The following is a 144,179-nucleotide window of genomic DNA, read 5'->3' on the forward strand; positions in this document are numbered from 1 at the left end:
TTCCAGACCACAGCAAACGTTACTCAGCTTGCAAAGATTGTAATAAATACACTAGAAGAAGACAGCCTGCCACTTCCTTTAACTATAACACATATACACATTTGGTAATTCTAAACCAGTAATTTCCAGGAGTTATCTCAACCTCAGAGAAGTTTTTCTAATTTTGTAAAAATTTGTAGAACAAATATTACATGTCAACATTTATATCAACAAAGATTTGCGTCAGCCTGTGAAACATAGTCATTTTGATAGTAGGCTAATATATACACTTACCTCATGAGTTGCCTGCATTATAAGACTTATATAAGGCTTTTAATTTTTTGCAGCTCCAGAAGAATTTTTATTTTTTGTATCTTTGATCCAAATTGGCTCTTTCAACATTTTGGGTCGCCGACCCCTGGAAATAGACCAAGAACAAATGTCCACTGCAGAGGATACTGGTAAGAAAAGAGATGACAATTCAAACACATCTGCTGTCAAATTTCACCTGCATTATTTCAATGGTTTGAAAAAAACTCTGAATCATACAAACTGTCCTCATGATTTGTTCAGATTTAAAGACATGGGCTAAAAGTGAAGCTGTTGTACTTTCAGTGGTCCAAATCAGAGTCAAATTGATTGATCGGTGGTCCGAGTGTCCTCAGGCTGACTCATTTCCCGCTGCTTGACTTGCGTAATTAGGTCTGGTCCGAGGCTGCCTTTTCTTTCTCCGACATCTGTTGGGAAACGCTGCAGACAGGAGTTTTTTGGAGCCAAGAGCCTCGTCTGGCTGGCTTGACAGGAGCGCCTGAAGGGATTTTAGGGCACGAGATGGACTGCATGGTGGCCTCGTCGGTATCTCTGTGACCCATGATAGTCATGGGATGGAACTACTGGGTGCAAGGAAACAGTTGCATGGCAATAATAAGAAGAGGGCTGGGCTCTCAAGTAATTATAGCCAATAAAATACAAAAAAAAAATACACATTAGAGAATATTTGAAGATCATGTGAAGGAGTTTTAGTTGCTGGTCATGCAGTCTTTGGTCCACATGTCAATCAACACCAAGTGTTGGTTTTGATGGCCTTTTCTTTGATAGCTAAAATAGGATCAATCACTCTAAAGCACAAGGCCAACCACATCACTTAATGTGGCCCACCACATAATTTTAAGTGGCCCACGACAAGATTTTACATGACTTGCCACTTTATTTAAAGTGGCGCGACATGTAATTTTATATGATTTTTCACGTTATTTAATTTAATGATGCGCCACATGATTTGATGTGATTTGTGATCCGCTTCATCATTCAATGGTCCGCCATGGGATTTTACGTGGTCCGCCACGTCATTTAATGTGGTCCACCACATCATTTAATGTGGTGCACCACATCAATTAAAGTGGCCCGCCACATAATTTTACGTATCCAAGTATTGTTTATTTTAAGAAAGTAACTTAAAATAACAGGAAATCATTATCCCCGACTGAAATGAAAGCATTGCTATAATGTGGACCTTACCATACTATATAATTACCTGATGTAATAAAAACATCAGCTCACTTGCTCAAATTGTGGTCCACCATGACATTTTATATGGTCCACCACATCATTTAAAATGACCCACCACATGATTGTATGTGGTTCGCCACGTCATTTAAAGTGGTCCACCATGGCATTTAACTCGTACCACCATGTAATTTAAAATGGTCCTCCTCATCATTTAAATTGGCCCGCCACATTATTCTTTGTGGTTTGCCTAGGGGTGTAACGGTACACAAACATTTCGGTTCGGTGCGTACCTCGGTTTAGAGGTCACGGTTCGGTTCATTTTTGGTACAGTAAGAAAACAACAAAATATACATTTTTTAGATACAAATTTGTAAACAATGGCTTTATCCTTTTAACATTGGGAACACTATAATAATTCTGCCCACGTTAATCAACATTAAACTGCCTCAAGTTGTTGCTCAGATTAAATAAAATGACAAAACTTTTCTTCTACATATAAAAAGTGCAACATTAAACAGTTTCAAGTCAACTCATCAAGCTTAATTTATTACAGCATTTGGGAAGCCTGTAGTTGATTTTTATTATGTGAATGTTATATTTTTATTAACATGTGATAGCAGGGACCCTGCCATTCAAAACTAGGCTGCTGCATTACTAATGATTAATGTAACTATAGCTGAAAAAATGGTACAATAGCAATGGAGAGACTATTCATCCCTGAACACCATGGAGTTCATGTAGGCTTAATGATGCAGTTACATTATTATATCAACTATCTATCAGAGACAGAAACTCTTCATTTAACATAATGTCCTTTTTTGCTGCTTCAACACAGCTCAATCAACACAGAAAAAGGTCAAGTGAAATAACAGACAGACAGGGCCTTGCTGTCCGTAACACACACACACACACACACACACACACACACACACACACACACACACACACATACACACACACCGCAAAATGAGCTAACGTTACTCTAAAAGCGAATTAGCCTTCACTTAAGCCAGGACTGCGAGCGAGCTGAGCTGCCTTTTATATTTGTAGAAGGTCAACGGACTCATAGTGATGTTACTAGTAGTTGACTGGGAGATGTTTATTATAATTTGGGGAGAGTCCGCTGCCTGATGCTTACCTGCTAAACGCTAAGCACTGACTACATGCGCTCTGAATACGCACTGCTGATTGGCTGTTGCCGCTCTGAATATGCACTGCTGATTGGCTGTTACCGCTCTGTTTGTAACCAATCAGATAGTTGTGTGGGTGGGACAATGCTGGGTGCTGTGTAGAGTACTGACAGAAAAAGAGGCAGACGGAAGCGGAGGCGGCTACTTAATATGTTCGCGTGGAAACTCGTTCGGTACACCTCCGAACCGAACCGAAACCCCCGTATCAAAACGGTTCAATACAAATACACGTACCGTTACACCCCTAGGTTTGCCACATCATTTGGTCCACCATGGCATTTAACACATCATTTAAAAAAAAAAGAAGTTTTTGCAGATATATTTTATTGAATTGTACAGTTAAAATCACATTTGACAATCATGTGCACACATCCACTCATACACACTCACATGCACGCTTGAGGAAAGAGGTGCACTTGAGCTTTAACAACTCAAGGTTTACAGTATAGACATTATTAGATAAAGTACCCAGATATTGTATATATCCATTCATCTTGCACTGGCTCAAGATCAGCAGACGATCCAGACCATAGCAAGATGGATAAATATTCCTCGGCATCAAGGCTCCTCAGGAAGAGATCACTAGATCACCTCCTGGGGACCTCTCCACCACTTACAAAAGAAGTAGAAAGTCATATTTTTGTGGCTTGATCAGATGCAAAAAATAAATAAATAGAAAAAAAAGGCACAAAAAGAAGCAAGTAAACCGTGAAAAAACCATATCAAAAGTGATACAAAAGGCAATGAAAGTGTGGGGACAATACAACAAATAATAACAATAATAAAAAAGGAATACAACTACAAAAAAGGTACGGCAATATATCTCTATATATATATATATATATATATATATATATATATATATATATATATATATATATATATATATATATATATCTATATATATATATATATACGTATATATATATATATATATATACGTATATATATATATATATATGTGTATATATATATATATATATATATATATATATATATATATATATACATATATATATATATATATATATATATATATATATATATATATATATATATATATATATATTTTCCTTTCCTCTCCTTTCCTTCCCTTTTCCTTTCCCCTTTCCTTTCTTCCCCTCCTTTTCCCGAGAAAAAAATATACCGTATTTTTCGGAGTATAAGTCGCACCTGCCGAAAATGCATAATAAAGAAGGGAAAAAACATATATAAGTCGCACTGGAGCCCGGCCAAACTATGAAAAAAACTGCGACTTATAGTCCGAAAAATACGGTATATAAAATAGTCTATAAGCTATGATTCAATACATGTCAGTAAAGGCTTCCAGGTTAGTTCCCATTTATTCATATTTGTAGTGTTTATATATCTTATTTTTTCAAGAGTCTTTACGTTCACAAGTTCATTTAACCAGTTCCTGAAGTTCGGTGCAGATGGGGTTTTCCACTCTTTGAGAATGAGTCTTTTGGCCAAAACCGTCCCGAGAAGCTACACAGCTGTAATATATTTTGGAAGTTTTTGTGTTTCTGAAGACCACTCAAACAAAATGATATCCCTGTCAGTGACAAGTTTTCTCTGATATACCCCCGAGTAAAAGAAGAAGATGCTGGACCAAAATGGTTGAAAATTGGACATTCCCAAAACGAATGAGACAGTGATCCTTCAGCTGATTTACATTTATCACAAAGTATAGATGTATGAGGATAACATTTGTGTATTGAGACTTTGGAGTAATAAAAACGATGAATCACTTTAAACTGCATAAGCCTATGTCTGCTCTTAATTGAGAAATTGTGAATTTGAAGATGCTGTTTCGGTATTGTTGTTCCTAGTTCCTGTCCCATGCTCTTTTAACATCGTCTGCTGATGTACTGCTGGCAAATTTGGCAATAAGCTTTTTACTTGTAGGTGATACATTTAGTAATTCTAAGAGAGGGTGTTTTTCATTTACCAGCTGATAATTTGAAATGTTTTCTTTAATAACTTTTCTTACCTGCAAATAGCGAAACCAACTGAATTGGGACAAATTGAATTTGATTCGCAATTGCTCAAATGACGCAAGACTGTCCTCGAAATAAATGTCTTTTATGCATTTAATTCCACTTGAGTACCAGTTAAAACATGTTCTGTCTGTTATTGATGGAATAAATGCATGGTTGTGGCACATTGGTAAATACATAGTTACATTGGAGATATTGAATTGTTTTTTAATTTGAGAAATAATTTAGACATAATTTCTTACTACTACACTATGGCTTGTTGATTTAATAGAAGAGACTGGGTTAGTAAAAAGTAGAGATAGCAATGATGTGTAAGGTTTGACTAATGACTGCAGTTCCAATTTCAGCCACAAGGGAGCAAAATTGAGTGATTCATTGTTTGGGAACCCCATCTTCCAATAGGTCAATGCTTTCAAATTTGATGCCCAGTAATACTTTTTTAACATTGGAAGACCAAGTCACCCTTCCTCTGTAGATCTGAATAACTGCTTTTTGGATATTCTGCATTTTTTATACCCCCACACAAAATCGAGAACTAAAGATTCAAGTTTTTGGAAAAAATCTGCAGGAATGAGAATTGGTAAGTTTTGAAAAAGATAGATACATTTTTGCAGGGTGATCATTTTGATAGCATTCACTCTACCTTTCATAGAGATGGATAACTGTGTAAGTTACCCATGCCTTGGGCACTAATACACCCCCAAACCATCACAGATGCTGGCTTTTGAACTTTGCGCCTATAACAATCTGCATGGTTCTTTTCCTCTTTGTTCCGGAGGACACCATGTCCACAGTTTCCAAAATAAATTTGAAATGGGGACTCATCAGACCACAGAACACTTTTCCACTTTGCATCAGTCCATCTTAGATGAGCTCGGGCCCAGCAAAGCCGGCAGCGTTTCTGGGTGTTGTTGATAAATGGCTTTCGATTTGTATAGCAGAGTTTTAACTTGCATTTACACATGCAGCGACAAACTGTAATTACTGACAGTGGTTTTCTGAAGTGTTCCTGAGCCCATCTGGTGATATCCTTTACACACTGATGTCACTTTTTGATGCAGTACCGCCTGAAGGATCACAGGTCGCGGGCATGCTGTTTACGTGCAGTGATTTCTCTGGATTCTCTGAACCTTTTGATGATGTTATGGACCGTAGATGGTGAAATCCCCTAAATTCCTTGCAATAGGTCGTTGAGAAACTGCTCGTTCTTAAACTGCTCAACAATTTGCTCACACATTTGTTTACAAAGTGGTGATTCTCACCCCATCGTTGTTTGTGAACGACTGAGCATTTCATGGAAGCTGCTTTTATACCCAGTCATGGCACCCACTTGTTCCCAATTAGCCTGTTCACCTGTGGGATGTTCCAAATAAATACGCATTCCTCAACTTTGTCTGTCTTTTTTGCCACTTGTGCCAACTTTTTTTAAACATGTTGCAGGCATCAAATTCCAAATGAGCTAATATTTGCAAAAAATAACAAGGTTTTTCAGTTTGAACGGTAAGTATCTTGTATTTGCAGTCTATTCAACTGAATATAGGTTGAAAAGGATTTGCAAATCATTGTATTCTGTTTTTATTTACCATTTACACAACATGCCAACTTCACTGGTTTTGGGTTTTGTACACTAAGCTCAAAGACAGATATGTTCTGCACCAGATTATAGCTAAATAGCTCATTTCCATCTGCAGTCTTCAGTTAGGTCCAGAGCTTTATAAGTACTTTACAGCTACTAGCATAGCATTCTTTTTTTCTATTACATTCCCACATAGTGAAATAAGCTAGAAAATACAAAATAGAAGAAACTAAAAGTATTTGAGAAAACAGACTTATTTAGTGCATGAACATACTTTTTTGAAAGTGAACTCAATGGTTGCTTATGAAGCATCAGCCAGTTTCTACTCAGAAAAGTCGGTCCTGCGTCGAGTACCCCGAGTGGATTAGCAGACGTTATCAGCGAGAGCACAGTCTGCCAGTCGTCATTGGCCTCGGCCAGCGACCACCCTCAGGGGGGCTCGTGTGGTCACTTCTTTTAAACTACTTTTCTTGCTCAATTTATTCACAGTCACTTATCTGCAGTGGGTTTGGGAAACACTCCAGTGCATTCATGCTCTGCTTTGCTCGGACATGGAAGTAGAAGTAAGTGAACTCATTTATGGACAATATTAAGAATGTTGCTTTATTCTAGCAGGATGGCACTTGATAGTTAATTTGTGTTTAACCTTTGTGGCCTTCTTATACTTTCAATAGTGTAATGGAAGAAACAACAGAAAGTGTTTGGGGGAAATGGATGACTACTTTGAATCATTAGGTTGTCTGCCAAACTAGCAATCAAGCAGGATTTATGGACTATTATAACCGGCACCCATGCCATCTTTCACTATTTCTTCAGTGGTTTGCCATTCAAACTGTAGTACTAGTATTGTTCCGAGAGTACCTGCTAGGGTAATCCAATATAGCAATGCTATATATAATATAGTATAGCATATAGCATATAAAAAAAATATATATATATATATATATATATATATATATATATATATATATATATATAATGCAAAGGTCACGATAATTAACTGATTGGTTTGGTCTCATCAGTGGCCAATACTAATGTAATATTGATATTTCTAGTTTGTGTAGCCATGTTTATGTCACGACGTGGACTATGGGGGGTTTGTTTTCCCGAGATGCAAGAGAAATTGGACCGGACATGGCGTGAAGGTAAAGACATGATTTAATTCTAACAAAAAGAGTGGACAAAAAGCGTGCACAAGGCGGAGGTACAAACTTGGCTAATGAAAACAAAAACTAGCACTTGGGCAAAAGCTATGGACATGAAACAAAAGGACTTACTGTGTGGCATGGCATGAAGTTTGGTAACAGCAGATAGCATGGATGTCAAGGGTAATGTCGCCAGACCGACTAACTGAAAAGGACAGGCTTAATTAATAGTGACATGATTGCTGACAGGTGCGTGAGTCCAAACATGAAAACAGGTGCAACTAATGGGTTGTCATGGAAACAAAAACAAACAAGAGTGCACAAACAGGAACTAAAAAGAGTCCAAAAACCAAACAGAACCTAGTCAAACAAAACATGATCAAAAGACATGACAGTTTATGCTTGAAATGCTTTATTCAGGACAAACCAGTTAGAGAATATGCTTTAAAAAAATCGTCTGTAAAATTATGTAGGAGTGATGTGGCAAGGGAAGACTATATAATGCTTGTTCAGTGTTAAGGAAAAAAAAATGTTAAAAAGAAAGATTAATAATACTGTGGAAGTTGCGTCCTCGCAGTCGCACTGTCAGACACGGCACAGGATCCAAGCGGGCAGGTTTTAACAGGGTTTTAATGCTCATATGATTTTAACAACAGTTTTCTCTCGCAGAATGTGACTTTTCAGTCACGTCCGTATCCTCTCTCCCCTCCTGCTCCCGGCCGCTTACTCTTAAAGACAACAGATGATTAGATTAACACGTACCACCTGTGAAATCTAATCACCTGCCAGATGTGTCTCGCCGTCAGCACTGCCACGCTCCAGGCTGATGGTGCTTTGTCCTCAGCACCATAGACAGAGGCGGTGACCTTTGCTCCTGCAGACAGCGCTGGCCCCATCTCCCTCCACAAATACAAAACCCAAAACCAGTGAAGTTGGCATGTTGTGTAAATCGTAAATAAAAACAAAATACAATTATTTAAAAATCCTTTTCAACTTATATTCAATTCAATAGACTGCAAAGACAAGATACTTAATGTTCGAACTGGAAAACTTTGTTAGTTTTTGCAAATATTAGCTCATTTGGAATTTGATGCCTGCAACATGTTTCAAAAAAGCTGGCACAAGTGGATTAAAAGACTGGGAAAATTGAGGAATGCTCATCAAACACTTATTCGGAACATCCCACTGGTGAACAGGCTAATTGGGAATATGTGGGTGCCATTATTGGGTATAAAAGCAGCTTCCATGAAATGCTCAGTCATTCACAAACAAGGATGGGCGAGGGTCACCAGTTTGTAAACAAATGTGTGAGCAAATTGTCGAACGACAACGAGCTATTACAGGGAATTTTGGGATTTCACCATCTACGGTCTGTAATATCATCAAAAGGTTCAGAATCTGGAGAAATCACTGCACGTAAGCAGCATGCCCGTGACCTTCGATCCCTCAGGCTGTACTGCATCAAAAAGAGACATCAGTGTGTAAAGGATATCACCACATGGGCTCAGGAACACTTCAGAAAACCACTGTCAGTAACTATAGTTTGTCGCTACATCTCTAAAAGCAAGTTAAAACTCTACTATGCAAAGCAAAAGCCATTAATCAACAACACCCAGAAATGCAGCCGGCTTCGCTGGGCCCGAGCTCATCTAAGATGGACTGATGCAAAATGAAAAAGTGTTCTGTGGTCTGACGAGTCCACATTTCAAATTATTTTTGGAAACTGTGGACGTTGTGTCCTCCGGAACAAAGAGGAAAAGAACCATCCGGATTGTTATAGGCGCGAAGTTCAAAAGCCAGCATCAGTGATGGTTTGGGGGTGCGTTAGTACCCAAGGAATGGGTAACTGACACATCTGTGAAGGCACCATTTATGCTGAAAGGTACATACAGGTTTTGGAGCAATATATGTTGCCAATGCCATCCAAGCAACGTTATCATGGACGCCCCTGCTTATTTCAGCAAGACAATGCCAAGCCACGTGTTACAACAGCGTGGCTTCATAGTAAAAGAGTGCGGGTGCTAGACTGGCCTGCCTGTAGTCCAGACTTGTCTCTCATTGAAAATGTGTGGCGCATTTTAAGCCCAAAATGGCGCATTTTAAGCCCAAAAGTAGGGATGTCTGATAATGGCTTTTTGCCGATATCCGATATTCCGATATTGTCCAACTCTTTAATTACCGATACCGGTATCAACCGATACCGGTATCAACCGATACCGATATCAACCGATATATACCGTCGTGGAATTAACACATTATTATGCCTAATTTGGACAGCCAGGTATGGTGAAGATAAGGTACTTTTAAGATAAATAAATAAAATAAAATAAGATGAATTCATTAAAAACATTTTCTTGAATAAAAAAGAAAGTAAAACAATATAAAAACAGTTACATAGAAACTAGTAATTAATGACAATTAGTAAAATTAACTGTTAAAGGTTAGTGCTATTAGTGGACCAGTAGCACGCACAATCATGTGTGCTTACGGACTGTATCCCTTGCAGACTGTATTGATATATATTGATATATAATGTAGGAACCAGAATATTAATAACAGAAAGAAACAACCCTTTTGTGTGAATGAGTGTGAATGAGTGTAAATGGGGAAGGGAGGTTTTTTGGGTTGGTGCACTAATTGTAAGTGTATCTTGTGTTTTTTATGTTGATTTAATAAAAAACAACAACCAAAAAACGATACCCATAATAAAAAAAACGATACCGATATTTTCCGATATTACATTTTAACACATTTATATTATCGGACATCTCTACCCAAAAGGGAATTAAAATAATAAGATAGAGAGCGTTTCAATTCCCACCTCCAGAAGAACTTTGAACATGTCACAAGGGAGGCACTGGATATTGAGTCCGAGTGGACCATGTTCCGTGCCTCTATTGTCGAGGCGGCTGATTGGAGCTGTGGTCGCAAGGTGGTTGGTGCCTGTTGTGGCGGTAATCCTAGAACCCGCTGGTAGACACCAGCAGTGAGGGATGCAGTCGAGCTGAAGAAAGAGTCCTATCGGGTCCTTTTGTCTCATGGGACTCAAGAGGCAGCGGACAGGTACCGACAGGTTAAGCGAAGTGCGGCTTCAGCGGTCGCGGAGGCAAAAACTCGGACATGGGAGGAGTTCGGGGAAGCCATGGAAATCGACTTACAGACGGCTTCGAAGCGATTCTGGACCACCATCCTACGCCTCAGGGGGGGAAGCAGTGCACTGTCAACACCGTGTATGATGAGGATGGTATGCTGCTGACCTCGACTGCGGATGTTGTGGATCGATGGAGGGAATACTTCGAAGACCTCCTCAATCCCACCAACACGTCTTTCTCTGAGGGAGCAGTGCCTGGGGAATCTGTGGTGGGCTCTCCTATTTCTGGGGCTGAGAGTAGTTAAAAAGCAAGGCCCCGGATGCTGTGGGGCTGTCTTGGTTGACAAGACTCTGCAACATTGCGTGGATTGGCAGACCGGGGTGGTTGTTCCTCTCTTTAAGAAGGGGAACCGGAGGGTGTGTTCCAACTATCGTGGGATCACACCCCTTGGCCTTCCCGGTAAGGTCTATTTAGGTATACTGGAGAGGAGACTACGCCAGATAGTCGAACCTCGGATCCAGGAGGAACAGTGTGGTTTTCGTCCTGGTCGTGGAACGGTAGACCAGCTCTATACTCTCGGCAGGGTCCTTGAGGGTGCATGGGAGTTTGCCCAACTAGTCTACATGTGCTTTGTGGACTTGGAGAAGGTATTCGACCGTGTCCCCCGGGAAATCCTGTGGGGAGTGCTCAGAGAGTATGGGGTATCGGACTGTCTGATTGTGGCGGTCCTCTCCCTGTATGATCAGTGTCAGAGCTTGGTCCGCATTGCCGGCAGTAAGTCGGACCCGTTTCCAGTGAGGGTTGGAATCCGCCAAGGCTGCCCTTTGTCATCGATTCTGTTCATAACTTTTATGGACATAATTTCTAGGCGCAGTCAGGGTGTTGAGGGTATCCGGTTTGGTGGCTGCAAGATTAGGTCTCTGCTTTTTGCAGATGATGTGGTCCTGATGGCTTCAACTGGCTAGGATCTTCAGCTCTCACTGGATCGGTTCGCAGCCGAGTGTGAAGCGACTGGGATGAGAATCAGCACCTCCAAGTCTGAGTCCATGGTTCTCGCCTAGGAAAGGGTGGAGTGCCATCTCCAAGTTGGGGAGGAGATCTTGCCCCAAGTGGAGGAGTTCAAGTACCTAGGAGTCTTGCTTACGAGTGGGGGAAGAGTGGATCGTGAGATCGACAGGCGGATCGGTGCGGCGTCTTCAATAATGCGGATGCTGTATCGATGCGTTGTGGTGAAGAAGGAGCTGAGCCGGAAGGCAAAGCTCTCAATTTACCAGTCGATCTACGTTCCCATCCTCGCCTATGAGCTTTGGGTAATGACCGAAAGGACAAGATCACGGGTACAGGCGGCCGAAATGAGTTTCCTGCGCCGGGTGGCGGGTCTCTCCCTTAGAGATAGGGTGAGAAGCTCTGTCATCCGGGAGGAACTCAGAGTAAAGCCGCTGCTCCATCGAGAGGAGCCAGATGAGGTGGGTCGGGCATCTGCTCAGGATGCCACCCGAACACTTCCATAAGGAGGTGTTTGGGGCACGTCCGACCGGCAGGAAACCAAGGGGAAGACCCAGGACACGTTGGGAAGACTATGTCTCCCGGCTGGCAGAGAACGCCTCGGGATCCCCAGGGAGGAGCTGGATGAAGTGGCTGGGGAGAGGGAAGTTTGGGCTTGTCTGCTTAGGCTGCTGCCCCCGCGACCCGACCTCGGATAAGCAGAAGAAAATGGATGGATGGATGGAAGTTGATTATAGATAAACATCATTAAAGTAAGGAGATATTATATGAAGACAAGTAAAGCAAAGACATTGAGAATAAATAAATAAAAACTGGGGTAAAAATTGGACAAAAGTGCTTACTATTCATTTATGATGAATATAATAGCTTATTTTGTAATTACTTAATTTTTTATGGAAAAAGGTTTTTTACATTTGAACAAATCAAAGGATTGCACTCATTTAAAAAAAGAATTCTCGTAAAAGAACGGCAGTAAACATCACTCGTCAAAATCTGAACATGTTTGTCAATTTTACATGTACTTTTAATGACAAATGATACTAAAAATATTGTCTGATCAGCAGTGTTGGGACTAACGCGTTACAAAGTAACGCGTTACTGTAACCCCGTTACTATCGGCGGTAACTAGTAATCTAACGCGTTATTTTTTATATATAGTAACTCAGTTACCGTTACTACATGATGCGTTACTGCGTTATTTTTCGTTATTTTTTATGTAGTATCGGCTAGAAACTGAGAAGATCTGAGTGTTGCAGCGCTGCTGAAGAGGCGACAAAAAAGAGGCGCGCCGCGCGCTGTCTGTGTGTACGTGTGTGTGTGCGTGTGTGTGTGGGAGGGGGCGTGTCCGTGTCTACTATCAAGACGTCATGGCGAACCCCGAAGCCGAGTTTCTTAAAATGGAGATATTTTCAGTACGTTTCTTTTATCGACCAGAAAGAAAAGAACATTTTAGTTGAATGTAAGTTTCAAATATGCTGAAACAGCGACAAAAACAACATGCTTCGACGAAGCTAGTAAAGAGACACACCTCCACCTCCAACAGCGGCTGGATTTTAATGAGGCACTGCACACTCTGTCAATTCTCTTATATACTCTTTCATTTGAGACTTTTAGAGTGTTTGATTATCACATCACTCTAAATGTTTAGACTATAAAGTTCACAAACCTAAAGAGGGATACTAGTGGGCCAGGCTAATATTTCCTTTTCTCTAAACTAAGTGGGGAAATGTGTAGAGTGTTCTGGGCTTCAGACATGATTTTATTTCAGAATTCCTTGAGATAAAAAAACGCCTGGTTAGGCTTTATGTATGTAGTGTGTGCCTTTCTTGTTTTACAGCTATGTTGTTATTATGCTGTTTGTTACTTATGTATGTTAAGTTGCAGCTATTTAAAATAGTTTTGTCAATTTGTTCTGGTCTGAAACAAATTGGCCCTTTAAAACATATCTTTGTCTTTGTTGTATGTAGACCACATTGCTTAGCAGAGTTCAGTGATGCAAATGCATGTCAAGTTGATCAACAGATTGTATTATTCTCCAGTGCAATAACAGTACTAAAATGAAGGCTAAAAGGGCATTAAATGGGGCCTTAAAAAAATTAAAAATATACATATAAGTAACTAAATAGTTACTTTTCACAGTAACGCATTACTTTTTGGTTTAAGTAACTGAGTTAGTAACTGAGCTACTTTTGAAATAAAGTAACTAGTAACTGTAACTAGTTACTGGTTTTCAGTAACTAACCCAACACTGCTGATCAGTCAGAATGCATGTTAAAACATTTCCCAAAAGATTGTGACGGTGCACAGCCTGTACCAATTTAAATGGTCCGCAAAAGCCTGGAAATGATGTACATCAATAAAAAAGTATATATTTCTATCTAGCTCCATTTTGACAGAAACATATATGTGTATTGCATATATTTTAAACTTGAATATTTTCTAATAATGCAACATATATTAAATTATACTTTCCAAACATTTTTTTTGTTATATAAATATTTTTAAATTCTACACTGTAAAAATAAAACTGTAAAATAGATTTTATGATAAAAACAACCAAACAAACATGGCAGCTCAGTTGTCAGAATTTTACTGTTAAAAAACTGTTTTTTATTTATTTACAGTAATACACTGTAAAACAAACCATTATAGATTTTAAGGTAAAAAACAACAACAAAAAACTGATAGCTTGGTCGCCATAATTTTACCATAAAAACAGTGGTATAATTTTTCCATTTACACTACAATAACAACAACCAAATATTTTACCAAAAAATATATGGTTGTTATTACACTGTATTGCGGTAAACTGAAAATATACCACAATTTGTAATCTTACTGGCAGTGTTTTGGCTCCATATTACTACAAATAGAACAATGATACCACTGTTTTTTACAGTGAAATTCTGCCTACTGAACATCCATCCATCCATCCATCTTCTTCCGCTTATCCGAGGTCGGGTCGCGGGGGCAGCAGCCTAAGCAGGGAAGCCCAGACTTTCCTCTCCCAAGCCACTTCGTCCAGCTCCTCCCGGGGGATCCCGAGGCGTTCCCAGGCCAGCCGGGAGACATAGTCTTCCCAACGTGTCCTGGGTCTTCCCCGTGGCCTCCTACCGGTCGGACGTGCCCTAAACACCTCCCGAGGGAGGCGATCGGGTGGCATCCTGACCAGATGCCCGAACCACCTCATCTGACTCCTCTCTATGTGGAGGAGCAGCGGCTTTACTTTGAGCTCCCCCCGGATGACAGAGCTTCTCACCCTATCTCTAAGGGAGAGCCCTGCCACCCGGCGGAGGAAACTCATTTCGGCCGCTTGTACCCGTGATCTTGTCCTTTCGGCCTACTGAACAAACCTTTTTTTAATTTTTTTTTACCTTAAAATCTATGATGGTTGTTTATACAGTGTATTACTGTAAATAAAAAAACGGTATCACTGTTTTTTTCTCTCTCGTAAGATTCTGGGAATATATACCAACCGAGTATAGCTCGGTTGGTAGAGTGGCCGTGCCAGCAACTTGAGGGTTCCAGGTTCGATCCCCGCTTCCGCCATCCTAGTCACTGCCGTTGTGTCCTTGGGCAAGACACTTTACCCACCTGCTCCCAGTGCCACCCACACTGGTTTAAATGTAACTTAGATATTGGGTTTTCACTATGTAAAAGCTCACTAGAGAAAAGCACCATATAAATATAATTCACTACTCACCACTACTCACTACAAATAGACGAAGTAGACAGGGTAAAAGAAAACACATGTTTGGGTGATAAAATTAACTGGAAATCTCATGTAAAAAATATAAAACATAATGTAGCAAGAAACACGTCAATAATGTATAAAGCAAAACATGTTCTGGACCAAAAATCACTTCATATTCGTTACTGCTCACTCGTGTTACATATCCGAGTTATTGTGTAGAAATATGGGGAAACAACTACAAATGTAACGGTGTTACAGAAAAGATCATTTAGAATAATGCATAATGTTGGATATAGAGAACATACAAACACTTTACTTATTGAATCAAAAATATTGAAATTCAACTATTTGGTGCATTTGCAAACAGCTGAAATTATGTACAAAGCAAACTATAACCTGATACCCAAGAATGTACAACAATTCTTCTCAACAAAAGAGGAGAAATATAACCTTAAAGGAAAATCTAATTTAAAAAATGTGTATGCTCGTACAACACTTAAAACGAGCATACACTCGGACAATGTAAAATTACTAATTAATTACTACTTCATTAGATTAATACTTTCATGATGCCTTATGACAAACATTGACAATTGAAACAACTTAGTCAGAAACACAATAAAAACAAACAACCATGGATGACACAAATACAGAAAAATGCTTGCAACAAGAATAATACATTATATAGAACATTTATAACACAAAGATCTAGGCAGAAAACAAGTACACAACGTACAAGAACAAGCTAGCTGGCATACTACGAACATGTTGAAAATAATATTACGATCAATTATTGGTCCGGAACAAAAACAATATGAGAGCAACATAGAGCATCCTAAATAGCATTATTAAAAATGTTGCTAAGAAGGACTATCCTAAATACTTCTCAGATGGAAATTTAAAAATGACAATATGAACAAAGTAGTTGAAAGCTTCAATAAGTGCTTTGTGAACATTGGAAATCTGAAGAAAAAGATACTAGATCCCGAGTCAGTTGAGGATGTGAATGACACCATAGATATAAACCCCAACTCTATGTTCCTAGAAGGTGTGACAAAAGAGGAAACAATCAATATTGTAAAAAAATGTCAATCCAAGACCTCAGCTGATTATAACGGAATTGACATTGAAACAATCAAAAAGGTTATTGAAGAGATTAGAGAAACTTTAACATACATCAGCAACTTATCATTTTAAACAGGCAAATTCCCAGCTAAAATGAAAATAGCAAAAGTCGTACCAATTCATAAGACTGGTGACAAACACCAGGTTGTCTACGGTTTCTCTACTTCCACGATACACATACAGAGCTAACATTTCAAAATCAATGGCATTAATCGAAATAACGGAAGAGATCACCAATGCAATAGATAGCAAAAAATGTGCTGCCGCAGTGTTTATGGATTTAACAAAAGCATTTGACACAACTTATCATAATATCTTAATAAACAAATTACAACGGTAGGAAATCAGAGGGTTGGTCTTGAACTGGGTAAGAAGCTACTTCACCAATAGGAAGCAATACGTGAAGCTGAAAATATCTTGTGGCGTACCTCAGGGATCAATACTGCTATGACCATCCATCCATCCATTTTGTACCGCTTAATCCCTTCGGGGTCACGGGGGGCGCTGGAGCCTATCTCAGCTACAATCGGGCGGAAGGCAGCGTACACCCTGGACAAGTCGCCACCTCATCGCAGGGCCAACACAGATAGACAGACAACATTCACACTCACATTCACACACTAGGGCCAATTTTAGTGTTGCCAATCAACCTATCCCCAGGTGCATGTCTTTGGAGCTGGGAGGAAGCCGGAGTACCCGGAGGGAACCCACGCAGTCACGGGGAGAACATGCAAACTCCACACAGAAAGATCCCGAGCCCGGGATTGAACCCAGGACTATTCAGGACCTTCGTATTGTGAGGCAGACGCACTAACCCCTCTTCCACCGTGCTGCCCACTGCTAGGACCTAATATGTTAAATTTTTATGTGAACTAAATTTGTAAAGTTACAAAGGACTTCAAGTTACTATTATTTGTAGATGATACAACAGTGTTTTGTTCAGGAGAGAACTCACAGAAGCTAATTCAAATAATGACAGAAGAAATTTAAAAAATCAAAAAGATGCTTTGACAAAAACAGACAATCTTTGAATCTCAGTAAAACTAAACAGTAGAAGGGAAAGTCAAACACGAATACAAATAGACGGAGGAGATATATAAAGGGTAAAAGAAAACACATTTTTGGGTTTAATTATAGATGATAAAATGAACTAGAAACCTTGTGTAAAAAATACACAACATAAAGTAGCAAGAAACACGTCAATAATGAAAAATCTGAATTCAACCAAATCCATGCAATAATTAGTTTTTTAAAGCATGTAAACAGTGTGTGTGTAAGGGGTGGCAACATTGGGTTTTTCGGTGAAATGGGGGGCCGTTCAGGAGTGTTGTGTTTAGGGGCCCAAAATTGGGTGCCCTGATCTTGATACTCACATGTGTTGCCAGCTGTTAGACAATAATGGCTGTGTGTTGATAGTAAGTCTGGCTACTCTAGACCAGAGTTGGGCAATTATTTTGACTCAGGGGGGCCACATTTAGAGAAAAAAATGTGTCTGGGGGCCCATCTATCTATCTATCTATCTATCTATCTATCTATCTATCTATCTATCTATATAAAATATACACATATGTATACATACACACACACACACACACACACACACACACACACACACACACACACACACACACACACACACACACACACACACACACACATGTATACACATAAACATATTTATTGTCATGTCTGTGATCATGTTTTGTTTAGTTATGTTTTGCTTGGTTTTTGGACACTTTTTAGTTCTTGTCTTCACTCCCTTTGTCACCATAGTAACCATTAGTTTCACCTGGTTCACATCGTCATGTCACACACCTGTCTCACGTTTTCACATTTTGAGTCACACACCTGTTTTCACTAATCATGTCATCACTATTTAAGCCTGTAGTTGCCAGGCAGTCAGCCTGGCGACATCACTCTTGACACACTCCTGACACTCTGTTTCATGTTCATAGTCCATGCTGCCCTGTTCACGTCATCCCAAGTAAATTTTGTTGATTGATGCCACAGTTAGTGTCTTTTGTTTTTTTTTGTCCATAGTTCTGCCTTTGTGCGAGTTTTTGTTTTTATAGCCAAGTTTTGTACTTCCGCCCTTGTGCGCGCCTTATGTTTATTCCTTTTTTGGGTGTTTAAATTAAATATGTATTTACCTTCACGCCATGTCCGGTCCAAATCATTTGCACCACGCCAAAGTCCAAGTCCTGTCATATATATATATATATATATATATATATATATATATATATATATATATATATATATATATATATATTTTGGCGTGGTTTGTTTTCCCATGGTGCAAATGATTTGGACCGGACATGGCGTGAAGGTAAATACATATTTAATTTAAACACCCAAAAAAGGAATAAACATAATGTTTCATATATATATATATATATATATATATATATATATATATATATATATATATATATATATATATATATATATATATATATGTATATATATATATATATATATATATATGTCAGGACTTGGACTTTGGCGTGGTTTGTTTTCCCATGGTGCAAATGATTTGGACCGGACATGGCGTGAAGGTAAATACATATTTAATTTAAACACCCAAAAAAGGAATAAACATAAGGCGCGCCCTTGTGCGCGCCTTATATATATATATATATATATATATATATATATATATATATATATATATATATATATATATATATATACATATATATATATACATATATATATATATATATATATATATATGTATATATATGGCCCTGCGATGAGGTGGCGACTTGTCTAGGGTGTACGCCGCCTTCCGCCCGATTGTAGCTGAGATAGGCTCCAGCGCCCCCCGCGACCCCGAAGGGAATAAGCGGTAGAAAATGGATGGATGGATATACATATATATATCTATCTATCAGTGCGGTGAGGTTCATGGTGACTTCATCACAGTCAGATTTACAAACATATGAACCCTAAAGAGTATCTTATTCACCATTTGATTGGCCGCAGTTAACGGGTTGTGTTTAAAAGCTCATACCAGCATTCTTCCCTTCTTGGTACTCAGCATCAAGGGTTGGAATTGGGGGTTAAATCACCAAAAATGATTCCCGGGGGCGGCGCCGCTGCTGCCCACTGCTCCCCTCACCTCCCAGGGGGTTAGCAAGGGGATGGGTCAAATGCAGAGGACAAATTTCACCACACCTAGTGTGTGTGTGACAATCATTGGTACTTTAACTTGACTTTAACTTTACACATACAAACTGTAGCACACAAAAAAGCACATTTAATAAAAAAAACGTTATTATGGTCTTACCTTTACTTATGAATGAAGTCCACGCGCCGCTGTTGTGCCAGATATTGCACCCCCGCCGTTGAATGCACCCCCTGACGGGAGTGTTATATCAACTAAAGCCCACACTTAAAGTTTCCACGTGCAAGATTTAATCTATTTAAAAAAGTTATTTAATAAGAAGCCAAAAGTGCAAAAACAATAATGTTCGTGTTGGAGGAGTTGTGAATGAATGAAATATGAAATCTGTGCTGCAGTCTGCAGGTGTACCTAATGTTGTGGCCCAGCAGCGACTGCAGCACGGATTTCATATTTCATTCATTCACAACTCCTCCAACACCTGTTTGCTGAATGTATAGATCAAATACAAATCTGACAAATAGGAATGAGTTTGGACAACTACACGCACACGTCAAGAAATGCAGTGTACCTCGCATCGAGGATGCCCTCGTACTCTGCCAACTGTCGCATGAAACTTGCGTTCGGTCGTGTGATGCTCCTCTTTTCCTTGACAAAGTTGTATGCCTTCTCTATCGACCAGCCGAACTCTTTCATTGCATTAGCAATGACTGTGGAGGCGGATCAGCTGATGTCCATCCGTGCTGCAGTCTGCAGGTGTACCTAATGTTGTGGCCCAGCAGTCATTCACAACTCCTCCAACACGAACATTATTGTTTTTGCACTTTTTGGCTTCTTATTTAATAACTTTTTTAAATAGATTCAATCTTGCACGTGGATACTTTAAGTGTGGGCTTTAGTTGATAAAACACTCCCGTCAGGGGCAGCATTCTACGGCGGGGGTGCATTATCCGGCACAACTCTACCACCATGAGGCGGGATTACTCACACAGTGCATCTTCGCAGCCATTTTATGATTGCTCAGCACAAGAAATACGTTACACACATACAGTTGTTGACAAAATACACTGTACATTATATACTTCAGCTAACTAAACTATGGAAATGTATAATATAATTCATATAGCAATACGGTCTCACTGCACAGCAGGCCAGCAGTTAGCCGAGTTATTGCGCAATCCATGGTGAGGCTCAACTCAGTGACGTGCCTCAACTGGCTGGTGACTTCTCAGTATTTGAACGGCAAATGTGAAAATTCAGCGATTTTGAATAAAAATAATCTAAAACTGGTGAAGTTAAATGGAAAATAACTTTATAGTATAATCACTGGATACATATATTAATTTAATGATTTTTTTTTCTTTTAACATTTTTCTTCTTTCCATTATCGCACGTGAGGCCCCGCCTGACCTGCCTCCCCTGACTGCACGTCACTGATATATATACATATATATATATGTGTGTGTGTAAGCTGTGAAAATATGCTGTACAGTATGTGTGCTTGGGTCCTATTTTTAGGAACACTAATACAAAAACTCACAATAATGTTTCATTGAACGCTAAAAACAGACCGCCTTAAAAAACGGAATGGATTTTTTTATTTTTTTTTACTGAATGACACACCCAGAATGTACATGGAAATAAAGAATGTGGGATTTACAATATTAACTATGAACGATAAAACACTGAATATTGACAAAATATGAACGTCACACCCCCTCTCGATCAACATATTTTACAATCAAGCGAAACGCAACAAAAATGCAACAAACAAAGCGAAATTTGAACGCGAAGGGTAAAAAACAAAACCCCACCTACAATCTGATACATCTGATACATCACTAAGCTTTAGAACTTTGTTGTGAAAATCTTCTTCCGCGTTTGTCCCTGACACCCACATTTCAGGCTGGCCGCTCTCGAAACACTCTGTGGAAATGCTCCCCGCCCACACTGCTTGGTGTCTCGTCTGAGCTGGTGTGACTTAGATTACCATAGTAACTAATTAGATTACCATAGTAACTAATTACATTACCATTGTAAACTACTCAGTGGCCTAGTGGTTAGAGTGTCCGCCCTGAGATCGGTAGGTTGTGAGTTCAAACCCCGGCCGAGTCATACCAAAGACTATAAAAATGGGACCCATTACATCCCTGCTTGGCACACATGATTGTATTTCTTTATAAAAAATAAATAAATAAAAAATAAAATAAAAAATAATAATACAATTTAAAAAAAATCACTCAGCACTCAGCAACAAGGGTATGGATTGGGGTTTAAATCATCAAAAATGATTCCTGGGCACGGCACCACTGCTGCCCACTGCTCCCCTCACCTGAACAAGGGGATGGGTCAAATGCAGAGGACAAATTTCACCACACCCAGTGTGTGTGTGACAATCATTGGTACTTTAACTTTAATTTAACTAGTATGTCATGCAAAAGCGCAGATTCCAACCATTGAAAAACTTTGTATAGTTCAAGACTTACGGTCATTTGAAAACACCACTGCACATCACAATGGCAGCTACAGTTTCCATCTTAAAGATCTAAAAAAAGTATTTGAGAATGTCCGGCGGGCCAGTTTGAAAATCTTAACAGGCCACATGTAGCCCCCGAGCCGTAATTTGCCCAGTTTTGCTCTAGACTATATCCGAGTTGACTTTCTCTAGCATTGTCCCTTATAAGGCATACTTCAATAACATATAGTCATATTTTTCACAGGAGGAGATATTTGGTCCTGTAAAACATTTTCATGTGGACACATGGGAAGTAGATTATCCCCCCCACCCCCTCCACCTTCTTTTTAGTTTGCCCCTCTTTCCACTCACTGCAAAGAAACACATCTTTCACTTTCAACGCCCCTCCACCACCTCCCCCCTCCCCTTTCCTACTGCACACTCTCCAGCCAGTCAGTCAGACCCTAATTGTGTGAGTGTGTGTTTGCATGTGTTCCCTCAAAAGTACAAGAAAGTTGTTCTTTGTCTTGGCCGGAAAATTGGAAGTAGCCGAGGGAAGAGTTCCGCTGTGGGGGAGAAAAGAAATTGGTAAGTTTGTTTGATGGCTAACAAATTAAGGCTTTATGGTTAATCATTTTTATTTTTGTAGATTGATTCATTGTCATTTTTACCAATGTCTAAAAAGCCAAACGTCTGTTGTCATAGCAACACACAACACTTTGTCCTATTTTACAACATTCAAATGAAAATAGAAGTAAATTTAAATAAATAAATCACTGTCAAAAAACAAAAAAAACAAGCAATCTACCTTTGGAGTTAAGAGTGTCTTTAATTCATATACTTCTGGTGTAGTCTTCTTTTTTGGACTAAGTGACACTAAAAAAGCGAAATGAAAACAAAACACAAGCTTTTATGTTTTTAGTCGAACTTTCAGCTTTTTGTGTGACTTTACAGCACAGATGTCAAAGTCAAGGCCATATAACATCATTTTATGTGGTCCACAAAGGCCTGGAAATGATATGCGTCAATAAAGTACTTTTTTTACTAAATGTATTTGTTCTTTCCATTTTAACAGACAAAAATGCAGGTACCGCATAACATTGCATACCTTTTAAACTATAATATTATCCAATACAGCAAAAAATATATTATCATATTTTCCAAACATTTTGTTTTGTTAAAATACTTACATTTCTGCTTGACTTATGGTTTTAGAGCAAGTTATCCATCAAATTGTACACTGTAAAAATGACAATACATTTTACTGTAAAATATGGGTTTGTGCTGACAATTTTTATTTCCCCTCAGGGATTTATAAAGTATTTCTGATTCTGATTCTGATTCTGAAATTACTGTAAATTGAAAAAAACCCTATAATCCTTTTGTATGAAAATAGACCTGACTAGACCCGCTGATTGGCAGTGCGCCTTATAACCCGGAAAATACAGTACATACAAATCAATGTTAAAGTTAAAGTTAAAGTACCAATGATTGTTGTCATGAATTAAAACGGCTGCAAATATATAACCTCAAATTTCCACTGTAAAACTTTTTTCCATAAATATTGCATATTTTGCATATAACAGTTATTTTTGACAAAATAGCCAAAAAAACATTGAAAAAAACAAACAAATACTTTATATCAAAACATAGATCTGAAGTTGTTAATTTAATGATTGTCAAGTTCTTTAGGAAAAAAGAGGACGCTTTATCAACTCAATTTTGTAGGGTTTATTTTACACAAAATTTAATACAGCTCTTCAGAATAGCTTGATAACCTTAAACCCAAGAAGGATGGTGTTAAATAATAGTATCAATATACATAGTATTTATCACTAGCTGTATCTAAGGACCAATAATTGTAATTACCAACCAGTGGCCTCTCTGGTCTGCTCTCATTACAATTCCATCCATTGCATTCGCATCAAATGACTTAACTCAGTGTAAGACCTTTCTTAATGTATTGTGCATGTCACATATGTGTCAAGAATTAAACACATCAAAAATTAATATTTGTATCAACGCTACAAAGAAAAATACATAATTTCATAATCTGGCATTGGTTTCCAAATGATTTCAAGTCTTGAAAGTAAAAATGAAAAAAAATATGTATTGCTGTCTCATGACACTTTTATGAGCAGATCCCTTTTGCATCATAAGAGTAAGTGTGTATCGTGAATATTAAGCTTGCAAAAGGGTTACAGATTAATCCATTATTTTAAAAACATAACAAGTTCAATTCAAGTTCTGTCAGATAGAATATTAAATCCATTAAAACCACAAGACGAGACAGAACAGTGCAAAAAAGGGCAAAGTGATGATAACTATCGAACTGAAAATGCAACTTACTGTGACATAATGTATAATCAGAAAAGGGTTTAACTGCTTAACACTATTGTAAAGGAAATGTGTTTACAACTCCAAAACCAGTGAAGTTGGCACGTTGTGTAAATGGTAAATAAAAACAGAATACAATGATTTGCAAATCCTTTTCAACTTATATTCAATTGAATAGACTGCAAAGACAAGATACTTAACGTTTGAACTGGTAAACTTGGTTATGTCTTACAAATATTAGCTCATATGGATTTTGACGCCTGCAACATGTTTCAAAAAAGCTGGCACAAGTGGCAAAAAAGACTGAGAAAGTTGAGGAATGCTCATCAAACACTTATTTGGAACATCCCACAGGTGAACAGGCCTATTGGGAACAGGTGAGTGCCATGATTGGGTATAAAAGCAGCTTCCATGAAATGCTCAGTCATTCACAAACAATGATGGGGTGAGGGTCACCACTTTGTGAACAAATGCATGAGAAAATTGTCCAACAGTTTAAGAACAACATTTCTCAACAAGCTATTGCAAGGAATTTAGGGCTTTGACCAATTACGGTCTGTAATATCATTAAAAGGTTCAGATAATCTGGAGAAATCATTGCACGTAAGTGGCAAAGCCGTGACCTTCGATCCCTCAGGCGATACTGCGTCAAAAACCGACATCAGTGGGTAAAGGATATCACCACATAGGCCCAGGAATACTTCAGAAAAGGAAAAGGAAAGGCAATGTTACACAGTGGAAACATGCCCCTGGCCAACTTTTTTGCAATGTGTTGCTGCCATTAAATTCTAAGTTAATGATTATTTGCCAAAAAAAAACATGTTTCTCAGTTCGAACATTAAATATCTTGTCTTTGCAGTCTCTTAAATTGAATATAAGTTGAAAAGGATTTGCAAATCATGGTATTCTGTTTTTGTTTACCATTTATACAACGTGCCAACTTCACTGGTTTTGGATTTTGTATCAGAAATGTCAATAATGTACAACAATTAATTTTACCAAGCAGAAGTTAGCACACATAGCGTGTAGCCAAACGCACACAGGTTAACGTGTAGTATCGAAATGACCACAGAAGGCTGAGTACTTAATTTTAGTTTACTTCTTTTTACACTTGTATGCCAGCAAAGGACGTTGAAATGACTTCACTGGAGCTCTTAAGGGCTTCTCAAAGGAAACCATTTTACTGCAGACATCCAATGTGTTCTGGCATCAGAGTGCGTTGACCACTGCTTTGGCTCCGACTAGAAGTGTTTCATGTTTTCACACACTTCCAGATGTCGAGTTGAGACACGTGGCGAGTCAACAGGGACCGCCACTTCCTTTGACGTTTAACAAAAGCATCCAACTCTGACTATCTGTCCTGGGTTGTCGAGTATTTTAAAAAGTTAATTGATGCACTTCACCCTCTCTTTATGTCTCCAAAAGCAACGCAAAGCAATGCTGTTAAGTATTTTTTTTTTTTTTACAACACTTGCATGACACAATTCTGCATTTGCTAAGCCAACCACAGGGTTTATGGCCAGAGCGTGCCACCTTTTTACAGTGACCAGTGTTGGAAAAGAGCAAATAAAAAGCCAAATACTTCATCATGAATACGCATGTATAATGAATCCATGTGTGTCTCTACAGAAGGCACGGCTAATTAGCTGTTTTTACAGGGCCAAAAAAGTTGTAAAATATTGTTCTAAAGCACACGTGCCAAACTCAAGGCCCGGGGGCCAGATCCGGCCTGACACGTCATTTAATGTGGCCCGCGAAAGCCTCGGAATAATGTGCATACTTCATCTTTCTTACTAAATGTTATCATTGTTTCCATTTTGACAGAAAATAATGTGAAATTTCATATGTTTTAAACTTTTATATATTCAAATATTCAATTGTTATAGATGTGAATCTTTGGGCACCTCGCCATTCTTGGGGAGAGGATTTGATTCATAAGCGAGACTCGATTCAACACCATTCTTGATTCAAACTAATTTTTGCACTGTATTATTATTTGGTATAATAATAACAACACCTTAACAAAACAGCTTACAGATTACAAAAACTAATTTTGGTTGCTGACGTATGACACATACGTGTGCCAAGTAAGCATAGAGGTGGCCAAAATGTTTTTTTTATTTTTTATTAATTCGTCAAAAAAAAATTAATAAATTAGATTTTTGAAAATGTATAAAAAAGTCGGGATTCGAATGTGATAAAAACATTTTTTAGCATCCCTAATTATTATATACATTATGTGATATTAAATATCTGCTTGTCACCTTGACTTACGATTTCAAAGCGACGGCGTGGCAAAGTTGGTAGAGTGGCCGTGCCAGCAATCGGAGTGTTGCTGGTTACTGGGGTTCAATCCCCACCTTCTACCATCCTAGTCACGTCCGTTGTGTCCTTGGGCAAGACACTACACCCCTTGCTCCTGATGGCTGCTGGTTAGCGCCTTGCATGGCAGCTCCCGCCATCAGTGTGTGAATGTGTGTGTGAATGGGTGAATGTGGAAATACTGTCAAAGCGCTTTGAGTACCTTGAAGGTAGAAAAGCGCTATACAAGTGTTACCCATTTATTTAATTTAACTTATCCATCAATTTGTACGTACAAAAATCAAATAACCAAATGTATAGGCAATAATATAATAAGGCGATTATACTTTTATATTCTTGCATTCACTGTTACAAGCGGCCCTCTGAGGGCAGCCATGACTAAGATGTGGCCCTCCATGAAAACAAGTTTGACATCCCTGTTCTAAAGGGTACAAAACCATTAAAAATAGTAGAGAGTACTGACTGTACTAGCGATCGACTGATTTTTTAGAATAATACGAATACAAACTCCAACACTTAACTTTGTTTTAATGACAGACCGTTAGATCTCCAAGCAATATTACACTTTTTTACACAATGAAAACTAGTTTTTAAGACATTGTCATGCAGCGACTTAAAGTACATTGATTGAGGTTCGTAATATCATCGCTTATGTGCAATGATTTCTACAGATTTTCTGAACCTTTTGATGATATTACAGACCGTAGATGGTGGAATCCCTAAATTCCTTGTAATAGCTCGTTGAAAAATGTTGTTCTTAAACTGTTCGACAATTTGCTCACGCATTTGTTCACAAAGTGGTGACCCTGAATGACTGAGCATTTCATGGAAGCTGCTTTTATACCCAATCATGGCACCCACCTGTTCCCAATTAGCTTGTTCACCTGTGGGATGTTCCAAATAAGTGTTTGATGAGGATTCCTCAACTTTCTCAGTCTTTTTTGCCACTTGTGCCAGCTTTTTTTAAACATGTTGCAGGCATCAAATTCCAAATGAGCTAATATTTGCAAAAAATAACAAAGTTTTCCAGTTCCAACGTTAAGTATCTTGTCTTTGCAGTCTATTCAATTAAATATACTGTAGGTTGAAAACAGCTAGCTGTTGCAGTTTCTTCTTGACGTTCTTTAGCCAGCAAACTCTGTATTGAACAGTTCTTTAAACCAAGTAGCATACAATCCTTTATGTGTCCTGTCATTATTCAGAGTCACTACCTGTTCTTCTTTATTGCAGCTATCATGTGGCATTGGTGGATGCCCTTTTTCTTGGCCTTGGTTTCCATGGCAATCCCAACAATCTGCCAAAGTGGGGACGGCGATTATGGATCAGGCTTTGACTTTTACCTCTCGATCACAGCCACTGATGGGCCATTGCAATCCGTCGCTGATGAGCCTGCGAGGGTGAAAAATAACCCAACGTCCCCCGACGTGTCCTCTTTTCCACCGCACCAGAAGACGTGTGCAGTCCGCTTCAGCACCAGCGACGTCTCAGCCCGGAAGCTGAAGGCCCAGAAGGAGGAGCTGGCCTACCTGCAGGCCATCCAGCACGCCAACAAGGCGGTGATGGAGAACCTGGTGCAGTATGTCGGGGCCGAGCTGCGACACGAGAGCTACGAGGAGGTGATCCGAGCCAACATGGTGGGCATCCTGGAGGACCACAAGAGCTGCCTGGAGGTGACCGAGAAAGCAGAGGAAGACCTGAAGAAGCAGCTGCAAGGCAATGTACTCGACACCCTCGCTAGGATGCAGAAGTAATACGTTTTATTTTTTCTAATTACATTTTCAAACACGTTTTTACGATTTTAGTATTGTAAAAAAATATCTTTTGTGAAAAAGTACATGATTGCCGATTAATGCAGAAAATGCTGATCACAAAAGTCGATACCCTCTGGCTGATACTTGATTTATTTTTGGTCTCCAGGCTAACTATTTATGTCAGTTTGGAGCAGCTTCCTTAAATTAATAATCTATCTTTATCACCAATAAATCTTTATTCTCACCAATACTAAGATATGTTTCCCCTCATATATATTTTACTTGTACAATTGTGGGGTTTCTCACTGAAAATGTTAAACTTTTCATGGTGTAAAATTAAGACTTTTTTTTCAAAAATTTGACGTTTTCTTAAAAAAATACTTTTTCCTATCAAGTTACGACAATTTCATGTAATTTTAGAGCTAAATTGTCATACAATCACAACTTGGTGGTAGCACATCAACTTTATTCTCACCATATAAAAACTTGGGTGACATCTTTCTTGCTGGTATGTTAATATATATATTTTTTGTAAACTTGTGACTTCATTGTATTATCAATACCTAAGTTTTAGTTGAATTACATCTTTATTCTTTTTTTTTAATTTCCTTTTTTTTAATTAATCAGTCCAACAAAATAATACACAATAATACCATAATAATACAATTCCAAAACCAAACAGAGCAATTGAGAGGACACAGAAACATGAAACAAAACAATCCATAAGTAGTCAAACAAAAATGAATAATATCAACAATGTTTGTTTTGTTTCCCAACACTAAATTGGCCCTAGTGTGTGAATGTGAGTGTGAATGTTGTCTGTCTATCTGTGTTGGCCCTGCGATGAGGTGGCGACTTGTCCGGGGTGTACCTCGCCTTCCGCCCGATTGTAGCTGAGATGGGCTCCAGCGCCCCCCGCGACCCCTAAGGGAATAAGCGGTAGAAAATGGATGGATGGATGGATGTTTTGCTATTTAAATTATTAAATTTTGTGGTATAAAGGGCAATGGGAGAAGGGAGGTAGGGAGATTGATAAGGAACAATAACCCAGTTAAAATATGCATTGAGAAGACACACAACTTTATTCTTGTAACATGAGAACTTTATTCTCTCCATCACTACTATTTTGTTTTTAATTTAAAGTTTTTACCTGCAAAATTGTGGGGGATTCATTCAGTAAATCTTGACTTGTCCTGTAAAACTGCAACTTTTTAAGTGTAAAACTTCAATTTCTTTCTCGAAAAATTTTGACTTTTCCCTGTCAATTAGGACTTTTTCATGCAATATTAGAACATAATTATTACACTATTACGAATTGTTTGTGGTAACATTTCAACTTTATTCTCACCATAAAGCAACTTTGGTGAAATCTTTCTTATAAGTATTTTCAAGTAAAATTGTGACTTTAATGGAATATTAGTACTTTATTTTTAATTAAATTTGAACTTTATTTTTGGAACAGTACAATTTATCCTCACCATTACTACGATTTTTACTTGTAAATTTGTGGGAGTATCTTTCAATCTTGACTTGTAATAAAATTGCTACTTTTTTCAAAGTTTTTCTTAAATAATTGAGACTTTTTCTTAGAAAACCATAACTTTTATCTATCAAGTTACAAGTTGTAATACAATTACAACTTTATTGTGGTAACATTTCTACTTCATTCCTGCCATACATCGTACTCTTGTGCGTTTTTATGTATCATTTATTTTTCTCCTCAAATTTTGTCTTTCATGTCATTTCAGTACTTCATTTTAGCTAAATTATGCATATGTTTTAGTAACATTACAACTTTATTCTCACCGTTACAACAATTGTGGGGTTTCTTACTCTGAAATTGTTCAGCTTTTCAAGTAAAATATTGACTTCTCTTGTAATATTGCAACTTTTTTTGGTATACAATTTTGACTTGTTTCTCAAAAATGTGACGTTTTCTTAAAAAAAATACACTTTTTCCTTTCAAGTTACGACAATTTCAGGTAATATTAGAGCTAAATTGTCATACAATCACAACTGTATTGTGGTAGCACATCATCTTTCTTGCTGGTATGTTAATATATTTATATATATATATATATATATATATATATATATATATATATATATATATATATATATATATATATATATATATTTATATATATATTTATTTATTTTTTGTAAAATTGGGACTGTAATGTATTATTAATACTTAATTTTGAGTTGAATTACAACTTTATTCTTGTAACATGACAACAGTATTCTCTCCGTCATTACTATTTTGTTTTTAACTTAAATTTTTTACCTGCAAATGTGTAAGGGATTCATTCAGTAAAATCTTGACTTGTCCTGTAAAACTGCAACTTTTTTAGTGTAAAAACTTCAAAAAAAATTTCAAAAATGTTGACTTTTTAGGACTTTTTAGGACTGTTAGGACTTTTTCATGCAATATTAGAACATAATTCTTACACAATTACGAATTGTTTGTGGTAACCTTTCAACTTTCTCACAAGTATTTTCAAGTAAAATTGTGACTTTAATGGAATATTAGTACTTTATTTTTAATTAAATCTTTATTTTTGGAATAGTACAATTTTATCCTCACCATTACTACGATTTTCCTCTGCCTAAAAATGTAAACTTTTTACTTGTAAATTCGTGGGGGCATCTTTCAGTCTTGACTTGTCTTGTAAAATTGGTACTTTTTGTTAAAAAAAACACTTTTTTCTTAAATAATTGAGACTTTTTCTTAGAAAACTAACTTTTATCTATCAAGTTACTAGTGTTATTGTGAAAACATTTCTACTTTATTCCTGCCATATACATTTTATGTATAACTGATTTTTCTTGTAAAATTTTTTCTTTCATGCAATTTAATTTCTTCATTTTAGTTAAATTATGCATTTGTTTTAGTGACATTACAACTTTATTCTCACCGTTACAACAATTTGGACTTTCTACGATTTAATTGTGTTGCTTTTCCCCATGTTCACCTTTTTTCGTAAACTTAAATCCATCTTCACGTATAATTGTGATATTTTTCTGGTACAGAATCCATGACGAGTCATTGGCTTTTGAGGACATGCTTCGGGCGGCGTTTGACATGGCCAAGCGCCTGGAGAGCTCGTCACAGACCCTTCATGCTTCATTCACCAAGCAGTTGAGAGACACGGTCAAAGTCCACGGCTAACACTTGGACACTTTTCTGTTTCCTTCATTGGATTGTAATCACCGACTCAGCTGGCTGGGACTCAATGTATAGAATTGTGGAATGAAGCCATTACAGTATTATGCAAGTGGTATAAGGTTGAGGTGTTTAAGGGTCATAATGGCCCTGCTCATCTTCTCCAGAGGACTCCACCTGCCCCCTTTGACTTGTGTTAATAAATAGTACTGTAACTGGTTTCCTTTGAAGGGTGTCTAATATGTAAATACACCACTTTATTAAAGGGGAAATGCACTTTTGTGAAAATATTGCCTATCGTTCACAATAATTATGAAAGACATGATGACAAACCGATTTTTTTTAATGCATTCTAAATATCAAATAAACGTTAAAAAAAAAAAAGTCTGCTTACAGCGTAGCAAATGGGAGCTCCACTATTCCACTAAGCGCCAACATTACTCAATTTACATTTTGTGACTTGAATTTTAACCAAGTATTAGTAATATTGCTATTATAAGTGCTAACACAGACTTACAATGGCACAGTGATCACAAGGGTTGTCCCAATACCAATATTTTGGTACCGGTACCAAAAAATTATTTCGATACTTTTCTAAATAAAGGGGACCACAAAAAGTGGCATTATTGGCTTTATTTTAACAAAAATTCTTACGGTATATTAAAACATATGTTTCGTATTGCAAGTTTGTCCTTAAATAAAATATTCAACATACGAGAGACAACTTTTCTTTTATTAGTAAGTAAGCAAACAAAGGCTCCTAATTAGTCTGCTGACGTATGCAGCAACATATTGTGTCATTTATCATTCTATTATTGTGTCAAAATTGTTAAGGACAATCTGTAGAAAATGAATTATTAATCTACTTGTTCATTTACTGTTAATATCTTTTTATTTTCTCTTTCAACATGTTCTATCTACACTTCCGTTAAAATGTAATAATCGCTTATTATTCTGTTTGGATACTTTACATTAGTTTTGGATGATACCACAAATTTAAGTATCGACCCGATGCCAAATACTTTGGTCATATTCAAAGTCCTCATAGTCCGACATATTTCCTGAGTTTATAAACATAATAAGAATTTTAAAAAAAAGGAAAATAATTGTGTGATTGTAAAAAATATCGATGTAATCATATTAGTATCGACTAGATACGCTCTTGTATCATTACAGTGGATGTCAGGTGTAGATCCGCCCATGGCGTTTGTTTACATTGTGCCGTAGGAGGCTACGGTGTGAAGTGAAGCATGTTTAGCTATTCCTCGTCCTGCAGAGATGATACTTGTAAGAAACGTACTTTATTTGTCGCTTTGGAGGAGAGGATTAGTGATTTAGAAGTAAAGAAAACACTGCAGACTGTGGATGGACGTTAGCCGCTAGCTAGCTAGCCATGTTTTAAAGCACCTCTTCCTGAGGGTGTTTCAGTGTTATAGCTTCACCTTTACCTTTAGTTTTTAGGCCAAAATGCGTCAATTCTCCCTTTTCTGTCTACACACTGTGTCTGCTTGTAAGTACTCCGTGTGTGTGCGTCGCCGAACATACTTCTCTGCTGTGCCGTCATGCCCGTTAAAAAAACCAAACTGAGTACAGGTACTTTTTAGAGGCGGTATAGTTAGTACTTTACTAGTAACGGTATACTGTACAACCCTAGTACTTATATTTACATCATCGAGTGGTCTGCTGCTTCCTCGCTTCCTTGCTCCCTGTAAGTTTATTGTAGATCATAAATTGTGGCTCTCGCCTGAAAAGTACATGGCTGAGAATATCATTCGACAAGTTGGGACATATTGACAGCCTTTAAAGATCTGGTACTGGCGAGAACGACACAAAAAAAGTTTGTTTATTTTGTCGTTATTTAGTCTTTTAATTTTCTCGTGAAGGTACAACTTTTTGTGGACTTATTATCCATCCATCCATTTTCTCCTGCTTGTCCCTCTCAGGATCGCGGGGGGTGCTGAAAGCCTATCCCAGCTGCACTTGGGCGCTATTATTTACAACTTAATTCTTGTAATATTTTAACAAAATACTTGGTTGTATGACAACTTGACAATTGACGTATGGCAGCAAAGATTAAGCATTTATTTTCGTAAAATAGCAATATCTTCTTGTAAAGTTACAACTATTTCTTGTACTATTAAAACATATTGCACTAAAATTACAACTTTCCAAACTTAAATTTTCTTTTCCTTTTTTACATTAGGACAACTTTACCCTTTCAAAATTGCACATTTAGTCTTGTAAAATTAAGACTTTCAAATTACGAACTTAGATTAAAGATTAAAACTTTATTTCTGTAAAATGAAACATTATATACTGTATATGAAATTACAACTCTATTGTGACGATCTGTCACATTCACGTCGGGTTGTGTTTCCTGGGTTGGTGTTTATTTCCTGTCAGTGCTCTTATTTTTGCTCTATTTCCTGCTTGTCTCCCTGAGCGCTGTTTTCCCTCACCTGCTGCTGATTGGCAGCCTGGCCACACCTGTTGATCAGTTGGCTGCTATTTATGCCTGCTTTGCCCTCCAGTCAGGGCTCGATGATTGGTTTCCCGGTATCCTGTTTGCTGTCTCCTATTATCCTGGTTCCTGTTTTCCCTTTGTTTCCTTTTGACATTAAAGTCATGTTTTCCTCCGCTTCACCTGCCATCTCTACATCTTGGGGTTCACCACCAACAGCAATTCCTGACATCCATTCTTGTAAAATTACATCTTTCCTTTTAAAATTACAACTTCATCCTTGCAAATTTACAAGGCTATGCTTGCAAAATTCAAATTTTATGTTTGTAAAATTGCAACTTTATTTTTGTAAAATTATAATTTAATTATTGTAAAAATTCAACTTTGTTGAATCAACAAATCACAACTCTATCCTCGTAAATTTACAACTTCATCCTTGTAAATTTATAGCTTTAATCTTAAAAAGTTTTCTATTACTTCAGGTAAAGTGTACCTCTCTGACAATGTCAATAAAAAAAATAGCAATATAATGTTTGTAAAGATAAGTCATTTAGTTTACAGGTCTTGAATTGGATGTCAATAGATTGTGCGGATGTACCTAATGAAGTGACTGTTGAGTATGTACCGTCTTTTTCGGATTATAAGGCACACTTAAATCCTTTCATTTTCTCAAAAATCGACAGTGCGCCTTATAACCCGGTGCGCCTAATGTACAGAATAATTCTGGTTCCAACCTCGAAGCTATTTATGTGTTATGATAACTGTGACCAGTAGATGGCAGTCACACATAAGAGATATGTGTAGACTGAAATATGATGTCAGTAAACAACACCAAAACTTTAAAGGTTCCATTGAAAATATAGAACATTACACACGGTGCTCAAAAATCCGTCAAAATGTTTTTAATACGACTTCAGTTAGCTATGAAGCCACACCGCTTGATGGATTGTCGGCGCATTAAACATACGAGTATTAGTATGGTGTGTGTATAAGTAAGACATTTTATCTGGCGTTTTGTTTCACAATATTATGCAAAAGCAACTTTTCTTACCTTCTGGTACCTGCTGATCTGTATTTGGGATCTGCATAAGTCCTGAAAATCTGTGTGCATCCGCCATTGTAGTCTGTGCTGACTTCGTAGTCATAAGCTTCTTCTTTTTCTCTTTCTTCTTGTTATGGGACATTCATCCTCCGCTGTTGCCATTTCTAATATAAAGTAGTGTAAAGTTCTTACTTATATCTGTCAGTAGACTAGCTATCAAAGGGCTAAAAACTGTAGTGGGTTTACATAATTCACCCAAAAAACTTTAGTTATTAGAGGGTTCCGGTCGGATGGTTTTTCACAGGACACATTTCCGGCGTTGATGTTGCATTATTGAGCCACGGATGAGGAGATGCTGCTCCGTTGTTGATTGAAGTAAAGTCTGAATGTCATTAAAACAGTTAGCTCCATTTTTTGACACATCTTCCACTCCCGTCCTTGCACGCTACACCGCTACAACGAAGATAACGGGGAGAAGACGCTGTCGAAGGTGAGCCACGTAAATAAGACCGCCCACAAAACGGCGCATCCTGAAGCGACTGTCAGCAAGCGGCTTGAAGATGATGTGTAAAACATAATCTATGCAACATTTTAACCAAAGAACCACCATCACATGTTATGTAGTGTTTTACATTTAGAAAAAAATCCTAATATGACCCCTTTAATGCGCCTTATAATCCGGTGCGCCTTTTGTCTGAAAATAGATCTGAATAGACACACTCATCGGCAGTGCGCCCTATGGTCCGAAAAATACAGTATGTTGTGGCCGATTGACACCTTGGACTGTTTAATGGGTACAAATATAACTGTATGCAAAAGATCGCAGTCAATAAACAACAACAAGTAATATGCCGACATTGTGACAGATCCATCAGTGTATTTATATGTGAGTGTGCCACTTCCAAAGACATGCACCTGGGGATAAGTTGATTGGCAACACTAAATTGGCCCTAGTGTGTGAATGTGAGTGTGAATGTTGTCTGTCTATCTGTGTTGGCCCTGCGATGAGGTGGCGACTTGTCCAGGGTGTACCCCGCCTTCCGCCCGATTGTAGCTGAGATAGGCTCCAGCGCCCCCCGCGACCCCAAAGGGAATAAGCGGTAGAAAATGGATGGATGGATGTGTGTGTGTGTGTGTGTGTGTGTGTGTGTGTGTGTGTGAGAGAGAGAGAGAGAGAGAGAGAGAGAGAGAGAGAGAGAGAGAGAGAGAGAGAGAGAGAGAGAGAGAGAGAGAGCGGAAGGGGGCAGGGCAAGGAGGCAGAACTGTGCAGCATCCGACCAAATAAAACCAGTACTTGCATATGCTCCTCAAAAGTGCAGGCTGTCCACCTATTTTCCTTCAGAGTCATCTTTTATCACCATTTTGCTGTTGTGTTTGGATCTTATTTATCAGCGAGGACTTGCTTCTCCATGATGTCTTTAGTTGACATGTGCACAGGTGTGATGGCGTTCCAGCCTGGATCACGTGAAAAGTGAAGTTCTTTTCATGAACCGCGTGGATGAAATGTCTCCCAGCTGCAAAGATGACAGATTTTGTACCCCGAGATAACATTTTGACATTTTCGCTCGTCTGTCTCCCAACATGGAACGGAACCACCTCTTCTCCGTATGGACGGGTTCCCTCTGGTCTCTGCTCTTCTGCCAAGCAGGTCAGTGAACGCACCGTATCTTACACCATATTTTACTCATGTTTTTAATGTTATGTTTTATTATTGTTGGGAAACTGCGAGTCCACAAACTATTAAACATGAAAGGACATTTTGACATTCATTTTGCATATTTATGCCACTAAATGAGATGTCAAAAAACTAATTTCCTCTTCCCTTTCATTGCAAGCAATGACAATTCTTGTCAAAAATTGATGGAATTGTAATTCTCCAACTTCACTACTACGTCGAGTAGCTACAGTAAATGAGTATGTAACCTTCCGGATGTGTTTTGATCCACATTCAGCTGCCTTCGTATTACAGTTTAATACAGGCCTGGGCAATTATTTTGACCCGGGGTGCCAAATTTAGAGAAGAAAATGTGTCTAGGGGCCGTTATATCCATCTATCTTCCATCCATCCATTTTCTACCACTTATTCTCTTCGGGGTCGCGGGGGGCGCTGGAGCCTATCTCAGCTACAATCGGGCGGAAGGCGGGGTACACCCTGGACAAGTCGCCACCTCATGGCAGATCCATCTATCTATCTATGTATATATACATACACATAGATATATATATATATATATATATATATATATATATATATATATATATATATATATATATATATATATATATATATATATACATATACATATATATATATATACCGTATTTTCCGCACTATTAGCCGCACCTAAAAACCACAAATTTACTCAAAAGCTGACAGTGCGGCTTTTAACCCGGTGCGCTTTATATATGGATTAATATTAAGATTCATTTTCATAAAGTTCGGTCTCGCAACTACGGTAAACAGCCGCCATCTTTTTTCCCCGTAGAAGAGGAAGTGCTTCTTCTTCTACGCAAGCAACCGCCAAGGTAAGCACCCGCCCCCATAGAACAGGAAGCGCTTCTTCTTCTACTGTAAGCAACCACCCGCCCGCGTAGAAGAAGAAAAAGTGCGCGGATATTACCGTACGTTTCATTTCCTTTGTGTGTTTACATCTGTAAAGACCACAAAATGGCTCCTACTAAGTGACAGGGATCCGGTTCATGAAAAGACGCAATCTCTCCATCCGCACACGGATTACTATTTCACAGCAACTGCCTAAAGACTTTCAAGAAAAGCTGGCTACTTTCCGTGCATATTGTAAAAACAAGATAGCTGAAAAAAAGATCCGGCCAGAGAACATTATCAACATGGACGAGGTTCCACTGACTTTTGATATTCCTGTGAACCGCACTGTGGATACAACGGGAGCACGTACGGTGAATATTCGCACCACAGGGAATGAGAAGTCATCCTTCACTGTGGTTCTAGCTTGCCATGCTAATGGCCAGAAACTTCCACCCATGGTGATATTCAAAAGGAAGACCTTGCCAAAAGAGACCTTTCCAGCCGGCGTCATCATAAAAGCTAACTCGAAGGGATGGATGAAGAAAAGATGAGCGAGTGGTTAAGGTAAGTTTAAGTTTACGCGAAGAGGCCGGGTGGCTTTTTTCACGCAGCTCCGTCCATGTTGATATACGATTCCATGCGCGCCCACATCACGCTGGTTTTAATATATTATTAAAGTTTGACTGACCTATTTGACTGTTTTTTTGACATTCCTTTAGCGCAGTTAGATGCGGCTTACAACACGGGGCGGCTTATAGGTGGACAAAGTTTTGAAATATGCCGTTCATTGAAGGCGCGGCTTATAACCCAGGGCGCCTTATGGTGCGGAAAATACGGTACATATATATATATATATATATATATATATATATATATATATATATATATATATATATATATATATATATATATATATATCTATGTATACATATATATACACACACCAGTGACGTGCGGTGAGGTTGATGGCTGGTGAGGCACTGACTTCATCACAGTCAGATTTACAAACATATGAACCCTAAAGAGTATCTTATTCACCATTTGATTGGCAGCAGTTAACGGGTTATGTTTAAAAGCTCATACCAGCATTCTTCCCTGCTTGGCACTCAGCATCAAGGGTTGGAATTGGGGGTTAAATCACCAAAAATGATTCCCAGGCACGGCGCCGCTGCTGCCCACTGCTCCCCTCACCTCCCAGGGGGTGATCAAGGGGATGGGTCAAATGCAGAGGACAAATTTCATTACACCTAGTGTGTGTGTGACAATCATTGGTACTTTAACTTAACTTTAACTTTACACATACAAACTGTAGCACACAAAAAAGCACATTTAATAAAAAAAAACGTTATTATGGTCTTACCTTTACTTAGAAATTAAGTCCATGCACCGCAACTAAAGCCCTCACTTAAACTTTCCACGTGCAAGATTGAATCTATTTAAAAAAGTGTAACCGAGGGTTTATAAATGTCGCCTATACTGTATGAAACTACATAATAACAAACACGGAGGCTCCAGTTTACACGAGGACCACTTTATTTACCTTCTTTCAAAAACCTCCGCAACGTGACATCACTTCCGCTCTTAGCGCCTTCAAAATAAGAGCTCAAGGCATATACTGTATAACAGCGCATAACAGGAACTTAACATCACAAAGAGGAAAGCCCATGAAAATAGGTTACAAAAGTTATTTAATAAGAAGCCAAAAAGTGCAAAAACAATAATGTTCGTGTTGGAGGAGTTGTGAATTAGGTATATACGTTATGACAGACCGCCTTAAAAAACGGAGTGGAATTGGAATTTTTTTTTATTGAAAGAGACACAGAATGTACATGAAAAATAAAGAATGTGGGATTTACAATACTAACTTTCAAGGTTAAAACACTGAATATTGACAACATATGAACGTCACAACCCCTCTCAATCGACATATTTTACAATCAAGCGAAACGCAACAAAAATGCAACAAACACAGTGAAATATGAACGCGAAGGGAAAAAAACAACAACCCTACAATCTGATACATCTGATATATCACTTTTTTAATTTTTTTTTTTTTTTTTTTTTTTGTTGTCCTGTCCAGCTTCTCAGGCAAATCATATAGTTGATGTAGATGCCCATATCGGCTGTTCAGATTGACTTTACAAAAGAGAAGTGTAGGATACTTCTCTTGTTGCCTTATTTGTATTTGACTTTACAAGTGTGTACCGGTACATTGTATTCAAAATCAATATAGTGATATATTACATGTACAAGGTTATGTACATTATATTTAAAATCAGAGCACAATTTATGGAAGTACTATTGTAGCAAAATTAACGCGTATCTCAATCTGACATGACCTACTCAGTGGCCTAGTGGTTAGAGTGTCCGCCCTGAGATCGGTAGGTTGTGAGTTCAAACCCCGGCCGAGTCATACCAAAGACTAGAAAAATGGGACCCGTTACCTCTCTGCTTGGCACTCAATATCAAGGGTTGGAATTGGGGGATAAATCACCAAAAATTATTCCCAGGCACGGCACCGCTGCTGCCCACTGCTCCCCTACCCCCCCTCCCAGGGGGTAAACAAAGGGATGGGTCAAATGCAGAGGACACATTTCATCACACCTAGTGTGTGTGTGACAATCATTGGTACTTTAACTTTAACTTTAATCCAATTCATGTGTTTGTGTACCTATGTGTGTGTCTGTATCTCAATATTTGAGTTTGTAATCAGAGTGTGCATGTTATAGGTCAGAAGTGTCAAAGTCGTTTTCACTGAGGGCCACGTCGCAGTTATGTTTGGCCTCAGAGGCCGCTTCTAACAGTAAATACTATTAATACTCAATTGTTTTATGCATTTTATTAGTAGATTTTTTTAAACTAAAATGTAAAAAAAATATGGTAAGTTGCAATAATTTTACTTCAAAATGTAGTGTATATTACTGTAAATGGAAAAATAGTACTGCTGTTTTTATGGTTAAAAAAAAGGCAGCTCAGTTGCCAGAATTTTACTGTAAAATATACATTAGTTTTTTTTTTACTGTGAATTAAAAAAACTGCAATTTTACAGTAAAATTTTGGCACCTGAGCTGCCAGTTTTTTTTGTTTTTTTATCGCAAATCAACAACTGTAGATTTTTTTGGTGTATTACTGTAAATGCCAAAACGACACCACAGTTTATTACAGTTAAAAAAGTACAGTTTTTTTCATTTAGAGAAAAATGCTGTAGAATCCAAAGTAAGTTTCACAATTTTACCATGAAATCTATTGCTATTTTTACATTGCACTATTTGATGGATAACTTGCTTTGAAATCATTATTATTAGTATTTATTTCTATTTAAAAAATGGTTTGAATGTTTAATCATATATTTCTGCATAATTCGACAATTTTAAGTTAGCATAATTTGCGATTACATGGAGCACATACATTTTTTTTCTCCCAAAATAGAAAGAAAGACTACATTTAGTAAGACAAGTTACAGTACTTTATCAATACATATTATTTCCAGGCTTTTGAGGGCCAAATCAAATGAATTGGCGTGCCACATCTGGCCCACGGACACCTGTGTGTCTGTCCGTATTATGATTTGTCTGTGGGTAAAAAAAAAAAATCTGTTTCTCCGTATTTCGATGTGAAAAAAATGTGTGTCCGTATTCGGATTTGTGTGAAGCAGGAAACCTCGATTACCTGTCTTTTTACGTTTGACTTTTTGCTACATTTCTGCCGTTAAAGGGTCGTGTGGGAAATAACATTTGTGTGTACGTGTAATACAATTTATGTGTGCGTATAAAGAGTTGTGCGTGCGGAAAAAAATGTGAGTTTCTTTAATCAAATTCACGTGGCATAGGAACCTTGAGTGAAACGCTCTGTCATTGGAAGGAGTTAAAGTAAGGCAGCTGCTCCTCCTTATTGAGAGGAGCCAGCTGAGGTGGTTCAGGCATCTGCTCAGGATGCCCCCGGAAGCCTCCTTGGGAAGGTGTTTATGGCACGTCCGACTGGTAGGAATCCATGGGGAAGACCGTGAGTCCCTATCGCTAAGGGAGACCTGCTACTTGACAGAGGAATATGTATATACATAGTCTTGGGTTATCTGTGTGGAGTTTGCATGTCCTCCCCGTGACTGCGTGGGTTCCCTCAGTGTACTCCGCTTCCTCCCACCTCCAAAGACATGCACCTGGGGATAGGTTGATTGGCAACACTAAATTGGCCCTAGTGTGTGAATGTGAGTGTGAATGTTGTCTGTCTATCTGTGTTGGCCCTGCGATGAGGTGGCGACTTGTCCAGGGTGTACCCCGCCTTCCGCCCGATTGTAGCTGAGACAGGCTCCAGCGCCCCCCGCGACCCCGAAGGGAATAAGCGGTAGAAAATGGATGGATGGATGGATATCATAATATTACTAATAACTTATTTAATACAAAACACTTCTGACAACTAAGTTACTGCTAAAACATGATTTTTTTTTTTACATAAAGTTCTGGGCTTCAACGCCAACACATGTGCCTAAAGCACGGGTGTCAACCCAAGCCACTTGGGCCACTTCATTTTATTTAACCCTCGAAAGCCTGGAAATAATATATCAATAAAGTACTGTAACTTTTCTTGCTAAATGATTCTTTCTTTCTATTTTGGGAGAAAAAAAAATACATGTACCCCATGTAATCGCAAATTATGTTAACTTAAATATTGTCTAATTATGCAAAAATACATGATCAAACATTCAAACCATTTTTTAAATATAAATGAATACTAATAATGATGATTTCAAAGCAAGTTATCCATCAAATTGTGCAGTGTAAAAGTAGCAATAGATTTCAGGGTAAAATTGTGAAATTCCCTGTGGTTTTTAGAGCATTTTTGTCTAAATGAAAAAAACAATACTTTTTTATTGTAATAAACTGTGGTGCCGTCTTGGCATTCACACCAAAAAATCTACAGTTGTTGATTTGCGGTAAAAAACAAACAAACAAACAAACTGGCAGCTAAACAATTAAACAATTAATTAATTATTAATTGGTGCCAAAATTTTACTGTAAAATTGCAGTTATTTTATTTACAATAAAAAAACAAATGTAAATCTTACAGTAAAATTCTGACAACTGAGCTGCCTTTTTTTAATCATAAAAACAGCAGTACTGTTTTTCCATTTACAGTAATATACACTACATTTTAAGGTGAAATTATTGCAACTTACCATATTTTTTTACATTTTAGTTTTAAACAAATCTACTGATAAAATGCATTACAAAATTGTGTCATGTGTTAGACGCGGCCTTCTGGGGCCAAACATAACTGCGATGTGGCCCTCAGTCTGACACCTCTGTGCTAGTGGGTACAAGGCACCGACTAGTGGTGAGTATAGGGAAATGAAAGGTGAAGTTACAGAAAGAAAAGTCTTTTTACAAGTTCCGACAACTGTTACACGGCAGAAGTGTCGCAAAAGACACGTGTAAAAAAAATCAGGCTTGCTGTTTCAACGAATCTGATTACAGACACACACATGTGTCTGTAATCAGCACACACAACTCGTAGTACCACACAGAGATTTTAATGTGCGTGTAATACAATGTATTGTATGTACTTATACATTGTATGTTGACAAATATATAAAGATTTGTATTTACAACATTAATAATATACATACTATGCAATTATAAAAAAGGCTGTTGTGAAAAATGAGTTGGAATTTCACAAGAAAAAGGTCACAGTGTCACAAGAAAAACTTAGAATTTTGGCAGTACTATAATAAAGGTCGTAATTTTACTCAACGCAAGTCAAAATTTTACAAGAAAAACTGAACATTTGTGCAATGTTATGATAAAAGTTGGAATTTTACTCAACGCAAGTCAAAATTTTACAAGAAAAACTGAACATTTGTGCAATGTTATGATAAAAGTTGGAATTTTACTCAAAAACAGTCGCAATTTTACAAGAAAAGCTTAAAATGTTGGCAATTTTATGAAAAGAGCCGTGATTTTACACAACAAAAGGCACAATTTTATAAGAAAACTTAGAAAATGTTGGCAATATTACAATAATAATCGGAATTTTACTTGGCAAAATTATGACAAAAGTAATAATTTTACTCAAAAAATATTTTTATTTTTTAATACATTTTGGCCAAAGGGTGCGCATTTCAATTTCTTACACACACTTGTTATTACATATGTTGGCCAGAGGGCGAGCACTTACAATTTTTACCCATACTTGTTATTTCATATGTTGACCACAGGGGGAGCACTTTTAAAACCGACACACAGTCAATTTGAAAAATCCCTCCATTTTGGGAGCACCCTAATTTTGATGGATTTCTCCACCAGGGGTGCAAATGAGACATTAGATGCAATGGTTTTCCGTATTGGGACCATCATTTCGGTCCTATCTTGTTCACCGGTCCTTATATGGAAGGTACTTTTCTTTGCTGATGTCTCAAGAAGGGTAGAAATACAAGAACACACACACACACACACACACACACATCGAAATACGGACACACAGATTTGTTTTAACCCACGGACAGACCAGAAGCAAAACTCAGAAGTAAATAAATTCATGTTCTGAGTTCCTCAAAAGGCTAGCATTCAAGATGGCACCAGCCTGTACCGCCCTCAGTCTGCCTACTCTGCTTGAACGACTGTTTATTGCTGCATTGTTTTGTATTTGGTGCCAACATATCATTGGGTTGCTAGTATCAGGCACTTAATCGACACAAAGTTGTGTCTAAATCACAACTTTGAGGATCAAGCACCTAGACTTCCTCCTCAGTTGGCCTCAGTACCTGCTTACCTGCTGCGCTCACCTGTGCCATGGAGGAGCGAGACGAAAAGTGAGGGAGTCGCAGAAAATATCTAGTGAGAATCAAGGCGTACATGAGGTCTAATCCTCTAATCCTCTCTTCGCCCGGATGCCAGGAAACAGGTGGATTGCAGTGGATCCAGCCTGCCAGCAGAGCCGCCGACACAGCGGTGTGGATCATGGGTGCCTTTGTCTACTGTGCCGCAGCTCTCCATAGGCTTGCGAGAAAATTACTATGCTTGTGCCTGCAGAATGCTAGATCGATAACTAACAAAAATCTCCTGAATGAAACTTGGCAGCGGGATAATTAGTTTTTTCATCTTAACGAGCTGTGCCCTCCGGACTGCTCCGTGTCTGGGACTCCACGGCTCACGCGCAGGGGTAGCGTTTTGCAGCTTGCCAAACATGGCAGTCCGGCTGGATCAAAAGAGACGTCGGAGACGCTTTACTGAACCAAAAGTTGCTTTATTACAAACGAGCGTCATTATACAGGACTGCAGTTCCTGGAGGAGGTCAAGTCAAAAATTAGGCACTCCTAACTTGGAGAAGCCAAACCATCAATTTTTATATTCCTAATTTCTGTCTCTGAGTGTGTGCTAAGTCAGGACAGGATACCCTGACCCATAAAAGGAGATGTTCGTATGTAAGTGTCTGGAAAACAACTGCTTTAAGTCATAACTTAAATGTCGACGTTGAGCTAGACATGTAGTCTCTTCTCAAGGATAAGGCTATCACTTTTGCATTCCAAAGTCCCAATTAGGGCCTCTTTCCTACGAGAAGTGATTCAATCCACCTGCGAATGTCAAACTAAGGGGCCTTATCTTATTATGTGCTCAAACTGATATACCAATATTTACTTAGACTTGGTGGTTTGTTTTCTCCAAGATGAATTTAAACATTCACCATATGCAAAACATAATATGAGTGAATTAATTCACTTCAGTAGCCAAGCTGGTTTTATATGGACTTCTTTCACTTTGTATAGCATGTGTCAGGTCCTACTCACACAATTGGTCATACTTTAGATATGGTCTTTTCTTTTTAAGTAAAACTGGACCAACTAAGTATTGAAGATCTTTAAATAAGCGACCACTATTGTATTTTATTGAATCTGTCGTTCACACTGGCATGGACTACTTCCAATGTGAAGAAACCGACACACATTCTCAATGATACTGAATCAGTGGATTTTCTGCCTCTTTTGGCCCAACGTATTGGCGAGCAATGATGATGTTGACACATTTATGACAAACTTTAATCGTCATTGTCTGATGTTTTGAACACAATAGCACTAGCTAAAAGCACTCTAGGAGTTATTAGGTAATCTACGTCACAACAGCTCAGACCCGGAACAAAGCAGAGTGGGCGGGGTTTGTTTTAAGTGCAGGCAGCCCGAAACGCATTTGTCAGGAACAGATGTGGAAGCAAATTTTTACAACAAATTTCTTCATAAAAGTGATAATATATCATATTGTAGGTGTTTATTACCCTTTGCATTCATATTTTGCTGTTTGTTACAATTTTGTTGTGTTTTGCTTGATTGTAAAAGAGGAGCGATGTTCATATGTTGCTAATATTCGGTGTTTTATTTTTCATAGTTAATATTGTAAATCCCCCTTTCTTTATTTTCATGTACATTTTGGGTGTCCCATTCAGTAAAAAACTATAAAATTCCATTCCGTTTTTTGAGGTGGTCTGTCATAACTCTTTTAGAATTCTATCGGACATTGTGACTTTCGGTATTAGTGTTCCTGAAAAAAAAGGACCCAAACACACATACTGTACAGCAGATTTTTACAGATATATATCATTTAGGCACACATACACATTGGGCCCCCAGACACATTTTTTCTCTCAATGTGGCCCCCCGAGTCAAAATATTTGCTCAGCTCTGCTCTAGGTTCTCATAAGAAAGCTTATCCATGGATGAAGGAAGCCAATTCCAGGTTTAGGGGAAGCTATCGGAAAGTGAAACGTTAATGGAAAATTAGAGGTGCATAGACTCTATTTTAAAGAACTGATAATGATTAATTGATAAAACATGCTCACTCAGCTTTCTTTTCACATCTTCTTTTGCATAATAAGAAAAACTCTAAAGTCTTATATGATTCTATTGAAAATCTAGTTTTACCCCCATCTCCCCACTGTAATACATTTGTAATAATACTTTGTGAATACAGTGCAAAACATTAGGACAACAGTCCTCCCTCGGATAGCTTGTGCACTACATCAGCCCCTGTGTACCATGGTCTTCCTTCACGCCTGTCAGGATGTTCAGGTTTTAATGGGCAAGATGAAACCCACATCGAGCCTTTGTGGACACTGGGCCCCATTCAGCAATCGTTCTTAAGAACAAATGATGTTTTAGGCCCACTTATGAAGTTTTTAAGGAGATTTTTATATTCACCAATGTTTTCTTAGCTGGGATTTGTTCGTACGTAAGAACAAAAACAAAAAGTTCTATTTGTTCTTAAGTGTGACAAGTTCCCTTACTTCTATTGTCTAGTGCTAAATGAATATCATATATATATATATATATATATATATATATATATATATATATATATATATATATATAAATGAATATCATATATATATATATATATATATATATATATATATATATGATAAATGAATATCATATATATATATATGATATTCATTTAGCACTATATATATATATATATATATATCAAACAATGTTTATTTATATAGCCCTGAATCACAAGTGTCTCAAAGGGCTGCACAAGCCACAACGACATCCTCGGTACAGAGCCCACATAAGGGCAAGGAAAAACTCACCCCAGTGGGACGTCGATGTGAATGACTATGAGAAACCTTGGAGAGGACCGCATATGTGGGTAACCCCCCCCCCCCCCCCCCCCCCTAGGGGAGACCGAATGCAATGGATGTCGAGTCGGTCTGACATAATATTGTGAGAGTCCAGTCCATAGTGGATCCAACATAATAGTAAGAGTCCAGTCCATAGTGGGGTCAGCAGGAAACCATCCCGAGCGGAGACGGGTCAGCAGCGCAGAGATGTTCCCAACCGATGCACAGGCGAGCGGTCCACCCCGGGTCCCAACTCTGGACAGCCAGCACTTCATCCATGGCCACCGAACCTGTGTGTCTCCCCCTCCACAAGGGATAGGGGGGAGCAGAGGAGAAAGGAAAAGAAACGGCAGATCAACTGGTCTAAAAAAGGGGGGCTATTTAAAGGCTAGAGTATACAAATGAGTTTTAAGATGGGACTTAAATGCTTCTACTGAGGTAGCATCTCTAACTGTTACCGGGAGGGCATTCCATAGTACTGGAGCCCGAATAGAAAACGCTCTATAGCCCGCAGACTTTTTTGGGGCTCTGGGAATCACTAATAAGCCAGAGTTCTTTGAACGCAGATTTCTTGCCGGGACATATGGCACAATACAATCGGCAAGATAGGATGGAGCTAGACCGTGTAGTATTTTATACGTAAGTAGTAAAACCTTTAAGTCACATCTTAAGTACACAGGAAGCCGGTGCAGGTGAGCCAGTATAGGCGTAATATGATCAAACTTTCTTGTTCTTGTCAAAAGCAGCCGCATTTTGTACCATCTGTAATCTTTTAATGCTAGACATAGCGAGACCCGAAAATACTACGTTACAGTAATCGAGACGAGACGTAACGAACGCATGAATAATGATCTCAGCATCGCTAGTGGATAAAATAGAACGCATTTTAGCGATATTACGGAGATGAAAGAAGGCCGTTTTAGTAACACTCTTAATGTGTGACTCAAAGGAGAAAGTTGGGTCGAAGATAATACCCAGATTCTTTACCGAGTCACCTTGTGTAATTGTTTGGTTGTCAAATGTTATGGTGGTATTATTAAATAAATGTCAGTGTCTAGCAGGACCGATAATCAGCATTTCCGTTTTCTTGGCGTGAAGTCGCAAGAAGTTAGCGGACATCCATTGTTTAATTTAATTCAGACACGCCTCCAGCTGACTACACTATATATATATATATATATATATACATATATATATATATATATATATATATATATATATATATATATATATATATATATATATATATGTATATATATATATCAATCTATATATATATATATATATATATATATATATATATATATATATATATATATATATATATATATATATATATATATATATATATATATATATTGATAGAGATAGATATAGATAAGACAGACAGACAGATATATAGTAAAATGAGCAATATATAGACATTTCAAAATACCAGAACTTTTACAAGTTCCGACAACTCTTAAACGGCAGAAGTGTCGCAGTCCCGAGATGACACTCTGCGCGCGGCCTGGGACCAGGTGGCTTCCATCGACGGTCAGCTGGTGCGCCCGGGATATTATCATTAGGGATAGATTATACCGAGTGAGCCGTGACACTCAGTCAGGAGAGGAAATCACCCAGTTGTTGGTGCCAAAATGCCGCCGGGAAATGGTTTTCCAGGCGGCACACTTCAATCCTATGGCTGGCCACATGGGGTATGAAAAGACACTCAATCGGGTAATGGTCCGATTCTATTGGCCGGGAATCCGGGAAGACGTGCGCCGCTGGTGTGCAGCCTGCCCTGACTGCCAGCTGGTCAATCCGGCGGCCACCCCCAAGGCGCCCTTGCGCCCATTGCCCCTCATGGAGGTCCCCTTCGAAAGAATTGGCATGGAAATCTTCGGACCATTCCGAAGCACACGGGGATACCGTTTTGTGCTAGTCCTGGTGGATTATGCAACCCGGTATCCCGAAGCAGTGCCGCTGCGCTCCATCTCTGTAAAGAATGTGGCGCAAGCACTGTTTCAGGTCATCTTCCGAGTTGGAATCCCGAAAGAGATTCTAACTGACCAGGGCACGTCCTTTATGTCACGCACGATAAAGGAACTATACGGATTATTGGGAATTAAAACGATCCGCACCAGCGTATACCACCCACAAACTGACGGGCTGATGAAGCGGCTAAATAAGACGCTGAAAACCATGATCCGTAAGTTTACGCACGAGGACAAACCAAATTGGGATAAATGGTTGGATCCCCTACTGTTTGCAATGCGGGAGGTACCCCAGGCGGGAGGTAAATGGGCGCAAATCCTGTCTCCACAGGATTTGCGCCTTTCGAATTATTATGCGGCAGGAGGCCGCGCGGAGTTTTGGACATAATTAAAGAAAGCTGGGAGGAGGTTCTAAGCCTCAGCAAAAATGAAATTCAATACGTCATGGACCTGCGAGCAAAACTCCACACGGTGGGGCACTTGTCACGTGAGAATTTGCTCCGGGCCCAGGAACACCAACAGTGCTTGTATAGTAGGGGGACTCAGCTAAGAAAATTATCACCGGGAGAAAAAGTGCTTGTGTTACTTCCAACGTCCAGCTCAAAATTACTCAACAGGTGGCAAGGACCCTTTGAGGTCACACGGCAATTGGGTGATGTGGACTATGAGGTCCGCCGCTCGGACCGGGGCGGAGACACTCAAATTTACTATTTAAACCTCCTGAAAGTATGGAAGGAGGCGGAGCCTGTTTCCATGGTGACGGTGGTCGAGGAGGAGGAGGAATTCGGGCCAGAGATCCCGCGCTCTGTTCTGCCCTCCTCCCTCCTCTGTGATAATCAGCTCACGTTAGCGCAGAAAGCGGATGTTGCCAAGCTGCAGCAGTGCTTTTCTGATGTGTTCTCCACTCGGCCCGGCCGCACGGACCTCATCCAACATCATATTGAGACCAGCCTGGGTATTACGGTGCGGTCTCGGCCCTGCAGGCTCCCCGAACACAAATGCAAAGTGGTTCGGGAGGAATAAAAATCCATGCTGGAGTTGGGGGTAATATAAGAATCCCACAGTGTGTGGTGCAGCCCCATCGTTCTGGTAGGGAAGAAGGATGGGTCTGTGCGGTTCTGTGTGGATTACCGCAAGGTAATGAGCGCGTACCCAATGCCCCGGGTCGACGAGCTCCTGGATCGGCTGGGCACTGCTCGTTTTTTTACGACACTGGATTTAACCAAGGGCTACTGGCAGATTTCCTTGTCGCCAGAGTCCAAGGAAAAAATGGCCTTTTCCACTTCGGAAGTTTGTACCAATTTGTGACACTTCCGTTTGGCTTGTTTGGTGCGCCCGCCACGTTCCAGTGCCTCATAGACTGGGTGCTGCGCCCTCACGCTGCATACGCGGCTGCCAACCTGGATGACATCATCATCCAGAGTAGCGGCTGGGAAGAGCACATGCGGCGGGTGGGGGCAGTGCTCGAGTCCCTGAGGCAGGCGGGGCTCACTGCCAACCCGGCGAAGTGTGCAGTTGGCCGGAGGGAAGTACAGTATTTGGGGTACCACTTGGGAGGAGGGCAGGTGCGCCCGCAGGTAGACAAAACAGAGGCAATTGCGACCTGCCCAACCCCCAAGACGAAAAAAGAGGTGAGGCAGTTTTTGGGTCTGGAGGGTTACTACCGGAGGTTTATCCCTCGGTTTGCGGACCTGACCAGCCCACTAACTGACCTCACCCGAAAGGGTGCTCCAGTTCTGGTCCAGTGGACGGAGCAGTGCCAGCAGGCGTTTGAGAGCCTGATTTTTCTGTCCCGTTTTGTCTGCAGGCCGACGCGTCGGGCAGAGGACTGGGAGCTGTTTTGTCCCAGCAGGTGGAGGGCGTCGACCGCCCCATCCTATACATCATCCGGAAGCTCTCCGACCGGGAGGCGAGGTATAGCATCGTGGAGAGGCAGTGCCTCGCCATCCGGTGGGCGGTCGGGGCTCTCCGGTACTACCTCCTGGGGCGCTCATTCAGTCTCTGCTCGGACCACAAACCCATCCAGTGGCTCCACTGCATGAAAGATGCCAACGCGCGGATCACCCGTTGGTATCTAGATTTACCACCCTACAATTTTAGAGTGATCCACAGACCGGTGCAGATGGCCGTGGCCGACTTTCTCTCCCGCTCCCTCACGGGGTGGGGGGGAGTAGGCGCGGCCGGACGGCTTCCCAGCCTGCGTCTGGGGGTGGAGGTATGTGGAGGGGGGCATGGCCTGCGGACCTGCAGCGAAGCAGGGTGTGCCAGGACCGGCCTCGAAGTCAGCGACAGGTTCGTAGATGGGCAGGTGGGCCTCATTATCTAATCACCTGTCGCTCTGTTTAAGCAGCAGCCGGGGAGATGGGTGGGAGCGAGAGTGAGAGCGAGAGGGAGTCTGCCAGAGAGACAAAGGACAATTGCTGAAAAGCATCCTGCAGACAATTCAACAATAAACTAAAGTGTAACCATGAACCGGGCTCTCATGTCGGTGATTGGTGGTCAGAAGAACCCCCTGCAGGGCAACCTCCAAAACAACTTAAAAATATCTCTAAAGTGAGTAATTTGTTGTCAAAATCGGATCTTGTAAATGCGTTCCTTTTGTCGCGCACTGACTATTGTAGTTCTGTTTTCACTTGTCAACTCTAAAGAGACTTCAGACTGTATAGAACGCGGTTTTCAGACTTTTGACTGATGCACCCAGAAGAGCCCACATTACCCCTATTCTGTTAAGTCTTCATTGGCTTCCAGTCAAATTTCGCACTAAGTTGTAGATTTTATTATTGACTTTCCGTGCATTGCATGGTAAGGCCCATCAGTAAATCGGTGATTTGCGGTGCCTTCGATCTTCAGTACAGTGTTTCTCAAAGATCCCTAAAACTCATTTTAAAACCCGGGGAGACCTGGAATTCCAGGCTGTAGGCTAGAGCCGCATGCTGCTCTTTAGCGCCGCCCTAATGGCTCCCTGGACCTCTTTCTAGAGATGTGTGAAAATGGAAAAAGATGAAGAAAAATATATGTTTTTTGTTTTAATATGGTTTCTGTAGGAGGACAAACATGACACAAACCTCCCTAATTGTTAGAAATCTCACTTTATGTTATACATGCTCCACTGATGAGAGTATTTGGCAAGCACCGTTTTGTCCTACTAATTTGGCGATTCTTGAAGTCATCGTAGTTTGTTTACATGTACATCTTTCTCCGATGCAGCCACAGAAAGGCGTTTTTTTTGCCACTCGTTCTTTGTCTCATTTTGTCCACCAAACGTTTTACGTGAATGCACAAAGGTGAGCTTTGTTGATTTTATTTATTTGCTGGAGTGCTTATCAGGCATATTTGGTTAATCCATGACCGCAAGCTAATCGATGCTAACATGCTATTTAGGCTAGCTGTATGTACATATTGCATCATTATGCCTCGTTTGTAGGTATATTTGAGCACAATTAATTTCCTTTACTTATGTCCTCTGTGTATTTAATTTATATTTGCATGTCTCATGACACATTACCTGTACATAATATTGGCTGCATTTCTGATTGTTGTTTGTGTGCGATGGTGTTCCAGACCACAGCAAACGTTACCCAGCTTGCAAAGATTGTAATAAGTCAATTAGAAGAAGACAGCCTGTCGTTTCCTTAATCTTCGACACACAAATCTATACCTTTGGCCATTCTGAGCCAGTAATTTCCAGAAGTTATCTCATTCTGTGAGAAGCCTCCATTTTACTAATGAATACCAATGTTGCAAAAATGTGTAGAATAAGAATTAAAATACAACATTTCTGTCAACAAAGATTTGCGTCAGCCTTTGGCTAATATAGCTATTATAGACACTTACATAATGTCTTGTCTTCATTATAACATTTATATAAAGTTATAATTATAACAATAAAATGTTTTTTATTTTTTGCTGCTCCAGACAGATTTTGTTTTTTATTTTTTGGTCCAATTTGGCTCTTTCAACATTTTGGGTTGCCGACCCCTGCCCTAGACTCTGGAAGGACTAGCACCAGTCTCTCCGTGAGTTTGACTGTGTTGACTATTTTACAAAACATTTGAAGACTTCGCTTTTCAGAAAAGCTTTTTAGTTAATGGACTATTTTACATTTGTTATCCTTTTTATTATGTTGCCCTTGTTGTTTTAATTTAATTGCTGTTTTTTAATTTAAGCTATGTTTTGTACATCCCTTTGTGATTTTTATCTGTGAAAAACACTTCAATAAAATCAACTTACTTGCTTACTATTGTTAAACAAGGTTTAAAACATGAGATAATGTTCTACTAATTCACGTTTATGAGATGTAAACAAGGCAGCACGATGGAAGAGGGGTTAGTGCGTCTGCCTCACAATACGAAGGTCCTAAGCAGTCCTGAGTTCAATCCCGGGCTCGGGATCTTTCTGTGTGGAGTTTGCATGTTCTCCCCGTGACTGCGTGGGTTCCCTCTGGGTACTCCGACTTCCTCCCACCTCCAAAGACATGCACCTGGGGATAGGTTGATTGGCAACACTAAAATTGGCCCTAGTGTATGAATGTGAGTGTGAGTGTTGTCTGTCTATCTGTTTTGGCCCTGCGATGAGATGGCGACTTGTCCAGGGTGTACCCCGCCTTCCGCCCGATTGTAGCTGAGATAGGCTCCAGCGCCCCCCGCGACCCCGAAGGGAATAAGCGGTAGAAAATGGATGGCTGGATGGAGATGTAAACAAGACAAATATATACATTTATTTATTTAATCTGTTGAGATTGGTAACATATGCCAGCACTGTAAATATATATATATGTATATATATATATATATATATATATATATATATATATATATATATATATATATATATATATATATATATATAAAAATATATATATATATAAATATATATATTTATATGTATATATATATATATATATACATATATATATATATATATATATATATATATATATATATATATATATATATATATATATATATATATGTATATATATATATATATATATATATATATATATATATATATATATATATATATATATATATATATATGCTGTATATATGTGTATATATATTTAAAAACAAAAATTGAATTTTTTTTTTTTTTTTTACATTATCTGAAGCAAAAAAGTTTAACAATTAATACTTATTGCTAAGAAAATTGTTCTTATTGTTTTTTTTGTTTATTTAACTTCAGCACTTTGTTTGGGCCAGGTGTTTTATTGTAGTAAATAAAACAGACAGCAAATTGTCAAGTCCGTTAAAAACCAAAAATGACTTCATAAAGCCACTTCGTTTTGGTTATACGGTAATGTAACGCATTTAAATGAATATCCCTTAAATTGAGCGCATTTTCAGTATTTTGGGTGGGATTAAAAAAACAGATTAGATAAATTATAAATCACAAATAAATCGCTCTGTTTTATTTGTTTCACAGCACTAATGATAAAGAATTGCAGGAAACATTGTGGTACACGTATGCATTTTTAGCTTTTATTATTTTTTATGTAATTTATTTTAGAGATGTCTGATAATGGCTTTTTTGCCGATATCCGATATTCCGATATTGTCCAACTCTTAATTACCGATTCCGATATCAACTGATACCGATATATACAGTTGTGGAATTAACACATTATTATGCCTAATTTTGTTGTGATGCCCCGCTGGATGCATTAAACAAAGTAACAAGGTTTTTCCAAAATAAGAGAATAACTTCAACTCAAGTTATGGAAAAAAGTGCCAACATGGCACTGCCATATTTATTATTGAAGTCACAAAGTGCATAATTTTTTTTAACATGCCTCAAAACAGCAGCTTGGAATTTGGGACGTGCTCTCCCTGAGATAATCCTGATACCCACTACAACTATGGGAAATACTATACTTTGACTTTCACAAAGTGCATTATTTATTATTTTTCTTAAACATGCCTCATAACAACAGCTACAAAAACAATGAAGGCACACAGCTTCAGTCCAGAGTATACTAGAGTAATAAAGTAAACAATAACATAGTCCTCCTTTAGTAGACTGCCTGGCATACTGTATAACAGGAAATTATAAACTGGGCTCAATCTGCCCTGCTGTAACATATTTGTATGAGTAACACAAATGTGCTAGCTAGTGGTGAGTGCTTGAAGTGGCCTAGCAGTCAGCCAGAGCTTCCGAAATGCTGCGTTGAGACAGGGCACCTCCGTTCACTGCAAGCTGCTTTCGGTGTTTGCTTTTCATCCATCTTCCACTTGTATTCATCGTGTATCTCCTTATGATTCTTGAAGAGGTGGGAAATCAAATTGCTTGTATTAAAGGAAGATGTCTTGGTTCCTCCTAGCATAACCAACTTTTTGTAGTCATTGCAAACTGCCAGTTTTTTATCCGTCAGACACACTTTAAAATAATCCCAAACCATAGACATGGTGTCGTTAGTCAGTCACCGAGCAAGCTCGCTTGTTAGCCACGGCTACAGCACCGGCAACAACACACTCTTGTTGTTGTTATGCTACGCTCGCGGCGGTTTGATAAGGTCATCAAACGTCGCCAGTAAACCTCTCATGCTGCAGTCGTCAACTCCTGTGTTGTGTGTGAGAGATGGGAGAGGGGAGAGGGGAGAGGGTAGAGGGGAGGGCCTGCTGACTGGAAGACGCTCTGTACTGCTCCCTACGTATATAGGGAGCAGTACAGCTCCGTACAGCGGCGTTTTAAAAAGTCATTAATTTTACTTTTTGAAACCGATACCGATCATTTCCGTTATTACATTCTAAAGCATTTATTGGCCGATAATATCGGCCAGCCGATATTATCGGACATCTCTAATTTATTTATATTATTGTTATAATTATTCAGGCATTTCCCATTTGTCCATTTTCATTTTGTTTATTAGCATTTATCATGATTTAAAATTTTGTATTACTACTTCTTCTCATTTCAATACTTTTAATAACATTTTTTAATATGTTTGCAGTTTTTTTTTTACATCTTTATTAGGTTTGCAGTTTTTTTTGTACTATTATCATTATTTGTTTTGGTTTATTTTTTTTACCATTTTGTTTTTATGATAATTATTTTATACTTTTATTGCATTTTTCATGCTCTTTATTTATTTAGATTTTTTTTTCACAAAAACAAAGTGATTTTGTAATTCAATTCATTTCTATTTATCACTTGTTTTTTGTTAAAAAAAAACAAACACACGTTTTGTAGTTTGTGCCAAAGTAAATCTAAGTCATGCATTTTTTGAATAATAGTTGCGCCTATTTTTGATACCTAAGTTTTATAAGCATCGGGTGGTTGAAAAGCGTTGATTCTATCCTCTAAACCATTTTTTTTTTCAGCAAGATGTCGGGAGGTGGTCCAGCTCCCCCTCTGTATTGTGTGTTATCTAATTTCCAGTCCATTTGTTCTGGAATCTAAAATCTGTTTCTTCAGAGAGTGATGTGCATGTGTGTGTGTACTAAACTGACATAAGGGGGTGAAGCCAATCATAAATTCAGCACCTTGTGCACTTGTTTGGTACACTTGAGCCCCGACTCTCTAAAAGCCCTCTAGTGAGGCAATTAGCATGAACAATAAATCACATCAACACATTTGCATGCTAGCCTCAGGTTAGTTCGCTGCATTTCATTTAGAACACAACATTGGCCTCCTGTGTGTCACCCATCCTTGGTCAGGCTATGATGTGGCCTTGACTAAGCAACCATGACCCCCCACTGGTAGTGGGATGGTTTACAGAGTTGAATTTTGTGCATCTGGAATGTTAGCATTGCCTCATCCCTAATTGCTCAGCCACTGACTGGTGTAAGCTACTTGAATAAAAATAAACATCCTGTAATGGCAGGACAGTCAAGATACGAACTCTCGGCTATCACAACTAAAAGCCTGATTGTAAGAATGCAGATATCAGGATTGGGGTTTGAACTCACAAGGACTTAAATCCATTGGCTCTTATCTCCGACACCTTACCTATCTGGCAGAACGGTACGACTCCTGGCATAAATGATGGAATCATTAAACTTGGAGGATGTTCATTCAGATGTTTATTTTGTAGAACAAAAGCAGACAACAGACCTGCCCCTAAACAGTAGTCATTTCAAATGGCAACTTTCTGGTTTAAAAAAAAACACTAAAAGAAATCCATCAGAATATAAATACAGTAGCCAGTAAAAGTTTCATTTTTTTTTGATCAAGCAAATCAATTAATAGGAACAAAAATATGGAATCATGAAAAAACTGAAAAACACTGCAACACACCACTATTATAGTTGCACCATAATGGCTTGCAGTCCCGAGGCATGGACTTGATGAGTGACAAAAAGTGCTCTGTCTCTGATAGCTATTGTAAGATCAGCTTTGAAGGATCATCATCTCCAAACATCCTTTCATTTGTTGGAATAAGAAAAGTGTCTACAATGTCAATGTAAATGTGTGCATTTATTAAATCTCCCATCTCCCTAGTGACATTACCTGACGTGCAGCCCCATATCATCAATGATTATGGAAATGTGCATGTTTTCTTCAGGCAGTCGTCTTCATAAATCTCATTGGAACAGCACCAAATAAAAGTTTCGTCACAGACGGTGACTCCAGTTTCTGCCCATTTGTTTTGCTGTGCATTTTGTGTTTTCAAGACATATTACTTTCAGTTTTCTGTCTAGACGCATTCCTTGGTCTACCAGTATGCTTGCCTTTTACAACCTTCCCATGTTGTTTGTACTTGGTACAGATTTTAGACGCAGCCGACTGTGAACAATCATCATCGTTTTCAACTTTGTGTGATGAATTACCTTCTGAAGAAGTTTGATAATCTTCTCCTTTGTTTTATTTGACATCTCTCGTGTTGATTCATGTCAACCCACCTGGTGCAACAGCTCTCCAAAGTGTGAGCACTTCTTTTTAGCTGCAGACTTGTGTGTAGTTGCAAGTGTAGCTATGGAAATGGAAATTTACAGCATGATTCCATATTTTTACTCAGAATTGAGTAATTCCATAATTATTTCACTCTGCTTGATCTAAAAATGAAACTGTTATTGACTACCACAATTTGTTTTTGATTTTTTTTATAGTGTTTCTTCAAAGCCAAAAAGTTGCCGTTTGAAATAACTATAATTTTGTGTCATGCCTGTTTTTTTTCTACAAAGTTAAAACAACTGAATGTACATTCACAAAGTCTGGTAATTCCATCATTTTTTGCAAGGGGTTGTCAATAGTCAGCTTTCAAGTCTCTGAATGTTCTCAACCCCTATGCTTATTTTTGGATCTACATTATAGAATAGAATAGAATAGAACAGAAAGTACTTTATTGATCCCTGGGGGAAAATAAGCACCACAGTTCACATGACTTGGACTCGAGTCAGACTCGAGTCATGAATTTGATGACTTTAGACTCGACTTGACAAAATGTAAAAAGACTTGCAACTCGACTTAGACTTTAACATCAATGACTTGTGACTTCACTTGGACTTGAGCCTTTTGAATTGACATGACTTGACATGACTTGCTACTTTCCCCAAAACCCAAAGATGAAAAAGTTATTCGGGAGCGCTCCGTATTTTTCATTGTGTACTTGTCTATCAGCGTTGCGTGTGTCAGCTGGTGTGGTCTCAGTACAACAGCCAATCAAATTAGATCTACTTTGTTTTCATCACACAGCATTCATCCAATCAAATTGCAGGACAACCAACGAAGAAGACATGTCCAAACCACACGCCAGTGAACAAAAAATTATACCTAAAATAATTTTGTTTGGGTATAAAAATTACGAGGTGGTCAACACAAAACGGTTTGCAGTATGCAACACATGCGGTTCGAAAATTACTGATGGAGAGGCAACAACTTCCAACTTCGTCCGGCATTTGAAGTTGCACAAAGAACGGTAAGTTTTGAATGTAAGATAACATTTATTGGCTAAGTAACGTGACTTTTATTTGCCGTGTAGTTAAATCAGTGAGGCTGTAAACTCACTGCTAACGTTATAACGTTATTGCAAACACGGGAATCTGTTGCAGTTCACTACCTTATTCATACTTTTTGTTCAGTGATTTTTTTTAAGCAGGGTTACGTTAGTCAATATCACACGTAACGTTAGACGGCGGTCAGCAGCACCGCGTATTTTAGCCACCTAAAAAAAGACACAAATAGTGAAATAAAGGTCAGTTAAAATGTATACTATATTATGAATATGTGTACCGTTTTAGCTAGCTTTCTGACATACTGTTGGTTGTTTACCTCAGTGGTCCCCAACCACCGGGCCGCGGCCCGGTACTGGTCCGTGGATCGATTGGTATCGGGCCGCACAAGAAATATATATATATTTTTTTCTTTTTTTAATTAAATCAACATAAAAAACACAAGATACACTTACAAGTAGTGCACCAACCCAAAACAACTCTCTCCCCCCTTTTGTTCTGGGCATTGAACATGAAGACTCTTCCTTCACTGTTCCGAGTGGCCATGAGAGTCTTGGCAGTGCCTGCGTCCAGTGCTCCAGTGGAGCGAGTTTTCAGCCATGGTGGCATCATACTACGCCCCCATCGTGCACAAATGACTGACAGACTCTTGGCTAATTTGGTCTTTTGCAAATGCAATGCAGCATAGGGCCCTGACATATAAAAAGTACAACTTTTTTGTTATGTTCACATATATGTCATGTTTTTTCAATGTTAACACTTTTGTACAAATAAGTACATTTGCACTTTATTTTTCAATGTGTTTGTTCTGTAAAGGAATGAGTTAATGTTTAAAATGACTGGTTAATAGTGCTATTATAAAGTGCAATGTCAGCACAATTTTCTTTCCTGCAATTTAAAATGCACTTGTTTTAATAAATAAATACAGCGTTTGAAAAGCATACACAAGCTGTGTTAATATATTAGTCTGTGGTTAAAAGGACTTGAAAGGATTCGAAACTCAAAATGCAGGACTTAGGACTTGACTTGAGACTTTCCAGTCTTGACTTTGGACTTGACTCGGGGCTTGCCTGTCTTGACTCGGGACTTGACTCGGACTTGAGGGCAAAGACTTGAGACTTACTTGTGACTTGCAAAACAATGACTTGGTCCCACCTCTGCTATACGCATCCTTGATGTTTGCGTACAGCAGGTCCAGGATCTTATTTCCTCTGGTGTGGCAGCTGACATACTGAGTGAAGTTGGGTAGTGATTTGTTCATAGTAACATGGTTAAAATCTCCAGAGATGAGGATGAGAGCTTTCGGGTGCTTGGTTTGTAGTCTGGCTATCGAGCTGTGGATGACGTCACTCGCAGCTGCAGCGTTAGCAGAAGGGGGGGCGTGTATACTGCCATCACTATAACATGCGGAATCTCCCTGGGCAAATAATATGGTCTGAGTCCTACAGCTAACATCTCTATATTCGGGTCACAGTGGCGCTCTTTAATTGTGATATGACCGGGATGACAATATTTCCTATTAATAAACAAAGCAAGCCCCCCTCCTTTGCCGTTGGTTCAGTCCCGGTCAGTGCGCACCGTTTGAAACCTGTTTATAGAGACGTTACTATCCGAAACATCGTCGTGCAGTCACGTCTCAGTAAAACACATTACTACACTCACGATATTCTTTCTGACTACCGGCAAGCACCGACAACTCATCCATTTTATTTGCTAGAGACCGCATGTTACCCATGACGACAGAAGGAAGATATGGTTTATATCTCCTTCTCTCCCTCCTCGCTTCAGCCCTCTTCTGTCTCGAGCGTCTCCCTTTCCCTCGACAGCCACGAGAACCTCCATAAGTCCTTTTTAGCTCCTCCGGAATCTGGTTACTTAGCACCGGGTCCATTAGCTGGATGCTAATAACTGGTGTCGCTAACAACTGTTCCCGGGTGTAGATAAAAGAGTCTCTCCACTGGTGTTGTCCGTCTGAGCTCTTTAGTAGCGTCCCCACCGTCAGTAGGACGAACAAAACACTTCTAAACTGCATTTTTAGAAGGGCACGACTAGATAAAAAGTAAATGTAGAGTATATGTAAAAGTATAAAAAAGTACAAAACGAACAAAGAACAAAGACAAAAGACAAAGACGGAGCAAACTGCAGCAGCGGCTGTCTAGATCGACGCATGCGCATATGTTGTACCTCTTCAGACAGCAGATAGTCTAAATACCAATAGCAAGGTCTGAACTACTGAGAATGATCATCCAGTGGATCCTTAGTCCAACACCTTAACCACTCAGCCATCCTGGTATTCCTGGGTGAATACTGGGACACTTGAAACATGACATCTAATATGTGGCGTGTACACACGCAAATCAACATTCGGTGCTAAGCGACTTTTTCAGAGCTTTTCTTCCTGTCATTCATTTTTTAGATGATTCATTTTGTCATGGATTTTGTCTGGGGGCGGCCGCAGCAGTTTTACTTTTAAATTGTTGGGGAGCTCCCTGAAGTTCTCAACTTCTGTGCATTATGTTATAATAAATGATAAATGGGTTATACTTGTATAGCGCTTTTCTACCTACAAGGTACTCAAAGCGCTTTGACAGTATTTCCACATTCATCCATTCACACACACATTCACACACTGATGGCGGGAGCTGCCATGCAAGGCGCTAACCAGCAGCCATCAGGAGCGATGAAGTGTCTTGCCCAAGGACACAACGGACGTGACTAGGATGGTAGAAGGTGGAGATTGAACCCCAGTAACCAGCAACCCTCCGATTGCTGGCACGGCCACTCTACCAACTTCGCCACGCCGTCCCGTGCCTTTTTAGACAGCATTGTTTAAGTTTAAATGCCTGGGGTTTTGATTGATTGTTGAAACATTTATTAGTAGATTGGACAGTACAGACCCCAAACCCCCCCCCCCCCCCCCCCCCTCCGTGCGTCGGTTGAGGTGGGCGAGGTTTGGTAGCGGGGGTGTATAATGTAGCCCAGAAGAGTTAGGGCTGCATGGGATTCTGGGTATTTGTTCTGTTGTGTTTATGTTGTGTTATGGTGCAGATGTTCTCCCGAAATGTGTTTGTCATTCTTGTTTGGTGTGGGTTCACAGTGTGGCGCATTATTAGTAAGAGTGTTAAAGTTTTTTTATACCGCCACCATCAGTGTAACCTGTGTGATTGTTGACCAAGTATGCCTTGCAGTTACTTACGTGAGCAAGCAGAAAGCCCCATACAATGTGTGGATGGGCCAGTACGCTGGTTGTAATGGGTGCTAAATGCTGTACCATTACGGCACGTTGGAGAGAATAATTGTCCTGTCATTCGTAGTCTGCCGGAAAATTCGGGAGGGTTGACAAGTATTCCGCTGTCATAAAAAACTCGCGGGCCGCACTAACATTTAACTTTCACATTAAGGTGTGTGCCGCTTGTCTGAGCCGCTTGGTTTATACATAGCACAAAGTAAAAAAAAAACTTTGTATGCAGTGTTATTTCATTTTACATTTCGAAAGATTTTTGTGGCTCCCATTGTTTTGTTTAATTTGTGAAAGTGGTCAAAATGGCTCTTTGACTGGTAAAGGTTGCCGACCCCTGGTCTAGAGGATCCGCTCCGCCTCTGAAAATTGTACGGTCAGACAGCGGGTCCTGAGCGGATCCGTGTCTGATTCGCGTACGCGGACACGGCAAACTAAACCGACGCGCGCCGCCTAGAGTATAGGCTCCGCCTACGCGGATACTGAGCGGACCAATGTCTGACCCGCGGATGTGGACGCGCCTACTAATGTGTACGCGCATGAGCCAAGATCGATGATCATTTCTGAATTTTCTTGGCTGGGACGCAAACGTAAGTATAGATTTATTGATTTATTGCTAAAGATCGGCCTTTGTGTTTCCATCATCATTTATGTATGATTGTAATGACGTTGTTTGATATTAGGACTAGCAGTAAAAGTTTATATTCTGTAAAAAAAAGGCTATTTTATTTAAAATGGAATAGCAATTTCGGCAGAATATGTTATGGTAGTTAAGTAAAGTTTCTTTGCTGTGTATTTTTCTTGATGCGACGCTCGGAGCTGGTAAGTCACGTTGTTCAATTGTTGTGAAAACCGGACTTTTGTATGCTAAATGCTGCCGCTAACATTAAGCTAATCGATTAGCTTAATGCTAGCGGCAGTTATTACGGTGTTTCCTGGTCTTGTGAGTTTGCGCACGGGCCAAAAACTCCGTGTCTGTGTGGACATCATGTGTGCCGCTGTGGTAGAGTGTGTATAATGGTTGTTAAATTGTTGTAAAAACCGGACTTTTATATGCTAAATGCTGCCGCTAGCATTAAACTAATCCACGTGGATTAGTTTAATTCTAGCGGCAGTTATTACGGTGTTTCCTGGTCTTGTGAGTTTGCGCACCGGCCAAAAACTCTGTGTCTGTGTGATCTTGTGTGCCGCTGTGACATTAATATGAGTGTGTATTATTTATTTATTTATTTATTCTTTAGTGGAGAGAGATCCTGTTTACTGTGGACTAGTGTGACGCCCTGTTTTTGTTTCCATTAAAAAAAAAGGTATGTCTGTTATGAGTTTTTGGCATAGTTAATTGTAGAAAAAAATATACAATGAGTTGATGTGAGTGGGAAAAATTAGGTATATTGCTGCACATATTAAGGATCCTTTTTCTTAATATATATTTTTGTTATTTGCTGATGTATGTATTTTATATACTGTTTTTTATTTAATTAATTTATTAGAGACTATTTTATGCTTTATTTACCTTTCATTATTTTATTTTTTATTATTATTATTATTATTATTTCCACATGTAAGCATAAATAATTGAGTTGAGTGAGCACAAAAAAAAAGGAAAGGTGAATACATCCTCCACGACTCAACTCCTGTGTGTGCATCACTATAAAAGACACAACGCAGAACAGTGACTGTTACATATATAATGTATAATGTAAAGTGTCTATCTGCAATCTTTATAATTAAAATGAATGAATTAGAAATTAATTATTTTAATCACTGTTGGTTCAGACAACTAATGTATTTTGCGCCTGTTCATAATTTCTTATGCTACTGTATGGAACTTGGTCCCATCTTCTATTTTGTGTCTTTTGCAGCATCATCTATTGCCTGGATTGCCTGGATTTTTGCCTACAATTGCTCCTACTTTCTGGTTTGTTAAAATGTAATGTTGCTTACACATTTTTCTAGCAGCTCTTGGCATATTCATGGGGCCATTTGTACTATCATGGAATGATAGTACAAATATAATAAGAAAACAATGTCAACTTCCCAAAGTTGGGTTATGGATATTTATTTATGCGCCCCCGCCCCACCCCACCCCTCTCATATTTTGTATTGTGTAAGCATATTTGGCTTTGGATGCTACATACCATAAACATAAACGTATCTGTCTTGTAATCTTGTTTGAATACAGGTAATGTGAGAAAAAATGTGGTGACAAGGTCAGCCACGGACGCTGAGGTCACCAAACATGCGATCAGGTGGTTCAACCTGGCGGCGGATCGGGCAGCGAGGAGATGAGTCCCGCCTCCACCTCCACAGACAGATCAGGAGGAATAGAAATTTATCAATAAACAACCTTTTTTTGAACTTCTTGTCATTCACCAGTTATTCATTTTCTGATATGCTAGCTGTGCATGGAGCAGCATTTCGTTGAAGTTGTAGCCTAATAGATTAAATATTCCTATATTTACTATTTATATATATATTTATATATTATATATTTACTTTATAGAGTGAATTGACCATTTTCTGTTTCTGCCTATTGACAATATTGATAGTTTAAAAATACAAGGCAATGCATATTTAAGCGTATATTGCTGTAGTAGGGCCTATAGTGATAGTGTTAGTTTCCTATTTTATTCTACAGCAAGAACAGAGGGGATTTTGAAAATAAGATAAACGGGTCTAAAACTGGCCAGATGAGCCAGGGTTTTTATGAGTCCGTTGCTGTTCCGGTTAGGTTTTGATCATGGATGCGGAGCAGATCCAGCTCGGAGCCACGGCGGGTCCGCGACATGTCTCCGTGGCGGATCCGTTCCTGAGAGTAAGTGGACTCAGATACGGGTCCGTTTCGCGGGTCTGTTCCGGAAAGCGCAATACCTCCACGAGGGATCCGCCGCGGAGTCTTTTTGCTGTGTGGGAAGAGATTCAAAAGCACGACACTGCAGCGCTGCAATAAAACACACTCAGATCTTGTGTTTCTAGCCGATACTACATAAAAAATAACGTAAAATAACGCAGTAACGCATCATGTAGTAACGGTAACTGAGTTACTGAATATAAAAAATAACGCGTTAGATTCCTAGTTACCGCCGAAACTAACGGCGTTACAGTACTTTGTAACGCGTTAGTCCCAACACTGGTCATCAACAATTATATAATCTGAGAAATGGACATTGTAACAGTGTAGGTCTCACTTTGTAGGATATGTACAGCGAGCGGTGAACATAGTGAGCTCAGAAAGCATAAGAACAAGTATATACATTTGATTATATACAATCCGGGGAGGTGGGTTGTGGTGGGGGGAGAGGGTTAGGCTCGGGTTGTAGCTGCCTGAAGGTGTTCTTTTAGTGCAGTTTTGAAGTAGGATAGAGATGCACTTTCTTTTACACCTGTTGGGAGTGCATTCCATATTGATGTGGCATAGAAGGAGAATGAGTTAAGACTTTTGTTAGATCGGAATCTGGGTTTGATGTGGTTTGTGGAGCTCCCCTGGTGTTGTGGTTATGGCGGTCATTCGGGGGGGTCTCATGTATTAAGCTTGCTTACGCACAAACATCTAGCGCACACCCTTTTTCACGGCAAAAGGTAAGACGTATCAAGACTGAACTTGACGTGGGAATGTGTGCTGCCTTATGACAACTTCATGGCTGATGTACGTACATTTCTACAGGCTGTTTGGTCGTTCGGGCTTTGCCAACATTTGATTTCAACAATGTAAAAAAGATTGAGGCAAACACACAATATTCACGTTTTTGCCAGCACATTTAATCCTTAATATTCTTGTCAATATTTGTGAGGACATCTACCGTATTTTCCAAATATCGATAGTGCGCCTTATAACTGGGTGCGCCTAATGTGCGGCATAATACTGGTTGTGCTTACTGGGAATGATCATCCACTTAGTCCAACACCTGAACCACTCAGAAGGTGTAAATCTCGCGCCAGGCCGTACCCATATCCGCAGCAGGTCTCCAAGGTGAACAGCCTCTGGCATGTTAGAACAAAGCAATTTTATTTGGTACATGGTGTAATGATAAATGTGACCAGTAGATGGCAGTCACACATGTAGATTGCAATATGACGCCAGTAAACAACCCCAAAACTTTAAATGTTCCATTGAGAATATAGAACATTACACACTGCGCCCAAAAATCTGTCAACATGTTTTAAATACGACTTCGGTAAGCTATGAAGCCACACCGCTTGATGGATTGTCGGCACATTAAACATATGAGTATTATTATGGTGTGTGTATAAGGACCACAAAATGGCACCTATTAGCAGACATATTATCTGACGTTTTGTTTTGCAATATTATGCAAAACCAACCTTTCTTACTCTCTGGTACCTGCTGATGTGTATTTGGGATCTGCATAAGTCCTGAAAATGTGCGCGCGACGGCAATTGTAGTCTGTGTAGTCGTCATAAGCTTTTTTTTTTTCTTTACCTTCTTATGTGGCATTCATCTTTCTAATATAAAGTAGCGCACATATACACATACTGTACATATACTTTCACTGTACAAACATACATGTATACATACTGTACATATACATTCACTGTGCAAACATACACATACACATACTGTAAATATACAAGTACATCTACATGCACACACTCATGCATATAATCACGTTTCATCAAACATAAATTAACGTTGTTTCCCTAGGGTAAACTGGGTAACACATGGCACACTGACAAAGCTTAACCTATTGTTACTATAACAATCTACAAGGTTACTATAGCTGGCTTCTCTTTCTTCCCCTCCATTTTTCTGCTTTCTTTTGTATCTCTCGTTATCATTACATATATGTATTGTTGCATTTGAACAACTGTATTGTTGATAATAGAGGTAAATTATTGGTATTATTCATTATCAATAGCACTATTTATATTGGTATTTGTATTGCTCCATTTGTAGTGTAATAATGTTCATTGTCATTTCTGTATTATTATTTATTTCAAAAACTTCTTTTTTGCTATCACTTTTACCATCATATTTGTACATATCGTATTTGCTGATGTTGCCTTATTGTTGTTGTTGTTGTTATTGTTGTGTTTGCTGTTGTTGTTTTTGTCTCTCTGTCTTTTCCCTCTCTTGTCCCCACAATTTCCCCCTCTGTCTTCCTTTTTTTCTCTTTCTATCCCCTCCTGCACCAAATGATAATATAAATACATTTAATAAAGTCAAATACAAATAATGCAACAAGAGAAGTATCCCACACTTCTCTTTTGTAAAGTAAATGTATGGGCATCTACATCAACAATATGATTTGCTTGAGAAGCTGGACAGGACAAACAAACAAAAATAATAAAAAATAAATAAATGTATATATATATATATATATATACATTTTGAAAGTAGCGTAAAGTTCTTACTTATAAGTAAAGTTCTTCCTTATGAGTAGACTAGTTAAAACTGTAGTGGGTTTACAGTAGTGGGTTTACATAATTCACCCAAGGGAACTTTAGTTATTAGAGGGTTCCGGTTGGACATTTTTTCACAGGACACATTTCCAGCGTTGATGTTGCACAAGTGAGCCACGGATGAGGAGATGCTGCTCCGTTATTGATTTAAGTAAAGTCTGAATGTCATTAAAACAGTTAGCTCCATCTTTTGACACTTCTTCCACTCCCGTTTTTGCACGCTACACTGCCCACAAAACAGCGCATCCTGAAGCAACAGTCATAAAGCTACTTGAAATGATCATCTATGCAACATTTTGACCAAAGAACCATCATTACATGTTATGTAGACCACAAGGAAGTGTTTTACATTTAGAAAAAAAAAATAGTATGACTCCTTTAATGCGGTTTATAATCTGGTGAACCTTTTGTATGAAGAAAGATCTGACTAGACCCGCTCATCTGCAGTGCGCCTTTTAATCCGGTGCGCCCTATGGTCCGAAAAATACGGTATTAATTTATGAATGCGATCATTTCACCACCTATTGATATCACAATGTGTTCCTTTGACTCCAGCACAGCCAGATGGACGGACAGTGATCAGGCAGTGATTGCGACCCACTGGCACTTGGCAGCGGTGTCAAACTCAATTTAGCTCAGAGAAAATCTATACCCACATGGGCCTGAACTGGTAAAATCATGATATCAGACGTCAGATTGTTTTCTTTGTCTTACTTTGGCCAACAATATGCCAAGCACATTCCGAAAATGTACATATTACAACTAATCCTCTTGGTTGAAAAATTCTGGGGGGGGAAACTTGGTTCAGTATGAAGAACATAAGCTAAGACTTTGTCTCAGTGTTTTTACAAAGCACTTTCTGTTTTGAATTCTTATGATGGCAGTTCATTAAAAATGTTTGGAAAAGCAATCGAGTGTTTCCTTTAAACACCACATTGGTGAACTCTGCATACTGCCACAACACATTCATTTATCATCATTCATATATTATTATATAAACAAAACAATTATCAAAATGACACCATAGCTGAAATCAAGCTAACATAACTACAAACGTAACCAGTGTGAACATGGTAGATGTTAAGATGAAATAGAATTGAACAAACAACAAATGTAGAAACAAACATTTTTACAATTGAGTTCAGAATGCGCATTGTGCATTCAATCAATTGCAAGCGCTGCATGGAACTCTAACGACAAAGACAATGGCCAAGTTGACTTAAGTATTCATCATACCGTTTCGTTATTTGAGTGAATAATTTACAATGAAAGAAGGTATTGTGCCGATCAAAGGGCAGCACGGTGGAAGAGGGGTTAGTGCATCTGCCTCAAAATACGAAGGTCCTGAGTAGTCTTGGGTTCAATCCCTGTGTGGAGTTTGCATGTTCTCCCCGTGACTGCGTGGGTTCCCTCCGGGTACTCCGGGTACTCCGGCTTCCTCCCACTTCCAAAGACATGCACCTGGGGATAAGTTGATTGGCAACACTAAATTGGCCCTAGTGTGTGGATGTGAGTGTGAATGTTGTCTGTCTATCTGTGTTGGCCCTGCGATGAGGTGGCGACTTGTCCAGGGTGTACGCCGCCTTCCGCCCGATTGTAGCTGAGATAGGCTCCAGCGCCCCCCGCGACCCAATAGGGAATAAGCGGTAGAAAATGGATGGATGAATGGATTGTGCCGATCAACCACAACAGGAGCAGCTGATAGGTTGCACCTGCGCTGATTGGAGTAGCGGCAGCCTTTCCAGAGGGCGTTTAAAGTCAGCTGACACATCATTCAATATCTCTAAAGTGTGGGTCCGGACAAGGGTTGTACGGTATACTGGTACTAGTATAGTACCGCGGTACTAATGAAGCAAAAACGGTACTATACTCTGTTTGAAAAGTACCGGTTCGCCATATTTTTTTTACAGGCATGGCGGGGCGTCGTCACGTCATGACATTGCTGGTTTTAAGAGCAGAGGAGCATGTTTGGCAGCATGCAGACACCGTGTGTAGACAGAAAAGGGAGAACAGATGCCTTTTGGCTTAAAAACAGACGATAAAGGTGAAGTTATAACACTGAAACGCCCTCAGAAAGAGATGCTTTAAGACATGGCTAGCTAACTAGCGGCTAATGTCCATCCGCAATCGCCAGTGTTTTAGCTTCTTCTAAGTCATTAATCCTCGCCTCCATGGCGACAAATAAAGTAATTTTTTTCTCAGAGATTAATAATACATTTTTACAGCTTGTCCTTTGTAATTTTGACAAAATAATAGAATTTGGAGAAAATGGGCGGTATAGCTCGGTTGGTAGAGCGGCCGTGCCAGCAACTTGAGGGTTGCAGGTTCGATCCCCGCTTCCGCCATCCTAGTCACTGCTGTTGTGTCCTTGGGCAAGACACTTTACCCACCTGCTCCCAGTGCCACCCACACTGGTTTAAATGTAACTTAGATATTGGGTTTCACTATGTAAAGCGCTTTGAGTCACTAGAGAAAAGCACTATATAAATATAATTCACTTCACTTCACAATGATAAATGACACAATATGTTACTGCATATGTCAGCAGACTAATTAGGAGCCTTTGTTTGTTTACTTACTACTAAAAGACAAGTTGTCTTGTATGTTCACTATTTTATTTAAAGACAATATTTTTCTTAGATTGCAATAATAAACATATGTTTATATGTTTGTTAAAATAAAGCTAATGATGGCGTTTTTTGTGGTCCCCTTTTTTTAGAAAAGTATCGAAAAGTATTGAAATATATTTTGGTACCGTTACTGTTACCAAAATATTGGTATCGGGACAACCCTAGTCCGGACCAATGAGGATTATCATCCATTGGATCATAAATCCGACAGCTCGGCCATCCTAGTAAGCCTCTCCAGACTCTGAGAATTTTGAAAACGGTTGTCTTATATTCGGAGCCTACACACACAAACCAACATGCGGTGCCCAACAACCTTTTTAGAGCTTAGGGGTCATATAAATGATCTGGTTTAGTATCCAAATAAAACAGTTTTTCAAGGCTGATCATATTTTACACTTTGAAACATCCTAATGGACATGATGTCAACTTGTCAAATGTTTTCAGATGCAATTTAACCTCGTTGACACCAATGGGTGATTCCGGAGGACCGGAAATTAAATAATCATGTACAAACGTTTGTACAAGTACCGTATTTTTCGCACTATAAGGCGCAATTAAAATATTTTAATTCTCTCAAAAATTGACAGTGCACCTTATAACCCGGTGCGCCTAATGTACGGAATGATTCTGGTTGTGCTTGCTGACCTCAAAGCAATTTTATTTGGTACATGGTGAAATTGTAAGTGTGACCAGTAAGCTGGCAGTCACACATAAGAGATACGTGTAGACTGCAATATGACGCCAGTAAACAACACCACAACTTGAACTGTTCCATTAAAAATATAGAACATTACACACAGCACTCAAAAATCTGTCAAAATGTTTTAGTATGACTTTGAAGCCGCACCACTTGATGGATTTTCAGCCCATTACGGCTACCGTAGTCAGAGATACAAGTATTACTATGGTGTGTGTATAAGGACCACACAATGGCACCCATTAGCAGACATATGATATGGCGTTTTGTTTCACAATATTATGCAAAACCAACTTTTCTTACCTTCTGGTACCTGCTAATCTGTATTTGAGATCTGCGTAAATCCTGAAAATTTGCACGCGTCCGCCATTATAGTCCGTGCCGATTCCGCAGTCGATAAGCTTCTTCTTTTTCTCTGTCTTCCTGTTATGGGACATTCATCCTCTGCTGTTGCCATTTCTAATATAAAGTAGTGTAAAGTTCTAACTTACATCTTGCTATAGAAGTGCTAAAAACTACCAGCGTAGTGGGTTTACATTATTCACCCACGGAACTTTAGTTAGTAAAAGGATCTGTAAAACATATTCTATGCAACATTTTGACCAAAGAACCATCATTACATGTTATGTAAAACACAAGGAAGTGTTTTAAATTTAGAAAAAAATTACAAAATTTTTGGAAAAAAAACATAATATGACCAATGCGCCTTATAATCCTTTTTTATGAAAATAGACCTGACTAGACTCGCTCATCGACAGTGCACTGCAAAAAGTCAGTGTTCAAAAACAAGAAAAAAAAAAATACAAAAATGAGGAGTATTTTATTTGCTAAACAAAATTATCTGCCAATAGAACAAGAAAATTCGGCTGGTCAAGACTTTCCAAAACAAGTAAAATTAGCTAACCTCAATGAACCAAAAAATACCTTAAAATAAGTATATTCTCACTAATAACAAGTGCACTTTTCTTGGTAGAAAAAAAAAAGAGACCTTTTTGCTCAATATGTTGGAAAATATTCTTAAATTAAGTAAATGCTAGTGCCATTTTCTTGACATAATGATATGCGCTCGGCATCATGATTTTTTTTTTCATGCTTGGAGTAAGAAATTATTACTTTAAAAAAGTAGTTTTACACTTGTGAGTGTTAATGACACAGCTTTGCAACAGTTGATATTCTTGTTTCAAGCATGTTTTACTCAATATAGGTCATAAAATCTCAGCTACAAGCTGTAATATCTTACTGAGATCATTTAGGACCAAAACACTTAAAACAAGTAAAACACTCTAACATAAATTCTGCTTAGTGAGAAGAATTATCTTATCAGACAGAAAATAAGCAAATATAACCATTATTTGAGATATTTAATCTTACTGAGATTTCAGTTTTTGCAGTGTGCGCCTTATAATCAGTGTGCGCCCTATGGTCCAGGAAATACAGTATATCTCAGGCAGCTATATAGGGTTTATGGGGGCCTGTGTCAAATACTAGCTGATACAGGGGACAGAGTTCAATAAGATATGTGTGTTTATAACGCTCGCCAGCCATGATGTTACTGTTGTGGTGTTGCTTGCTACCAAAAAAACAAAACAAAAATAAGTTGTCATTTGGCAAGGCAAAACTGTAATTTTTTCCACAAGTCATCAAGTTAGTGCTGTCTGGGTATTGGGTATTAATGGGAGGCCGTTACATATCTCGAATGGCAGGACCGAGTTTATTTGCTTCTGCTCCTTTGGAAGGACAGCATAAACTGTTAGTGGTTTGCTTTACTACAACACCCTTGATCATGTGATCACGCGCGTCATCGCGAGATCTCATACAAGTCTGCGCTATTTCGCTGCATGACGGCGCCGTAACAGAACAGAGATGGGGATGGCCGAACGGCAGATGGCTTCCGTTACACATCCAGTGGAAATCCAGGGTTAGCTACTTGGTGCCACACGACTTTTTCCAAACTTTTTTTTCTCTGTCACACACACTTCAGTTTTCTAAATAAAATAAAAATAAAAATCTGAGCTTTTCTTCCTGTCACTCTAGTTCAAATATCAGGAGTATTATTATACATTGGATCTTGAGTCCAACTCCTTAAACACTCGGCCATCCTGGTGTGCGCCACAATTTATTTGCTGTCACATGCGCTTCAGTTTAATCACTATCTACAAAAAAAATTCAGAGCTTTACCTCCTGTTACTCATTTTCTAAATTCCTATCTCAAAAATGAATAATTTTATTTAGAATTGTATTTAGTCTGTTTTTTTTCTTATATGTGTTGCTTCGACTTCTTCAGAGCTTTTCTTCCTGTTGCTCATTTTTAAAATTGTAATCTCAAAAATGGTTCATTTTGTCCTGTATTTTGTCTGTTTGTTGAAATTATGTTTCCTAAAAATAATTCTTAAAGTGACAAGCGGTCTCAGATTTGTTGCAATATGGTAGACATTCACTTTTAAATGGATGGTTGAAAGTTCACAACTCCTGTTTTCATGTCAGTCACAGTGAAGGAAGGAAGTAATGAGTATTTTAAATACCAGGAGTGGGATTTGAACCCAAGAGGATTATTATCCACTTGATCTTAATTCCAACGCCTTTACCACTCGGCCATCCTGGTATGCCAACATTGGTCCTGGCAATTTAAAAAAAAGGAGGCTTATACCTGCAGTCTATGCGCACAGACCTGTGTGCGATGCCAAACACATTTTCAGAGCTTTTCTTCAGGTCACCCATTTTTTTTACTAACTTTTTACTTTTTTTTAGATTTTTAACTCAAAAATTACAAATTTGGTTTAGGATTTTGTCTGTAAGTTTTAAAATGCAATGCTGTCCTAAACTTGAAACAAGTCATCTTCTATTTTTATATTTTATATTTCTCAACGACTTCTTCAGAGCTTTTCTTAATGTCGCTCCTTTTGTTTTTAATTGTAATCTCAAAAATGATTAATTTTATCCTGGATTTAGTTTTTTGAAAATGTTTCATATAAATAATTCTTACAGTGACAGGCGGTCTTGGATTCGGTGCAGTTTTAAATGGAGGGGTAGTTTCCTTAAAAACTCCTGTTTCCATGCCAGTCATGCCAATGTGCTTAAACAAAGTGAGGACATAATGTTTTGTTTCTTCACACAGTAAAGTATAATTCAAATACCAGGAGTGGGGTTACCCAACAAGGATTATCCATTGGACCTTAAAACCAAGGATTTAACCACTCGGCCACCCTATAATGTCCTTCAGGCAATTTTTAAAATGTTGTCTGATATCAGAGGTCTACACAAACAGTCCTGCAGGCAGTGACAAACTAAATTTTCAGAGCTTTTCTTCACCTCACCTACTTTTTTGACTGAAATCTAAAAAATGGCTAATTTGGTCTTGAAATTTGTCTGTTTTTTAAAAATATATTTTTCCTAAAAAATATTGCATTAGTGGAAGTACAGGGATTTAAACACTTAAACACTTGGCCATTCTGGTATTCCAGAAGGGGGCTACACAAATGTGTCCAAGATTTTCTTTTCTGTCACATGCAATAATAATCACAATTTCCCAAAAAATTCTGAGCTTTTCCTGTCACTCACTTTTTAAATTCCTATCTACTTTTTTGATTGCAATCTCAAAAATGGCTAATTTTGTCTTGAAATGTGTCTGTTTTTTTAAAATAAATTTTTCCAAAAAAATCTTACATTGCTGGAAGTACGGGGATTTTAAGTCCCACGCCTTAAACACTCGGCCATCCTGGTATGCTGGAAGAGGACAACACAACTTTTTCCAAGCTTTTCTTTTCTGTCAATTGCTCTTCAGTTTAATCACAATCTGCAAAAAAAAAGTCACTCATTTTTTAAATACCTATCTCAAATATGAATAATTTTATTTTGTCTGGTTTTTTGAGTCTTATATGTGTCGCCAAACAATTTATTCAGAGATTTTCTTTCTGTTGCTCATTTTTTAAATTGTAATCTCAAAAATGATTCATTTTGTCATGTATTTTCTCTGTTTGTTGAAATTATCATTACTTAGATTTGTTGCAATATGTTAGGCATTTACTTTTAAATGGATGGGGAGTTCCCTGAAAGTTCACAACTCCTGTTTCCATGTCAGTCATGCCGATATGCACAGTGAAGGACATTATGTTGTGCCTCTTCGAACCCACAAGGATTATTATCCATTGGATCTTAAAGGGAACTGCATTTTTGGGGGAATTATACCTAACGTTCACATTAATTATGAGAGACATTTCTTTCTAATATTTTTTTACAAAAGTCTTAAAATGAGAAGCCTTCTTAAACTTCAAAGAGGTCGTCTTATTTGTTGTTCTTCCGTTCAATAACTGTTTAAATTGTGATTTCAATTTGTTTAGGATTTCGTCTGTTTTTTGACTTCATGATTTTAAGAAACAATTCTTAAGTGACAAAAAATTGTTGACGTTTAAATAGATGAAAAGTTCCCCGATAGTTCTCAACTCCTGTTTTGATGTTGGTGATGTGGATGCACCCAACCACAGCTAATGTAGAAGGAAGGACATTATGTTGTGCCTCTTCACACAGTAAAGAGTACATCATTTAAATACCAGGAGTGGGGTTCGAACCCACGAGGATTATTATCCACTGGATCTTAAGTCCAACGCCTTAACCACTCGGCCATCCTGGTACGTCAATATTGACTCCTGCAATTGTTAAAAATATCCTTCAGGCAGTGACAACAACTTTTTTTAGAGCATTTCTTCATGTCACCCATTTTTTGACTGCAATCTCAAAAATTGCTATTTTTGTTTTAGAATCTGAATGTTTTCTTTTAAATATATTTCCATTTAAATGTATATAAATGACATCCTACATTGGTGGTCCTGGTATGCTAGTATACCTCTAGCGCCACACACACTTCAGTTTAATCACAACCTAAAAAAAACTAATTCAGACCTTTTCTTCGTGTCACTGATTTTTTTTAGAATTCTAACTCAAAAAATACTCATTCTGTTTCTTAAGTATAATTTACAAAAGCTTTATAATGAGAAGAAGCTGTCCTAAACTTGAAACATGTCATCTTATATATGGGTAGCTCAACGACTTCTTAAGAGTTTTTCTTCCTGTTGCTCTTTTTTTAAAAATTGTAATCTCAAAAATTATTAATTTTGTCCTAGATTGTGTCTGTTTTGAAAGTATGTTTTAAAAAATACCTTAACCACTCGGCCATCCTGGTATGCCATCATAGGTGCTGGCAATTTAGAAAAAAGGTGGCTTATATCTGGAGTCTACATGCACAGACCTGTGTGCCGGTGCCAAACACATTTTTCAAAGCTTTCTCATGTCACACATTTTTTGACTTTTTTTTTAGATTTTTAACTAGAAAAAATGACTAATTTGGTTTTGGATTGTGTCTGTTTTTTAAGTATATTTTGTCTAATACAAGATGGCGCCCCCCGTGGCTGACATCTTTGCGTTGTCCTCCCGACAACATTTACGTTTTTTATTTATCATAGTACTCATTTGCATCCTAAATGCAAAATTTTTGCACGCAACAGTGAGATATGACAATGGACATCGGAAAAGCTCACCATGAGCTCACTTATAGTCTGGCGGACTTCAACTTTCTGCTACGACGAGACCCAGCTAACCACAAAACAACAACAACAAGGCGGCGAGGAAAGAGAGCGGGGCTACATGCTAGACTAAAGGCTAGAGCTACACGACCACCACTACCTAGCCTGCTGCTAGCTAACGTGCGTCCACTCGACAACAAGCTGGATGAGCTGAGAACCAGGATTACATCCCAGCGTGAATTGAGAGAATGCTGTACTTTTATTTTCACGGAAACCTGGCTTTCGGACAGCATCCCAGACTCTGCTATCCAGCTAGCAACGCACTCAGTCTACCGTGGAGACCGGACAATGGCTTCAAGAAAGGCGAGAGGCGGCGGCGTCTGTGTTTACGTCAGTAACCGCTGGTGCTCGGACGTACAGGTGGTTGAAAGACACTACTCGGACAACATTGAGTTTTTGATGGTGGAATGCAGACATTTTTACCTGCCAAGGGAGTTCAGTGCAGTGTTTATACTGTCTGTTTACATCCCGCCACGGGCGGATTCCACAACAGCGCTAAAGCTGCTGCATAACGTCATCAGTAAACAAGAGACTGCACACCCCGATGCTGCGTTCATGGTAGCTGGGTATTTTAACCACAGCAACCTAAAGAGCGTCCTCCCGAAATACCATCAATATGTGAACTTTTCTACGAGGGAAAAAAACATTCTGGGCCAAGTATATTGCAACGTGAGGGGAGCCTACAAGGCTGTATGTACCCAGACCACACTTTGGACTATCTGATCACATCTCAGCTTTTCTATATCCAGCGTACAGACAGCGCCTCAAGCAAGCCCCCCGTGAGAAAAACTGTTAAAGTGTGGAATGAAGACACTGAACTAGTGCTTCAGGACTGCTTTGGGAGTACAGACTGGGACATGTTCAAAACTGCTGCTCAGAGGGAGGACAGTACTGTGGACATAGAGGAATATGCTTCCAGTGTAACTGGCTACATCAGCACATATGTGGAAAACATTGTTCCCACAAAACAATACAAGATATACCCAAACCAAAAACCCTGGATTAACTGTGATGTTCGATCCAAGCTACATGCCCGCTCCACTGCATTTGTCTCAGTCAACGCTGAGGACTACAAGAAGGCCAGATATGACCTGCGTAAATCCATCAGCGAGGCCAAGGGACAATACAGAAAAAAGCTGGAGGGATTCTATTCTACCACAGATTCCCGGCGCATGTGGCAGGGCCTGCAACACATCACAGACTACAAGCAGGGGAGCAGGGGGGTCACAAACAGCCAACGCTCACTGCCAGATGAGCTGAATGAGTTCTACGCCCGTTTTGAGGTCCTCCACACCAACCAACAGAGAGGGGTTCTGACAACGGAGCGCATGCAGGACCCACCACTAACTGTGACAACAGCAGAGGTACGTACAGTTCTGAGGAGAACAAACCCACGGAAGGCAGCCGGCCCAGACAACATCCCTGGCCAGGCCCTCAGGGTGTGTTCATCAGAGCTGGCTGACGTACTTGCTGACATATACAACTTGTCACTAGCACAAGCTGTTGTGCCCACTTGCTTCAAGACCACCACCATCGTGCTCCTGCCAAAGAAAAACACTGTGACCTGTCTGAATGACTATCGCCCTGTTGCACTCACCCCAATAGTGACGAAGTGCTTCGAGCAGTGAGCAGCAGCGGTGGCCGCGCCCCGGAATCATTTTGGTGATTTAACCCCCAATTCCAACACTTGATGCTGAGTGCCAAGCAGGGAGGTAATGGGTCCCATTTTTATAGTCTTTGGTATGACTCGAAATAGATTACTCTACAGATAAATATATTGCACTTTTGCATATGCATCCACGTTTATGGATGTATGTTATATTGTCTTTATATTCCAGCGAGTTAATCCATTTTTGGGGGAAATTGAGGGGATTATTATGATGCGTTCAAGAGTGAGTGATATTGTCCTGCACCGCGACCGGCTAGCACCGTACCGGGGGACGGGCACTCCTGCAGGACTAGGAGTGGAGTTACCCGGGAGAATGGTTCCCGTCCCGGGGACCTCGTCCTGGCCTTCACAAGATGTAACACTATCTGTGACTTCCTCCCCAGGAGGGGGAACACTGCTATTCCGACAAGACCCCGGAGGCTGAGGCGGCGACCAGCTCACTTGAGAGTTTTTGTTGTCCCCCTCTTCGAGGGAAGAAGCTGTTACAGAACCCGCAGGCTGCGGAACCTCTTTCTAGAGTCCAGCAGTGAAAACAGTCCTTGGTGGGGGTGGGAGGAGTCTCTGCAGATTTTCTGAGCCCTGGTCAGGCAGCGGCTTTTTGCGATCTCCTGGATAGGAGGAAGAGAAGTCCTGATGATCTTTTCCGCTGTCCTCACCACTCTCTGGAGAGACTTCCAGTCTGAGTCACTGCAGGCTCCAGTCCAGACAGAGATGCTGTTGGTCAGCAGGCTCTCTATAGTGCCTCTGTAGAATGTGGTGAGAATGGGGGGAGGGAGCTGTGCTGTTTTCATCCGACGCAAAAAGTGCATGCACTGCTGAGCTCTTTTTACAAGAGCTCCGGTGTGTAGGGACCAGGGCATGTTGTCAGTTATCTGCACCCCCAGGAACTTGGTGCTGCTTACCATCTCCATCGCTGTGCCGTTCATGAAGAGTGGAGCGTGGCTGGATAGGTGCTTCCTGAAGTCGACGATGATCTCCTTGTTCTTGTCGACGTTCAGGACCAGGTTGTTGGTTCTACACCAGTCAACTAGATGTTTCACCTCCTCCCTGTAGTCCATGTCATTATTGTCACGGATGAGGCCCACTACTGGCGTGTCGTGTGCATATTTCACAATGTGGTTAGTAGTGGAGTTGGCGCAGCAGTCATGGGTCATCAACGTGAACAGCAGCGGACTCAGGACGCAGCCCTGGGGGGAGCCGGAGCTCAGGAAGATGGCACTGGAGGTGTTGTCGCCCACTCTCACAGACTGGGGTCTGTCTATGAGGAAGTCAAGCAGCCAGTTGCATAGGGGGGTACTGAATCCGAGGGGGGCCAGTTTGCTCACCAATTGCTGCGGGATAATGGTGTTGAACGCCGAGCTGAAGTCCAGAAACAACATCCGCACGTGTGTGTCCTTTCCTTCCAGATGTTCTAAGCTCAGGTGGAGTGCAGAGGAGATGGCGTCCTCTGTGGAGCGGTTAGGGCAATTTTTGCAACATTGGAAATCATTAGTAAAACGGAAGCTTCTCAGAGGGTGAGATAACTCTTGGAAAATACTGGCTTAGAATGGCCAAAGGTATAGATGTGTGTGTTCAAGTTAAAGGAAATGGCAGGCTGTCTTCCTCTAGTGCACAGGTATCAAACTCAAGGCCCGGGGGCCACACATAATTTTATCCGGCCCACAAACACCTGGATATGATATGTGTCAATAAAGTACTTACAATTTTCTCACTAAATGTAATAAAATGTTTTCATTTTGACAGAAAAAATATATGTATTGCTTGAAATTGCATGCCTTTTAAACTTCAATAGTATCCAATATTGCAATATTACAGTATATTATCATACTTTCCAAACATGTTTTTGTCTTAATAAAAATAAATAAAAATACTTAACTTTACAGCAAACTTACCTATCAAATTAATAAAAATTACAATACATTTTACGGTTGCAGCGGTGCTCTAAATTCCGACTGTTTCGGCTGCCACGCGGTGTTCTTTACAGCATCCATCCATCCATTTTCTACCGCTTATTCCCTTTGGGGTCGCGGGGGGCGCTGGAGCCTATCTCAGCTACAATCGGGCGGAAGGCGGGGTACACCCTGGACAAGTCGCCACCTCATCGCAGGGCCAACACAGATAGACAGACAACATTCACACTCACATCCACACACTAGGGCCAATTTAGTGTTGCCAATCAACTTATCCCCAGGTGCATGTCTTTACAGCATATTACTGTAAATTGAAAAAAACTACACGTTTTTTGCGTTTAAATTCTGTTGATTGAACTGCCAGTTTTTGACTGTAAAATCTTGTTTTAACGGTGTACCACTGTAAATGGAAATACGGCACATTTGTTTTTACAGTACAAAAACGGGCAACTAAGCTGTCGGCTTTTTCCGTAAAAACCCCCTCAAAAAACAGTGGTACTGTTTTTCCATTTACCATAAAATGTTGTAAAAAATGAAACCCCCCCCCCACTATATATAAAGTAAAATTTTGGAAATGTAATGTTTTTACTGTAAAATCGACAGTCTACTTAAAACAATTTATATAATTAATAATTAAATCAAGAGGCAAATTCATACATTATTCGCTGTTACAAGTGGCCCTCTGATGGCAGCCATAACTGCCATATGGCCCTCAATGAAAACCAGTTTGACATCCCTTTTCTAGTGTATTTATTACAATCTTTGGCAAGCTGGTTGATGTTTGCTGTGGTCTGGAACAACATGGCACACAAAAAACTTTCAGAAATGCAGCCAATATTACATACAGATAATGCGTCATGAGACATTCAAATATAAATTAAATATACAGAGGACATAAGTAAAGGAAATTTAATGAGCTCAAATATACCTACAAACGAGGCATAATGATTCATGGCAGTATGACCTTCAGGCCATCCAGGTTTGCCTGTAAAGGTGGTGCCACACAACTTTTTCGAAGCTTTTCTTTGTGTCACAAGCACATTTCAGTTTTATCGCATTACAAAACAAATATTCAGAGGTTTTCATCATTTTTCCAATTTAAAAACATTTTTTAATCTCATGAAGGAAAAGTTGAAACATACTATGAACTGAAAACAAACAATATCAATAACAAACAATATTTTAAGTTTTCAAAAGCAAACCAACCTGATTTTCTGTCTACACCTGTTTATTCTCCATGAGCACTCCAGGAAAAAACAAGCTTTTTCCAACAGCGACAAACTTATAGTAAGTCAGCGCTCGCTCGCACAGTTTTATGACAAAACTTCCCGGTGATTGTTTCACGTTTCATTAGCAACCGAGATTGACAGACAGACCTTCACTTAATACGAGCATGTAACGATGCGTGTAATTGACTCCAGTGATGAAGCCATCCATTATGGGGAAATAATTCCATCCCCGCATACTCTTTATCATTCACTCAGCCCCAATAAACTAGTATGCAAAGCTATCCAAATCAATTGTACACACCATTAGCTACAATCTCATACTGCTTCCACCTGTAAGTCTAGATTCAATATGCGTTGAATCTGTGAATGTTATGCTCTCCTACTTTTTCTGTTTATAAAACCACAGTGGCTTGCTATGATAACTCCCACTTGCACGCCGAGGATGAGCTCTTCAAGACGTTGTTCGCTGGCTACAACAAGTGGTCCAGACCAGTGCCCAACATCTCAGATGTGGTCATCGTCAAGTTTGGACTGTCCATTGCTCAGCTCATTGACGTGGTAAGTCTTCACTTTTGACACAAGTCAGAAACATTTTTCTACGAACGCATTTATTTAATTAACCACCAAGTCTCCTTGAAGGGGAACTGCTATTTTAGGGGAATTTTGGCCTATCATTCACAATCATTATGAGAGACAAGAAGACGGATGTATTTAAAAAAAAATGCATTCTAACTCGTGTATAAACAAAACCAGTGAAGTTGGCACGTTGTGTAATTGGTAAATAAAAACACAATACAATGATTTGCAAATCCTTTTCAACTTATATTCAACTGAATAAACTGTAAAGACAAGATATTTAATGTTCGAACTGAGAAACGTAATTTTTTTTTTGCAAATAATCATTATTTTAGAATTTAATGGCAGCAACACATTGCAAAAAAAGTTGGCACTGGGGCATTTTTACCACTGTGTTACATGGCCTTTCCTTTTAACAACACTCAGTAACCGTTTGGGAACTGAGGAAACCAATTTTTGAAGCTTTTCAGGTGGAATTCTTTCCCATTCTTGCTTGATGTACAGCTTAAGTTGTTCAACAGTCCGGGGTCTCCATTGTGGTATTTTAGGCTTCATAATACGCCACATATTTTCAATTGGAGACAGGTCTGGACTACAGACAGGCCAGTCTAGTACCCACACTCTTTTGCTATGAAGCCACGCTGTTGTAACACGTGGCTTGGCATTGTCTTGCTGAAATAAGCAGGGGCGTCCATGACAACGTTGCTTGGATGGCAACATATGTTGCTCCAAAACCTGTATGTACCTTTCAGCATTAATGGTGTCCTTACAGATATGTAAGTTACCCATGCCTTGGGCACTAATACACCCCCATACTATCACAGATGCTGGCTTTTGAGCCTATAACAATCCGGATGGTTATTTTCCTATTTTGTCCAGAGGACACAACATCTACAGTTTCCCAAAACAATTTGAAATGTGGATTCATCAGACCACAGAACACTTTTCCACTTAGATGAGCTCAAGCCCAGCCCTGGGTGTTGTTGTTAAATTACTTTCGCTTTGCATAGTAGAGTTTTATCTTGCACTTACAGATGTAGCAACGGATTGTAGTTACTGACAGTGGTTTTCTGAAGTGTTCCTGGGGCCAATGTGGTGATATCCTTTACACACTGATGTCACTTTTTGAGGCAGTACTGCCTATGGGATCCATTTTCATTTAATGGAAGCTGCTTTTATACCCAATCATGGCACCCAATTAGCCTGTTCACCTTTGGGGTGTTCCAAATAAGTGTTTGATGAGCATTCCTCAACTTTTTGCCACTTGTGCCAGCTTTTTTGAAACATGTTGCAGGCATCATATTCCAAATGAGCTAATATTTGCAAAAAAATAACGCTTTCCAGTTCGAACGTCAAGTATCTTGTCTTTGCAGTCTATTCAATTAAATATAGGTTGAAAAGGATTTACAAATCATTTTATTCTGTTTTTATTTACAACTTACACAACTTACCAACTTCACTGGGGCGGTATCGCTCGGTGGGTTGAGCGGCCATGCCAGCAACTTGAGGGTTGCGGTTCGATCCCCGCTTCCGCCATCCTCGTCACTGCCGCTGTGTCCTTGGGCAAGACACTTTACCCACCTGCTCCCAGTGCCACCCACACTGGTTTAAATGTAACTTAGATATTGGGTTTCACAATGTAAAGCGCTTTGAGTCACTTGAGAAAAAGCGCTATATAAATGTAATTCACTTCACACTTCACTTCACTTGGTTTTGGGGTTTGTGTAAAAATCACACAGAATGTTAATTAGCCTTATAAAATAATATACAGTAGGGAAGGGATTCATATTGCCCCATTCCTGGGTGGATGTCGCGTGATAGGAAGAGGGGAGGATGGGGGCAAGGGGGTGAACCTTTTTGCAATATAGTCTGCTGAAAATGATGGAAAGCGCCACTTTACATAGCAACTGACGCTGTGGTTGAAGTTGGAATTGCCACAAAACACATATTAAGATATTCAACACTCTACATGCCATCTGGCAGCTAAAGTGGATAGCGCACACCCAATTCGTCACATTTCATGTGTCAGGTAACCTGTTTCAAATGGGGGCATATAAATCCTCTTTCTACCATAGAGCAAGGCCAACTCCCAACCAATCCCAGCTTTATTGTGTCAATATTATCATTAATATTATATTTGATCATTTTCATTACCATCACAGCCATTAATAAAAAACAAACAAACAACAACAGTCATCGCATCTCATAAACTTGACAATCACATTGTATAGCCAATATTCAACACAAGAAATAAATGTTTTTAATTTTGAGTTAATTTATTAATTAAAACTCTTTCTTATAATTGATGTAACCTCCTCGGCTTGCTTATGTCAGTCATTATGAGTGGATGCAATTATGTTTGATTTGTGACCCAACATTGACAACAGATCAAATGACAGATAAATTAATAACCCCTCTTAAAAAATAAATAAATAATTGCAATATTTTAATGTTATTGCCTTAGATTTTTGATTAAATTTTAATTGAATGCTGATCAGAACGCATTACAGCAGATGATGAAGTTTATTAATCTTTGTGTTCTTCAAAGCAGATGTTCTCTAACTGTGGTACGTGTACCACTAGCGCGGGGGTCAGCAACCCCAAATGTTGAAAGAGCCATATTGGACCAAAAATAAAAATAAAAAAATCTGTCTGGAGCCGCACAAAATGAAAAGCCGTATATAAGTAATGAAGGCAACCCATGACGTAAGTGTCTATATTAGCTATAATAGCCTACTATCAAAATGACTATATGTCGCAGGCTGAAACAAATTTTCGTTGACAGAAATGTTGACATTTTATATTTATTGTACACATTTTTACAACATTAGAAACCATTAATAAATCAGAAGCTACTCAGAAGGCGAGATAACTCTTGGAAATTACTGGCTTTTAATGGCCAAAAGGTATAGATGTGAGTGTCCAAGTTAAAGGAAACGGCAGGCTGTCTTCTTCTAATATGTTTATTACAATCTTTGGCAAGCTAGGTAATGTTTGCTGTGGTCTGAAACAACATGGCACACAAACAACTATCTGAAATGCAGCCAATATTACACAAAGATAATGTGTCATGCGACATGCAAAACTAAATTATATACAAACCCCGTTTTCATATGAGTTGGTAAATTGTGCTAGATGTAAATATAAACGGAATAAAATGATTTTCAAATCATTTTCAACCCATATTCAGTTGAATATGGTACAAATACAACATATTTGATGTTCAAACTGATAAACTTTTTTTTTTTTTTGCAAATAATCATTAACTTTAGAATTTGATGCTAGCAACACGTGACAAAGAAGTTGGGAAAGGTGGCAATAAATACTGATAAAGTTGAGGAATGCTCATCAAACACTTATTTGGAACATCCCACAGGTGAACAGGCAAATTGGGAACAAACTGTTGCATCACAGTCCAATGGTGAGTTAAAAAAACGCCAAAATTGGCCGCCGTAAGCAACATGAGCTGAGACCGTCTCTACACAAGTCCCAGTATGTAATGTTATAAATGGCATAAAAGCGCCGGTGACACAAGATTTGAAGTTGTTTTCGCTATGTACAGGTATATCCACCTCGCTGCAATTGGTGAGATATATATTACTCACGAGGGTGATTTGGCTGAAGATAAGGTGCCTCGAACGCCGAGTGGCCCATTTTTCCCACAACGCGGATCAAAGGAATCTAAACGCGTCCGTGATCAATTGTCCTCTAGTGATTTGGACGAAAATGCAACGTTTACTCCGGACGATCAAAAAATGTTGCAAGCTACGGTTGAAAAACTTGGAAAACTGGACATTTTGGATGAACTAAAAACTGACGTTTCAGTGCTGAAAAAATCAGTCGAGTGCAATCACGCCGAAATGGTGGAGATAAAAAAGGAACAGACAACGCTAAAAGTTGAGTTAACAAGCCTGAAACTCGAAACTACTAGATTGACAACGGAGAACGAGAAATTAAAGGCGGACTTGTTGGAACTCCACAGCAGGAGCATACGGGATAACCTGTTGATCATGGGAATTAGCGAAGATGGAGGAGAAACTTACAGCATCGCGGAGAACCTTGTCAGAGCCTTTCTGCAGGAGCAACTCGGCATCCCGGAGGAAGAAGTCAAGAGGATCCAGATGGAACGAGCACACAGGACAGACCTATGGTTGTAATGTTTACTAACTCCAAATGCAAATACGAAGTGCTTGCTCTCTCCAGAAGACTGAAAGGTACTACATTCTTCATGACCAGCCAATACCCAATCGAGGTGGTGGAGAAACAACGTAAATTAATTCCAATTATGAAGTCCTTTAGGCAGAAAGGACTACAAGATGGTCTTGTTGTGGATGAACTGTACGTTAACGGTGAGCTGTACAGAAGTATGTGAGGAACAATAACAATGTCGCGCAGTGATTGCGTCATCGCGACATCGCCATGGTGACGACTTGATGGATATGAATTGACATTTTTGTTTTGGAGTTATTTAGTTTATTCTGGGACTGGATGGAATTAGATGTTGGGAAACGGTCACCGAATAATATATTTTGGGGGGTTTGTGTTTGTTTGTCCTATGTGCTGTGGTGTGAATGGTGTGTCTGTGGGTTTATTAGAGGGGATATTGGTTTCCTTGGAAATAGCAAGTGATGCTGCAGTTTTTAGTTACAAGATTTTTATGTCTATGAAACTTATGGTATTAAGAGAATCAATAAAATATATTATGAATTTACTCAGGTCATATGGTTTATAGGAACGATAATGAAGTTGGAATAAATAGTTATAATTGCAGTGGTCTTGCAGACAACAGAAAAATAAAACTTATATTTATGTGGCTGAAGGAAAAAAAACAAGATTTTTTTTGTTTTCAAGAAATGCATTCAACAAATTTAGATGAAGAAAAATGGAGAAAATAATAGGATGGTCCGATTTTCTTTTCACATGGTCACAGAAATTCAAAAGGTGTTATGATTTTGATTAAAAAAAAATATATATTTTCAATTTAACTCTATGGAGAAAGACTCACAAGGACGCTGGTTAATATTAAATATGATTATTCAGGGTCAAAAGATGTGTGTTTTGAATCTGTATGGGCCAAATGTTGATGAACCTTCCTTTTTTGAAGAAATAAGTGACATGTTGCAAGAACAACAAGGGGAAATTATTACTGTGGGGGACTTTAATGTTGCCTTGGATAAAGTTCTGGACCGAAAAGGGTATTTTTCAATGGTGTCACTACGATTCGTTCTCCCAATGCAACACTCACGGCTCCGGACCAGGCGTGGACGCAGAAGACGAGTCAGGCGCGAATGCGAAGACGAGTCAGGCGTGGACACAGAAGACGAGTCAGGCGTGGATGCAGAAGACTAGTCAGGCATGGACACAGAAGACGAGTCAGGCGTGGACGCATAAGACGAGTCAGGCGTGGACGCAGCAGACGAGTCAGGCGTGGACGCAGCAGGCGAGTCAGGCGTGGACGCAGCAGACGAGTCAGGCGTGGACGCAGCAGACGAGTCAGGCGTGGTAGCAGCAGACAAGTCAGGTGTGGTAGCAGCAACAGGAACTGGTGCCAGCCGAGGTGCAGGAACAGGTGTCAAACTAGGTGCAGGATCTGGTGTCAGCCGAGGTGCAGGAACTGGTGTCAGCCGAGGTGCAGGAACTGGTGTCAGCCGGGGTGCAGGAACTGGTGTCAGCCGAGGTGCAGGAACTGGTGTCCGCCGAGGTGCAGGAACTGGTGTCCGCCGAGGTGCAGGAACTGGTGTCCGCCGAGGTGCAGGAACAGGAGCTAGCCGAGGAGCAGGAACTGGAGCAGATGCTAGCCGAGGAACAGGAACAGGAGCTAGCCGAGGAGCAGGAAGTTCAGGTGTTGAAGAGGATGGCGTCTGCAGGCCCACCGGAGATGATGGTGGCGTCTGCAGGCCCATCAGAGATGATGGTGGCGTCTGCAGGCCCACCGGAGATGATGGTGGCGTCTGCAGGCCCACCGGAGATGATGGTGGCGTCTGCAGGCCCACCCGGGCTGAGGTTAGCCATGAGCTTGGCGGAGGTGGCCTAGCTGGGGGTTGCGACTTGGCATGCCGATGGACTGGTGGTGGTGGACGGGCTGGAGGCTGTGGCTTGGCACGGCGAAGCTGAGCCACCCCACAAGCACAGCTCCCGGCCCTAGACCCCCCCCCCTCAAGGGGAGGATACCAGACTTGCTCTTTGCGGTCTGGAACAGTCTTTAGGGGTGGGTGGCGGGAGGTCAAGATGGGAGTAGAATCCTCCCCTCTAAATTGTCCAGAAAGTCTCTCCCCCCCCTGATATTGTGTGGGAGGACAGAGGGAAAAAGTCTGTGATGTGGGCGGGGCTAGAATCCTTAAGGGCGTAGTCGGAGTCACTGGGGGCGCCAATGGACTGACGTCATTATTGCCGCTGTTCATTTGGCTCGCAGCCCAATCAAAAAAATGTTTCTCAAAATGCGTAACAGGATTACCAAACAACTGAGGGGAAGAGTGGGCTGCTTGAGGCGTGCTGTGTGCCGAAGGAGGAGTTTGGGAGAACGACGCGTCCTGACGGCGAAACGAAGCCTTTCTGGCTGGCTTCTATCTTCGCCAGCGCGTCTCCATCACCTCGTGGTCCTTTGCGGAAGAACGAATAGCTGGCTTCATTCTGTCACGGCGGGGTTTGCAGCTCACTGCGGTTCGTTCTCCCAATGCAACACTGACGGTGGACCAAGGCGTAAAGGTAGGATTTGATTTATTCTTCATAAATCATTAAAACTACCAACATACAGGAAACACAACAAAAAGGCAAGCGTGCTTAAAACACGTGAAACTAGGACTTTAGCGTTTGCTATGGCATGGAATGAACAAAACTTACTTGGCAGGAACGTGACACAAACGATGAAGCCACACCGAGTGACCGGAAAAAGCAGGCTTAAATAGATCTGATTAATGACAGGTGTGATCCAAACAACAAATGACAGGTGAAACTAATGAGTCGCCATGGTGACAAAAACAAGCAAGGAAGCGCAGACGGAACTAAAGAAGTCCAAAACTAACAGAACATAACTAAACAAAACATGATCCGGACCACAGATCATGACAAATGGATTATCATCCTCAATCTTTACAAAAGATTCAAAATGTTATGGATGCATTTGATTTAATTGATATCTGGAGATTCAAACATCCTAGGTTAGTATGGAATACGTGGAGAAGACAAAACCAGGCAAGTGGTATTGACTATTTTTTGATATAATTTTCATTGCTAAACAAAGTGACTGCAATATCGATCGATGATAAATTGCGTTCTGATCATAATTGTATAGGATTAAATATTGCGTTTGAAGAGAATACACGTGGGCCCAGATTTTGGAAGTTTAATCAAATGCTTCTACAGGATGATGAATTTATTGAAAATACAAAGCAATTTATTACTTACTTTTTTTTAAATAATGTAGGATCATCAAATCCCAAAATAGTCTGGGAAGCCTTCAAATGTTGTTTTAGGGGATATGCCATTGCGTACTCTTCATTGAAAAAAAACAACTTAAAATGGCAGAACAGGAATTAAAGAAAGAAATTGAGGATTTACAAAAAAAACATTGATAGTAATGATAATCTAACTAGTGAGCAACTGAATTCCTTTACATCCAAACAAGAGGAGTTAGCAGACTTAGTTAAAAAACAATTATTGAAAAGTTATGACTGCATCATCAAAAAATCGTTCTAAAAAGAACATTTCCAAGCTTATTAAAACAAATGGAAAGGTATTGGATACACGCACCACATGGTTGAAAGAAATGGAAAATTACAAATCCGGTAATCCCTCCTGAAACTACAGTTTTTTTTCCAGAAAATTATGAAAAAAAATTGAACTCAGAAGAAAGCCATTCATGTGAAGGCCTCATTAGAGAGGAAAAACTTGTGGAAGCTGTCAAGTCTTTTCATCCAGGGAAAACCCCAGGATTAGATGTAATACCTATTGAGGTTTATCAAGTATTTTATGAAGAGGTTAAGAAACCATTGCTTTTTAGTTTTAATTACTCATATAAAACAGTTTTTTTGTCTAACACTCAAACCTAAGGTCTTATTTCTTTATTATTGAAACAGGAAATAAATGGTCAGTATAAAGACCCAGTTTATCTAAAAAATTTGAGATTTTTCAGTGTTACGATGCTAAGATCCTGGCAAAATGTTTGGCTACACGACTTAAGTCTGTTTTGTCAAATATTATTCACCAAGATCAATCAGATTTCCAACAAGGAAGAAACATAGGAAAAAATATTAGACAGTTATTAGAAATTATAGAAAATTATAATATGGAAAATAAAAGGGGATTAATTTTTGTAGCCGACCTGGAGAAAGCATTTGACAAAATTAGCTTAGATTTTATTTGTAAAAACGTTTTTTTTTTTTTCAATTTTGGCAACTCCTCATTACACTGGATCAAGACGCTATATAATAAAACGAACTGTAGAATTATCAATAATGGATACATCTCTGGGACAATATGTCATGATCCGTGGTCGGATCATGTTTTGTTTAGTTATGTTTGGTTAGTTTTGGACTCCTTTAGTTATTGCTTGTGCACCTGTGAGTTTGTTTCTTCACCATGGTTACTTATTATTTTCACCTGCCGCTTGTGTTCTCGACGCGCACCTGTTTTTCATCACTGACACTATTTAAGCCTGCCTTTCTGTTCACTCGTCCTGTGCTCCTTGTTTGCGGTAAAGTTAAAGTTAAAGTTAAAGTACCAATGATTGTCACACACTCACTAGGTGTGGCGAGATTATTCTCTGCATTTGACCCATCACCCTTGATCACCCCCTGGGAGGTGAGGGGAGCAGTGGGCAGCAGCGGTGGCCGCGCCCGGGAATCATTTTGGTGATTTAACCCCCAATTCCAACCCTTGATGCTGAGTGCCAAGCAGGGAGGTAATGGGTCCCATTTTTATAGTCTTTGGTATGACTCGGCCGGGGTTTGAACTCACGACCTACCGATCTCAGGGCGGACACTCTAACCACTAGGCCACTGAGTAGGTCCACTAGGCCACTGAGTAGGTCAGCTACATCACGTTGGTTTGTTTTTTCATGTTCCAGAGTCCTGTGCTAAGTTTAACTTTAGCTTCCCGTGCGTTCGGCACGTTTTTCTTTTGCTTGTTTTCTGTTTGCCATGATTTATGTAAATAAATCATATATTACCCTCACGTCTTTGTCCGGAGTGTCCGTGTTGCACGGAAGGAACGATCCCGCATAAATATGCGACCCCCACGTGACAGTAGGAGCACAGCTGACAGTTCCTTCGCCCCGGGCTTCGAGGAGATGGAGACGCACTGGCGAGGACGGAAGCCAGCCAAAAAGGTTTTTCGCCGCCAAAATGCGTCGCTCCCCCAAACTCCTCCTCCGAACAGCAAGTCACCACAAACGGCTCAGTCTTCCTCCCCTCAGTTGTTTGGTAATCCAGTTACTCATTTTGCTAAACAATTTTTAGATTGGGCTGCAAGCCAAATTACCATGAACTCTGACAACAACATAACGCCATCCATTTTGAATGACGTCACTCCGCCCACTTCCGATGACGTCACTGAAACGGCGCGCGGCGATGACATCATTCCGCCGGCGTCAAGGGAAGATTCTGATCTGGATTTTTTTTTTCTTCCGTCTGTCTCCCTTTATCAGCCACCTCCTAATGACTTTTTTCCAAAAATAAAGTACCATCAGGACACTTTTTCTGAAAATAGATGGGGGGCTGGGGTCGGGAGCTGTGTTGGTGGGGTGGCTCGGCATCACCATGCCAAGCCACAGTCTCCCTCACGGCCGCCACCACCAGTCTACCGACCTGTCAAGCCACAGCCTCCAGCACGACCGCCCTCACCAGTCTACCGACCCGTCAAGCTACAGCCTCCAGCACGACCGCCCTCACCAGTCTTCCGACCTGCCAAGCCGCAACCCCCAGCTAGGCCACCTCCACCTGCACCAAGACTGGCACCAGCTCCACCACGCCAAGTTCCTCGCCAAGCTCCGGTACCAGCTCCACGACGCCAAGCTCCGGTACCAGCTCTACGACGCCAAGCTCCGGTACCAGCTCCACGACGCCAAGCTCCGGTACCAGCTCCACGACGCCAAGCTCCGGTACCAGCTCCACGACGCCAAGTTCCGGTACCAGCTCCACGACGCCAAGCTCCGGTACCAGCTCCACGACGCCAAGCTCCGGTACCAGCTCCACGACGCCAAGCTCCGGTACCAGCCCCACGACGCCAAGCTCCGGTACCAGCCCCACGACGCCAAGCTCCGGTACCAGCTCCACGACGCCAAGCTCCGGTACCAGCTCCATGACGCCAAGCTCCGGTACCAGCTCCACGACGCCAAGCTCCGGTACCAGCTCCACGACGCCAAGTTCCGGTACCAGCTCCACGACGCCAAGCTCCGGTACCAGCTCCACGACGTCAAGCTCCGGTACCAGCTCAACGACGCCAAGCTCCGGTACCAGCTCCACGACGCCAAGCTCCGGTACCAGCTCCACAAGTCCAAGACCAAGACCCTCCACGCCAAGACCAAGACCAAGACCCACACCAAGACCAAGACCAAGACCCACACCAAGACCAAGACCCACACCAAGACCAAGACCCGCCATGCCAAGACCAAGACCCGCCATGCCAAGACCAAGACCAAGACCCGTCATGCCAAGACCAAGACCAAGACCCGCCATGCCAAGACCCGCTATGCCAAGACCAACACCCGCCATGCCAAGACCAAGACCCGCCATGCCAAGACCAAGACCCACGCCTAGTCCAAGACCAAGACCCACGCCGAGCTTCGCCGCCGGACGCGCCACGCCGAGCTTCGCCGCCTGACTTGCCACGCCGAGCTGCCACGCCTGCCAAGTTGACGACGCGCCTGTCTCCTCGTCGGCCACGGATATGGCCGTTACCTGGTCGTCCGCCACGCCAAGTGCGCCCACCTCCCAGTCGGCCACGAATGTGGCCAATCCCTGGGCGCCCGCCTCGCCTGCTGCAGCGGCGTTCCACTCGCCGCCGCCACTTGACTTTGCCTCGGTGGATTCGGGGCCACTTGGGCTGGCGACCCACCGCCATGTCCCCCTCCCGCCCTCCCATGACTATTGATCTTTGTTTTTTTTAGGACATCTAGAATCTGTCCTTAAGGGGGGGGCTCTGTCATGATCCGTGGTCGGATCATGTTTTGTTTAGTTAAGTTTGGTTAGTTTTGGACTCCTTTAGTTATTGCTTGTGCACCTGTGAGTTTGTTTCGTCACCATGGTTACTTATTATTTTCACCTGCCGCTTGTGTTCTCGACGCGCACCTGTTTTTCATCACTGACACTATTTAAGCCTGCCTTTCTGTTCACTCGTCCTGTGCTCCTTGTTTGCGGTAAGCTACATCACGTTGGTTTGTTTTTTCATGTTCCAGAGTCCTGTGCTAAGTTTAACTTTAGCTTCCCGTGCGTTCGGCACGTTTTTCTTTTGCTTGTTTTCTGTTTGCCATGATTTATGTAAATAAATCATATATTACCCTCACGTCTTTGTCCGGAGTGTCCGTGTTGCACGGAAGGAACGATCCCGCATAAATATGCGACCCCCACGTGACACAATACCTCTATTAAGAGGTCTAAAACAAGGATGCCCTTTGTCTCCATACTTGTTTATTATTGCTATGGAAATATTGGCGATTAAAGTTAGATTGAATAAAAATATTGAAGGGCTCAGTAATAATATTATTGAAAGTAAAATAACAATGTATGCGATGATACAAGCTTCTTTATCAGCTCCAAACCTCATTGTTTGCGAAACCTTTTTAATCTTTTGGACATATTTTCACAGCAATCTGGGTTTAAGCTTAATTATGATATATGTGAAATATTAAGGATCGGAAATCTAAAGGGAACGTCCTTTCGAATGGAATGCAAAGTGCCTGTTTTGTGGATAGATGGACCAGTTAACATACTTGGTGTTGTTGTACCAGAGAATCTGGAAGATCAAGGCTCAGTAAATTATGATAATCGACTAAGAAAGCTGGATAAAATTATGCAATTATGAAAAGGGAAATCCTTAATCTTGTATGGTAAAATATCTATTGTCAACTCGTTAATTATTCCTCAATTTATTTATTTGTTTTTGTCATTACCAGCTCCATCACAAAACTTTTTTAAGGTTTATGAGCGGAGGGTCTTCGATTTTGTCTGGGACGGCAAACCAGAAAAGATTAAAAGAAAAGTTTTGTACAATGTATATGAATACGGGGGCCTGAAACTTCTTAAACTTGAAGCTATGTGTTTGTCTTTAAAAACATCAATTGTTCCAAAGATGTGTCTAAACACTGAGTGGTACACAAGTGTCCTGTTGGACAAAAAACATGTACTGTATCAAAAGAAATTGTATCCGTTTTTACAAGTGATGCCCTCCCATGTTCTTTATGTAGAGAGTCTGCTGGGAAACATGGCGGGGTTCATAAAGGAAACAACCCACTCATGGTGGTGTTTTCAATTATATGTGCCAAAAAAAAGAGATGACATTTTGCAGCAGATAATATGGATGAACTCTAATATTGTAATAGATGGAAAGTCTTTCTTTTGGAAAAATATGTTTTTAAAAGGAATCATTTTTGTCAATGATATTATCAATGAGAATGGTAAGATTATGAAGTATGATGAATTTACAACTTTGTATGGTGATGCTTGTTCAAGCTTTTCATTTAATCAACTAACTGGAGTAATTGGGAAAAGATGCAAACAAATAATTCATTACGGAACTACTAAATTATTAGTTTGTAAACCTCTAATAAGAAATTCTAGTTGGCAAAAAGGAACTAAAATAAATAGAAAAATATATAATTTTTATTTAATAGAGAAATCTTTGAAGGCTGCCCCATACAACACGTATGGAAAATGGGAGGACTTTTTTTGTTGCCGTGGGATGCCATATTCATATTCATCGACAAAACTACTATCGATGTGCAAAATCGTTATTTTCAAATTAAAATTATTTATAACTTCTTACCCACGGGAAAAATGTTAAAACTATGGAATATGACAGAGTCAGATGATTGCCGATTTTGTTGTCAGGAGTCTGAATCCACCCTGCATTTGTTTTGGTATTGTCATATTGTGTCTTCGTTTTGGGTGGAAGTTGAAAAAATGTGTTTAAGGGTTGGTTTGTTTATGAAGCTTGATGTGATTTCTGTTATTTTAGGAGAGTTCATTGACAGTCATGATTTAGTCAATTTAATTATAGTACTCGGTAAAGGGTTTATGTTTAAGGCCAAAAACAGATATTCACTTAGTATTACTTTCTTTAAAACATTTATTCAGTATTCTTTAACTATAGAAAGTTATATGGTTGAAAACGATAATGATGCCAAAAAACATAAAAAAAAAAATGGGAAGTCCTCAAAGGCTTATTTTGAAAATTTAATTTTGTTCATAGATTATATGCTATCTGTTGTTGTGTTCCTTAATTTGAGTGTACATAAATGAAGATGTGTGTTACTGAGTCCGACCTGGATATAATCTGGACTGTACATAAATGCTTATTCTTAAAAATGTAATTTTGTTAATAAATTACATGCAATCTGTTATGTTCCCTAATTTTCAGTGTACATGGATGAAGGTGTGTGTTGCTGAGCCCGACTTGGACATTATCTGGACTGGACCTGGTTTTCAAAATCCTTTAAACAAATCTAATTTCATTGACAACCTGGTCTGGTGAAGATAAGGTCCTTTTTTTAAAAATAAAATAAGAGAAATAAATTAAAGAAAGTAAATCAATATAAAAACGATTACATAAAAAATAGTAATTAATGAAAATGTTAGTGGACCAGCAGCACACAAAATCATGTGTGCTTCAGGGACAATGTCCCTTGCAGACTGTGTTGTTCTATGTTGTGGGAACCAAAATATTGGTAGCAGAAACAAACAACCCCTTTTGTGTGAGTGGGTGTGAATGGGTGTAAATGGGGGAGGAGGTTTTTTGGGTTGGTGCACTAATTGTATTTATGTTGATTTAATTAAAAAAAAAGAACATGAAAAAAATTAAATTAGTAGGGCAAAACGATGTTCAGCAAATAGTCTCATCAGTGAAGCATACACACAAACATATTAACAGTGGGCTTTCTAACAACTGGGAAGGGTTGTGTCATGTTTGTTTTCTAACAAAAAACATGATAAAACAAAAAAATATTTTCCCCCCCATCTTTTTCCATTTTCAATTCTTTTTGAGGGCTCCATTTAGTGGTAGCCTGAATAATCACTTGATTTAAGTGCAGTGTTTACGTTTCTTATTTCAAACACAGTGTTACTGTTCAAACTTTGTGTAGTGTTACAGTGCCAAAAATAAAAAATAGGGTTAGGGTTAGGGTTAAATAAAATCTCTGCCATGTTTTTTAATGAATACTTAGGCCTACTACGCTACTGTATTGTAATATTAGTCATTATATTTTTACTTGAAGAGACAAGTGTTTTATGAATGGTGAAAATAAGTTTTTTGAGAACCACTGCTATAAACCGCTGCGATGAGGTGGCGACTTGTCCAGGGTGCACCCCGCCTTCCGCCCGAATGCAGCTGAGATAGGCTCCAGCACCCCCCGTGACTCCAAAAGGGACAAGCGGTAGAAAATGGATGGAGGGATGCTATAAACCATAAATCATCAAGTTCTGCGTTTTAGACATGTGAAATCATTATCCTAATAGCTTCTGATGATAAGATGATATAAATATGTATGGTGTTGAAGTGTTATCATAGTGATATTAATTTGTATGGACAGGATTGTTCTCATGTGTCTCATGTTCCTATCTGTAAGGATGAGAAGAACCAAATGATGACGACCAACGTGTGGCTCAAGCAGGTGGGAGGATGCATCCATTAATACAGCACAGTATTGCATCCATAATGCAAAAGTATTGTATGTTTGCTTCTTTCATCCAGGAGTGGAATGACTACAAACTACGCTGGAGACCGTCTGATTACGACAACGTGACGTCCATCAGAGTGCCGTCTGAACTCATCTGGGTCCCAGACATTGTTCTCTACAATAAGTGAGCAATTGAACCACTTTTTTATTAATATTATTATTGATCCATTTTTTTTACAACTTTTGCACTTCCTGAGAAGTTAATAGGACCAGCTTCTACAGCATGTGTGTGGCGCCCTCTACTGGATTTTTGCCATCATGCAACTCTCAACAATATACACGAGATGAGGCAATTCCTAAAGGAATTGCATGTGAATGCTCCACAATGCTGAAGTTGAACTGAAATCCTGGACATATTTTTAGAATTGTTGAAATTCCCAAACAGGCTGAATATTTTGAAGTTGAAACCGTTTGAATCAGATGAAAAATGTGGGGGTTGTGGAATGTCCCATTTATTTGAATGGGAATTTCCCCAAAATTTGGCAATTTCGGGAAAAGCGTACATTTTTTTGTAAATGGTAAAAACTTGAATGGTCTGAATGAGTTGAAATGGTTGGTGTTGAAATTTTTAAAATCGATCGAGAAATGTTGAAATAGTAGCATGTTTAATTGAAAAAATGGTATTACGGAATTCCTGGGATTTTGGGAAAACTGGGAATTTTTCCAGTTCAAAAAACAACTTTGTTTTTTTTGTCCCAATTAAGAGGAATGTTTTGACGGTTGAAGTGGGTTGAAAAATGTGGAAGGAGTAGTCGCCAGAACAAAGGGTGGAAATAAGGCTTTGGAAAACCAGGAAATCTGGAAAATCCTGGAATTTTTTCGAACTTGGAAAAAAGAGTAGTTTGAATTTCCAGAATGGTGGAATGTGTTGAAGGTGGAATGGTTTGAATAGGTTGGAAACATGTGGAAATGGTGTAAGTTTGAAAAATGACCAATTCATTTTTACTCCTCTCTGAGCTGCCACCTTACTGTGGTAGAGGAGTTTGCGTGTCCGGGAGCTTCCATGCTCCCTGGTAGGGTCTCCAAAGACAAACCTGTTTGTCTTTGGAGACCCTACCAGAGGGATCAGACAAAGAGCAGCTCGAAGACTTCTATGGGAATGCAAGAACAAAGACTCCCATTTCCCTCGCCCGGACGCGGGTCACCGTGGCCCCCCTCTGGAGCCAGGCCCGGAGTTGGGGCACGATGGCGAGTGACTGGTGGCCGGGCCTGTCCCCATGGGGCCTGGCCGGGCACAGCCGAAAGAGGCAATGTGGGTCACCCCTCCAATGGGCTCACCACTCATGGGAGGGGCCATAGAGGCTGGGTGTGTTGTGAGCTGGGCGGAAGCCGAAGGCAGGGCACTTGGCGGTCCGATCCTCGGCTACATAAACTAGCTCTTGGGACGTGGAATGTCACCTCGCTGGGGGGGAAGGAGCCTGAGCTAGTGCGGGAGGTGGAGAAGTTCCGGCCGGATATATACAGTATATATGTATACTTACTTCGACGCACAGCAAGGGCTCTGGAACCAGTTCTCTCGATAGGGGCTGGACTCTCTTCCACACTGGCATTGCACGCAGTGAGAGGCAACGGGCTCGGATAGTAATTCTTGTTTCCCCCCAGCTCAAAGCCCAGTGGACGAGAGGGTAGCTTCCCTCCGCCTTCGGGTGGGGGGAGGGGTCCTGACTGTTGTTTGTCTTTACGCACCAAACAGCAGTTCAGAGTACCCACCCTTTTTGGATACACTCGAGGGAGTACTGGAAAGTACCGGGTGATTCCCTTGTCCTACTGGGGGACTTCAACGCTCATGTTGGCAACGACAGTGATACCTGGAGAGGCGTGATTGGGAAGAACAGCCGCCCGGATCTGGATCTTGGACTTTTGTGCTCGTCACAGATTGTCCATAACGGACACCATGTTCAAACATAAAGTTGTCCATATGTGCACTTGGCACCAGGACACCCTAGGCCGCAGTTCCATGATCGACTTTGTAGTTGTGTCATCGGATTTGCGGCCTCATGTTTTGGACACTCGGGTGAAGAGAAGGGCGGAGCTTTCTACCGATCACCACCTGGTGGTGAGTTGGCTGCGATGGTGGGGGAGGATCAGGCCCTAATCAATCTGGCGCCCTAGGCAAGATTTATATGTATATACACTTCACGGCAGTGAAGTGTATATACTCACAAGAACCCGAATAGCTTTGTCTTTGACCTTTTTTTTTACTTACAACTATACCTAATATATAAAGGGGTGGAAAAGTGACTATTACCTGCAGGGAAAACATTAGCTAACCAGAAGGCAATAATTTAAACAAAAAACACCTGCTTAAAAGATCTAATACAAATGTCCCTGAGGAATGTAAGGTGGGAGTACTGTAATTACCTAACGTTACATTATTATTTTCCATAACAATTTAGCCCCCTCCACAATATTAACCCGACGTTAAAACAGAATTAGCTATTTATTGATTAGCAATTGCCGAGTCATGTAACATTAGCTTAATGCTAAAAAGCCAGGTTACTATCACATTCTGTAACAGACAAATAATTTCATGTAGGCTAACGTTACCTACCTGCTACCTCTGTCTTTTCTCGTTTCTCCTCTTCTTTTCTCTTTTTTCTTCCCTGGGCACCTGACAGTTTTGGCCGTTTTGACATCTTGTGTTGATTTTTTGATGTGGTGACGTCCAAAAAGAGTCATGATAAGGGAAGGGAGGGGGCGCACCGTGCGGGGGGAGGAGGGGAGGCGTAATGTTGTAACAAATAATATTTCTATTAAATAGGCTTTACTTTGCATTTTAATTAACGTGAGATTATTTTTTGTATTTAGAAATAATAGTAACAACTTTTTTTTTTTTTTTTTTCTCCAACATTTGTGGCACTGGCATGGCGCCCCCTGATGGACGGCGCCCTTAGCATTTGCCTATACGGCCTATGCCACGGGCCGGCCCTGGGGAGGATGCCGGACAGACCTGGCAGGCCCAAACGCATTGTGAGGGTCTGCTGGGAACTTCTGGCAGTCTCCTGTCAGAGAGAGTTTCAATTCCCACCTCCGGAAGAACTTTGAACATTTCACGAGGGAGGTGCTGGACATTGAGTCCGAGTGGACTCAATGTCAGCCGCCTCTATTGTCCAGGCGGCGGATTTTAAGCTGTGGCCGCAAGGTAGTTGGTGCCTGTCGTGGTGGTAATCCTAGAACCCGCTGGTGGACACCGGCGGTGAGGGATACGTCAAGCTGAAGAAGGAGTCCTATCGACAGGTACCGACAGGCAAAGCGGTGTGCGGCTTCAGCGGTCGCAGAGGCAAAAACTCGGACATGGGAGGAGTTCGGGGGAGCCACGGAAAAGGACTTCCGGACGGCTTCGTAGCGATTCTGGACCACAATCCGTCGCCTCAGGAAGGGGAAGCAGTGCACTGTCAACACCGTGTATGGTGAGGATCGTGTTCTGCTGACCTCGACTGCAGATGTTGTGGATCGGTGAAGGGAATACTTCGAAGACCTCCTCAATCCCACCAACACGTCTTTCTCTGAGGGAGCAGTGCCTGGGGAATCTGTGGTGGGCTCTCTTATTTCTGGGGCTGAGGTTGCTGAGGTAGTTAAAAAGCTCCTCTGTGGCAAGGCCCCGGGGGTGGATGAGAACCGCCCGGAGTTCCTTAAGGCTCTGGATGCTATGGGGCTGTCTTGGTTAACAAGACTCTGCAGCATCGCGTGGACATCGGGGGTGGTACCTCTGGATTGGCAGACCGGAGTGGTGGTTCCTCTCTTTAAGAAGGGGAACCGGAGGGTGTGTTCCTACTATCGTGGGATCACACTCCTCAGCCTTCCTGGTAAGGTCTATTCAGGTGTACTGGAGAGGAGGCTACGCCGAATAGTCGAACCTCGGATTCAGGAGGAACAGTGTGGTTTTCGTCCTGGTCGTGGAACTGTGGACCAGCTCTATAATCTCGGCAGGGTCCTTGAGGTTGCATGGGAAAACTCCCATGCAACCTCAAGGACCCTGCCGAGTCTACATGTGCTTTGTGGACTTGGAGAAGGCATTTGACCGTGTCCCTCGGAAAGTCCTGTGGGGAGTGCTCAGAGAGTATGGGGCGGTCCGCTCCCTGTACGATCAGTGTCAGAGCTTGGTCCGCATTGCCGGCAGTAAGTCGGACACGTTTCCAGTGAGGGTTGGACCCTGCCAAGGCTGCCCTTTTTGTCACCGATTCTGTTCAGAACTTTTATGGACAGAATTTCTAGGCGCAGTCAAGGCGTTGAGGGGATCTGGTTTGGTGGCTGCAGGATTATGTCTCTGCTTTTTGCAGATGATGTGGTCCTGATGGCTTCATCTGGCCAGGATCTTCAGCTCTCACTGGACCGGTTCGCAGCCGAGTGTGAAGCGACTGGGATGAGAATCAGCACCTCGCCCGGAAAAGGGTGGAGTGCCATCTCCGGGTTGGGGAGAAGACCCTTCCCCAAGTGGAGGAGTTCAAGTACCTCGGAATCTTGTTCACGAGTGAGGGAAGAGTGGATCGTGAGATCGACAGGCAGATCGGTGTGGCATTTTCATTAATGCGGACGCTGTATCGATCCGTTGTGGTGAAGAAGGAGCTGAGCCGGAAGGCAAAGCTCTCAATTTACCGGTCGATCTACGTTCCCATCGTCACCTATGGTCATGAGCTTTGTGTTATGACCGAAAGGACAAGATCACAGGTACTTACTCACTCACTCACTCATCCCATGGCCTTGGAGGCCATAGGGGTGTCATGGTGGATGCTTGGGCAGTCAGGGATCTCCAGCGCCCACGATCTTCTGCTGTTCGTAGCAGGATTTGGAAGCTGCAGTTAGTCCATTCTTTGATGTTGTCCATCCAGGCCTTTCTCTGCCTGCCTCGTCTCCGCTTCCCCTCTACTGTTCCCTGCAGGATGGTCTTTGACAGGGAGGTGTGCCTTGTGACATGACCAAACCAGGTCAGCTTGCGACATTTAACTGTTGAGAGTAGAGGTTCCTGTTCACCAGCATGGGTGGTAACTAGCTGTCTAACATAATCATTTGTCCGGTGTTCACTGTATGATATATGTAGCATTCTTCTGTAACACCTGCTTTCAAAGGACTGTATCCTGCGCTCAGTGTCCGCTGTGAGCGTCCAGCTCTCACAACCATAGAGTAGGGTTGAAAGAACAAGTGACTTTTAGAGTCTGACCTTCACCTGGAAGCTGATGGTATTGCTTTTCCAGATACTGGTCAGTCTTGTCATGGCTGATGTTGCTATGCCGATTCTTGCTCTGATCTCTTTTGTGGAGCTGCCATCTTCACTCACAAAGGACCCGAGGTACTTAAAGTCCTTTACTTCCTCCAGGGTTTGTCCATTCAATGTGATGTTTGGTGGTGGTAAGTGATTGTGACTGTTGACCAGGATCTTTCTCTTCTCTGCACTTATCTCCATTCCATAAGCTCTCGCCGCCTCCTCCAGTCTGGTGGTCAGTTCCTGGAGTTCAGCCTCACTTTTTCCCATAAGGTCGATGTCATCCGGGAAGCGAAGGTTGGAGACGGGTCTTCCTCCGATGGTAACGGAGGTGTGGAATTCTTGGAGTGCTTTTTCCATGATGTTCTCCAGGAAGACATTAAATAGGACAGGGGAGAGGAGAAAGCCTTGGCGGACACCAATAGATGTTTTAAAAGGTTCTCCTATGCTGTTGTTGATGAGAACTGCACTGCTTGAGTCTGTATAAAGTGCTTGGATGACCTGTATGAGATTATTGTCAAAGTTGTAATTTCAGAGAACCTGCCATAGTCCTTCATGCCAGACACGGTCAAAGACTTTTTTAAAGTCAATGAAGTTGTGGTATAAGTTGTGTTGGTGCTGAAGGTGCTTCTCAATCAGTAGTCTGACGTTGAAGATCTGTTCGGTGGTGCTCCGTTTTGGTCTGAATCCAGCCTGTTCCTCAGAGAGGATTTCCTCTGCCTTGTTCCTCAGTCTGTTCAGGATTATCCGCAGCATTACTTTGCTAGCGTGACAGATGAGGCTGATGGTTCTATAATTTTGGCACTGCCTTGAATTCCCTTTCTTAGGGAGGGGGATAATCAGAGATTGGGTCCATTTTTGGGGCCACTGCTTGGTTTCCCAAATCTTATGGCATATATGTGTCAGTGCTATTATAATGCTTCGCCCCCCATGCTTCCAAAGCTCTGCTGGGACGTTATCGATGCCTGGTGATTTGCCGATTTTTAGGCTCTTTACTGCCTCCTCTACTTCAGCTTGCAGTATCGGTGCATCCTCGCATTCGTCACTGGGCTTCATGGCATTGGTTAATATGGTGGGGTCTGGTGATATTTTATAGTTGGCAATACTCTGTCCACCGTTGGGTTATTTCTGCTTTCACTGTTAGTAGAGATCCATGCTTGTCGTCTATTACTGTGGCTGTAGGTTGTTGTGTCCTTGTCAGTTTCTTCAGCGTTGCGTAGACTGCTTTACTGTTGCCCTGCCGTATCCCTACATCTATGCTTTCACACTGTTCTGTGATCCACTTTTCTTTTGCTTCCCTCATCATCTTCCTGATGTTTCTGTTCACAGAGGTATGCTGCTTAGCTGCCTCTGGGTCATCCTTCTTTGTCTTTTTGAGGTCCCTTCTGAGATCACATTGGTCTTGGATGTCATCAGTGATCCATGGTTTGTTTTTCTTCCTGTCCTTCCCTAGTACTTCAGTTGCTGATTCTATGATTGCTTTCTCCATGTTATCTGTCAGTGAGTTTATGTCTTGTACTAAGTTAAGTGTTGCAAATTTCCCTCCTACGTTTGCCTCAAATATTCCTGCAACTTGTGGGTCTTTAAGTCTGTCTAGACCAGGGGTCACCAATGCGCTGCCCGCGGGCACCAGGTAGCCCGTAAGGACCAGATGAGTAGCCCACTGGCCTGTTCTAAAAATAGCTCAAATAGCAGCACTTACCAGTGAGCTGCCTCTATTTTTTTTAATTGTATTTATTTACTAGCAAGCTGGTCTCGCTTTGCTCGACATTTTTAATTCTAAGAGAGACAAAACTCAAATAGAATTTGAAAATCCAAGAAAATATTTTAAAGACTTGGTCTTCACTAACTGACAAAGAAACAGACAACAGATTTGGTGTCCAGTTCAAAGTGTGACATGATTTATTTAAAATTTTGAGAATTTACTTTTGTATTTTACATTAGTTATTATTTGTACAAACATGGTGCAAAGCAATTCATGATTTGTTTAAAAAAATGTTAGTGGCTAGCTAGTTAAAATGGGATATTGTGATTTCACAAGACTGTCTTAGAAGTGATCATTTGAAAATGTTCAATTTGAAAAATGTGCACTTAGAGAAAATATAAAAATAAAGTGTTGCATATTGATATTTATCTGTTTCTATATATATTTATTGTGAGAAATCATTAAGATGATCAGTGTTTCCACAAAGATCAATATCATTAATTATTAATAATAACATAGAGTTAAAGGTAAATTGAGCAAATTGGCTATTTCTGGCAATTTATTTAAGTGTGTATCAAACTGGTAGCCACTGCGATGAGGTGGCGACTTGTCCAGGGTGTACCCCGCCTTCCGCCCGATTGTAGCTGAGATAGGCTCCAGCGCCCCCAGCGACCCCAAAGGGAATAAGCAGTAGAAAATGGATGGATGGAAACTGGTAGTCCTTCGCATTAATCAGTACCCAGGAAGTAGCTCTTGGTTTCAAAAAGGTTGGTGACCCCTGGTCTAGACTAAATCTGATGCGTGGGTTAGTGTGTTTTTTTGGAGTCTTCAGTTTGTTTAAGCGTCATTAGTACCATATCGTGATGACTACCAATGTTCGCACCAGGAAATGTTCTGGTTCGGGCTTTGTTGATTCTTGACTTGAACCTTTGTGGTGTAGTCAATTTGGTTATGTATCTTTCCATTCGGTGCATGCCACATTGTTCTCTGAGAGGTTTTATGTGGAAACAGCGTATTGGCTACAGTGAGCTTATGGCTTTTAGCAAAGTCCAGAAGTCGCAGTCCTCTGTCGTTTGTTTCACCTAGCCCAAACCGCCCCGCTGTTCCTCCCCAGTGGTCGTATGCATCGGTACCTATTTTGGCATTCCAGTCTCCTTGGATGACTAGAAAGTCCTTCTTGGGAGTTTTCTTTATGGTGTTCTCTAGCTCCTCATAGAAGGTTTCAACTGCTTCATCATCATAATCTGTCGTTGGGGCATACACTTGAATGATGGTTAAATTCATGGGCCGCGCAGCCATTCGGATGCTGATGAGCCTGCTGGATATAGGTGTACAGTTGATGACTGAGTTTATTTTGCTTTTGTTGACAATAAAACCAACTCTATGTTGATGTCTACAGTCCTCTCCGCTATACCATAGCTAGTTCCTTCACTTTCCCACAGGCATACAGTGTGCGGACGTTCCATGTCCCAATAATGGTGCAATTTTTTGAGAGGCTGGGTGTTATTGTTGATCTTGATCTTGTCCCAGTAGTAAACTTGTCGCCCCCACCCTGGGTCAAGGCAGTGGGTAGCGCGGTCGTTGTTTTTCCGGGCCTCGACCGATCCGGCATGAAGATACTTGACTGTTTTTCCATCATGACATTTCATTAGGCTCTGCCATCCGGGGGAGCTCAAAGTAAAGCTGCTGCTCCTCCACATCGAGAGGAGCCAGATGAGGTGGTTCGGGCATCTGGTCAGGATGCCACCCGAACGCCTCGCTAGGGAGGTGTTTAGGGCACGTCCGACCGGTAGGAGGCCAAGGGAAGACCCAGGACACGTTGGGAAGACTATGTTTCCCGGCTGGCCTGGGAACGCCTCGGGATCCCCCGGGAAGCGCTGGACGAAGTGGCTGAGGATATATATGATACATATCTTCATGTATTTGTGCAGCTTATTCATTAGAAAATGTAATAACCTCTTATGCTCATAGCATCTCTACAATAGTTTTATATTAAAATCAGTCCATACATCTATATTTCTATTCATGCACCCAAAGCAGGATATTATGGCTTATCAGCTATTTTACATTTATTCTATGCAATGCACAGTGATCCCATATGATTGGATCAATTTGCCATAGGAAACAATGAAAGTAGAAACAGTCTGTTCCAGTCTCACACTCCTGACTTGAGTATTAACAGACTGACTTGATGGATGGCAGAGCACTTTAGCAGAGTTTGACAAGTTTATTTTCCTCACAAGTAAACAGAAGGTGGCAAAAACAACCAACTCAAGTAGAGGAGTGGTTGTTCCTCACAAGGGTTGTCTCGATACCAATATTTTGATATCGGTACCCAGAGCCGGCCCAAGGCATAAGCGTACTAAGCGCTTGCTTAGGGCCTCGCGGCCACCAGGGGGCCCCCAAAGGAATTAACAAAAAATTCTTATTTTTTATTTTTTGCATGTACGAGTCTGACTGATGATTTCTAAATGATCAAAGATATATTATTGTACAAAAACACAATTTTAGGTCAACAGAGTGCTGCTGCTGATCTAGGCTTAGTGATTCTTCCTGCCTCTCTTTAAATGTAAAGCTGCCTCTGCTGCACCTGTGACGTTTGCCGCCTGCTATGGCGTCACATTAGTGCCAAAAATCCGAGCGCATAAAAACTGTTATCGCGCGCTGATTCTCCACTTCGTGCGCGTGCGCGACACCCTTTTGCGCGCGCGTGGTGCCTTTTTGCGCGCGTGCCGTCTCGGTCTGTGCGCTGGCATGTTTCGTTTTGGCACTTTGGGGGTGGGTATGCTTAGCCGGCCCCTTCTTTCTGATTGGCCAGGCGAAAAATGCTCAGAGATAATCAGAAGTATAGCAGGGCGGGTCATCGTCAATATGTATCAAGCTTGTTATAGGCGCAAAGTTTTCACTTCTTCTTGAACATTTGTTTTCTAATTTATGGAATTTCTTTTGATTCAGCCATAAAATTAATGAAATAATCTTTGAATTTTGTTTTTAAAATGTTAAAAATAGCCTTTTAATAATGTATTCTGAAACAGTTTAAAATAATCAGAGATCTGACTAACACTGACCCTACACAACTATGTTGCACAATTAAGTCATTTTTTTTTATAGCGAAAGAGGTGATTTCAACAGGTGCAGCATCCTATGTCATATCTACATGTAATAAGATTTGTAACAAGGCAAACCGTTTGTAAATTGGTCGAAAATCGAGCAAGTTATGGTAATTTAATTGGTACATGTACTAATTAAATTACCATAACTTGCTTTGACATCAATGTAATGATTGAGGCTAGCTGTCCGAGGTAAGATGGCTACAACGTTGCTACGCTGGAGAATGATTGGTCTTATGAAAAATGCTCAGAGCCAATCAGAAAGGAGGGGCCGTCTAAGCATACCTGCCCCCAAAGTGCCAAAAAGAAACATGACAGCGCGAGGAGAGATGCCAGGAGTACACAGAGAGCGCACAGACCGAGACGGCGCGCGCGCAGAAAGGCACCACGCGCGCGCAAAAAGACACCACGCGCGCGCAAAAGGGTGTCGCGCGCGCACGAAGTGGAGAATCAGCGCGCGATAACAGTTTTTATGCGCTCGGATTTTTGGCACTAATGTGACGCCATATCTTTCCTCTCAGATTCAGACAGGGCTGAGCAGGTGATCAGAGGACCACTGTCTATTAAGGAGAACCTTTCATTCCCCAAACAGCATGATGGCCGAAGTTTTCATTATCATTATACCTACAGACAGCTAGTCAATGGGGAAAAAGTCAAGCGTAGCTGGCTGACTTATTCAAGAAGTAAAGATGCAGTCTAATGCTTTTGCTGCAAATTATTTTCCAAAAAGTCCTTAAAACTGGCAGCCGAGGGACAGCGGGATTGGATCAACATAGGTGCACTGCTGAAACAGCATGAAAACAGTGAAGATCATTGTAGCAACATGGTGAAATGGAAGGAATTTGCCTTGCGTCTTTCAAAGGGGAAAACTATTGATGAATTTAACTTCAGTAGACTGCGCTCTCTTTGTACAAAGTAAACATTAAATATGAACAATTAACTAAAAATGTAAACTAGTAATTAAAGACTAATAAGTACAAGACTGATGAGACAAGATGACACTTTTACTGTAAATACAAAGCTTTATCACTTGGACTGTTCAACCCCAGGCCACTCTTGTAGCTGAATGTTTTCTACATTTTAAGATTAGGAACCATATGTGGCACTCTGGACATCATTCGTTCATTCATTGGTATTATTTATGTTCTTAACTGGGCCACCCCCATATCTTTATAAATGACATGTCATTTGTAAAGACATGCCAGGCTGACAATAGGATAATGTAAACAACACTGCCAGAGCCGCAATGAGTTTATAGTAGGTGTGTGAATGATCAACAATCAATATTATTGGCAGAAATAGAGGGCCCCAAAATCAAATTTTGCTTAGGGCCCCATGGAGGCTTGGGCCGGCACTGCCGGTACCAAAATGTATTTCCATACTTTGATACTTTTCTAAATAAAGGAGACCACAAAAAATGGCGTTATTGGCTTTATTTTAACAAAAAATCTTAGGGTACATTAAACGTATGTTTCTTATTGCAATTTTGTCCTTAAGTAAAATAGTGAGCATACGAGACAACTTTTCTTTTATTAGTAAGTAAACAAACAAAGGCTCCTAATTTGACAGCTGATGTATGCAGAAACATATTGCATCATTTATCATTCTATTATTTTGTCAAAATTATGAAGGACAAGCGGTAGAAAATACATTTTTAATCCACTTGTTCATTTCCTGTTAATATCTGGTTATTTTGTGTTTTAACATGTTCTATCTACACTTCTGTTAAAATGTAGTAATCACTTATTCTTCTGTTGTTTGATACTTTGCATTAGTTTTGGATGATACCACAAATTTGGGTATCGATCCGATCAGGATCATACATTGGTCATAATTTAAGTTCTCGTGTCCAGGGACGTATTTCCTGAGTTTATAAACATAATATACATTTAAAAAAACGAAAAAAGATTTTGTGATGCTAAAAAATATCGATGTAGTCATAGTAGTATCGACTAGATACGCTCCTGTACTTGGTATCATTGCAGTGGATGTCAGGTGTAGATCCACCCATGGCATTTGTTTACATTGTGACGCCGGTGAGCTATTGTATCCTCCTACGGTGTGTAGTGAAGCATGTTAAGCTATTCCTCGTCCTGCTAATGATACTTGTAACAAACTTACTTTGTCGCCATGGAGGTGAGGATTAGTGATTTAGAAGTAGCTAAAACACTGCAGACTGCGGCTGGACGTCAGCCACTCGCCACGTCTTAAAGCACCTCTTCCTGAGGGCGTTTCAGTGTTATAACTTGACCTTTATCATTAGTTTTTAAGCCAAAATGCGTCCATTCTCCCTTTTCTGTCTACGCACTGTGTCTGCTTGCAAGTACTCTGTGATTGTGCACTACCGAACATGCTCCTCTGCTTGTAAAACCAGCGACGACACGCCGTCATGCCCGTTAAAAAATGAGGTTCGGCGGTGGTACTTTATATAGGCGGTATAGTACCGAAAATGATTCATTAGTATCACGGTACTATACCGGTATACCGTACAACCCTATTCCTCACCCTCCTTTCCTTGTGCCAGGAAGTCACCCAGGAAACTCCAAAAATGATCGTACCTGGAGTCCAGGACTGTCCCTGATGGCTTTCACTTTGTCCACTTGAGGGCGTGTTTTACCATCACCAAGGGGCTATCCCATGTGGGATACTTCATTTTTCACCCACACGCATTTTGGGGCGTCCAGGGTGAGTCCAGCCAAATTGATTTATTGAAGGTTCTGATGTAGGTGAGATAGATGGCCTTCCCAAGAAGTGCTAAAGACCACCACATCATCCAAATAAGCCACCCCGGATCAGGAGGTGGTTCAGTCCACTCATTGCTTTTAGGTGTGCCTAATTGATAGCATACAAAAAGCGCAAAAAAAATTGGCCTCCCCCTTGGGAAGCGATTTGAGTCCCCTTAATCCACACCTTTGCAAAGCGATATTTCCCGCCTTAGGGTCGTCCTCACATTTTCGAGGGTTTTCAAGTCGTTTCTTTGCCGTTGCAGTGCTGACGGGGAGTTTGCGGTCACCCACATGACGAAGGCTCACCTGTTCCACACGGGCAAAGTGCGCTGGGTGCCGCCGGCCATCTACAAGAGCTCATGCAGCATCGACGTCACCTTCTTCCCCTTCGACCAGCAGAACTGCAAGATGAAGTTCGGCTCGTGGACGTATGACAAGGCCAAGATCGACCTGGAGCGCATTGAGAACACGGTGGACCTGAACAACTACTGGGAGAGCGGCGAGTGGGCCATCATCAACGCGGTGGGCACGTACAACACCAAGAAGTACGACTGTTGCCACGAGATCTACCCAGACATCACCTACTTCTTCATCATCCGGAGGCTGCCGCTCTTCTACACCATCAACCTCATCATCCCCTGCCTGCTCATCTCCTGCCTCACTGTTCTGGTCTTCTACTTGCCGTCCGACTGCGGCGAGAAGATCACGCTGTGCATCTCCGTACTGCTCTCCCTCACCGTCTTCCTCCTGCTCATCACCGAGATCATCCCGTCCACGTCGCTGGTCATCCCGCTCATCGGCGAGTACCTCCTCTTCACCATGATCTTCGTCACCCTGTCCATCGTCATCACCGTCTTCGTCCTCAACGTCCATCACCGCTCCCCCAACACCCACAAGATGCCGCGCTGGGTCCACGCCGTCTTTCTAGATCTCATCCCGCGATGGCTGTTCATGCGGCGCCCGCCCTCCAACGCCCGTCGTCGCAGGCTGCTGCTGGAACGGCAGCGAGGTCGGGCCAAGTCGGGCGTCCTCAGCACCTCGGCCAGCTGGGCCCAAGACGGTAAAACATCGGTGGACCACCACCAGGACTGCTTTGAAGATTTGGAGCTGGGGACGCTGACGTCCTATTTCTCCTTCCGCCCGCCGTCTCCAAGGGTTCCGGGGTCGACGCCTCCGCCTCAGCAAAAGGCGCCGCAGAAGAGCAGGCAGCAGACAGGAAGCAAAGGCGTGGCCAACCATCAGACGCCAAACGATGACCTTCCTGTGACGCACTTCCTGCTCTCACCAAGCATCATCCATGCTCTGGAAGGAGTGCATTACATCGCTGACCACCTGAGGGCCGAGGACGCCGACTTTAGTGTGAGTAGCAATCAAATACCTACATATACAAACCCCGTTTCCATATGAGTTGGGAAATTGTGTTAGATGTAAATATAAACGGAATGCCATGATTTGCAAATCATTTTCAACCCATATTCAGTTAATATGCTACAAAGACAACATATTTGATGTTCAAACTGACAAACATTTTTTTTTTTGCAAATAATCATTAACTTTAGAATTTGATGCCAGCAACACGTGACAAAGAAGTTGGGAAAGGTGGCAATAAATACTGATAAAGTTGAGGAATGCTCATCAAACACTGATTTGGAACATCCCACAGGTGAACAGGCAAATTGGGAACAAGTGGGTGCCATGATTGGTTATAAAAGTAGATTCCATGAAATGCTCAGTCATTCACAAACAAGGATGGGGCGAGGGTCACCACTTTGTCAACAAATGCGTGAGCAAATTGTTGAACAGTTTAAGAAAAACCTTTCTCAACCAGCTATTGTAAGGAATTTAGGGATTTCACCATCTACGGTCCGTAATATCATCAAAGGGTTCAGAGAATCTGGAGAAATCACTGCACGTAAGCAGCTACACCCGTGACCTTCGATCCCTCAGGCTGTACTGCATCAACAAGCAACATCAGTGTGTAAAGGATATCACCACATGGGCTCAGGAACACTTCAGAAACCCACTGTCGGTAACTACAATTGGTTGCTACAGCTGTAAGTGCAAGTTAAAACTCTCCTATGCAAGGCAAAAAAACGTTTATCAACAACACCCAGAAATGCTGTCGGCTTCGCTGGGCCTGAGCTCATCTAAGATGGACTACTACAAAGTGGAAAAGTGTTCTGTGGTCTGACAAGTCCACATTTCAAATTGTTTTTGGAAACTGTGGACGTTGTGTCCTCCGGACCAAAGAGGAAAAGAACCATCCGGATTGTTATAGGCGCAAAGTTGAAAAGCCAGCATCTGTGATGGTATGGGGGTGTATTAGTGCCCAAGACATGGGTAACTTACACATCTGTGAAGGCACCATTACTGCTGAAAGGTACATACAGGTTTTGGAGCAACATATGTTGCCATCCAAGCAACGTTACAATGGACGCCCCTGCTTATTTCAGCAAGACAATGCCAAGCCACGTGTTACATCAACGTGGCTTCATAGTAAAAGAGTGCGGGTACTAGACTGGCCTGCCTGTAGTCCAGACATGTCTCCCATTGAAAATGTGTGGCGCATTATGAAGCCTAAAATACCACAACGGAGACCCCCGGACTGTTGAACAACTTAAGCTGTACATCAAGCAAGAATGGGAAAGAATTCCACCTGAAAAGCTTCAAAAATGTGTCTCCTCAGTTCCCAAATGTTTACTGAGTGTTGTTAAAAGGAAAGGCCATGTAACACAGTGGTGAACATGCCTTTCCCAACTACTTTGGCACGTGTTGCAGCCATGAAATTCTAAGTTAATTATTTGCAAAAAATAAAAAATAAAGTTTATGAGTTTGAACATCAAATATCTTGTCTTTGTAGTGCATTCAATTGAATATGGGTTAAAAAGGATTTGCAAATCATTGTATTCCGTTTATATTTACATCCAACACAATTTCCCAACTCATATGGAAACGGGGTTTGTATTATATTACTTTATTATTATTATTATATATTATTATGACTATTTTTATTTATTATTTTATGTTACTACATATTATATTTGATTTAATATATTCTGATAATAGAATACTGATATGACTTTTAAAAATGTTTACATTTAGTAAAACATCACATTATATTATAATCTTCCATCCATCCATCCATTTTCTACCGCTTATTCCCTTCGGGGTCGCGGGGGGCGCTGAAGCCTATCTCAGCTACAATCAGGCGGAAGGCGGGGTACACCCTGGACAAGTCGCCACCTCATTGCAGGGCCAACACAGATAGACAGACAACATTCACACTCACATTCACACACTAGGCCCAATTTAGTTTTGCCAATCAACCTATCCCCAGGTGCATGTCTTTGGAGGTGGTGAGTACCCGGAGGGACCCCACGCAGTCACGGGGACAACATGCAAACTCCACACAGAAAGATCCCGAGGCCGGGATTGAACTCACGACTACTCAGGACCTTCGTATTGTGTGGTAGACGCACTAACCCCTCTTCCACCGTGCTGCCCTATTATAATCTTGTTCTCTATAATAATGTTTCCTTTGCTTTTCTTGGTTTTATATTTTTATATTTGCTATTTTGTACACTCGTATTTGTTTTTTTTTACCCTGTAATTCCTTGTGTTTGGGTTTTTGAAAAACGCTCTGTAATTAAAATGTAATATTATTATTATTTATATTACTACATAGTTGCAAAACCCAAAACCAGTGAAGTTGGCACGTTGTTTAAATCGTAAATAAAAACAGGATACAATGATTTACAAATCCTTTTCAACTTATATTCAATTGAATAGACTGCAAAGACAAGATATTTAACGTTCGAACTGGAAAACAATATTGTCAAAACGTGGTGGACTTTGGGGTGTTTGTTTTCCCGAGATGCAATAAAAGTTGGAGCAGACATGGCGTGAAGGTAAGGACATATTTATTCTAACAAAGTACAAACAAAATGGTACAAACAAAAGGGTACAAACAAAAGGCGCGCACAAGGCAGAGGTACAAACTTGACTATGAAACAAAAACTTACACTTTACGTAGACTAAAGACATGAAACAAAATAACTGCTAAACGCATACTTGCCAACCCTCCCGGATTTTCCGGGAGACTCCCGAAATTCAGCGCCTTTCCCGAAAACCTCCCGGGACAAATTTTCTCCAGGAAATCTCCCGAAATTCAGGCGGAGCTGGAGGCCACGCCCCCTCCAGCTCCATGCGGACCTGAGTGACGTGTCGACAGCGGCCAGCCTGTTCTCATGTCCGCTTTCCCACAATATAAACAGGGTGCCTGCCCAATCACGTTATAACTGTAGAATGATCGAGGGCGAGTTCTTGGTTTCTTATGTGGGTTTATTGTTAGGCAGTTTCATTAACGTCCTCCCAGCGCGGTAACAACACACAACCACAGCAGTCACGTTTTCGTCTACCGTAAAGCAGTTTGTCTGCCGTAAACAGCAATGTTATGACACTCTTAAACAGGACAATACTGCCATCTACTGTACATGTATATGTGACAATAACATCTAGGGCTTTTAGAGAGTGCAGTGCACAACTGCTATACTATATATATATACAGTATATATATACAGTATATATATATATATATATATATATATATATATATATATAATAAACTAAATATATATATAATACATATAGCTAGAATTCACTGAAAGTCAAGTATTTCATATATAAATATATATATATATATATATATATATATATATATGTGTATATACATATATATATAAGTAAGTATTTCATATATATATATATATATATATATATATATATATATATATATATATTTATACTTGACTTGGTGAATTCTAGCTGTAAATATACTCCTCCCCTCTTAACCACGCCCCCGCCTCCAACCAGCTAGCCGTGGTGCAGGTCGTGGTGCAGCGACAGGTGCTAGCCTTAGAGAAGCTAGCCATGGTGCTAGCCGTGGTGCAGGTGGAGGTGGCCTAGCTGGGGGTTGCGGCCTGGCAGGCCGAAAGACTGGTGGTGACAGCCGGGCCAGAGGTTGCAGCTTAGCATGGCGAAGCTGAGTCACCCCACCCGTACAGTTCCCAGCTCTAGCCCTCCCCCCTCAAGAAGCGGATACCAGAGGCATTCCCTGCGGTCTGAACCGTTTTTAGGGGTGGGTGGAGGGAGGTCAGGAGGGTGGCAGAATCCTCCCCTTTGAATTGTCCAAAATGTCTTTCATTTTTTTCTACCTGGGATAGAGTGGGCGTAAAAAAAGAAAAGTCCTGTGATGTGGGCGGGGAATGAAAACTAGATGACTGTGATTAACTCGACCTGATTTCTAAAAACATATCTTGATAAAATTTTGTTATGGACATGGAGTCTTTGGTTGGGAGCGATTGACAAAAAAGAGATTTGAGGAAAAAAAATCTTGCTCTGTGATGTCATCCTCCGGTGATGGCGTGACGTTATCCTGGAGCAGCGGGGCTGGCAGCAGCCTGCTGCCTCCCGGAGTGGGAGGAGCCTGCGGGAGCGGCACATCCTGTACACTCGGTTAAGGCCTCCCTGACGTCCCTCGTCTTGAACGGCGCTTCTGTGGCTGGGGAGACGCGCCAACGTCGTCAGAGCACACGGAGCTCAATGGCACCAGTTTGCCGGCAGGAACCCAGACCAGGTCCGTGCGCTCCACGGAGGAATAGCGCAGCGTCTCAGCCTCCATGGCGCGCATCCAACTCATCCAGATTTCTTGCTGGAGAACTTTTTAATGCTGGTGACATTCTGTCAAAACGTGGTGGACTTTGGGGTGTTTGTTTTCCCGAGATGCAATAAAAGTTGGAGTGGACATGGCGTGAAGGTAAGGACATATTTATTCTAACAAAGTACAAACAAAAGGCGCGCACAAGGCGGAGGTACAAACTTGACTATGAAACAAAAACTTACACTTAACATGGACTAAGGACATGAAACAAAATAACTGCTAAACGTGACATGAATAAACAAAAACTTACTTGGAACAAGCATGGAAACGATCATGGAACAATGGCATGGAATGAACGCATGAGCGACAAGGGTAACAGCAGATAATGTCGCCAGGCCGACCAACAGAAAAAGACAGGCTTAAATAACAGACATGATTGGTGACAGGTGTGTGAGTCCAAACGTGGAACAGGTGAAACTAATGGGTAGCCATGGAAACAAAACAAGGGAGTGAAAAAGCAGGAACTAAGTGACCGAAACCAAACAGGACATGACTAAAACAAAACATGATCACACATACATGACAGTTATTTTTTGCAAATATTAGCTCATTTGGAATTTGATTGCCTGCAACATGTTTCAAAACACAAGTGGCAAAAAAGACTGAGGAAGTTGAAGAATGCTCATCAAACACTTATTTGGAACATCCCACAGGTGAACAGGTTAATTGGGAACAGGTGAGTGCCATGATTGGGTATAAAAGCAGCTTCCATGAAATGCGCAATCATTCACAAACAAGGATGGGGCGAGGGTCACCACTTTGTGAACAAATGCGTGAGCAAATTGTCGAACAGTTTAAGAACAGCGTTTCTCACAAGCTATTGCACAGAATTTAGGGATTTCACAATCTATGGTCCGTAATATCATCAAAAGGTTCAGAGAATCTGAAGACATCACTGCACGTAAGCGATGATGTTACAGACCCTCAGGCGGTACTGCATCAAAAAGCAACAGTATGTAAAGGATATCACCACATGGGCTCAGGAACACTTCAGAAAACCACTGTCAGTAACTACAGTTTGTTGCTACATCTGCAAGTTAACTCTACTATGCAAAGCCAAAGCCATTTATCAACAACACCCAGAAACGCTGCCGGCTTCGCTGGGCAGAAGATTCGAACAATAAATAACTTTTCTTTGTAGTCTATTCAATTGAATATAAGTTGAAAATGATTTGCAAATCATTGTATTCTTTTTTTATTTATGAATTACACAACGTGCCAACTTCACTGGTTTTGGGTTTTGTACATCAATGAATGCAATGTTTAACATGTCAATAGCCTGACAATATAGATTAATGCAGAGTTACATTTATCTTTTAAGTACTGTATATTATGACCACATATGTGGTGTTATGTTTATTTTATTATACAACTATTTTATAATATATTTATATTTCATTATAGCATATATATAAATTCAATTCAATATATTATTTTCTTATTATGTATTATTTATTTTCATGTTTTTTATATTTTATAATTCGAAACAAAAACCTTTAAATTCAACAAAACTTGGATGTTACTATTAGGCTATCAATACATGATATGGAATAATTATACTTAAATACAACATACAGTAACAGCATAATTTTATTGTACATTATTATTTCATTGAAAGTAATATATCATAATAATTTAGTAATGTATTAAAGATCTATCATTGCAATTATTCAGGAATTATATAACATGATTGAAAATTGATAAAACATTGTTGCATTTATCTTTTAAATACTGTATGTTATGACCGCATATTTTAAAAGTAATGTTTTATTTTATTGTATTATATTGGTGTACCACCTACCGCCCGAATGCAGCTGAGATAGGTTCAGCACCCCCCGCGACCCTAAAAGAGACAAGCGGTAGAAAATGGATGGATGGATATTCATATAAATTAATATAATAATAATAATAATAATAATACCTGGGATTTATATAGCGCTTTTCTAAGTACCCAAAGTCGCTTTACATGTAGAACCCATCATTCATTCACACCTGGTGGTGGTAAGCTACTTTCATAGCCACAGCTGCCCTGGGGTAGACTGACGGAAGCGTGGCTGCAATTTGCGCCAACGGCCCCTCCGACCACCACCTATCATTCATCATTCAATTCACCGGTGTGAGTGGCACCGGGGGCAAAGGGTGAAGTGTCCCGCCCAAGGACACAACGGCAGCGATTTTTGGATGGTAAGAGGCGGGGAGCGAACCTGCAACCCTCAGGTTTCTGGCACGGTTGCTCTACCCACTCCGCCATGCCGCCCCAATATGTTTTTAAAGTTTCAGTACGATTAAAAAAACCTTAAATCAAAACTAAATAAAAGTTGAATGTTACTATTAGATTGTCAATCTAACAAAATATGTGGAATAATTATACATATACAGTACGTGTATATTTTTATTAATGATGTGTAAAAATAAACATACATAAGCTCTAATTTTCTATACAAAAGTGTATCATTTTTCTGTATATTCTATTTATAAATATTTGTTACATTTTCCTAATTATAGTAAATAATGTTCAGTTCTTGTGTACGAACAATATATTATATTTAAGAAATTGAATACACATATATGACATTTGTAATTTATTTTTTTGTCACTTTTTGTTTTTGCTGTGTTTGGCGCAGGTGAAGGAGGACTGGAAGTACGTTGCCATGGTGATTGACCGTATCTTTTTGTGGATGTTCATCATTGTTTGCCTGCTGGGGACCATCGGCCTCTTCCTGCCTCCTTGGCTAGCAGACATGATTTAAAATATGCATCAAAGTCTTGAACACCGCGAATGTTTTATATTTCAAATGTAGCCAAACTCAATTGAGGTTGCGCTAACTGCGGTACCAAAAAGTCACTTTAACGACTGCATATTTTTGTTTAGTATTTCATCTACTTTCAGATCCTACCCCACTTAAAATTGTACTGTTGTTAAAATTAACAGTGTTAGCATTCTGGCTAAAAGTTAGCAGTGCTAGCATCCTGGCACCTTAGCTTTGCCTTTACGCCCATGGAATAACTTGAATTAGTGCATATTTTTATTTAGTAGTTCATCTACTTTCAAATTCTTCTCCACTTCAATGTATGTTAACTAAAATGTACTAATGATAAACATCAGCATTGTTAGCATTATGGCTCCTGGCTAACATTAGCATTTCTTTATTGCCATGAAGTCACTTTTATTGTTGCTTTCTGTGTTTTTGTTTGGTATTTAACTTACTTTCAGCTCCTACTTCACTTCAATTGGTATTGTAATGCCCCGCAGTGGAGAAGGAGTCACACAGACGAGGATGCGCTGCTCAATCGCTTTATTAACAAGCGGTGACTTGTTGGTATTTCAAAAGTAACGCACACACATACACGAGCTGCTGTTAGCCACAACTCACGCTCACACACCCCCTTGCTTCCCGCCAACTCACCCGTGCATGTGCGTTCCCCAAACCCTTAAAGACACAGTACACTAATACAAATATCACAGATATTACACTGCCTCCCCCTTTATGAAGCCCCTCGCCCCGAGGGGTCAACAAGAAAATCCCTGAACCTCGGCGGTCTACGACTCTGTCTTTGTGGACGGCCCTGTTCTGACTCAGGTCCATCAACATGTGGCGCTAGCGGCTCAACAGGGACAACAATGCTGGAATATGGGGACCCTTGATCCACTAACTGTCCATTGCCATCTGGTGAGGCAGGCGCCATCTCAAACTGGGGAACTTCTCTGCCCCTGTAGGGTGCCAAACGGTCTCTATGCAGGACAACCTTTCGGCCCTTAGGGGACACTGCAACTCTATAGACTACTTCTCCGACCCTCTCAAGCACCCTACACGGACCGTCCCAATGACTGTCCAACTTGGAGCAACGTCCTTTCTTTCTTTTGGGCGTGTACACCCAGACCTCCGCACGTCATGGTTCCTCTTTTGCCTCAAACCAGCCTTCCCCAACTGGTCTCGTGCAAATGAATGTGCCGCTACCATCCGATCCTGCAACTTCCGAGCGTACTCCAGTCCCGGCCGATCCTCGGTGCTGCCTGGTGGTCTCCCAAACGCCAACTCAGCAGGTGTCCGGATCTCCCGACCAACATCAGCAAGGCAGGGGTGCAGCTTGTGGAACTTTGAACCGCGGCATGGTATGCCATCAGCACTAGTGGAATATGTCGGTCCCAGTCCTGCTGATGGTTGGCGGTGAGGATGGCTAGCTGCTGCTGCATGGTGCGGTTAAACCACTCCACTAGTCCATCACTTTGCGGATGCAAGGGAGTCGTGCGTGTCTTTTGCATGTCCAGTCTTTCACACAGGACAGCAAAAACCCTGGATTCCAAATTCCTGCCCTGATCGCTGTGGAGGATATCTGCAGTTCCAAAGTGACTGAACATGCCCTTCAGTAAGGCATCAGCCACTGTCTCCGCTTCTTGGTCCGGCAGTGCGTACCCCTCTGGCCACTTAGTAAAATAATCCATCGCGCAAAGCACATACTTGTTTCCTCTGTCTGTTAGGGGAAAAGGGCCTATAATGTCCACAGCTACCCTCTCCATGGGTGCTCCAACCCCTTGCTGCTGAAGCGGTGCGTGTGACCGGTCCTGGGACCCCTTGTCGGCTGCGCACTCATCACAGCGCCGACAGAAGTCCTCCAGTAGAACCCTTGGCGCAAGCGACGGAGCGTCTTGTGCTGCTAAAATGCCCTGAGCCCGTTCCCCCATGACACGCCTTCAGCACTGCGTCCCTCAGAGTCTTCGGCACCACCACCTGCCATCTCTCCTTCCCGGTGGCCGGCTCCTTTTGCGCAGCACAGAAAACTTACTCCACAGGACCTTGGTGCCGACTGACAGCCCCAACACGCCTTCCCAGGGTGGTCTCCTACCACTCTGGAACCATTTCCGCACTGGTTTGAGATCGCTGTCTTCCCCCTGCCTGGCCGCCCATTCTGCAGCATCCACAGCTCCAAAGTGCAGCATGAAGGCCCGTCAGCGGTCTCATCTCCGCGCAGCTCCTTCTCTCTGACGTCTCGCCGGTCACAGTAGCTACAGCCATCAATAGCACACGGCCGCCGAGCGAGAGCGTCTGCTTTGGCGTGCTGCGCCCCAGCCCGATGACACACACTAAAGTGGAAAGACTGCAGCTCCTCCAGCCATCGTGCCACCTGACCCTCTGGTTCACGAAACGACATCAGCAATTGTAGTGCTGCATGGTCTGTTCTGTTGGTGAAGGACATGCCACACAAGTAGTACTTGAAATGGCGTACAGCCAACACAACAGCTAACAGTTCACGTCTGGTCACACAGTACCGCCGCTCACTCTTGTTGAAGGTGCGGCTGAAGTAAGCCACCACCCGTTCACCTTCTGGGCCCACCTGCGACAGCACCGCGCCCATACCAACAATACGGGCGTCCGTATCCAGCACAAAAGGCTTAGCTGGGTCTGGAGTGGTGAGGACAGGAGCATTCATGAGGGCCTTCTTGAGGCCAGAAAATGCCTCCTGACAGTCCGGCGTCCACAAGAACATCTGATCGTTCTGAAGGAGGCTAAACAAAGGTGCGCCACTGCAGGAAAATCCCTTCACAAAACGCCGATAATATGAGGCAAGTCTCAAGAAGCTTTTTAGCTGCTTCTGGTCCTTCGGAATTGGCCAGTCTCTGATAGCGCTGATCTTCTCCTCCAGCGTGCTGATGCCGCTCCCGTCCACCTTGTGGCCCAGAAACTCCACCTCACGCCACATTAAATGACACTTCTCTGGGTGTAGTTTCAGTCCAGCTGCCGCAATCCTTTCCAGCACCAGCCTCAAGGAATCAAGGGCTGACTGAAAGGACCGTCCATGGACGAGGACATCGTCCAAGTAGACCAAGCACTCTTGCCTGGGGATGTTAGCGAGCACAGTGTTCATCAGTCGCTCAAATGTCCCTGGTGCGTTGCAGAGCCCAAAGCTCATAACCTTGAATTGCCAGTGGCCCCTGATGGTGCAGAACGCTGTCTTCTGTCGTGACTCAGGGGTGAGTGGGACCTGCCAGTATCCACTGCGCAGGTCGAGCGACGAGAACCACGAGGATCCGAGACCAGGTCCAACGTCTCATTGACCCGCGGGAGTGGGTAACAATCCTTTTTTGTCACCTTATTCAGCGGCCTGAAGTCCACACAGAACTGCGGCCTCGTGCTGTTCTTCCTGGGAACCCTGACCACGCCAGACGCCCACGGACTGTCAGAGGGTCCTATGATCCCCGCCTCAAGCATGGCGTGGACCTCTCTATCAGTCGCCTCCTGCCGGATCATGGGAAGGCCACGGGGGCGCACCTTGACTGGCCGTGCATCCCCAGTGTCGATGTGGTGTTCAACCAGATGGGTGAGACCCACCTCATTTTCATTGAGTGCGAAAATGTCCTTTAAGTCCCACAGTACGTACCACAGCCGCTCGCGCTGCTCCCCTTCAAGGCCGACGCAGTTCTTTTCCCAGATGGAGCGGACCGCTACTGTCCGGCCCTCCCTTTGCCGTTGTTGGTTTAGCGCTACTGTTGTGGACGACCTGGATGATGTCGCCCCCCACTTTGAACTTGATTCTTCAGGGCGAGCGGACTCTTCCCCCAATATCGATGGCTGCTGCGTGGTGGGTGGTGTCCTCTTGGCTGCGAGCTCCCTGATTGCCTCATCCCTCTCTATGGAGGGCCTGACAGCCTCTTCCCAGGTTGTCGGACTGGCGACTGCGGTGTTGACGGACACAGCCACAGTCCGTTCAGTGGGAGCGGTCAGATTTACTCGCTGGCCACTCGGCAGAATGAGCACTGCAGACCCCAGGTCTAGTACACATCTTGTGGCTTTCAAAAAGTCTCGACCAAGTATACACGGGTCGCTCACATCCGCCACCCAAGCGGAAAATGTTGCTGACAAGCCTCCGATTATGAACATAAACGTCGCTCTGCCTTTCATCTGGGTTATTTCCCCAGGCACTGTCTTTAATCTGGTGAAACTTGGTTCTAAAACGGTTCCAGCTGGAACAACGTCCGGTCTCACAATCGTGGCTGAAGATCAGGGCTGTGCAGGCCACGTCCCCAATCTGCACGAAAACATGACATGGGTCCTCCACTTCTGTCCAGCCCACAGTCACAACAGTCTCGTCACTCGAGGGCTGGTGCTCCCGGTAACTGGCTAAAGGGGTCCGTGTCGTCCGGGCTACACAGACCCTCTCCCGTTTCCCTGCTGGTCCTTCCTATTTGGACAGCGCCACAGCAGGTGGCCAAGTTGTCCACACCCCCAGCAGACAGCAGTGCACGCTCGTCATACTGGGTTGGGCTGGTCTGCAGCGCACATACAAGTTCCTCCACCCACGCCGGTCTTTGCTCCGCTCCCTGGGTAAGCGATGCAGCCAAAACTGGGCAGGAAAATGTCTCAAGTGCTGCCCCAGTGGCGATCTCTCTCTCCATAGCGAGTTCGAGTGCATCTGCCAGAGCAGTGGGGTGGGCGAGCTGGACGCGCAAGCGCAGTTCATCCGGTTTAAGTGCTTGGATGAATTGATCACGTATCAGTTCGTTTTGGATTGCGTTCGGCATTCCGATATACTCATGCCGACCCAGCCTCTCGATCCCATGAGCAAGGCACCGAAGCGACTCACCCGGAAGTCTGTCACGGTGCTTAAACTCACAGAGCAAAGAGTCTCTCAGGTCAAACTCTCCAAAACGCCTTTGCAGCTCAGCAACCAGCGCACTGTAATCAAGTCTCTCTTCCGGGTTCAGCAGGAGCAAACAGGACGCAGCTTCTTCTGTCAGTGACAAAGCCAACTGTATTGCCCTCACCTCCTCAGTCCAGCCTGCTTTATTAGCCACAAGCTCAAACTGAATTTTAAAAGCTTCTCAGCTTCCTTTCTCGGAAAACTTCAGCATCCTCAATGCTTCGCACACAAACTCATGGGCGCCGCCATGTTTGTTTACATTCGGCGCTCCTGCTTTATGACGCTGCTCCGTCATGGCGGTACTGTTGTCCATGTGGCGCAAAACGCTGGCTTCATGGCGTCCGTGCTCAACACAAACTGCGTCCGGCATGTCAATCGCACACTCTCCAGTTCCTCTCTCGACCTTCACTCAAGCGCTGAGGTCGGCGAACATCCTCTCTCCACAATGCGGGCGGGCAGCGGATTAAATCAAAGCACTTCTGACACTGAAGGAGTCACACAGACGAGGATGCGCTGCTCAGTCGCTTTATTAACAAGCGGTAACTTGTTGGTATTTCAAAAGTAACGCACACACATACACAAGCTGCTGTTAGCCACAACTCACACTCACACACCCCTCGCTTCCCGCCAACTCACCCGCGCATGCACGTTCCCCAAACCCTTAAAGACACAGTACACTAATACAAATATCACAGATATTACAGTGTGTTAACCAATTTGTATGAATGCTAATAGTATTGTTAGCTTTCTGGCACCTGGCTAACTTTAGCGTTCCCGGTTATCAGCATGGTTACAGAAAAACAACAGTGTAGCATCCATGCTAGATGTTGACTCTTAAATGTTAAAATGCTCATATTTAGCGTATGTTTTCCTGGCTTTCCCACTAGTTAAACAATGCATCCTATATTTGTTTATGGTTACATTTTACACTATACAGGACAGTTTGGACCATAAACAACACAAAATTAATTATTGTATTGTAGTAATCAGTTTACTATGAATAGTAACAGCCTGCTCGAAGACCTCCATGAAGAATAAAAATAAGGGACCCAGATTTCCCTCGCCCGGACGCGGGTCACCAGGGCCCCCCTCTGGAGCCAGGCCTGGAGGCGGGAAACGATGGCGAGCGTCTGGTGGCCGGGCCTGTCCCCATGGGGCCTGGCCGGGCACAGCCCGAAGAGGCAACGTGGGTCCCCCCTCCAATGGGCTCACCACCCATAGCAGGGGCCATAGAGGTCGGGTGCAGTGTGAGCTGGGCGGAAGCCGAAGGCAGGGCACTAGGCGGTCCGATCCTCGGCTACAGAAGCTAGCTCTTGGGACGTGGAACGTCACCTCGCTGGGGGGAAAGGAGCCTGAGCTAGTGCGCGAGGTCGAGAAGTTCCGGCTAGATATAGTCGGACTCACTTTGACGCACAGCAAGGGCTCTGGAACCAGTTCTCTCGAGAGGGGCTGGACTCTCTTCCACTCTGGCGTTGCCGGCAGTGAGAGGAGACGGGCTGGGGTGACAATTCTTGTTGCCCCCCCGGCTCAGAGCCTGCACGTTGGAGTTCAACCCGGTGGACAAGAGGGAAGCTTCCCTCCGCCTTCGGGTGGGGGGCAGGTCCTGACTGTGGTTTGCGCTTACACGCCAAACGGCAGCTCAGAGTACCCACCCTTTTTGGATTCGCTCGAGGGAGTACTTGAGAGTGCTCCCCCTGGTGATTCCCTCGTTCTACTGGGGGACTTCAATGCTCATGTTGGCAGCGACAGTGAAACCTGGAGAGGCGTGATTGGGAAGAATGGCCGCCCGGATCTGAACCCGGTGGTGTTTTGTTATGGTACTTTTGTGCCCGTCACAGATTGTCCATAATGAACACCATGTTCAAACATAAGGGTGTCCATATGTGCACTTGGCACCAGGACACCCCCCTCCGCAGTTCCATGATCGACTTTTGTAGTTGTGTCATCGGATTTGCGGCCTCATGTTTTGGACACTCGGGTGAAGAGAGGGGCGGAGCTTTCTACCGATCACCACCTGGTGGTGAGTTGGCTGCGATGTTGGGGAAAGATGCCGGACAGACCTGGCAGGCCCAAACGTATTGTGAGGGTTTGCTGGGAACGTCTGGCAGAGTCTCCTGTCAGAGAGAGTTTCAATTCCCACTTCCGGAAGAACTTTGAACATGTCACGAGGGAGGTGCTGGACATTGAGTCCGAGTGGACCATGTTCCGCGCCTCTATTGTCGAGGCAGCTGATTGGAGCTGTGGTCGCAAGGTGTCTGGTGCCTGTCGTGGCGGTAATCCTAGAACCCGTTGGTGGACACCGGCGGTGAGGGATGCCGTCAAGCTGAAGAAGGAGTCCTATCGGGTTCTTTTGGCTCATAGGACTGGTACCGACAGGCCAAGCGGTGTGCGGCTTCAGCGGTTGCGGAGGCAAAAACTCGGACAATGGAGGAGTTCGGGGAAGCCATGGAAAACGACTTCCGGACGGCTTCGAAGCGATACTGGACTACCATCCGCCACCTCAGGAAGGGGAAGCAGTGCACTATCAACACCGTGTATGGTGAGGATGGTGTTCTGCTGACCTCGACTGCGGATGTTGTGGATCGGTGGAGGGAATACTTCAAAGACCTCTTCAATCCCACCAACACGTCTTCCTATGAGGAAGCAGTGCCTGGGGAATCTGTGGTGGGCTCTTCTATTTCTGGGGCTGAGGTTGCTGAGGTAGTTAAAAAGCTCCTCGGTGGCAAGGCCACGGGGGTGGATGAGAACCGCCCGGAGTTCCTTAAGGCTCTGGATGCTGTGGGGCTGTCTTTGTTGACAAGACTCTGCAGCATCGCGTGGACATTGGGGGCGATACCTCTGGATTGGCAGACCGGGGTGGTGGTTCCTCTTTTTAAGAAGGGGAACCGGAGGGTGTGTTCTAACTATCGTGGGATCACACTCCTCAGCCTTCCCGGTAAGGTCTATTCAGGTTTACTACAGAGGAGGCTACGCCGGATAGTCGAACCTCGGATTCAGGAGGAACAGTGTGGTTTTCGTCCTTGTCGTGGAACTGTGGACCAGCTCTATACTCTCGGCAGGGTCCTTGAGCGTGCATGGGAGTTTGCCCAACCAGTCTACATGTGCTTTGTGGACTTGGAGAAGGCCTTCGACCGTGTCCCTCGGGAAGTCCTGTGGGGAGTGCTCAGAGAGTATGGGGTATCGGACTGTCTGATTTTGGCGGTCCGCTCCCTGTATGATCAGTGTCAGAGCTTGGTTCGCATTGCCGGCAGTAAGTCGGACACGTTTCCAGTGAGGGTTGGACCCCGCCAAGGCTGCCCTTTGTCACCGATTCTGTTCATAACTTTTATGGACAGAATTTCTAGGCGTAGTCAAGGCGTTGAGGGGATCCGATTTGGTGGCTGCAGGATTAGGTCTCTGCTTTTTTTTTTCCATGTATGTTGCGTAACATGTCACAATGTTTCTTATTATGCAGCGACAGGAGGGTTTTAGGAATACTTGTACATTTTCTTACTGAATATTTAGCGCATAAGCTCATTTCAGAAGGAGCATTTATCAATGATATCAATTAAAACACCTGTATTTAACCCCTTGTAATTGTTAGTGATTTATTGACTTTATGCATCACTAACATAACCTAACTGTTCGTGTACTGTACCACTCATTTGACTTAGACACACCTTTATGTTTATTGCATTTGAATTACAAGCAGAAACATTCTCAATATCATCAAAAGGCATAATAATAATGCCTACATTTTCTCCTAAAGATGTACAGCATCAACATACAGAATGTACAGCTGTCGTAACCAAAACAGGAACAAGATTGATTGACGTTGGATGACTTCATGTCTGAGCAACAGGCTTGGCCAGGTCCGCCCTGACTCTGGCCTGGTCCACGGCGTCCAGCATGTTCTTGCTATCCATGGCCAGGTTATGCGCCGCAGTCAGCATCTGCTTCTTGCACTCGTCCTTCAGGGACGTGATGGCGTTCTGCTGCGCCAGATGCATCTTTCTGATCAGCTCGCTCATGTCGTTGTTCAGCAGCTTCTGGGTACCCTCGATCTGCAAAAGGGGAGCAGATTTTCAACTCAACACATTTTTTCTTCTTAATTGAGAAAGAAAATGTATTTGGACCCTGAAAGCCTCACGAGGGGGGAGAAGAAACACACCCAGATAATCAGCAAAAAGGTAATCTTATAAAAACCAGAACATACACCATTAATAAATGCTGACTTCAAAAAAACTATGTAAAATAAATATTTTTTATTATATTATAGAGCAGTAAATATTCAATGTACATTTTATTCAAATAATTAGTCATTCTAAATGTATTTTTTTTGTCATGAGTAAGATTTCAGTAAGTCAAATGTTTAAAACACTAGATTAAAAAAAACATGGTTAATAATGTACATTTAAATACATATATTCTACCTATTTAATCAGTTAATTGACATTTCTGTTAGGTATTTTGCTGACAGCTTTATTTAATTTGTCGTTTTTTTTTCTTCTTTTTATTTAAAAAAGGCAGTTTTGGTCCCCTTTTTAGATGAAAAAAACATGCAAACTTTAGAGATTATACGCGACTTCAATGCTAACACTTAAGAGCTAACGCTAACATTACCTGCCAACTATAATATGCGTTGTCGCATGTTTTTTAAAGCTAGACCTTTAAATGATTTTACAAAACCCAAAACCAGTTAAGTTGGCACGTTGTGTAAATGGTAAATAAAAACAGAATACAATGATTTGCAAAACCTTTTCAAGTTATATTCAACTTAACAGACTGCAAAGACAAGATACTTAATGTTCGAACTGAGAAACGTAATTTTCTTTGGAAATAATCATTAACTTAGAATTTAATGGCAGCAACACATTGCAAAAAAGTTGGCACATGGGCATTTTTACCACGGTGTTACATGGCCCTTCCTTTTAACAACACTCAGTAAACTTTTGGGAAATGAGACCAATTTTTGAAGCTTTTCAGGTGGAATTATTTCCCATTCTTGCTTGATGTACAGCTTAAGTTGTTCAACAGTCCGGGGTCTCTGTTGTCGTATTTTAGGCTTCATATTGCGCCACACATTTTCAATGGGAGGCAGGTCTAGACTACAGGCAAGTCAGCCTCGTACCCGCACTCTTTTACTATGAAGCCACACTGTAGTAACACTTGCAGAATGTGGCTTGGCATTGTCTTGCTGAAATAAGCAGGGGCGTCCATGAAAAAGACGTTACTTGGATGGTTTTCTGAAGTGTTCCTGAGCCCATGTGGTGATATCCTTTACACATTAATTGTTACGCTGGCGAGGCATTGTGATGCCGGAGGTCGTCTTTTCAAGTTGCAGAGGGATGTCAGGAAGTGGCTTGCAGGTGAGAAGAAATTATTTATTCTAGTTGAAGACAAAATATGCTGCGAGGTGCGCACGGCACGGAAAACAAAAAGGGTAGTCAAAAAATGCTAGTACCAATACAGACTAGGAGCGTAAACGAGAGTGTAACTTGTTGCATGGGAGCAAACAAAACCACCAGACCGAGTGAGGCCAGGGCATAGTGGTTAACTTCTTTTAACACTTATCTTTCCCTCCAGGATTTTGCGATGTCACGATTGCGCCAGTTCATGGCAATTCATAAAATCCCTGTGAACCATGATCAACCTTGCAACATTGTCCAATGTCCAACTTCCCCGCACATTTTGGCCAAACAGCGTTGTTTTGGCTAATTCAATTGGTCTCCGAGTGCATCTCAAACATTAAAACTCAAAGTTTTGTGGAGATGATGCAAGAACAGCAACATGCAACAAAATATCAACTCTATATCGATCAAACAGTACAACGGTCTTCCTCATGCATAGCTCAGAGCTTCTTCCAGTTCCTGTCTGTGAATATATATATATATATATATATATATATATATATATATATCACCAAAATGATTCCCGGGCGCGGCCACCGCTGCTGCCCACTGCTCCCCTCACCTCCCAGGGGGTGAACAAGGGTGATGGGTCAAATGCAGAGAATAATCTCGCCACACCTAGTGTGTGTGTGACAATCATTGGTACTTTAACTTTAACTTTTTATTTATATATATATATATATATATATATATATATATATATATATATATATATATATATATATATATATATATATATATATATATATATATATATATATATATATGGGGACGGCGTGGCGAAGTTGGTAGAGTGGCCGTGCCAGCAATCGGAGGATTGCTGGTTACTGGGGTTCAATCCCCACCTTCTACCATCCTAGTCACGTCCGTTGTGTCCTTGGGCAAGACACTTCACCCCTTGCTACTGATGGCTGCTGGTTAGCGCCTTGCATGGCAGCTCCCGCCATCAGTGTGTGAATGTGTGTGTGAATGGGTGAATGTGGAAATACTGTCAAAGCGCTTTGAGTACCTTGAAGGTAGAAAAGCGCTATACAAGTATAACCCATTTATCATTTATTCATATAAGCCAGAGGTGTCAAAGTCGTTTTCACTGAGGGCCACATCGCAGTTATGTTTGGCCTCAGTGGGCCTTTTTTAACTGTGAATACTATTATGACAGTTTTTTGGATGCATTTTATTAGTAGACTTTTTAAAAATCAAAATGTAAAAAAGAAAAAAGGAAAGTTGCAATAATTTCACCTTAAAATGTAGTGTATATTACTGTAAATGGAAAAACAGTACTGCTGTTTTTATGGTTAAAAAAAAAGGCAGCTCAGTTTCCAGAACTTTACAGTAAAATTTACATTTGTTTTTTTTTTACTCTAAATAAAAAAAACTGCAATTTTACAGTAAAATTTTGGCACCTGAGCTGCCAGTTTTTTTTTTTTTTTTTTTTTACACACATACAGTTGTTGACAAAATACACTGTACATTATATACCTCAGCTAACTAAACTATGGAAATGTATAATATAGTTCATATAGCAATACGGTCTCACTGCACAGCAGGCCAGCAGTTAGCCGAGTCCGCAATCCAACTTTGAACATGTCACGAGGGAGGTGCTGGACATTGAGTCCGAATGGACCATGTTCCGCGCCTCTATTGTCGAGGCGGCTGATTGGAGCTGTGGCCGCAAGGTAGTTGGTGCTTGTCGTGGCGGTAATCCTAGAACCCGTTGGTGGAGACCGGCGGTGAGGGATGCCGTCAAGCTGAAGAAGGAGTCCTATCGGGTTCTTTTGGCTCATGGGACTCCTGAGGCAGCGGACAGGTACCGACAGGCCAAGCGGTGTGCGGCTTCAGCGGTCGCAGAGGCAAAAACTCGGACATGGGAGGAGTTCGGGGAGGCCATGGAAAGCGACTTCCGGACGGCTTCGAAGCAAATCTGGACCACCATCCGCCGCCTCAGGAAGGGGAAGCAGTGCACTATCAACACCGTGTATGGCGAGGATGGTGTTCTGCTGACCTCGACTGCGGATGTTGTGGATCGGTGGAGGGAATACTTCGAAGACCTCCTCAATCCCACCAACACGTCTTCCTATGAGGAAGCAGTGCCTGGGGAGTCTGTGGTGGGCTCTCCTATTTCTGGGGCTGAGGTTACTGAGGTAGTTAAAAAGCTCCTCGGTGGCAAGATCCGCCCGGAGTTCCTTAAGGCTCTGGATGCTGTGGGGCTGACTTGGTTGACAAGACTCTGCAGCATCGCGTGGACATCGGGGGCGGTACCTCTGGATTGGCAGACCGGGGTGGTGGTTCCTCTCTTTAAGAAGGGGAACTGGAGGGTGTGTTCTAACTATCGTGGGATCACACTCCTCAGCCTTCCCGGTAAGGTCTATTCGGGTGTACTGGAGAGGAGGCTACGCCGGATAGTCGAACCTCGGATTCAGGAGGAACAGTGTGTTTTTCGTCCTGGTCGTGGAACTGTGGACCAGCTCTATACTCTCGGCAGGGTCCTTGAGGGTGCATGGGAGTTTGCCCAACCAGTTACATGTGTTTTGTGGACTTGGAGAAGGCATTCGACAGTGTCCCTCGGGAAGTCCTGTGGGGAGTGCTCAGGGAGTATGGGGTATCGGACTGTCTGATTGTGGCGGTCCGCTCCCTGTATGCTCAGTGCCAGAGCTTGGTCCGCATTGCCGGCAGTAAGTCGGACACGTTTCCAGTGAGGGTTGGACGCCGCCAAGGCTGCCCTTTGTCACCGATTCTGTTCAGAACTTTTATGAACAGAATTTCTAGGCGCAGTCAAGGCGTTGAGGTGATCTGGTTTGGTGGCTACAGGATTAGGTCTCTGCTTTTTGCAGATGATGTGGTCCTGATGGCTTCATCTGGCCAGGATCTTCAGCTCTCGCTGGATCGGTTCGCAGCCGAGTGTGAAGCGACTGGGATGAGAATCAGCACCTCCAAGTCCGAGTCCATGGTTCTCGCCCGGAAAAGGGTGGAGTGCCATCTCCGGGTTGGGGAGGAGATCTTGCCCCAAGTGGAGGAGTTCAAGTACCTCGGAGTCTTGTTCACGAGTGAGGGAAGAGTGGATCGTGAGATGGACAGGCGGATCGGTGCGGCGTCTTCAATAATGCGGACGCTGTATCGATCCGTTGTGGTGAAGAAGGAGCTGAGCCGGAAAGCAAAGCTCTCAATTTACCGGTCGATCTACGTTCCCATCCTCACCTATGGTCATGAGCTTTGGGTTATGACTGAAAGGACAAGATCACGGGTACAAGCGGCCGAAATGAGTTTCCTCCGCCGGGTGGCGGGGCTCTCCCTTAGAGATAGGGTGAGAAGCTCTGCCATCCGGGGGGAGCTCAAAGTAAAGCCGCTGCTCCTCCACATCGAGAGGAGCCAGATGAGGTGGTTCGGGCATCTGGTCAGGATGCCACCCGAACGCCTCCTTAGGGAGGTGTTTAGGGCACGTCCGACCGGTAGGAGGCCGCGGGGAAGACCCAGGACACGTTGGGAAGACTATGTCTCCCGGCTGGCCTGGGAACGCCTCAGGGTCCCACAGGAAGAGCTGGACGAAGTGGCTGGGGAGAGGGAAGTCTGGGCTTCCCTGCTTAGGCTGCTGCCCCCGCGACCCGACCTCGGATAAGCGGAGGAAGATGGATGGATGGACGCAATCCATATGAGGCACGCAGTGACGTGCCTCAACTGGCTGCTGTTCACCGCACCGTCTCTTAAATAAATAAATAAATAAAATGATTTATTTATTATTAATTATTTGAACGGCAAACGTGAAAATTCAGCGATTTTAAATAAAAATAATCTAAAACTGGTGAAGTTAAATGGAAAATAACTTTATAGTATAATCACTGGATACATTTAACAATTTAATAATTTTTTTTTCTTGCCTCTAGTGACTGCACGTCATCCACCTCAACAAAAATGATCCGAAATTTTTGTTTAGTACAGTAGCATCGCTAACCCAACAAGGGACTCCTCCCAGTAGCTCCACCCACTCAGCAGATGATTTTATGAATTTCTTTAATAAGAAAATTGAACTCATTAGAAAGGACATTAAAGACAATGCATCGCAGCTACAACTGGGTTCTATTAACACAGATACGACTGTATCTACGAAGGATACCGCCCTCCAAAATAGTTTCTCTCTCTTTGATGAAATAACATTAGAGGAATTGTTAAGATGTGTCAATGGGACAAAACAAACAACATGTTTACTTGACCCATTTCCTGGGAAACTTATTAAGGAGCTTTTTGTATTATTAGGTCCATCAGTGCTAAATATTATAAACTTATCACTCTCCTCTGGCACTGTTCCACTAGCATTCAAAAAAGCGGTTATTCATCCTTTGCTCAAAAGACCTAACCTCGATCCTGACCTCATGGTAAACTACCGGCCGGTGTCCCACCTTCCGTTTATCTCGAAAATCCTCGAAAAAATTGTCGCACAGCAGCTAAATGAACACTTGGTGTCTAACAATCTCTGTGAACCTTTTCAATCCGGTTTCAGGGCAAATCACTCTACGGAGACAGCCCTCGCAAAAATGACTAATGATCTACTGCTAACGATGGATTCTGATGCGTCATCTATGTTGCTGCTTCTTGATCTTAGCGCTGCTTTCGATACCGTCGATCATAATATTTTATTAGAGCGTATCAAAACACGTATTGGTATGTCAGACTTAGCCTTGTCGTGGTTTAACTCCTATCTTACTGACAGGATGCAATGCGTCTCCCATAACAATGTGACCTCGGACTATGTTAAGGTAACGTGCGGAGTCCCCCAAGGTTCGGTTCTTGGCCCTGCACTCTTTAGTATTTACATGCTGCCGCTAGGCGACATCATACGCAAATACGGTGTTAGCTTTCATTGCTATGCTGATGACACCCAACTCTACATGCCCCTAAAGCTGACCAACACGCCGGATTGTAGTCAGCTGGAGGCGTGTCTTAATGAAATTAAACAATGGATGTCCGCTAACTTCTTGCAACTCAACACTAAGAAAACGGAAATGCTGATTATCGGTCCTGCTAAACACCGACATTTATTTGATAATACCACCTTAACATTTGACAACCAAACAATTACACAAAGCGACTCAGTAAAGAATCTGGGTATTATCTTCGACCCAACTCTCTCCTTTGAGTCACACATTAAGAGTGTTACTAAAACGGCCTTCTTTCATCTCCGTAATATCGCTAAAATTCGTTCCATTTTGTCCACTAGCGACGCTGAGATCATTATTCATGCGTTCGTTACGTCTCGTCTCGATTACTGTAACGTATTATTTTCGGGTCTCCCTATGTCTAGCATTAAAAGATTACAGTTGGTACAAAATGCGGCTGCTAGACTTTTGACAAGAACAAGAAAGTTTGATCATATTACGCCTATACTGGCTCACCTGCACTGGCTTCCTGTGCAATTAAGATGCGACTTTAAGGTTTTACTACTTACGTATAAAATACTACACGGTCTAGCTCCAGCCTATCTTACCGATTGTATTGTACCATATGTCCCGGCAAGAAATCTGCGTTCAAAGAACTCCGGCTTATTAGTGATTCCCAGAGCCCAAAAAAAGTCTGCGGGCTGTAGAGCGTTTTCTATTCGGGCTCCAGCACTATGGAATGCCCTCCCGGTAACAATTAGAGATGCTACCTCAGTAGAAACATTTAAGTCCCATCTCAAAACTCATTTGTATACTCTAGCCTTTGAATAGCCCCCCTTTTTTTAGACCAGTTGATCTGCCGTTTCTTTTCTTTTCTCCTCTGCTCCCCCCTATCCCTTGTGGAGGGGAAGACACACAGATCTGGTGGCCATGGATGGGGTGCTGGCTGTCCGGGGTCGGGACCCGGGGTGGACCGCTCGCCTGTATATTGGTTGGGAACATCTCTGCGCTGCTGACCCGTCTCCGCTCGGGATGGTTTCCTGCTGACCCCACTGTGGACTGGACTCTTACTGTTATGCTGGATCCACTATGGACTGGACTCTCACAATATTATGTTAGACCCACTCGACATCCATTGCAGTCGGTCTCCCTAGAGGGGGGGGGGTTACCCACATATGCGGTCCTCTCCAAGGTTTCTCATAGTCATTCACATCGATGTCCCACTGGGGTGAGTTTTTCCTTGCCCTTATGTGGGCTATACCGAGGATGTCGTTGTGGCTTGTGCAGCCCTTTGAGACACTTGTGATTTAGGGCTATATAAATAAACATTGATTGATTGATTGATTGATATATATACACACAAATATTCAATTGTTATTGGTGTGAATCGTTGGGTACCTCGCCTTTTGATTCCAATTCTTGGGGTGAGGATTAGATTCATAATCGTTATTCGATTCAACACGATTCTCGATTCAAACTGATTTTTGCAATTTATTATTTGGTATAATAATACTACCTTAACAAAACAGCTTACAGGTTACAAAACCTCCTTTTGGTTGCTGATGTATGACACATATGTGCACCAAGTAAGCATAGACATGGCCTAAATTTTTTTAAATTACTACACAAATGAATGTGATAAAAACATTTTTTAGCACCCCTAATTATTATATACCAGACCTGGCCAAATTAAGGCCCGGGATGCGACCCATTAAACTTTTCAATCTGGCCCGCCGAACATTCCCAAATTATTTTTTTAGATCTTTAAGATGGAAACTGTAGCTGCCATTAAAATTACCGTAAGTCTTGAACTATACAAAGTATTTCAATGGTGGGAATCTGCGCTTTTGCACGATATACTAGTTACTATGGTAATCTAATTAGTTACTATGGTAATCTAAGTCACAGCAGCTCAGACGAGGCACCAAGCAGTGTGGGAGCGTTTCCACAGAAGTCAGCCTGAAATGCTGAAATGTCAGGGACAGACGCAGAAGGAGATTTTCTTAAACTTAGTGATATGTCAGATTGTAGGTGGGTTTGTGTTTTTTACCCTTAGCGTTCATATTTCCCTGTGTTTGTTGCATTTTTGTTGCGTTTCGCTTGATTGTAAAATATCTTGAACAAGAGGGGGTGTGACGTTCATATGTTGTCAATATTCAGTGTTTTATCGTTCATAGTTAATATTATAAATCCCACATTCGTTATTTTCATGTACAAACGTTTGTACATTCCGGGTGTCTCATTCAGTAAAAAAAATTAAAATTCCATTCCGTGTTTTAAGGCGGTCTGTCAACGTTTTTTAGCATTCAATCAGACATTATTGTGAGGTTTTCCAGTAGTGTTCCTAAAAATAGATGTACCGGCTCCCAGACACATTTTTTTCTCTAAATGTGGCCGCTTGAGTCAAAATAATGGCCCTGGCCTGTTATATACCATATGATAGCTTGTAAAAATAACAATAAATACTTTGCTCCTTGACTTACGATTTCAAAGCAAGTTATCCATCATTTTGTACGTACAAAAATAAAATAACCAAATGCATAAGCAATAATACAATGAGGCGATTATACTTTTATATTATTACATTCACAGTTACAAGCGGCAGCAGAGGGCAGCCATGACTGCGATGTGGCCTTCCATGAAAACAAGTTCGCCACCCCTGATCTAGTGTCTACTTTTAAGTGCGATCTAAAACGAGTAAAACATCAAAACAGTATTGTTTTCACAATTTTTGTTCCTATCAATTGATTTATAAAATCAAAACATTGTAACTTTTGCAGCGACTTTCTGAAAAAGTTGCAATCACAAATAAAATAAATAAATAAACCCGGAGGGAATGACTTAAACAACATTGAATAAATATAAATATTTAATTGCGGCCACGGTTTGGCGCTGGAACAAATGATTCATATTTCCATTACTTAATGTGAAAAACAAGCTGATACCTCGGTCCGCACAGACTCATGCAGAGAGGGCAGTATGTCATCCACACTGCCAATCAGATCCCTTAAGGCCATCCCCACACTCTGCGAGGAGAGAGCGATACATCACTTTAAAAGGCCCACTTTACACTTTATAACCACCTTGAAAAATGTCCACACAGCATAAAAACAACAGTACACGACATGATATGCACCTTGACGACGGTGATGTACTTGTCGGCCTGCATGTTCACGATGTCGTTCTTGAGCTGAACCACCACTTTGACCAGGTCCATAACGTAGTGGTATACTTTGTCGTCAGAGCGGTCCAGCTCGGCTGTGGGCGCCGGCTGGGTAAGAACAGCATAACATGTTGCGTAAAAGCACAGATAAAGGGGGCAGTATGTCAAAGTTACATTTGTCAAACCAAAAAACATAACAACAACACCACCGGCTAGCTAATATCAACACTAGTGGTTTAACAGAACACATATATCGGTACATATATACATATACACATATATATACACATACATATATATATATATATACACATACAAACATACGTACATATAAATACACACATATATACATACATACATTCATACATATATTTATTATTTATATGTTCGGTCAGGAAAAAACAGAGGCTATTTCATCTCTACAAGCCTGTTTCGCAGGTTTCCCTGCTCTTGCATATTCCGCTCTACCCCGGTATTGAGCACTGTATAACAGATAAACCACAGTAACCTCGACTATATTATATTATTTATATACATATTATTTTTAAAGTGCCAATATTTTTCACAATTAAAAATTATATTAAACAGAAAAAAATCATTGTTCATGCTTGTCTCTCATCTACTAAGATCCAAATACTCCCCAAAATTGCATGTACTATTAGTAGGCGTGTTGTGTGTGATCTACTAAAACTGGATGTACAATTACAAGATGAGGTTTTTGCATGCACTAAGCGGCGTCGCCAAGAAGACACTAATTTACTGCACATTCATGACATCATACTCTCCAACCTGTTGGATGTTGTTGAACAAGCAGCGCACATCTACATTTACAATGAATCTATAACACCTTTTCTGCAATCTAAGATCACAATCTATTTTTAGCAATGCGTCAGAGTGATCCAAACGAAAGAAAATGCGTATTGCAAGATGTTTTTTTTTACAAACTTAGTATAGAAAATATCATATTATATTTCTTGAATAAAAAAACATATGCTTTTTAAAAAAAACACCAGCAGACACCAGATTGCATCAATTTAGTTTTGTTTGTAATCATCCAGCACCCAAAAAATTATACTCCTGAATATACATGTCTAATCTGTTTTATTTATGGCATAAATAAAACATAATAGCAGCATAAAACAAATGTTTCTTATTGCAATTTTGTCCTTAAATAAAATAGTGAACATACTAGACAACTTATCTTTTAGTAGTAAATAAGCAAACAAAGGCTCCTAATTTGTCTGCCGACCTATGCAGTAACATATTGTGTCATTTATCATTCTATTATTTTGTCGAAATTATAAAGGACAAGCTGTAACAATGGATTATTAATCTACTTGTTCATTTACTGTTAATATATGCTTATTTTCTTTTTCAACATGTTCTATCTACACTTCTGAAAAATGTAATAATCACTTATTCTTTTGTTGTTTGGATACGTTACATTAGTTTTGGATGATACCACAAATTTAGGTATCGATCTGATACCAAGTAGTTACAGGATCATACAATGGTCATATTCAAAGTCCTCATGGGTCCAGGGACGTATTTCCTGAGTTTATAAACATAATATGAATTTTGAAAAAGGGAAAAAAGATTTTGTGACGATAAAAAAAATCGATGTAATCATAGCAGAGGTGGGACCAAGTCATTGTTTTGCAAGTCATCGGTAAGTCTCAAGTCTTTGCCCTCAAGTCCCGAGTCAAGACAGGCAAGTCCCGAGTCAAGTCCAAAGTCAAGACTGGAAAATCTCAAGTCAGTACCAAGTCCTGCATTTTGAGTTTCGGGTCCATTCAAGTCCTTTTAACCACAGACTAATACATTTACACAGATTGTGTATGCTTTTAAACGCTGTATTTGTTTATTAAAACAAGTGCATTTGAAATTGCAGGAAAAAAAAATAGTGCTGGCATTGCATTTCATAATAGCACTATTAACCAGTCACTTTAAACATTTAACTCATTCCTTTACAGAATAAACACATTTGAAAAAACAAGTGCAACTGTACTTATTTGCACAAAAGTGTTAACATTGTATTTCCATGGCATATTGCATTGTAACTAGTTCCACAGCAGTTTCTATCCTGTTTTTACCTTATCCCATTGATCTCATCTCACACTGTATGTGTGTTGATGTGTGCATACACATGAAAAACATAACAAATACATGAACATAACAATGAACAGAGTTGTACTTTTTAGATGTCAGGGCCTTATGCAATATGTACACATATCCTTAATATAGTGTACATTTTAACTGACCTTTATTTGACTATGTTTGTCTTATTGTAGGTGGCTAAAATATGCGGTGCTGCTGACCGCCGTCTAACGTTACTTTACTGTGTGTGATACATTGACTAATGTAACGTTATGTATGGCACCTCATGCAACCCAACTTAAAAAAAAATCACTTGACAAAAAGTATGAATAAGGTAGCGAACTGCAGTGGACGCAACAGATTGCCGTGTTTGCAATGACGTTATAACCATAGACATCTTATAAGTAGACGCATCATTAGCTGTTATGATGCGAGAAATTTGGCCGCCATCTCAAAGTGGTGATGAGGAGCCGGCGAGCAGCCTAAACTGACAGTTGACAGGTACAAAACAAAGATGCCAGGCTGGTGTTCAGCGTTTACCTGCTCAAATGAGCGGACTGTTGAAAATAGGAATCGGGGGATTACTTTTCACAAGTACGATTTAACATTAACGTACTATTGGTTGTATTTCGTGAAAAGAATATTACCCAGAGTTGAGAAAGAGCAAAGATCTTCAATATTTGTATGTGAAAACCACAAAGAAATTTTCTGGGGGAGGATGACCCTCCTACAGGGGTTTGGTTTACAAACTTTCAGCCCCACCTAAAACAAAATTCACAAGTCGCCACTGATTATGATGCATTCTCATTTTAGGCAAAGTATAAGACAATACTTTCTTAACAGTATAACTGTAACCAGGAATAAGTCTTCAAGTAACAATATTCAAATACTAACATTGTTTGGTAAAACAGAATTTGGTTTTATTCTGAATCCAGTGAAACACATTGATAGTTTTAGCTGATATTAAGACTTTCAGGTGTTTATACATGTTTTTGTATTTGGCAGACGCTTTTATCCAAAGCGACATGCATGAAAAATACATATAAAACAATCACTGTAAACATTATCATTTAAGGGAAGAATGTAATACAAAATATCAATACAAAGTGTCAAGACAGAATAAACTCTCTGCTGCTGCAGCAACAGAGATACAGTATATATGTCCCTAAGATATATAAATATCTAATGTATTCATTAAAGATGTCCGATAATATCGGACATCTTTTATATTATCGGCCGATAAATGCTTTGAAATGTAATATCAGAAATGATCGGTATCGGTTTCAAAAAGTAAAATGTATGACTTTTTAAAACGCCGCTGTACGGAGTAGAACAGTTGCGTCTCCCAGTCATACTTGCCAACCCTCCTGATTTTCGCGGGAGACTCCCGAATTTCAGTGCCCCTCCCAAAAATCTCCCGATTTCCACCCAAACAACAATATTGGGGGCGTGCCTTAAAGGTACTGCATTTGCGTGCCAGCCCAATCACATAATATCTACAGCTTTTTACACACACAAGTGAATACCAACATACTTGGTCAACAGCCATACAGGTCACACTGAGGGTGGCCGTATAAACAACTTTAACACTGTTACAAATATGCGCCACACTGTGAACCCACACCAAACAAGAATGACAAACACACTTCGGGAGAACATCCGCACCGTAACACAACATAAACACAACAGAACAAATACCCAAAACCCCTTGCAGCACTAACTCTTCCGGGACGCTACAATATACACCCCCCGCTATATATATAACCTAATCATATTGTTTCTTGAACTTAAAAATAGCTGACCGTTTTTTTCCCCCTTCTCTGGGATTATATTCCCAGTTTTAATCTCGGACGTCTGGTCACTTATAGCATATAAGAATATTCTGTTACTGTTAAGCAAACTATGAATAATAAAACACTCCAAAACATGTGTCCTTTGTCATAGCTACACGTATGACAAAAAACCCGTGAAAATCAGTGGTATTCAGTGAGGTAAGATGAATTAAATGCGCTGACAGTTCACTGCTCCTGCCAAATGAATTGCACTGAGTGGAGCGGATCACCATTCCAAGATGGCGGCCCCGCGTCTCATCAGCGCCAGTAGGCAGTAGCGCTCGATGCTGCGTCTACTGATAAGATGTCTATGGTTATAACGTTAGCAGTGAGTTTACAGCCTCACTGATTTAACGACACAGCAAATAAAAATCACGTTACTTAGCCAATAAACGTTAGCTTACATTCAAAACTTACCGTTCTATGTGCAACTTCAAATGTCGAACGAAGTCGGAAGTTGTTGCGTCTCCGTCTGTAATCTTTGAAACGCATGTTTTGCATACTGCAATTCGTTTTTTGTGACCAACTCGTAGTTTTAATACCCGAATTAAACGATTTTTGGCATAATTTTTCCTCACTGGCGCGTTGTTTGACAGCTCTTCTTTGTTGGTTGTCCTGCAATTTGATTGGATGAATGCTGTGAGACGTAAACAACGTGGATCTAATTTGATCCACGCTGACAGACACACACGTACACAATGAAAGATATTGAGCTCTCCTGAATAACTTTTTAATCTTTGGGTTTTGGGGAAAGTAGCAAGTCTTGTCAAGTCAAAAGGCTGAAGTCCAAGTGAAGTCACAAGTCATTGATGTTAAAGTCTAAGTCGAGTTGCAAGTCTCTTTACATTTTGTCAAGTCGAGTCTAAAGTCATCAAATTCATGACTCGAGTCCATACCTCTGAATCATAGTAGTATTGAGTAGATACACTATTGTACTTGGTATCATTACAGTGGATGTCAGGTGTAGATCCACCCATGGCATTTGTTTACATTCAGGGGTGCTATCTTGTTGTTAGCACGGTGTGTAGTGAAGCATGTTTAGCTATTCCTCGTCCTACAGGGATGATACTTGTAAGAAACTCACTTTATTTGTTGCCATGGAGGCGAGGATTAGTGATTTAGAAGTAGGTAAAACACTGCCGACTGCGGATGGACGTTTTCCGCTAGCTAGCTAGCCATGTCTTAAAGCACCTCTTCCCGAGGACGTTTCAGTATTATATCTTCACCTTTATTGTTATTTTTTAAGCCAAAATGCGTCTGTTCTCCCTTTTCTGTCTACACACTGTGTCTGCTTGTAAGTACTCCGTGATTGTGCGTTGCCGAACATGCTTCTCTGCTTGCAAAACCAGCAATGTCATGAGGTGACGACGCGCCATCATGCCCGGGAACCAGTACTTTTTAAACAGAGTATAGCATTGTTTTTTATTCATTAGTACTGTGATACTATACCCGAACTGGTATACTATATAACCCTAGCGTAAACAGTACTTTGCCGTGATTACCTGTGCTGCGAGTCTCGGGGGCTTGTGTGGCGGACCTGTGGGAAACAAACATAGATAATAATGCAATTTTTTAACACTATTTACACTACTGCTTATGATCTACTATTTTGCTCATCCTATTTAGACAAACAGCCAAAATATTACAAATGATCATATTTTTAAAAATGAGATGCTTCAAATGTTCTCTCTTCCTTGGCCTTGCTAGTTAATGTAACTTAATAATCTCTGTCTGTATTAAAACATGTGCTACCAAGCTATAAACTTAAAAAGCAGGTAATAAACAGTCGTCCCTCGCCACATTGTGCTTAATATATTGCGACTTCACCCCATCGCTGATTTTTTATGATATTGCTGATATTTTTAATCTTTTCCTAAGCATATTTAATAGTTTTTGGTCCTACAGTAAGCTTTTTCAAGCGTTAAAGTGGCTAAATAAAGTTAGAAATATCAATACTACAGTAGTATTGGCCACAAGAGGAGACCAGACCAATCAGAGCATGCTGTTCAGTATTGTGGCTGCTGATTGGCTGCAGGCTCAGGCAGCATTACTACTTTGAATTACAAGAGTGTAAAGGTGACTAAAGATGGTATTTCATGTCCATAGGCCTCTCATAATGTTAAAAAACTTACAAAGAAAGTTGTAAACAGCTTATTTTATGGTCTAGCTATGAATATATTTAATTTGTAATTAATAATTTCTACTTCAATTATTGCAACAATGTCCGGAACCAATTAACAGCGATAAACGAGGGACCACTGTGCTGTGTAAATCTACTTATATGTTATAGTTGCAAAAGTAGAAGAATGTACGATTTAGAAAAATATATTTGATTTATTATAATTATACCATTTGTTATTTATTACCAGTTCAATTATATTAAATTTCTAATTAAGCTAAATTATTAAATAAATACAGTTACATTATTGTATTACTTTTTAGAATTAGTTTTATTGTAATATTGGTATTATTTGTATTAACAGTTTTATAATGATTTATTTACAAATAAAATATTTTATTGTTTCAAGACTATTCAAATGTCAAAAATGTTTTAAGCCCTTAAATGCATCATTAAAATAGAGCACTGTTGTAACCTTAAAAACTTATTTTTGGACCAAAAATATTGCTTTTACGTCTAAGAACATGCCTACAGTAGGGGGGTGCATACCTGCCAACTTTTGAAATCAGAAAAACCTAGTAGCCAGGGTCCAGGGGCCGCAGGCCCCGGTAGGTCCAGGACAAAGTCCTGGTGGGGGGTTCAGGCTTCGCCCCCCGACGCAAAATGATTATTAGCATTCAGACAGGTTAAAATGTTGCTAAAACCATCACTTTTCTATCAGTCACAGTGACTTTTCAAAACAAAAATATTACAGCAAAAATCATATGGGTTGATTGACATGTTTATTCTGTAAGCTAACTTCAATAGTTTGAAATTATTTTGACAGTTAATGCCAGTTATCCTGTCAACCTTTCACAAGACTTCAATTTGTTAATTGAAAGTATAAACAGTATAAACACTTTTTACAGTAAACAAATGGTAAAACAGTACTAAACAATTCCATAAAAAAAAAAAATTGGTGTCATTATTAACTTTCTGTCCAAGCTTGTATAATCTACTGCCTTGTTCAATTGTATAAAATATTCTGTGCCTAAAATTCACATTTCTATCACAATTATCATACTGTAAACATGGTAAGCTAACTTCATTAAAATTAATAGTCCTGTCAATAGCATGGAATTACAATTCAAATGTAGTTTTTTTGTAAGCCTTTCAAAAGAATTCAAAATATGAAAAATTAATGAAAATTAATTTAAGCCATCAGACACTTGAAAAGTGGCACATCACATCTCTAATGTAATCATTTTAACTTTTCAACAGAAATAGCACTGCAAAAATATTAAGGACATACTTCTGTATTTTGGTAGTTATGATGTCAACATTTAACAAGATTTCTTCAACTTGGACTTGAAAGCATAAATAGTATAAACACTTTTAACAGTATAACAGTACTAAACAATTCCAATAGATAACATTGGTGTCATTACCTTTTTGTGGCTAAAATCCGAAAAACGTTGAAAGTTTTCCACTTGTATCGCTAGCAACGGCATTAGACTTGTGTTTTTTTGTCCCAACGTGGTCTTTTACATGCTAATTCCTCCATGTCCGATCGAAAAATCTTGTCTGCACAAGGTGCAATTCGCGTAGTTTTCACCCTTTTTGGAACGGATAATTATTCCCGGATAGGCTTTTGAATATTCTTCACGGAATGACTGCAGTTTTCTTTTCGGTTTAAGACTCGTTTGCGATTTTTCTCCGGCTGATTCCATGATTGTTCGCTCGTTTGGAAACAATGGCAACAGGTGCCTCGTGCTTGGCAGCGGTGCTATAAATAGCCTCGCGCATT

The 144,179-nt window shown here is 41.1% G+C and overlaps 3 protein-coding genes and 1 non-coding gene across 8 annotated transcripts in view; 2 read left to right on the plus strand and 2 right to left on the minus strand.

The window, feature by feature from the left end:
* The first annotated feature begins 22,355 nt into the window (after nt 1-22,355).
* Nucleotides 22,356-31,636, plus strand: LOC133623563 (uncharacterized). Its single transcript, XM_061986780.1, has 3 exons — nt 22,356-22,485; nt 27,787-28,303; nt 31,341-31,636. The coding sequence occupies exons 1-3, from the start codon at nt 22,386-22,388 to the stop codon at nt 31,477-31,479; spliced, it is 756 nt and encodes a 251-aa protein (XP_061842764.1). The 5' UTR covers nt 22,356-22,385; the 3' UTR covers nt 31,480-31,636.
* A 4,677-nt stretch (nt 31,637-36,313) lies between these two features.
* Nucleotides 36,314-118,055, plus strand: chrna2b (cholinergic receptor, nicotinic, alpha 2b (neuronal)). Its single transcript, XM_061986779.1, has 6 exons — nt 36,314-36,624; nt 81,770-81,921; nt 96,716-96,760; nt 96,841-96,950; nt 109,831-110,926; nt 117,911-118,055. Exons 1-6 carry the CDS (start codon nt 36,558-36,560, stop codon nt 118,034-118,036), a joined length of 1,596 nt encoding a protein of 531 aa, XP_061842763.1. The 5' UTR covers nt 36,314-36,557; the 3' UTR covers nt 118,037-118,055.
* Nucleotides 75,524-75,606, minus strand: trnal-uaa (transfer RNA leucine (anticodon UAA)). Its single transcript has one exon. It is a non-coding gene; the product is annotated as a tRNA-Leu (tRNA).
* An 8,517-nt stretch (nt 118,056-126,572) lies between the features above and the next one.
* The window catches only part of ptk2bb (protein tyrosine kinase 2 beta, b), a 131,173-nt gene continuing 113,566 nt past the window's right edge, over nt 126,573-144,179 (minus strand). For all 5 annotated transcript variants that reach the window (XM_061987306.1, XM_061987309.2, XM_061987308.2 and 2 more), the window contains exons 28-31: nt 141,777-141,811; nt 136,319-136,453; nt 136,128-136,208; nt 126,573-126,967 (exon numbers count right to left, since the gene is read on the minus strand). In XM_061987306.1, coding sequence (XP_061843290.1) covers nt 126,749-126,967; nt 136,128-136,208; nt 136,319-136,453; nt 141,777-141,811 — 470 coding nt within the window. In that variant the 3' untranslated portion in view covers nt 126,573-126,748. The remainder of the gene's footprint in view (nt 126,968-136,127; nt 136,209-136,318; nt 136,454-141,776; nt 141,812-144,179) is intronic.

Source organism: Nerophis lumbriciformis, linkage group LG26 (genome assembly GCF_033978685.3).
Source record: "Nerophis lumbriciformis linkage group LG26, RoL_Nlum_v2.1, whole genome shotgun sequence".
Taxonomy (NCBI): Eukaryota; Metazoa; Chordata; class Actinopteri; order Syngnathiformes; family Syngnathidae; genus Nerophis; species Nerophis lumbriciformis.

Excerpts from the sequence above, each read along its gene's own strand:
- chrna2b (XM_061986779.1), top strand. The coding sequence starts at position 36,558 with ATGGAACGGAACCACCTCTTCTCCGTATGGACGGGTTCCCTCTGGTCT. Across the intron at positions 96,761-96,840 it reads CCAACGTGTGGCTCAAGCAG|GAGTGGAATGACTACAAACT; the intron begins GTGGGAGGATGC and ends TCTTTCATCCAG. Across the intron at positions 110,927-117,910 it reads CCGAGGACGCCGACTTTAGT|GTGAAGGAGGACTGGAAGTA; the intron begins GTGAGTAGCAAT and ends TGTTTGGCGCAG.
- LOC133623563 (XM_061986780.1), top strand. The coding sequence starts at position 22,386 with ATGTGTTCCCTCAAAAGTACAAGAAAGTTGTTCTTTGTCTTGGCCGGA. Across the intron at positions 22,486-27,786 it reads GTGGGGGAGAAAAGAAATTG|CTATCATGTGGCATTGGTGG; the intron begins GTAAGTTTGTTT and ends TCTTTATTGCAG. Across the intron at positions 28,304-31,340 it reads ACCCTCGCTAGGATGCAGAA|AATCCATGACGAGTCATTGG; the intron begins GTAATACGTTTT and ends TTTCTGGTACAG.